This window comes from Cetorhinus maximus, chromosome 18, assembly GCF_964194155.1.
Source record: "Cetorhinus maximus chromosome 18, sCetMax3.hap1.1, whole genome shotgun sequence".
Classification (NCBI taxonomy): Eukaryota; Metazoa; Chordata; class Chondrichthyes; order Lamniformes; family Cetorhinidae; genus Cetorhinus; species Cetorhinus maximus.
This window is the reverse complement of record NC_135896.1, coordinates 14,457,154-14,601,332: the sequence shown is the minus strand read 5'-3', so window position 1 is coordinate 14,601,332 and position 144,179 is coordinate 14,457,154.

Below are 144,179 nucleotides of genomic sequence, written 5' to 3'. Positions count from 1 at the left end.
TTCAATGACCTGCTGCGCTCAGGAAGGGTCAGTACCATGTTGCCATGGGTCAGTGTGCAGAAGTGTTAAGGTGTGGCCGTCCCCCTGTGGACCTCAGGGTTGTTAGAGTCTGAGTGCCAAATGTCAATGACGTCGGAGCTGGGCAAGGGGGTGCGCCCTGGCTGCTTGGGCTCAGTGCCTAACAGCTCGAGGGCTACGACTTGGATGTGCCCTGCGATGTTTTCCTCAGCTGGGGTTGGCCAGGCTGCAATGGCGCTGCAGGTAGAGGGTGGACTAATCAATGCTCCTCTGTCCTTTCAGGCAAAGACAAGCCATAATCAATCAGAGAGGTCACATACAGGCGGAGGCCCACCCAACCTGCTGCTGCTCACCAGATTCGAGCGGGACGCCCTAGAGCTAGACAGCCTGCACGCTTCATGTGCAACCAGGCAGGGAGAGGCGGGGGTGCCAGACGAAGGTAAGAGTGCAGTGCACAGAACTGAGAATTTTGGATTGTGCAACCATTCTAGTGTAGTCTCTTAATTGATGGGAGCCTCAAACCTGGAATCCCCATTGATCATTGAAAGACGTGACACCATGATGCAGATCTCCGTTGTCTCACCAGGGTGCCTGGCACACACAGTGACAGTGTGATGACTTTAACTAATGACATGTCCTTGTCCTTCCTTAGATTCGCCAGTGCGCACTTGCTCTCTGGACCCCAAAGGGCCACCCCTGATGCGGGAGGACCACCGGGCTTCATTTGTACCTGTGTCACACCCGCTCTCTGAACCAGGAACCAGGCACCAGTGCAGAAACCATCACCTCGGTGGGCATTAGATCAGTGGCCAGAATGTTGGTGTACATTGGTGAGGGCATTTCACACTCACTTGAGGTGCAGGCAGAGGCAGACTGCTGGGGACCAGAGCAATGCTGGGTCAAAGGCAGTTGATGAGCTTCTGGAGTCATCCATTAGGCAGCAGATGCTGGATGTCCAGCGGGAAGTGCGGGAGGATCTGGCAGAGAGCCATGAGGGTCTGCGTGCCATGGCCTCTGTTGTGGAGGAGTTCATGCGGAGCATCAGCACTGTGTTGACCCTCATGGCCGAGCGCACTGCCTCCTCATTGAGATGGTGACGACTCTCATGGAGAGGCAGCTCCAGGAACAGAATCTGGGGTTCCTGGGGTTGCGCTCAGGCCTGCAAGCCCTCACACAGGCACTGACCTCAGGTGGTCACTACCACTGTGAGAGATGGATGAGGCACCCAGTATCCCAGCTAGGTGCCCGTCCATCAATGGTGAACAGGGAGCTCCAGAGCAACCTCACATTGGTGCATAAGCTGCTTGCTGTCTTTACAGGCTCCTCCCAGGGCACTTTGGATGATGGCAGCAGGTCCCCCGCCCCTCCGCCAGTGACTGTGGCATCCGATGAGACTGTGATGACTGGGAAGATGCCAGCCATGGCACTGGCCACTCCCTCCCAGGCAGGGCCAGCATAGGCTCCATTGGCCAGAGGACGACCGCCAAGGTCATCAAGGCCAACAAGGCAGCAGAGTCAGCAGGCTGTGTCCAATGCCGATGCTAGCGAGGTGGGGCACCAAGACATAGCACTTGTAAACGTAAGTTAAATGCACCATGAGCACAAGAGGGACAGCTCACGGGTGATATTAGGTTCATTTATTTTCGGTTTATATGCCTGCTGGTGTGGACATCAACACCAGTAATGGTGATGTTATTACGCATTCAATGTGACAATAACATTAAATTTGCTTTGGTTCTGATGGCCTGAGTATGCTTCACCATTTTTCTTTCTGGTGCAAGGTACGTCAGTATGTAATGCTGGATGTGAGTGGCTCGATACTTTATTGCATCGGCTTTGAGTGGACTTTGGGTGCAAATGAAAAGGTCATTTCAGACATCCCTGCCTCCCTGCAGGTTACTGAGGTCTGCCTCCACGCCCTCAGTGTTCTCCTCACCGTGCTCCTCTTCTGGCTCACTATTGGATTCATCATCTGTGGCCTGTGCAGACGCAGCAGAATCCTCTTGCTCCACTGGGTGCCCCCTTATCAGTGCCAAATCGTGGAGAGCGCAGAATGTGACCACCATCAGTGATACTCGCTCTAGGGGGGCATTGTAGTTCATCCCCTGAACAGTCCAGGTATCGGAAGTGCATCTTCAGAAGACCTATGGTCCCCTCTACCACCTCCCTTGTGGAGGCATGACTCCTGTTGCAACGCTGCTCTGCCTCTGTTCTTGGGTGGCGGAGAGGCATCATGAGCCACCTTTTCAAGGGATAGCCCTTATCACGCAGCAGCCATCCATCCGACCCGGCTGGAGCACTGAAGAGTCTCAGCACCTGGGAGTGTCTCAGGATGTAAGCGTCATGGCAGCTGCCAGGGTACCTTGCACAGACTTGCAGAATATGCATCCTGGGGTCACACACTATCTGCATGTTCAAGGAATGGAATCCCTTCCTGTTGACGAAGGCACCCGGCTGACCTGCCAGCGCCTTGATGGCCACATGTGTGCAATTGATGGCACTCTGGATGCAGGGGAACCCAGCAAACGCTGCAAAGCCTCTGGCTCGCTCAGCCTGGCTGGCCTCGTCCATACGGTAAAGAATAAATGCCATTACCTGCCTGAACAGAGCTTCTGTCACCAGCTTAATGCAACTGTGGGCAGCTGATTGGGAGACCCCACACAGATCCCCTACTGACCTCTGGAGAGTGCCAGAGGCATAGAAGTTGAGAGCCGCTGTGACTTTCAAAACCACTGGCATGGGGTGTCCACCCACACAGTCGGAGTTGATCTCAGGCCCAATCAGCTGACAAATGGAGGTCACAGTCTCCCTTGAGAGGCGGAGCATCCTTCAGCATTGCACCTCAGACATATTGAGGTTGCCACAGGCAAACCCTGGCAGCAGGATAGTGGCCCCTTCTGCCTTGGACTTCCTGCTGGCCCTGCGCCCCTTTACCAGCGCCTCTCCTCCTACAGGTCCCTCCCATGTAAGCTGCATTGGGACACCTGACCTCCTGCCCCTGTCTTCCTCCTCAGAGGAGGTGCCACCTGCGGAGAGCACAATCCCCATTACCAGAGTAACAGAAGGCTGTCTGATACCTGGAGGTGTCCACATGTTCTGAATCCTCCGGGGTCCTTGGAGACACCAATAAGCCCTGAAATGAAGCCTGGAAATGCTAACAATGAAGCCCCAAACAGAGATAAAGCTGCCAAGTACCAATAAGCAACCAGCAACAAACTATCTCCAAAACCCCTCACTGCTCACACTGGCAATGCTGCTGACCCTTTTTATCCCACCCTTGGATGAGGTTTAGCAAATTGTCGGCTGCCCGTCTACCCGTTTTGCCTATGCGACGAGTGCGAAATCACACAAGCAATGTAAAATGTAGTTTAATTGCCTTTATAACGGCCTTAACGGGCCTCGTAATTGATGGCGGGCGTGGCTCCGCTGCCTGCGTATGTCAGCTGACCAAAATATCGCACGAGTGCATGTTGACATAGGGATGCTGGCCCAACGTCATCAGAGCCAATGTTGGATGCGTGTCCACCCGCTCAGCAAAAGATTCTGCCCCAGAGAGTGCCAGAAGTGTTTGTAACCAGAAGACACAGATTTAAGGTAATTGGCAAAAGAACCAGAGGGGAATGAGGAGATTTTTATTAAGTTCAGCAAGATGTTATGACCTGGCATGCACTGCCTGAAATGGTGGAGGAAGCAGGTTCAGTAGTAACTTTCGAAAGGAAATTGGATATATAGAGGGGGGAACATTTGCAAGGCTACGGGGAAGAAGCAGAGTAGTGGAACTAATTGAACAGCTCTTTCAAAGAGTTGACACTAACACGATGGCCTGTTGTGCAGTAGCAGCAATAATTCTATGTGTGCACAGCAGATTGATCAGCATTGAAGAGGAAAAGTTCAAGTTCTGGCTGTGAACATTTTTCAGAGCTCGAGCTCATCTGTTTCTCATGATTATTCTCTTTTTAACTAGCCTCTAGCTACCAACATCTGCGATTCCTCTGATGCTGATGGCCACTTCAACAATGTTAGTCTTTCCGGCCCTTCAACACCTCTTTGCCATAAACATTAGTAATTTGTTTTACGCCCCAACCCCAACAACTCTGCTTATTCCTCAATCTCTATTCTAATCGGTCTTCATTTACAATGTCCTTTTCTGCTTGATGATCACTCTGGCCCCAGAAGAAAATTCCGGACCCAAGTTGCATAAATAGTGGGTGCGTGGAAGGGGTGTAACATCCTATAGGATATATATTGGTACAAATTAGTATGGTAAACCATTTGGACACTTTTTATTCCATGTTGAAGAGGAATAACAGGCTTATTGACAACAATGGAGAAAAAGATCAAACATGGAAAAAAGGCATTACAAAGACCAGTGATTTACCTTCCACAAATAGAATGACTAACTAACTTACAATTTGCAAAGTTGCAAGTGATGTACAGACAGATCCATGAGCGAGGTACACCTCCGCAACAGTCTTCAATGATATGAATGGTACATGGATATTGTTAACTGAACACTAGATGACTCTCTGATAGGAGTAAACACATCAGAGCAATTATATTCCATAGTCAACCCTCCTAAACTCTCTTCCCTGGCTCAGTGTTCAGTTCCGCTTTCTCTTACTCCTTAAGGTTCCTTGGAAGGTTTTGCACATTAAAGGGGCTACATGAATACAAGTTGTTTTTACTGTATGACTATAATCTGAAGTAGCTGTTTTCAGTGAAATTATGAAGTTTTCCTTTAAGGTAGAAAACTGTATGACTCAAGTTGCTCCTATCATAACATCAACTTGAGGACTTCCACTGGCTCACAACAGAAGGCAGAGAAAATATCTGACACTTGGAAGCACAACATCTACAGGAGGATTCGTACTCTGTGAGAATACAAGGTATTAACATTATAGCATCCAAAAATTACAAAGTTTCAGCCTAAGTATACAAATAAAAGCTGATCAAAATTGGTAGCTTTGTGAGGATGGATTCTTAAAATTTCACTGATGCAGCTTCTTTGATAGCTCAGTTTGTAACTTTGAGATGGATACAATTTTAATAACTTTGAATGAAGATAATTTCTTTTTGCCTCAGGTTGACCTGCAATATAAACATACCGAGCTATGAATCATGCTATTTTCCTAAATTGTTTAAAAAAAATATATGAATCACACCCTTCCTGGAATTTTAACAGTGACACACAGGAAAATATTCGGTTCCTGGCAAAGGCTGAAAAAGAGTTTGAAGACTTACTGAACAGGACATCATACCCGGAGAATGGGTGAAGCAATTATGTCTAACTTAATTATTTTCATTATATAGATGTCTCTTGCTTTCATTTCATACAAGTACAGTCAATATCCATCAAATGAAAAACTTGATTGCTACACGATTTGATTAGCTTATCAGGGATTTGAGTTATTAGCAAGTGATTTCCGCTGCACAATTTCCTGCGCCATTGTTTATTTGTAATAAAACATTCCAAATCAGCTGCAGTTACAGTTGAATCCTGATAAGCAGGTAACTAGTCTGCCAAATTAATTTTTGGCTGGATCAAGCTTAGACTATAATCAGCATGTTTGCAAGAAAGGGAGAGCTTGCATTAGTATAGCATTTTTCATGTCTTCAGGAATTTTTTTGTAGTGCATGGCAGCCAAAATTGTATAGAATTCAGAACCACAACTAAAATTGGAGAAATGACCAGTAAACCTGTTCTGATGGTGATGGTTGAGGAATAAATGTTGCCCAGGGAAAGCTCTTCTGCTTTTCTTTGAATAGAGTCCTTTATGCCCACTTGAACATGGATGACAAAGTGAAAAAAGACTATTCACTTCAATGAGTCTATGATAATGTTTACCCTCAACACAAGCAAAAAGTCCTAAGTTTGATCCATGTTCTTTGAATGCAATCTTTCAGCATTCCTGTGTGTTTGCTATTCTTTATACAACAATAGACATGTATCATGTTTGAAGAATATCTATGAATGTGGAATAGGTCAACTTATTGAAAGTCTTCAGCATCAATTTGCAATACATCGTGTGACTTGATCCAAAATAATACAAAAATGTTATGATACTGAAGAATAAACAACATTGTATATATTAAAGAGAGGGTAATAAAATGAGTTATAGGCCTGTTGCTCACGTGAGCAAATGTATTAATATCACAAACCAGGAAGATAAAACCGGTTAGTATACGAATCCTGGCAGAGCTAAGAGTTTGAGTTACTATCTTAACTGAACATGTTGGCTCTATCAAAGAGTACCTAAAATTTAAACACTTTCTTGCTTGTAGGCCTTAATGATGCTTTTGAAATTAAAAATGCTCAGTGCCACACTGCACAATCTTGGGACCCACCGTTTCAAGTTTGAGTGAAGCCTAGTCCAAAGCTTCCAGTCATTAACTAACACAAATTTCATGTAAAATATTCTTTAGGTTTGGTACCTTAACTATTCATGACACAATAGTTTTCAATTTTCATGCACTGCATAGGATAGAAGGTGAAAGGTCATGATATAGGATCCAGTGTTCTCACATGACCAATACTGTGGTCACACCAGCTTTTGTCAACAGATTTCTGGGGAATATGCTGTTTAAGATCAAACCTTATCCATCATTCGAAAAGTAAACTGCTGGGAGTAAAATATTATTCACTGCTTGTACAACCCTGGGAAATGATCTGTGTGTGATATCAAGCACGATGCCTCTGGTACTGACTGTTCTTGGCCTCTATACTGTACACTGTAAACCTTTAGGAGGGTGGGTGTTTGAACTGTGGACAATAGGGGGAGCCCTAACCTTGGTGAACAACTGCATTGTCCCTCAAATATCTAAAAGAAAGCCCTATTCGAGTGAGCAAGTGTACACTGCAAACTCCCATGGAATGCTGTTGCACCATATAAAAATGAAAAAAAAACTTAGAAATTATGATGGCTGTGTTAATCAGGGATAAGTGATCATTCTTTTTTAAAACTTATTCATGGGATGTGGCCAGCCAGCAGTTATTGCCCATCCCGAATTGCCCTTGTTCAGGGGGCAGTTAAGAGTCAACCACATGGCTGTGGGTCTGGAGTCACATGTAGGCCAGACCAGGTAAGGACAACAGATTTCCTTCCCTAAAGGACATCAGTGAACCAGATGGGTTTTGTTCAACAATCAACAATGGTTTTTATGGTCATCATTAGACTTTTAAGTCCAGGTTTTTATTGAATTCAAATTTCACCATCTGCCTTGGTGAAATTCGAACCCTGCTCCCCAGAGCATTACCCTGGATCTCTGGAATACCAGTCCAATGGCAATACTACAATGCCACCACCTCCGCTCTGCAAGAGGACATCCAGTCTGTTCAGCCTGATATTGCTGTTGTTTTCTACTATGCAAATCAGAGAAACCCCTGTTCATGTAATTGAGCATGCCAGTAGAATGACTGGACCTATTAATTAGCCAAGCAACCATTTAAACAGCTGCATCTGCATCGGGGAGAACAGGGTAAGGGGTTGTGAAGAACAGGGAAGGGATTCGATTGTGAAGAAGTGGGCTGGGGGTTAGACTGTGAAGAATAGGGCATAGGGTTAGATTGTGAAGAATAGGGAAGGGCTGGACTGTGAAGACCAAGGAAGGGTTAGATTGTGAAGAATAGAGCATAGGGTTAGATTGTGAAGAACAGGGAAGGGATTAGATTGTGAAGAAGTGGGCTGGGGGTTAGACTGTGAAGAATAGGGCATAGGGTTAGATTGTGAAGAATAGGGCAGGAGGTTAGATTGTGAAGAGCAGGGTAGGGCAGGGGTTAAGATTGAGGGGGACAGGGCAGGGGGCTAGATTGTGAAGAAGAGGGAAGGAATTAGTTTGTGAAGAAGAGGACAGGGGGTTAGATTGTGAAGATCAGGGCAAGGGGTTAGATTGTGTTACATAGTATGTACACCACACAAGCCTCCTCCCTCCTTTCTTCATCTGACCCCATTAACATAACATGGAATATAGCTGAATATCAATTTTGTTTATTGTCCTGATCTTATCATTTTATGGTAGAAGAACCAGGACAGCTGTTAATTCAGTTGAGTGGATATTGTTCACTTCCATGAGCTACTGCTGAAGAGGTCTGGCTGCGGGCAGCCATTGGAGCTTGTCTGCATCTTCACCATCTTGTATTTCATCAGTATGGCCTCCCTCATGATGCTGAAGGTTCTCCTCCAATGCTGGCTCCATGTGTTGACATCATTATGCAGGAAAACACAATCACACGGAACTGTTGGTCTGGGTTTTAAAGCAGGAAGCCAGCAGACCCGTCCAGCCACCTGTCTCAGGTCCCCAACTGGCTATTTGATGAGGACTGTTGTTGGGCCATGGAACTGATTGTAGAGGCGTTCTGTAGAATAGCCTGGGTTCCTGAGAGGAGCCATGAGCTAACCATGTAGGAAAATTAAGCCCTTATCTCCGATCAGCCAGTTTCTTTACTCTTGTGGTGGAACAAATGAACAAAACTCCTTTTGTGACATGAAGAGCATCAAAAGATTGTTGGGTGAGTCTTTCAGGTGTGAGAACCTTTGTGGGTTTTGCTTGCTAACTCCCTATATGAGGCAATGAGTAACTTGCTGTAAGGGGAAATTACTAGTGAAAACCAAGGTTACAGCCAGCACTTTGAAATTTTGGGTATCAGCCGAAATGTTGCTTCTCTCTTGGTTGCCACCCTACTTTTCCAATGTAGAATTCCTAGGAACCAATACCAAACTTGCTATCCTTTCCCCACTGAAAATAAATTCATTTCCAATAGCGTGCAGTGGACATGCCTTCCCATGAAAGGTACCTCCCTACTACTAAGCACTGTGTAACCATTGAGCTCACCTGATAATATATCTCAATCCCATAATGGCACAGTGATTTTCTTTATTCTTACTTCTGGATTTAATTGTTGTACAACTTGGACTGGGCGATTCAGTTTTTAAATGGGCTGTTCAGAAATTGCTTAAGCAGAAGCCCATTTTTCCCATTTACTTCGGTGCGTTAGTGTGTGCAGGCGTTCTGCGATGGCTGAGAATTCTGTGGCAAGCAACCCACCTCCTGACTCACCAAAACCTTTCTACCTTCTACAAGACACAAGTCAGGATTGTGACGGAATTCTTTCCATTTGCCTGGATGAGTGAAACTCCAATAGCACTCAAAAAGCTCAGTGCCTTCCAGGACAAAGCAGCCTGCTTGATTGGTACTCCATCTAACATCAGAAACATTCACCTCCTCCACCACCTGCACACAGTGGCTGCAGTGTATGCCATCTACAAGATGTACCACAGCAACTTAAATATCCCTCAACAGCAACTTCCAAACGGCGACTTCTACCACCTAGAGGGACAAGGATAGCAGATACATGGAAACATCACCACCTGGAGGTTCTCCTCCGAGTCACACATCTTTCCGAGTTGGAACTATATCATTGTTCCTACACTGTTGCTGGATCAAAATCCTGAAACTTTCTTCCTAACAGCACTGTAGATGTCCCTACACCACACTGACTGCAGTGTTTCAAGAAGCTGGCTCAACACCATTAAGGGCAATCAAGGATATGCAATAAATGTTGGCCGTCCACAGCCCATGAGCAAATTTATTAAAAAATGGCTGTTCAGTTTGTTTCATCAGCAACAACAACATCAGAATTCAAGGCATGTCCTGCTCAATCTTATCCTACACCCAAGTCTAGATTGTGGGCTTGGTAAAAGATGGTAACCCTAGTAAGGATATATATGCACCATAGCAAAATTAGCCTCCCATTTTATAAATGTCTCTGAGTACCACATACAACAAGCTGCATACCTAATCTAAATATAATTTTAATCCAAGTATAAAACCAAAAGGTTTCTCATTCACTCCCAATGTGTAGAAATCCTGATCCAAGGATAATATTTAAATATAAAAATCCAGTCCAAGTGTAAAATGTTCCACAATTATCTTGTGTTCAAAAAGCCCAAGACATAAAGCACATTCAATTTACTGCCAAATTTCTGTAAGAACAAGTAATGGATTTTTAGAAGCCAACTCAATTTTGTGTGAAATTGATGCATTGGCTAAGTCAATTCTGCTGTGTTTGATTAATCAGAGTTGGTGAGTGATTAAGTGGAACACAGATGACTGCCTTTTATCTGTAGCTCATAGAAATTCTGATCCAATCATAATTCGAATTCAAGCAACATATTTCTCGGTAATAAGTTCAACAAATTTGAGCGCCTACTATGTTAAATACTGTCCTAATATCATGAGCAGAGGTCTTGTAGGGTAGCATCCCTACCTCTGAGCCAGGAGCTGCAGGTTTGAAGCCCACCCCAGGGGTTGATGGCTGTGGAAGTTGCATTCATAACATGGTCAAAAAAGTTAATTGTCAACCTGTATGTACATACCTATAACAGGTGGTAAGAGGGGGAGAGACTCCTGGTCAGCCATGCTTTATGTGGAGTGATGCCTGGCTTCAGGCTAGTGACCTGTTTCAGGAAGAACAAGCTATACAAAACAGATATAAGCATATATAAAAGCAAAATACTGCAGATGCTGGGAATTTGAAACAAAATCAGAAAATGTTGGAAAAACTCAGCAGGTCTGACAGCATCTGTGGAGAGAGGAACAGAGTTGATGTTTCGAGTCTGTATGACTCTTCTTCAGAGCTACATAAGCGTATGTTGTGTCAGGGGAAGCCTTCTAAGTTTAAGTCTAATATTATGGTTCTTTAACTAACAGAGAATCTTCATGAAGATAGGTGCCAGACAAGCACCAGAACCATTGGTTCTATATCAGTAACAGCTAAAGTAGTGGAATCAATTATCATGAACAAATATGATGATTATTGTATGACATAAACCTAGCTGTCAAAAGAGCTTCAGAAGATGAAGGTTCTCCATGGCTTGAGCTTTTTTTGAGGTTGTAATATCTTGCAAGGAAAGTCATATGATGTGGTAGAATTCCAAGATGCCATCAACAAACTTCCCATGCACTGGTGCTCCATAAAGTCAAAGATATGAGAATTCAAAGATAAACCTGCTTATGGATGAGAAATTGGTTGAAGAGCAGGATGTGGCACGTAATGATTAAAAGGGTGATATTGTGATGAGCAGAATTACTGAGCAGATGCTGATAGGATTGATGGAATGTCTAGTTGAATATTAAAAGGGAACTAAAGTCCTACAAAATAAATTAGGCAAGATATGTGAATGGGAAAACTGGAAGCACAAGAAATTGCATGTGGATAATTGTAAAATATTGATAATCGGAAGAAGAATTGTGCGGCATACAGATACCCATGAAAGATGGGGTTAAAATTTTGATGCATCTGATCCTGTGAGCAGATATCACAAAATAGCATCTATTCAGCCTGTGAATTTCCACCCAAAGGACAAAAATGGGAAAAAACCCCAAACCTGGCACGTACAAGGACAGCACAGTTTATTCCCTCGTAGACTTGATGGTTAACATGTTCAGTCATTTCACAACTGTAATTAACAAACCACAAAGAACGCTTAGTTATGTAGTCAAATTAGTAGGGTACAAATTGTCGGGCTAAAATGGTCCAATGCTCTGGTCCTCAAATGTGTTGTCTTTTTTGGTTACTGAGACACCAAAGTGTGCAGTGCAGAAAACAGCTGCATGACTGATCAATGAAGATTGAGCTGTAATGCAATAAATTTGGCATTGATGGCTTGGAAGGGAGGTGACACGGATTTATATAAGGTGCTAGTGTAGTAGTAATGTCACTAGACTAATAATCCACAGGCCCAAGCTAATGGGGACATGTGTTCAAATCCTATCACAACAGTTGGTGGAATTGAAATCCAATTGATAAAATCTGGAATTGAAAGCTGCTCTCAGTAATTGTGGCCATGAAACTATCATTGTCATAAAAACCCATCTGGTTCACTAATATCCTTTAGTGACAGAAATCTGGCATCCTGACTTATCCTGGTCTACATATGACTCCAGACCCACAGCAGCATGGCTGATTCTAAACTGCACTCTGAAATGGCCTAAAAAGCCATTGTCCTTTCAAGGGCAATTAGGGATGGGCAACAAATGCTGGCCTTGCCAGTGATGCCCACATCCTTTGAGAGAATATATAAAATAGTAACTGGTATGAAAAGAGTAAATTTGCAACATTATGCATTGTTTCAAGGTAGGCCAAGGAAAATAGATTCAAAGCTGGTGAGAGAAAAAATTGGGACTGATATCAGAAGGGTCTCCACGTAAAGAATGCCCAATACTCGGAATGGATTTTTGAGCAGGACAGTGAAAGAGTGAACACTGGAATCACCCCAAAATATCTGGATGTTGTGGTGGGAGATTGCAGGTTTGTTTCTGTGGGCAAAATTTTACATTCGGTGTGCGGAGGCGGGCCTGAGATGCTGGAACGTAAAATGGCGCGTGATGACATCGGGCATGCGTCCCAACGTATTCCTGCTGTCTCGAGATATTTTGTTTGGTGGGCGCGCGCCAGAGTCAGCTGCACGCCCACCGATAACTGGAAGGCCCATTGAGGCCATTAACATAGTAATTAACTCCAAATTTACACTGCCCGTCCAACCTAACGGCTGGCGGGCATGCGAAAAGGCCAAGCGGCCTTTACGTTTTTAAGGAAACCTCATCCACAAGCAGGTTGAGGTTTCCTAAAGCTAGCACTGATTGAATAAAAACTTTATTTTGAAAATAAAAACATGTCCCATCTTATGTGACATAGTTTAGTTTAGAAAAGGTTAGTTTATTTCACTCTATTGCTCTGGAAGTTACCTAAGAAAGACGACGTTACTAACACACAAAGATTAGTTAAAAATGAAGATAAAATGATACTTATAAGCATAAATCAAGATTAGTCCATACTCGGTGCAGGCCTGGTTTTAAAGTTGAGGTGTTGCATTGTCTAAAGTGAAGGTCTTGAGGTTTTAGATTAGTCTCTGCGCTATGATGGCTTGAATTACTGGAGGTTGCTTTAATAGGTGAGCTTAATAAGTAGAATCAGGGTTTACAGGGAGGAGAGAAGGTTCCTTACTTCTGTTCTGCAGGTGTGGAACTTATAGCTGCCTAGTTATTTGACAGCAGACTGGTAGCTGTTTTTAGGTGCCTTTCTCTATCTCTCCCTGGGTTGAAACCTTTTCTCTGTATGTCTGACTTTTTCCCACTAATTTCAATGCTTTTTGCAGGTAAGGCAAGATGGCCACCATTATCATGTGACCTGTACAACAATGCCAAGTCACTTTCCACTTCAGGCAAGTAGTAATTTCATTATGGTTATCCAAAGCCTCCTTACCCCCTGTAGTGATCAAAGGGGCCAAGGTTGTTCACACCTTACAGTGGCTTATCAGTTAGTGTTTTTGTGCTTGAAGGAAAAGCCATCAAGTCAACGAGTTTCTGTTTACTCTTTTGGGACTCACATTGAATTTTAAGGGCAGAATTTTCTGGCTGATGTGCGGGTGGCGGAACCCGCATGTTAGCGCTTAAAATGTCACGCGCTCTGCCATCCGCACATCAGCGTGCGGCATCGCGATATTTAGGTCGGCGGGCGCGCTATGCAGCGGGACGCGCGCCCGCCATTAATCAAAGGCCTTGTTAAGGCCCTTAACTTGCCAATCGTCGACGATTTTGAGAGGCCCGAGCGAACTTCAGCTCAGCGCATGGGCCCAACGGGCAGGCGGGTAGGAGATTTTTTATTAAAACTCATGCTCTGGTGTGATATGTGGACTCAGAGGGGTTGTTCATGTTTTTCATGAAGTATTTAATGCAGAAAGTGTTTTAAACTTGCCTGTGTGATTGTTAGCAGTTCACATCGATTTCTAAGAGCTTTTTGTATACTTTGAAACCAGTCTGCAGACAGTTATCTTTATCGGGCCTGCAGCTTTCCGGAGGCCTCCATATAGCCTGGGTATAGGCTCTGACATCTCCACTGGAGGCAGCTCCCCTGAGGAGGAAGGGAGGGATAGAATAAGGAGGAGGCCAGCAGTGGACAATCAGCCTGCAGGGGAGCCACCCTTGGGATGCCAGGTGCAGGCCCAAGGGGCGCAGGACTAAGAGGTTGTCCAAGGTGGAAGGGGCCGCAGAAGACGCCACAATCCTGCTGCCAGGGTATGCAGGCGGCGAAGCAACTACCTCAATATGTCTGAGGCGCAGTGCCGAAGGAGGCTCCATCTCTCAAGGGAGACAGTCAACTATATCTGTCAGATGATTGGCCCTGAGATCTCCCCTAACTGTGTGGGTGGACACCCCATGCCAGCGGCTCTGAAGCTCACTGTTGCCCTCCACTTCTATGCCTCTGGCTCCTTCCAGGGCTCGGTGGATGATCTTTGCAGTGTCTCCCAATCAGCTGTCCACACTTTTGTCAAGCAGGTTACAGACGTTCTGTTCAGACAGGCATTGACTTTCATCAACTTCCGCTGTGACCAGGCAAGCCAGACACAGTGAGCCAGAGGCTTCGCGGCCATTGCTGGCTTCCCCCGCGTCCAGGGTGCAATAGACTGCACACATATTGCCATCAAGGCGCCTTCATCAACAGGAAGGGCTTCCACTCCATGAACGTGCAGATAGTGTGCGATCACAGGATGCAGATTCTACAAGTTTGTGCAAGGTACCCAGGCAGCTCCCACGACGCCTACATCCTCAGACACTCCCAGGTGACGGGCTCTTCAGTGCTCCAGCTCGGCTGGATGGTTGGCTGCTGGGTTACAAGGGCTATCCCCTCAGAAGGTTGCTCATGATGCCACTACGCCGTCCAAGAACAGAAGCTGAGGAGCGCTACAATAGGAGCCACGGCACCACAAGGGCTGTGGTGGAGAGAGCCATTGGTCTTCTCAAGATGCCCTTCTGTTGCCTGGACCGCTCAGGGGGCGCACTCCAGTACCCCCCAGATCGCGTCTCTCTGATAGTGGTAGCATGCTGCGCTCTGCACAATCTTGCGCTGGAAAGGGGGGATGCAGTTGACGATGAAGACCTTGACACACTGGATGAGGCTGCACATGATGAATCCAGCAGTGGCTCAGAGGATGAGGAAGCACAGGGCGATGATGAGGGGCAGCACGCCGACCCGCTACTACACCAAGGAGGCAGGGACACCCGGGACAATTTAATCCAATGAACCTTCAGCTAGCTCCACACGCATGGACCAGCATTGCCTGGTGCTTCCACACGTGGCACTTAGGTGCTACATCTTCCACCTCATCAACTGCAACTAAGGGCTTAGTACAGAAACATAAATGTCCACTCAAACACTCATGAAATGTCTGTGAAACATACAAATGCAGCACAAAGGAAACACTCTCAGCCATGGTCAGAAAACTGGACTTTATTCTGTCCAACATAAAACAGAAACGTCTCTATGACAAACATAGCTATTTGTTCCCTAATCTAAGGCCAACATAAAATCACTAGCGACATACCCGTGGAGTGCCTAACGTGCCTTATGCTTTTGTTTGCAGGTGCTACGTCTAGGTGCCGCCCCATCGTTCGGAGTGGCTTGTGAGACAGCCTGTGACTCTGCTGTCTTGTTGGCGCCGATGACCTTGGCGGGATCTCTGGCCCGTGGAGCCTGTGACAGCCCCGCCTGGGAGGGAGTGGCCAGTTCCAGAACTGGCACCTCCCCAGTTGTCGCAGCCTCACCGGATGCAATGTTGACCGGCAGAGGGGCGAAGGAGCTGCTGCCCTCATCCGGAGCGCCCTGAGAGGAGCTCGCAGCGACGACAGGCAGCTGCTGCGCCAACGTGAGGTTACATTGGACCTCCCTGCTCACCGCAGATGCATGGGCACCGAGTGCCAACACTTGGTGCCCAGAACATCTCCCACATTGGGAATGACCACCTGTAGCCATTACCGCTGTGAGGGCTTGCAGGTCAGAGCGTAACCCAATCAGGAGTCTCGTTCCGATCGAAGCCTCTCTCCATGAGAGTCACCAATCTCTCAGAGGAGGAAGTGTGAAGCTCTGTCCTGAGGTTCATGCCTTCACTTACACTCTGCCTGGACTCCTCCACCACAGAGACCAACTGAAGCATATCCTCATGCAACCCTGCCAGATGCAAACACGATTCCTGCCGCTTGTCCTGCAGCTGCTGCATGTGTCCAGAGGCACATCATCAGTGCTGGACTCAGGATGTGTCTGGTCCCCTGCAGCCCTCCGGCTGCTGGCGCCATCGGCACTCTCTGTCCCTGCCATCTCCTCCAGCGATTGTGAAGTGCCCTCTCCACTGTGACTCGGGATACTAGCCGACGTTAAATTTCCCACCGAGATGTTTGTGTCTGCGCTGGTGCCTAGCTGGCTGAAATGATGTGCCGCAAGTTGCATGTCTTGGCCCTCAGGTGTGGAGAGGGGGCTCCGGTGTCATTGAGCGCAGCCATATGGTGGTGATGCTGAAATTAACAACAAGGATGGTGCATTAGTTAGCGTTCAGTCAGTTAAACCTTTCATCCCTTCCCCCCCAGCCGCAAAGGTCGCTCACCCTTCAAGACCCTAAGGAAACGAACATTGGTGGGGTGGAAAAGAGTCAAGAGGAGTCCCAAACATTAGACAAACATACAGATAGGCTGGTCAGATGGCCTAAGGAATGCCACATGGAATGTGATGTGCCTTTGGAGTGGGGAGAGTGCAGAGGTTCCTGACCAGGATGCATGCTGGCCTGGATAGTTGCGGTGATGAGGAAACATTGCAAACACTTGTGACATTTGTCGTGGAGCACAGGAGATTGACAGGTCACATTATTGACCTTCATACCGTTATGAGGGGCATAGAACGGATGGGCAGAAAGCAACATTTCCCCTTGGCGCAGGGATGAGTAACGTGGTAGCATTTATTTAAGTTGAGTGTCATGAGGTTGACAGGTGAGGTGCTGAGGACCTTTTGGACAGAGTAATGTGGGCCGCACTGGCTGAAAGGGTGGTGGAGGTACCAACCCCACTAAGATGCAAAACGTCTTTGGCTGTGCAGCAGCGATGCCATGGCATGTTAGGCCATGGGGATAATGGTCATAAATGGGATAAGGCGACTTTGGAAGGTGCTGGAAACGCACATCCTCAAGGAGATGAGGGACCTTTGTGTATGACCCACACGTCAGAGTGTCTCAGTCTGTGAATGAGCATTGTTGCTGCATTAACAATTGCAGCAACTATCAGTGGTTTGGATGGTGGGGAGACAGAGTGGATGGGACTGTGGACCTCAAATACCTGGCCGCTGCACCCCAGCCTCACCGCCACCTGCTGCCCTGGCCGTCTGCATCCTCCTCAGCTCCATGGCCTGCTCCTCGTAGGTGGTGAGGTGCTGGAGCAGGGCATGCCCACCACCAGCCCTCTGGTGCTCCCTTAGATTGTGCTCAGTTTTTGCCTGCAGAACAGAGAAGAGGATTTATTAGGGCTGATCGCTCATGTACTCTGCACGTGCACGTCGCACCCCAACCACAGTGGCCCATCTGAGGCCTCCAGCGGCTCCTGTCCACACTGATGGTGATCAGTCCCCAGAAGATAGTACGGCTGGTCCCAACCCACTCCCCCAATGGCCACCTTGGACACATTCAGCGTCCATCACTTTGAATAACACACGGGTCTTAGCGCCCATGGCAAGGAGGCACAACTAGTAGCGGCGCCAAGGCCAGCAGATGGCTGTTGGCCACAACACCTTGAGGCACCCCTTGCACCATCTCATCACCATCAATAAGACATGTGTTGGAGTTCTGAGTATGTGTCTAGCTGCCTCCCCTGCAGGTTGCCCCCAGACTACTCAAATGCGACAAACACCAACATATGCTGCGGGGAGAACCCATCTTCTCCTCAACCACGAAGGCTGATGTAAGCATGGTCACTATCTGTTTGCCCACCAAGCGTGCGCCAAATGCCCAGTGCAGTAACGACACTAAGACGTAGGGGTTGGGGGTGGGGAGTGCTCAAAGGCTAAGGCTACCTGCTGGGTCAAATGGCCAAGGCCGACATGGTACTCACCCTTCCAGAGTGCAGCAAATCAATGAATCATTTGTGGCACTGTGTTCCTGCGCGCCGCACATCGTCATGGGCGCTTACTGCCTCCGCCACCTCCTGCCACGCCTGCTTGGTGACATGGGGGGCCCCTCCTCCTCCCATCCTCCGGATACAAAATATCCTGACGGCTAGACACATCTTGGAGGAGGACAGCAAGGCATGCATCTGAGAAGCGAGGGGCACACTGGCATCTCCTGCAGCCTGCCCCCCACTCCTCCTGCTCCTGCTCCTGTCCTCTGAAAGCAGCCTGTCTCTCTCTGCGAGTGGCCATGGTGCACTGCCTCAACGAGGCTGCCTGGCCATTCTTTATACAGGCTGCCAGTTCCCCATTGGAACCAGCAGTCTGAGCACGCCCGCCTCCGCGACTATTTTCCCATTCTACATGGGAGTTGCTAACCCGCTGGGCGGGCCTTAATTGGCCCACCTGTGCAAAATGGCGGCGCAGCCTGTTTCGGCAGCAGCAATCAGCTGCCCGCCCGCCACCGAGTCGGTTGGGCCTGCCCGCCCGTCAAGGGCAAAATTTTGCCCTAAGTGTATATGTCTGAGGAATGCATCCTGGTCTCCTCGGGAGGTAAAAGAGAAAGGTGATTGAAATCTGCACCTCTGTCTGGTAGCCTGGGGAACCAGTCCAAGGTTTTTTAAAAAAGTGTCCTTCAGAAGTTTTTCTAAAAATGTGTAATATCATAACTGCGCACAGTAACGCTACCTTAAGATCTTGTAATATTGGTCACCCATTCAAATTTCTTCCCAACAACGGATATTATAACATACCTTCAAAATATTTCCCCTTATTCCTCTTCAACAATACTATCCCTAGCAAAATATTCTTCCATTACAGAAAGCATTTTGTAATCTTCTACTCTGAAAAACTGGCGTTTTATAAAATTCATCCCTTTTTAATATGCTTTCATAGAACACAATTTCTTTTATGTTAAATCACAATATCAGTCCTTGATTGAACACATTGAAACAAAATGAAACTATCTTTAAACTGACTGAACAACAGTCCTGGACACATTGCTGGAAAACAGATTACAATTGAGCTCAAGAAACATGGAAAATGCTATAAATGCACAGCATGTTATTCATCATCCAAGGAAGCAAGACAAGTTCATATTTTGGTTCAAGACCTTCATCAAACTGCAGACAGTTTGATTCAAAAGGTCAAGTTAAGACAGGGATGGAAAATCACCCTTGACACTCAGCCTGGGAAATAAATTACCCCCCTGTTTTGATGAGGAACTGAAAAATAAACTGACTCATATTTTCATAACAGCAAAGAGTTTACGCCTGGATGTTAGAACAATTTTGTTCTATACTGTGCTCTGTTGCTGTACCTGAAGGTGCTTTAACACTTGATGCATTGCTGTTCAGGTTACTTGCGAGTGACATCTGGATGCCCGTGGCTCCAATTAACATTGGTAAAATGGATCCTCATCCCCATGAAACATGGCTGAACAATTCTGCCATCAGGATAACAGAAAGAGTTTTAGAAATTGAAACATGGGGAGCTAATGTGCCTCTTGGCTACTCCAAAGGTAAATTTTATTCCTTTTGAACGAATGGGAAGAAATTCTAATTAATTTTTAAGCATTCATTTTTGTTGAGCATAAGGCTAACTTAGGCAAGCTCATAATCTAAGCACTAAGTAAGTTTTAATTAAAAAAACATTGCAGATCTGTTAGCTCTCACTGATTTGGAGTGAGATACACTTGGTTGGTTTGAAATTACTATCTTGATACAATTCACTCTGAAAAAGGATCACAGATTAACCAATAGGAACCTTAAAACAGGCAGCACCTCTTGTATTGTGATTTCTTGCACCACATGTTGGTAGCACTCTTTCCTTAAAGTTAAATAATATGGGTTCACGTTCTAATGCAGGCTTGGACACATGATGTTGGCTGATAATCCAGTTCAGCACTGAAACAATATTACACATTGTCAACTGCAGTTAGTAATCCAACTGCAGTTAGGGGGTTCTTGCTGTAAGTGTTGTCTCCACTTTAAAAAGTAATTAATTACTTGTGAAACTTATGATGTTTCTGCAAGTTGAAATGAGGTACCATATAAATGTAAACCTTGCTTTAATCATGTGGCTTGGCAAAGACTAAGATAATGAAAATATTTCAGGAGAGTAGAAAGAGCTATTGTATCACATGCCTTCACTCACAGTGAATGCTTGTATTTCGTATAATGCTTCAATGCCCAGAAAGGTTCAATTATCCATCTCAGTGGTATTGTGCTCTTGCTCTCTCTCGCTCGCTCTTTCTCTGTGTGACTGAATGGAGTAAAACAAATGAGTGCAAGGTAATGTTTAGGAAAAGAGTTTGCATATTCCCAAGCTAATTTTAACCCATTAGAAGAGGCTCTGGACCAGAAATATGAAATCACAAGCAAAATGTAAAGAAAATTTGCACAGTAGCAGCAGTGTGTACCATCTACAAAATGCACTGCAGGAATTCGCCAAGAAAAGGAGAAGGTAAATTTGCAACGGGTGAGGTAGACGGAGGCACATTTTTTGAAAAGCAGAAGGGAGGAGAGGGGAAGAATATCTGCAGGGTATTATTTATTGAGAAACCAGGATAAAAGGCAACACTAGAGTTCAAAATAGTTCAAGTGCAGAAGGTAAGGATGTACCTAAAGCTTTGAAGTCTTGGAAAAGAATAAGCCAGAGAAAAAGAGGGCAGTGAGACGGTGAATATGATGAAGACTGCAGTCTGGTAGATTTAGAGCTTGGAAAGTTCTGTGAAGTCCTGACTATTCACAAAATAAAGAGAGGCAAGAATTGGTTTAAGAGAGAGGTTGGAGGCTGGCCAGCTGGGGTGAGGGTGTATGTGTGTGTGTGTGACTGGGGGGTGGCTGGGGGGGGGTAGTGTGGTGGTATGCAGGAGATCGGGCAGTTGGATGATAATTTTTTCTTGTACCATATTCAAAACTCTGAGAGCGGTGGAAGCACTGCTTTAGATTTTGCGTTGTGCTAGACTATTGAGCAAACTTAGGACAAAAGCGAACACTGAGCTTCTTGGAACCAGTTTTAGAAATGGAGGAGGTGTCAGAGTTCTATTGTAACTGGAGGAGACAGTGAGGCCAAGAATGTTGATACATGAAGAACTAGGCAAGGTGACATCAAAAATAAGGTGTGCTACCAAATTGATTACATTTGAGGTAGACTTCTGTTTTTTGTTATAAAAAAAAATTATTTTCTCTTTTTGTGATGTTAATTTCTGAAACAAGAAACTAGCATTTTCCACCCTTATGAGCGCATTGTGAAAGAGGAGTGAAATAATATACAAAGAGAAATAAAAACAAATCCCACAGCCATGGGAGAGAGGTTGCAAGGAAGGAAAACACAGAAGGAACACTATGAAAAGAGAATTACGGAGAGTTCGGTGGGAGAAACAAAAGAAAATGAAGAGATACATATTCTTCTGAGATGGTTGGCCTTGTCAACTGGTCTGTTTTCAAATAGGCTGGAAGAGGAATCAAATTTACATGCAACCATTTCATAAACTCACACCTATTAATTGTAGGAAGGTGGGGTTGAAATTGTGATTTTTAAAATTTGTTCTTGGGTGTAGGTGTCACTGGCTAGGCCAGCATTTATTGCCCATCCCTAATTGCCCTTGTTTAGAGGGCATTTAAGAGTCAACCACATTGCTGGGGTCTGGGGTCACATGTAGAGCAGAGCAGGTAAGGAGAGCTGATATCCTTCCCTAAAGGACATTAGTGAACCAGATGGGTTTAATGTTTTTTTTAAATTGAATTCAAATTCCACCATCAGTAGTGGCGGGATTCGAATCCGGGTCCCCAAAGCATTACCTTGGGTCTCTGGATTACCAATCCAGTGGCAATACCTCTCTGCAGATGCTGACAGACCTGCTGAGTTTTTCCAGGTATTTTTGTTTTTGTACCATTAAATGACTGCCTCCCCATTGGAAGAGGCTCCTATCTCTCACCTTGCTGAGTGCAAGATTTCCACAAAATATAACTTTGCTTTATATAAAAAATGCATTGCAATTAGTCTAGTGGAGTGAGTGCTTCTGATACCTGAGGATAGAGTATGAATAGTTTGCTAAGTAGGTACCTATTGTTGGCCAATTTAACAGTCACTGCATTTCAAGAAGTAATTGATTATGAAGCGCTACAAAACGTCTCGACATGAAAGGTATAATATAAATCCAATATTATTTTTTACCTTCCACAATGTTTGACAGCAATGATGAGAATTTCAATTCTGATTGGCTTTACCCTCTAGAATCACAAGCATTTAGAGCTCTGAAGCCAACCCCTCATTTCCTCCTCTTCCCTTCCCCCATCCCTAACTTGCAGTAGGAGAGTGGGTGGAGAAGATAAAGCACCATATTGTATCTCACGGAAACATCCTAAAGCACTTCACAGCTGGTGAGTCCCTTTGAAGTACAGCTCACCATTGTTATGTGGGCAATCGCAGAAGATTTTCTTCCCTTAGTAAAGTCCCACACCATCAATGAGATAAATGAAGTTAATCTCTACATGTTGGGTTGGAACATTGCCAGGCAAACCTTCCTGATTTCCATCAATTAGTGCTTTGGGGTCACTTACCTGAACCGGCAAGCTGGGCCTTAATTTATATTGTATTTGAATAATAGCAGTTCTCACTCATTACAACTGGTACGCCAAACTGGGATATGCCTGAAAGTAGCACTTGAATCCACAACCTTCTGACATACAAGCAACTGAGCTAAGCTAACATTTAATCTGCATATGATCCTTGTTATTAACAATGGGAAAATGAGGCTAAATTGGTTTCACTGGGAAGGAACTGTGAATCTATTAATATGCTGGTCCAATAAAAATCACATGACTGTTTTGCAAACAGTGACATTTTACTGAGTGCTGTGATTGGTCAGTAGGAGCAATATGGCTGAAAATTCTTCCCTGCCACTGGTTCACTGTTTTTACTGTTTCTTAGTCCCTGGTTGCCAAATAATTCCAACCAGGGATAGGATCAAAATAACAGAGTGAACTTGTCCAAGAATCTTTCAGGAGTTGCCCCTCTTTCACTGGAAGCGGGGAAGAATTCACATTTATCGACATTTATGTGGGGTTTTCCCTGCATATCTAGTAAAGATTAAAACAATTCTTATTCTGCAAATAAAATAATTCTCTTTAAAATCGTATTACTTGGATTATGAATGGAAAATGTACTGGCGGGGGAGGAGTCAATGTTTTATCCTCTTATGACAACAGATGGGATGACTGTGCACTTCTCTGCATCTGAAAAATGTTTATTTCCAAAAGGAAAAAGCAGCAAAGGTTTTTGTGACATGGGAATTTCGGTTCCTTTGCGCTCCTCAGATGATTTTGGGGGTTCCTAAGAAATGCACCCTTGCTTGCACCCACAGCTGCACCAGATATTGGAGTGATAAGGCAGTGACTTGGGAATGACACCATGACTCCTCTTGCCTCACTTTTCTGGGCCTCCTCTTGTCAGACCCCTGAGCAGAAGTTTGCCAGGAAGAAGTGAGCCAGCCAGCTGGAACAACTAACACCCTCTCCAACTTCCAATTGCAAAGCCTTGCCAATGGCAGTGGAAACAATAGCTATGTTAAAATTACTGGAAAGGTGGAATCCATTTAGGTCAGGTCGTGCACGGTCCTGTACCTTCTGTTTGACACATGTCCCATGTAGCACAGACAGGAAAGTGATGGAATTAGCAAGAAACGTACAAATATACAAGCAAATTTCCTATGTATTGCTCAGAATAAGACAAATGTTGTTTCCCTAAGGCAGGCTTGCTATACTACGTAATGCACAATGTGTTATTCTGCTCAGGTGAGGCAATGTCCTTTTAAGGCCCAAAGCCTAATTGCTGTTAAGTAAACGTAGATTCAGGTCGATTAGAGTTTATGTGGTTTGAATACTTTTGTGGATTGGAATGTGGTTGTCAGTCTGTCAGGCTGCAGCTCAGAAGGTCGTGGCATTTTAGGAATGTTTTGTATCAAAATGCGACATCTGTGCAGACCAGATGTGCGGTTTCTAAAGTATTACTAGCAGATGTTCTGTGCCATTGTTCAGAATAAGTCAAAGGATGTTTTGTTTTGTAAGCAGAGGGGTATTATACCATGGAACATTCAACGCACCACTCCATTGCTAATGGAGAACCATGTGTAACCTGGAGAGTTTTCCTAAAAGTTGGTAATAGGTCCTAAGGCCAATTCAAGGGTATTTTCTGTTTCTGAGGTAGTTTCCTGAAGTCAGTATAAAATGCCTGATTTTCCTTCTTTTATTAATGCACTTTTTTGAGGAATGATAAACTAATTTGCCTGTAAGATGCCTGACATGTGACTCTGACATTTTAAATCATAATGATTCATGGTCTCATCGGAGTTTTCATATGACAGGTGTCCCTTTAGATGTATCTTTGGTGCCCATCTACTCATGGCAGCTGAGAACATCAATGCCCACTTTCCCTTCGGGATGGTGGAGCCTGGCCATATTCTTCTCCGTTCCTGCTGTTAGATGGTCAGTTCTCCAAAACAAAAAGTGAATGCTCTCTTCACCAGTCCATGCCTCATCCTGGGCTCTACTCCTCCAGTAGGTCCCATAGCCCTCTCCTTAGAGGCCAGTATGCTGCATCACAACTCACACAGATGCCAGCTCCATGGAGCGTGAAGTCACACATGGGTTCTGCTGCTGAGGTGGAGCACTTCAATAGGGAAGGCTACAGAAGAAGGCTGATAGTTGTGCACAATGAAATCCTTGGTGCATTGGCATACCTGCCAAAAAGCCCCTGTTCAGTGTCAAGGAGCATGGACAAATTCGCACTGAATTGGCACAGGGCTCTGAGATTTTAGAGTTCACCCTTTCCAGTGTGTAAGTGGAGGACAACTAAATTAGGACACTAATTGGACCAACCATGCTGCAGTGTTTGATGGCTGATGTCTCAACTTCCATTGTAGTGCAAGCAGACGCCATCCAATGTCTGGATGTGCAGTGGAAACTCAGACTTGTCCCCCAAAGTCAGACCGTTTTCATGCCAGCTCTGACTGCTGTCATCATGGCTATGGATTACAATACTCTGAGGTGCACTAATCTGCTGTCTTCTCTCAAGTTGGCAACATCTGTCCTGTCACCACTGCCACTCTGCCAGTGCTTTTGCTGTTACCTGTCAGCTTGCCAGCGGAGACTACTGTCATCTATGTTAAGATGGCACAGTCTGAAGCTGGCCCAGAGACCCAGAGTTGCTCATGGTTGTCCTGCAAGGCCATCTGCAGTCTCCCCTAGTGAAAGTCAACAACCTCCCACTAGCCATGCTGCAGCTACTGAGGTAGCACTGTGTTTGAGCACTAGGACGGGCAAAGGCACATGGCAGACAAGCACTAGGGGTCATTAGTTGATGTTTGCATGCAGAATAAATTTGGTTTGGAATGTTTCCTTGTGTCAGTTTTTACTTTTGCATTGCAACTAAAAAGACCCTGTGATGGCCAATAACAGGTGGAAGGTAAGGAATGTTGGTGAACAGGGAATTGGGGCTGTGGTTACTGATTGTAGTTGGATGAGTTGTTCATGGGCAGCCTGGCCAGAAAGGAGCTTTTAAGGCCTGTTTTTCCCTTCCTCTGTCATCTCCTCTCCCCCTTCCACTTCCTTCTCCTGATCCTCAGCTGCTTGCCGTATAGGTGGCAGCAAGACGTATGCCCTCATGCTGAAGGTCGAAGAGTACATGCGCTCTGCCAGGAACTGCAGGGCTCCTCCAGAGATCCAGACATAGAAGTGTTGTTTCAGCACTCCAGTGGTCTATCACAATTCATGTCACAGCATTGTTACAATCCCTGTAGAGATCAATAACTTTTAAAAAGAAATTCAAACTTCCAGTTAATAGCTGAAAAGGATAGCACAAGAAGATTTCATGTTGTAAAACTTTAACTGTAACAAACAGACTAAAAGCACTATTGACTAAACATTACTTTTGTAGGCAACTTATGATTTAAACTACAGACTTCTACTTTTAACACATTCGAAAAACCCACTTCACAGATATACTTTACGCTTTCCCTTAAGTCGTCATTTGATTTTCCCAGATCCAGTCCAAAGTGATTCTTAGCTCCTGAGGGTTTACTTCTGTTCCTTTCCTTTCCAAGCTGGGTACGAACTGTCTTTCATGGTGAGGAATTTTGTTGGTGATTCTCCATCTAGCATAAGCTAGGTGAATCTTCCAGCCTGATTACTAATCCTCACAAATTTGGTCTTTTCAATCTGAGCGTGACCTCCTATCCACATTCCTGCATGATGAACCAGAGAGTCTTTCGGCCTCTAACTGCTCTCTTTCTCTCGTATCCGGGCAGACTAACCCTATCTGTGAGTTTCAGGGATATCTTAGGAAAACTTCTCCTTTCAAAGCCCATCTCCATGCCAATGTGAATCACAAGGGCCTTGTATCCAGGTAGAAAAGCTGATTATCTATCCTTGAGACCCCAGTTTTCTTTTAATTTGGAAGTAAATGAACAGTTTAAAGCATGACTATTTATAACCCAACATTCTCAACACTTTCCTGGGATTTTGGAGACTAGCAGTCTAATCACTGTAAACACAAATGCTGCTGCCATTGTCTTCAAGTATGAACTGCTTCCCTGCTTCTCAGCAAAACAATCTGGGCCTTCCTTTAATCTTTAACAGCCCTTTCACCCAGGCTTGCTGTCAGGCAGACTTCAGAACAGGTCACATGACCCCTTCATTTTACCCTAAACTAAAGACACAATCCCAAAACATAACAATCTTATAAAACCTCATAATTGTAATAACATGGCTTTCATTGAATGCATGCTGCCCAAGTATGCATGGAGTCATCAGCCATTTGTCAGCAGATATCTCATCACCCAGTTGCCACCCTTTCATTGATCATGGTGGTTCAAATGCAGATGGCTCAGCAGACTGCTGCAGAATAAAAATATTGTGACTGCTGCCAGGTTACCAGACATTGATCTGGATACCTGACATGGTCACACACCAACTGTACATTGAGGGAGTGGAATCCCTTTCACTTGCTGTACAACTCAGAGTTGACATGTGGCATACACAATGCAATATGCACTCAATCAATGGCATCCTGCACCATGGGGAAGCCTGCAATCCTCATGAAACTGCACACTTGCTTTGCCAGCTGCTCTCTGGCACTCTATTTTTGAATGACCTTCCTTACACAACAGGCAATGTCAAACTGGGAGATGTTCACAATATCTCTAGCTCCAGCCTGGAAGGAGCCTGACGCATGTCCATGGTCACCTTCACAATAACTGGCAATGCTGTCTTCACCCTGCTTTGAGTTATGAGTTGTGGCTGCAGCTGGTGGCAGATTTCAACAAGGATATCCTTACTGAAGCCTCATCTCACACATTGTTCCTTGTTGACTTCAGGAAGGAGAATTACACTCTGAACATCCTGGGCAGATATGGCCCCCAGATGAGTGTACTTCTCCCTATTCTCATCCTCCTTCTTCGAGCAGCTTCTTATGCTCTGTTCACCCTCTGCTCTCATTCTGCCTGTCATGATGTATTTAAAGGAGAATGCCTAGCATTGCACCCTTGAAGCAACTGGTTTGTACAGAAGTCTTGAAGTCAGTACCAAGTCCTTCAGCACTTGCCACACCACTCCCTGTAGACTTTAACAACTTGAAAGCAGTCTAGTAAGTGCTAAATATCAACAGTCATATCAACAGTCAGTAGAATGGGGTTGCCGTTGACCTGAAACTTACCTGACCAGCCATATAAATACTATGGATGCAAGAACAGGTCAGAGGCTAGGAATCGTGCAACAAGTAACCCACCTCATGACTCCCCAAAGCCTGTCCACCATCTACAAGGCACAATTCACGAGTATGATGGAATGCTCTCCACTTACCTGGATGCGTGCAGCTCCAACAACACTCAAGAAGCTTGACACCATCCAGGACTATAGTAATTATGGTTTTATTTAGCGTGCATTGTACCTTTAAGAATAATAATTGTTAGGAAGATGACATGATCTGTAGTAATTCAATAGGAGTCAGTATAGAAATAGAGTTGGAGTTGAAAGCACAAATGTAGTTGCTGCTGTGAATACTGTAAATAAACTTAACGTTTCCACCCAAGAAGTGTCTGATCAGCTCTATCGTTAATAGTATAACTCAGCCACCCTACAACAAGGACAAAACAGCCCCTTGATTGGCAACCCATCCACGACCTTCAACATCCACCCCATCCACCACCGATGCACAGTGGCAGCAGTGTGTCCAATCTACAAGATGCACTGCAGCAATTCACCAAGGCTCCTTCGATAGCACCTTCCAAACCTGCGACCTCTACCACCATGAAGGACAAGGGCAGCAGATGCAAGGGAACACCGCCACCTGCAAGTTCCCCTCCAAGCCACACAACATCCTGACTTGGAACTATATTGCTGTTCCCTCACTGTCGCTGGGTCAAAATCCTGGAACTCCCTTCCAAACAGCACTGTGGGTGTGCCTACATCACATGGACTGCAATGGTTCATGAAGGCAGCTCACTGCCACCTTCTCAAGGACAGTTAGGGGTGGGCAATAAATACTGGCCTAGCCAGTGACGCCCACAGTGCTGGTGGGAGGAGGTCCATCCAGCTGCTGAACTCGTGGGTGATTAAGAGAAGGCATTAGCTGGAGCATCGAGCTCCACAATGAAAGCACTTGTGTCAAATCAGTGTCATACGCTGCTTGATATCATGGTCTGCCAACTCTGTATATTCCTGATGTATGCTCACTGTGTGCACGCTAATGCCTTCACCAAAATGGCATCTGATACGATCCATACCTGAAGCGGGCACATGGACTGCAGATACCATTTCAGCTCTCTCAGGCCAATGATAGCACCCCAAAAACCAGAGCTGTACATCCAAATTTTGTGCCATTTACCTCTGTCCAATTCCATCATCTATTGGTACACCACCAAGATAGGCCTCAGTCTTTCCTCATCCCAATTTAATTGTGTATTTTTTTTTTTGTTTTCCCAAGATAAAGACAAAATTTATTTGAATATTGACAGTTTCTCAAGAGAAGATAGTGGATTAGCCTAAGCTGTGTTTTGTTGGCAGAAAGTATAAACATCTTCATCAGTGACATCTGTAAGAGAGAGAGAAAGAGAGGCTGGACACAGAGAAAAACACTGAGTGAAGCACATCCAGCAGCCATCCATGGTGTCAGCCATGGGTCAACTGGTAGCACTCTTGCCTGTGAAATAGAAGGCTGTGGGTTCAAATTCAACTCCAGAGACTTGAGCACAAAAACTAGGCTAATACCCAAGTGCAGGTCTAAGACAATGCTGCAGTATTAGAGGTGCTGCCTTTCAGATAAGATATTACGTCCCAGATTTGCACTAAGTACGGTATTGAGATGGTAAAGCGATGTTTTACCCGTAGGCTGCAATGGCCTCTTTCACGGCATATCGTCCCAAACCCACCGCATTAATTATGCATTCCGGAGAAACATGCCGTTTCCATGGCAGGCAGGCTCTCATTCGCCCGTGGCCATCACCTTGCCGCTCCATCACGCTGAGCACCATATTTAAAGCCCAGCTGCGCGTACACATCTCAGTGCTTCTAGCCCAGGACTACTGCAGGGAAGATGTCCACAAAAGGCAAAAGGACTGCAGCCCCCAAGTTTAATGGCGGATCACTGGAACGCAATACAGGCCCACTGCGATGTCCTCTACCCTGGCTCTGGCCGCAAGATGGGCAGCGACGTGACCAACCAGGCTTGGTAGGCAGTGGCAGCAGATATCACTGCCAACACCCTTCAAAAGAGGACAGCCGCCAAGTGCCACAAGAGGATGAATGATCTTCTCCATTCCACCAGGGTAAGCCATGCTTCTCAACACTCTCAACTCACACACTCACCAACCCATCACACATCCACAGAGCCCTCACTCACTGCCAGTCCTAGGGACATCACCATTCGCTCTCTCACACACACCTTCATTGTCCTCATCCTGCCCATGGGACCGCTCACCACCTACAGAGACCAGGCATAGTCATCATTTGGCCTGGCATGCATCCGGCTTACACTCTCTCCATCTCTATTCATGCAGCATAAGCTGGCACACAAAAAGAGGGAGAGGTCGCAGGCCAGTGGAGGAATGCCTGAAATCAAGATCCTCATGGACTTTGAAAATAGAGCCATCTAGCTGGCCGGCGAGCATCTGGACCATTCCAGTGCTGACGGTGAGGTCAGTGTTGCTCTACCAAGTGCAGATCCAGCAGCGCAACATCCATCAGACAACCATGCTTTGGCTGATGTATCCTGTTTCACAGGCCACTGCCATGCACTAATTATCTCCCTTTGCTTCCGCAGGCTCATCTGGGAAACAGCTGACAGAGTCCACAGCCCAGGGCCTGCTGTCAAGCCCCGAAGAAACCCCTGAAGAGGAATCTGCAGGCACCCTCCTTGAAGTCCCGTCACAGCGCTCGCGCACACCCTCCACCAGTACAGATACACACACCTCGGTTGGATCTAGCTTTAGAGTAGCCTTGGGATCACAATCTGACGAGCACATTGCACTGTCTGATCCATAGTAGGCAGTGGCAGGGACTTCCCAGGTGTTTGGCACTCAGAGGACTGCTGGAGGGCAGAAATTTGCTGAGCCAGATGATGAACCTCTGGGCTCGGTCATGTCACAGTTGCTGGAGGTGCAAAGGCAAGCTCGGGAACTTCAGGAAGGGATGTCCACTGCACTCCTCAGATTGCAGGGCACAATGGAAGAGTCTGTCCGCCTTCAGGCTGAGGTGATAGCGCCAGGATGCCAACGCACTGAGGTCAACACTGGTAGGATGGCGGCCGCCATGGAGACCTTGGCCCAGGACGTCGCTCCTGCACTGCAATTGCTCTTGCATCCTGGTCCTGGGTGAAATGCACAAAGTTGTGTGCCCTCATGAAGATGATATCCGTGACCTCATGGATGCATTTGTGGGTGGCAGCTTGTCATATCCCACAGAGATCACCTGTGGAACCCTGAATGGAGCCACTGGCGTAGAAATTGAGTGCTGCCGGCACTTTCATGGCACTGGCAGTGGATGCCCCCCATGTCCCCGTGGCACCAAATCCTGCAGATCAACCAGTTCCCAAGACATGCGCAGTCTTCAGCGACACTGGTCATCTGCAAGAATGAAAGGTGGCATTTATAGACCTTGGGTCTAGCTAGGCTCCGACCAGTGATGGCTCCCTGTGTCTCTTCAGCAGCTTGCGCGGGAGGCCAGCTGCCCTTTCTTCCTGAGGCTGCTGCTCCTCCGTCTGTGCAGCCAGGTGCCTCAGTCACTCTCTTCTCTGTTGTCTTCACTCTCGGTAAGCCACGAGACATACAGTTAGTTCACTAGGGTCCATGATCCTGATTTGCTCCTCCTGCAGGATAAAAGAGAGAGACATGTGGGTTAACATGGGTGTACTAAGAACCTGTCTTGGTTAAGGCTGAAGGCTGCTTAACACATCCTGGAGACTGCTGGCTACCATTTGGATGGCCAGTGATTGTGCGCCGCATGGTGCCTGAAACCCCACCCACCTCTGCCCCAATCCACCCGACTGTTTGGCGGAAGTTTTGCCCATTGAACTGCATGCTGTGTTCTTAGCTCAGGTGCAGGCATTCTCCTAACCCGCGCTGCAAGGCTGCACTGTTAGCTTGAATCGTGGGGGAGACTGGTCCAAACCGGGATGCTGACATTGCAAGGGGCTGTGAACACCTCCACCAGTGACTGCTCAATGGCCAGCTTTAGCAAGGAGATTGTACAATGTGCCCAGTCATCCAACTGTTCTGCAGTTCACTAAAATGCTCATTACTTTGCAGTCTGTGCCCGAGGGTTGAAAAGCTCTGGAGCACTTGGTGGCACTTTGATGTCTCTGCGTTGCTTGACTGGGCAGAGAATCTAGAGGCCCAACTCCAAGCGTGTCAATGTGGTTGCACCTGAACTGTCTCAGCTGCAGAGGAATGGTCACTTTATACAAGGTGTCCCTAATGCGTGGCCGCTCCTCTCGCCCACGCCCCCCACCATGCATGTGCTTGTGCACTACCTTCAACCGCAGGACAGCCCCTGCACCTTCCCCAACGTTTTTTTTTTGTAAAAATATACTTTATTCATAAAATATCTTCAATCACATTCCAAACCATTTCAAAAACAACATTACAAGGGTACAATCCAGGTTAAACTTTTACAAAATGTATCACCAGGTGCATCAGTACAAACAATATTACAATCATTTACAGCCTTTCATTTTGATCTGTACAGCCCGAGGGGCTCTAAACAGTTCCCAGTCTCTCGGTGCGCTGTGGTAGAAAGGTCTTAGACAGCGACCCTTCCCCATTGCGCCTTTGCGGCAGCTGCCCCAAGCTTTAGTGCGTCCCTCAGCACGTAGTCCTGGACTTTGGATTGTGCCAGTCCGCAACAATCGGTCGGGGACAACTCTTTGTGCTGGAAGACCAACAAGTTTCGGGCAGACCAAAGCGCCTCTTTCACCGAGTTGATGATCCTCCAGCTGCAGTCGATGTTTGTCTCGGTGTGTGTCCCTGGGAACAGCCCGTAGAGCACAGAGTCCTGTGTCACAGAACTGCTCGGGATGAACCTCGACAGCAACCACTGCATCTCTCTCCAGACTTTCTTTGCAAAGGCACAATCCACAAGGAGGTGAACAACGGTCTCTTCCCCACCACAGCCACCTCGAGGGCAACGTGCAGAGGGGGTGAGACTCCTGGCGTGTAGGAAGGATCTGACGGGGAGGGCCTTTCTCACCACCAGCCAAGCTACGTCTTGGTGCTTGTTGGAAAGTTCTGGCGATGAGGCATTCTGCCAAATGACTTTGACAGTCTGCTCGGGGAACCATCCCACAGGGTCCACCCTCTCCTTTTCCCTCAGGGCCTCTAGGACGTTACGTGCTGACCACTGCCTGATGGACTTGTGGTCAAAGGTGTTTTTCTGCATAAATTTTTCCACCAGGGACAGGTGGTACGGCACGGTCCAACTACTTGGAGCGTTCCGCGGCAGCGTGGCCAGACCCATCCTTCGCAACACCGGGGACAGGTAGAACCTCAGCACGTAGTGACACTTGGTGTTTGCGTACTGAGGGTCTACGCACCGCTTGATGCAGCCACACACAAAGGTGGCCATCAGTATGAGGGCGATGTTGGGCACGTTTTTTCCCCCTTTATCTAGAGGCTTGTACATCGCGTCCCTGCAGACACGATCCATTTTCGACCTCCAGATAAAGCGGAAGATGGCTCGAGTGATCGCCATCGCGCAGGAGTCTGGAATGGGCCAGACCTGCGCCACGTACAGCAACAGCGAGAGTACCTCACACCTGATGACCAGGTTCTTACCCGCAATGGAGAGGGAGCGTCGCTCCCACATGCCCAGTTTCCTTTTCACCATAGCCACTCGCTCCTTCCAGTTTCTAACGCATGCCCCGGTCCCTCCGAACCATATCCCCAGCACCTTCAGGCCGTCAGCCCTGACAGTGAAGGGGACAAAGGATCGGTCAGCCCAGTTCCCAAAGAACATGGCCTCGCTCTTCCCACGATTTACCTTGGCTCCCGAGGCCAGTTCGAACTGGTCGCAGACGTGCATCAGTCTGCGCACCGACAGCGGATCCGAGCAGAAAACGGCGACGTCGTCCATGTACAGGGAGGCTTTTACCTGAGTGCCTCCACTGCCTGGGATCGTCACTCCTCTTATGCCCGGATCCTTCCTGATGGACTCGGCAAAGGGTTCTATGCAGCACACGAAAAGGACAGGCGAGAGAGGACAGCCCTGCCTGACTCCAGATTTAATCGGAAAGCTATCTGTTTCCCACCCATTGATTGAGACTGCGCTACTGATGTTAGTGTAGAGCAGTTGGATCCAATTTCGAATTCCCTCCCCAAAGCCCATTTTGGAGAGCACATCCCCCATGTAGGTGTGCGATATTCTGTCAAAGGCCTTCTCCTGATCCAAGCTGATGAGGCAGGTATCCACACCCCTGTCCTGTACATAGGCAATCGTATCCCTGAGCAGCGCCAGGCTGTCAGAGATCTTCCTGCCTGGCACAGAGCAGGTCTGGTCAGGGTGGATCACCAATTCCAGAGCGGATTTGACCCGGTTGGCGATGACCTTGGACAGAATCTTATAGTCCACATTCAACAGTGAAATGGGTCGCCAATTTCTAATTTCCTCCCTTTCCCCCTTGTGCTTGTAGATGAGGGTGATGATGCCTTTCCTCATGGATTCTGACATGCTGCCGGCCAGGAGCATACTCTCGTACACTTCTAGCAGGTCTGGGCCGATCAAGTCCCACAGAGCCGAATACAACTCCGCCGGCAGGCCGTCGCTTCCGGGGGTTTTACTCTTCTCGAAGGACTCGAGGGCCTTAGTCAGTTCGTCAGGAGTTAGCGGTTTGTCTAGGCTCTCCCGCGTACTGTGGTCTAAGACCTCCGTGATAGAGGACAGGAAGGACTGGGAGGCCGTGCTGTCCGTGGGCTTCACGTCATACAGTCCGGCATAAAAGGATTTGCTGATCCTCAGAATGTCGGACCGTGATGACTTTACTGAGCCGTCTTCTTCCTTCAGGCTGCTGATCACAGAGCGTTCTCTGTGTACCTTTTGGAAGAAGAAACGTGAGCACGTCTCATCCTGCTCCACGGAGCGGACTCTGGAACGGAAGATGATCTTGGAGGCCTCCGAGGCAAAGTGCGAGGCTTGCTGGCCCTTCACCTCTTGGAGCTCCTCCTTGACATCGACCCCCATCGACTGCAGCCGGAGCAGATTCTGCATCTTTTCCTGGAGTCGGGACATTTCCCTCTGTTCCTTTCTAGCTTTCTGGGTGCCTTTGCGGATGAAAAACCTCTTGATGCTTCCCTTGATCACTTCCCACCAGTGTGTCAGGGACTCAAAGAGGGGTTTCACGGTTCTCCAACCTTTGTAATCCCTCTTGAGCTCCTCAATGTTCTCTGGGGTCAGCAGTTGCACATTTAGCTTCCATGCCCCCCTGCCCACCCTCAGGTCTTCCTCCAAGTGGCAGTCCGCCAGTAGGAGGCAGTGGTCAGAGAAGAACACCGGCTTGACCTCGGTGGATCTGACTGTGAATGCACGGGACACAAACAGGAAGTCTATCCTGGAACGAATGGACCCGTCTGGCCGTGACCAGGTGTATCTACGCTGCGCTCCGTCTGCAGGGTTGCTGAAGACGTCGTGCAGCTTGGCATCCTTAACTGTTTCGATCAGGGATCTGGACGTAGCGTCCAATCTGCTTCCGGCCCTGCCGGATCGTCCAGCCGCATCGATGATGCAGTTGAAGTCCCCGCCCAGAATGACCGGCCTGGAGGTCGCCAGCAGCAGTGGGAGCTGCCTTCCCCAACGTGTCTCAACCGCAGGGCAGTCCTTGCCCCCGACAACGCACCTCAACCTTGAAGTCCAACAGGTGGCTTGGGCAAGTGCTCTGCAATGTTACTGTGTGCTCACCTCTGAGTTCCCCTCAAAGTGCAGCCCGCCAAGTGCACACCTTTTATATGCTGTTGTGACATGGGCGAACGATCCAGTGGGGGCGTGGGGAGTGATTCTGGAGGGCTGGCTTTATAATGATATGCTGATGTATTACAATGAGGTTCCCGACGTCCAATGGCGGGAGATGTGACCTGCCCTTGGCTGGTGGAGCGGATGATCGCAAATTGGTTTCACGACGTCATGAAACCAATTTTTGGCCTTCTCGCCATAATGTCCGCTCATGCCACTGAACACTCCCGACGCCAGTGGGCACGGGAAATCCTGGCCTGAGTCTCTGTTTGCCCTTTCAGTGGATGTGAAAAAGCTCATGGCATTATTTTGAAGAAGAAGAAGGGAGTTAACTCCTGTGGCCTGGACAATATTTATCCTTCAATCAACTTCGCAAAAGCAGATTATCTTGTCATCACCACTTTGCTGTTTTTAGGACCTTGCTGTGTGCAAGATTGGTTGCTACGTTTGCTAAGTTACAGCAGTAACTATACTTCAAAAATACTGCATTGTCTATTAGGTGCTTTGAGATGTCTGGTGGTCACGAAAAGTGCCATATAAATGCAAGTCTTTCTTTTGTTCTTCCTCTCTTCAGGTAACATAATTCATTCTGTAAGGTTTTAGAAACCAGCATTGCCAGACTCCTACCTTCTCCAGTTCGATCAGTCCTGTGTCCCCTCCTCTCATCACTTCCAACAGAACCCAGTGATCCATTAGTGTGCTTAATACAATGTTCCACCTGCCATTTCTGTCAAAAATCTCAGGTTCCCTCTCCATAGCGACCACAGGGCCCCTCCCACCTTGACCCTCTCCACCTGAATTTAATATTACTGAATCCCAGGATGGTCACTGAGATTAAAATTTGGGAGGTTACACAATGATGGCAATGGGGGCAGAGATTGGGGGCAGTAGGGAAGGTGATGGGGGTGCGATTTCCAAGGAGATGGCAATAAGAATTAGCTCCTGCCTTACTGGGTTTAACATTCACACTGTGGTCTGTACATTCTTCCAATGCACTCTGGTTCTTGAGCTCTTGCCCATTGTTCTTGCATTGCTAATACACACCTGCAGGATATTTTAAGAGCAGCCTTGATTTGTGATTAATGCTCCAGGGGTCATCTGTAAAGTTTAGTAAACCAACTTGTGTTTCATTTGGCACCTGAGCAGTTTGATCTGTTTATAGCGAAATGTTAGTTTAAGAACCTGGAATTTCATCTCAATGTACTTACAATACTTTAATACTAAGTTTTTTTTAAGAAAAGCGTTGGTCAACAATTCAGATTCACAATTTACTTTTTAGCATCGAGAAAAGCACATGCAACATAATGTTTAAAATGTTTACAATTTCTTTCATTTTTTAATTTATTCTACAGACCCATTATGTTTAAGTGAACACGAGTTCCATCTGAGTTTGTGGGTGGTTATAAGCTTCATTATATGCCAGGGTCCTTTTTTCTTTGAATGTATGTACGAAAGGTGTGCTATTGCCCTATATCAAACACAAGGGCCAGAATTAGGGCGTCATGGCGGGCATGAGAGGACAATATGGTGAGAAGGCCAAAAATCGGTCTACGCCATTGTGAAGCCAGTTTGCGATTGTCCACTGTGCCCGTCAATGGCGGGCTGTGTTTCCTGCCGTCGGACATCAGGAACATCATTTTAATACACTTGCATCTAATTATAAGCCCTGCTCGCCAGAATCATCCCCCCACGTTGGATCATCTGGCATGCTGACCTGTTTCACAACTGTACATAAGCGATGTGCACCTGGTGGGCTGCACTTCACTCGTGACTTCGAGGTTTGTTTGCCTACCTTGCTTCGGACAGCACTCACAGACATCAGCGCCAGGTTTCGCAGGCAGCACCACATCACTTTTAGAGGGACTCACGGGCAGGTCCCCACCTCTCAGACCAGCCGAAAGACAGGGGTGGCTTTTCAATGGCTGCAGGGCTAGGGCTTGCTTGGGGAAGGGTGGGAAGTGGCCTCAGGCAAGGGAAGGGGCTGCAGGGGGAGGGCTGTACTGGGGAAGGTGGGGGGGCTATCCCAGGGTATGTGTTGGGGGCACATGTTGATCCGTGCAAGTGGCCTCAAGATGGTGAGGGCTGAGGAGGTAGTTTCCAAAGAAGATGAGGCCAGATGGTGATGTGAAGGTTTGTGTGAGAGAGTGAGTGGTGATGTTCCTCAAGCTGGCAGCGAGTGAGATGCCGGTGAATGTGTGGTGGTGTTCCCATGCATCTGCTGTCCTTGTCCTTCTAGGTGGCAGAGGTTGCAGGTTTGGAAGGTGCTATCAAAAGAGCCTTGGTGAGTTGCTGCAGTGCATCTTGTAGATGGTACACACTGCTGCAACTGTTCGTCGGTGGTGGAGGCAGTGAATGTTTATTGTGCTGGATGGGGTGCCAATCAAGTGGACTGCTTTCTCCTGGATGGTGCTGAGTTTCTTGAGTGTTTTTGGAGCTGCACTCATCCAGGCAAGTGGAGAATATTTCATCACACTCCTGACTTGTGCCTTGTAGATTTGGACAGGCTTTGGGGAGTCAGGAGATGAGTTATTCTCTGCAAAATTCTAAACCTCTAACCTTCTCTTGCAGCCACAATATTTATATGGCTGGTCCAGTTCAGTTTCATGTCAATGGTAACCCCTAGGTTGTTGATAGGGGGAATTTAGCAATGGTAATGCCATTGAATGTCAAGGGGAGGTGGTTAGATTCTCTTTTGTTGCAGATGGTCATTGCATGGCACATGCGTGGCGCGAATGTTACTTGCCATTTATCAACCCAAGCCTGAATATTGTCTTGCTGCAGTTGGACACGGACTGCGTCAGTATCTGAGGAGTTGCGAATGGTGTTGAACATTGTGCAATCATCAGCGAACATCTCCACTTCTGACCTTATGATGGAGGGAAGGTCATTGATGAAACAGCTGAAAATAGTTGGGGCCTAGGACACTGTCCTGAGGAACTCCTGAACTGATGTCCCGTGACTGAGATGATTGACCTCCAACAACCACAACATCTTCCTTTGTGCTAGGTGTGACTCCAACCTCTGGAGAGTTTTCCCCCTGATTCCCATTGACTTCAATTTTGCTAGGATTCCTTAATGCCACACGCAGTTAAATGCGACCTTGATGTCAAGGGCAGTCACTCACAGCTCACTTCTTGAGTTCAGCTCTTTTGTTCATGTTTGAACCAAGGGCTGTAATGAGATCAGGAGCTTACTGACCCTGGTGGAACCCAAATCTTCTGTGCAACATACCACCATCCATGTTACTCTCTGTGTAACTCACTGCAATCTTTATTACTCTCTGTGTTACTTCCTCTGCGACACAATACAGTTTTTGTGTTATTATTTATGCAGAGTTTTGCAGCTTGTATTGTATTTATGTGGAAAATGGCAATCTCTGCTTTACTCAATGTGATTAACTGGGCCAAATGAGATTCAGTTCTGGAAACTCATGCTGTTTGTTAAATATAGTTTGTAAATACTTCATTCCAACACCACCACCATTTATTAGGTATGCAGAGTTAACATTTGTTTAACACAGTATTGATACATATTCTGGGACAAGACCCAAAGGTGTTATTCTATTCCCGTCAGTTGTTCACATGCTGGAAAGTGAGATTTGAGGAGGAGATGGAAGTAAGAATATTCCTCTAATGATTTTTGTCCCAGCAGGCTTTTCATGAGGCCAGCAACTCCCTGCCTGAAGTAGTCTACAAATCAGAATTGGCCAGGTTAATGATTTCATTTCCATGGCTCATAAACAGACCTTGAAATATAATTTCTGCACCAAATCTCTGTGGTAACCAGTGACCTGGAACAGTAGCAGGCTGGGAGAATGGAAGGCAGCACCTTGACTACCATTTGCTTCTACATTGGGTTGTTAAAACAACAGCACAATTGTAAAGCAAATTGGAACAATTGCTACACATTCTTCACCAATTGCATATGAACAAAGCACCGTAGTGTTAACATTCTGAAAAATTTTATAGTTCAACAATATTGCATCTAAAAAGCAATTTCTGTGCCATTACAGATGGTATCATTTAAAAACATAAGAACTTAAGAATGCAGGAATGGGGGGAAAGCCATTTAGGCCATCCAGATTACTCCGTCATTTGAGTTCTTTTATGGTACTCTCATTTTGAGTCTTCAGCTTACTCTAAAGTCCTGACCTTCTCTTTGTTGCTGGCGATCTTTCATCGTTCACTTGTCATGGAAATGATAATGAAATGATAAATGTTTCAGGCAGGACCCAGTTATCAGAACAAACCTGCTTCAGCTGGTGACTGACCTGTTTGTACCTTCCTAACAGTTTCAGGTTTTAATTTCAGGGATATGTCCAACAGGATCAGCTTTTATTCCAATACTTATTCTGTTTAGCTGCGGAACTAGCAGTTCCATCAGGTTGTCTAAGGTTGCTAGTCCTGTGGAGTTGGCTCTGTTTCTTTCTGGTGGTCAGATTCTGTGACAGCCTGTGATCTACGTAAATTTGTGATTGTGTTTCAGACCACTCAATGACTGGGGCAGGTCCTGTATTTGGGAAACCATGTAGCTGGCCTGTACAAGGGGAAAGGGCGCTACATGGATCAACCCTCTCATTGCCAGAAAAAGTAGTTGTGTTTACCTCTCTTGCATTGCTGTCATGGGCTGTTCTGTTGTTGGTGCTAAAGGCAAGCCAACAACATACATACCTTGCATTTATATAGTTCCTTTAATATAGTAAAACATCCTAAGATGCTTGGCAGGGCTGTTATCAAGCAAAATTTGGCATTGCACCACATGAAGGGGTATTAGGCCAGGTGACCAAAAACTTGGTCAAAGAAGTAGGTTTTAAGGAGTCTCTTAAAGGAGATGAGAGGGGTAGAGAAGTGGAAAGGTTTAGGGAGGTCATTACAGAGCTTAGGGTCGAGGAAGTATAGAACCCATTCAATAATATTTAAACATACAGCAGCTGAAGGCAAGCTGCCAATGGTGGAGCAATAATTCACTAGAGGCCAGAATTGAAGGAACACAGAGTTGAAGGAGGGTTGTAGAGCTGGAAGAGTTTGCAGAAATAAGGAGGGCCAAGGCCATCGGGGAGGAATTTGAACACAATAATGAAAATTTTAAATTTGAGACTTGCTGGTCTGAGAGCCAATGTAGATCAGCAAGCACGGGGTGATGGTATTTGATGTGAACTAGCAGGCAGAGTGCTTTGGATGAACTTATGTTTACAGATGTGGAAGTTTGGAGGCCAACCAGGAGAACATTGGAATATTTCTGTTTAGTTCCATTATCTTTAATGTACCAATACCATCTTATTTATCTTATACCTTCAAAGAAAATTGGTTCGGGCACAGTCAAGGTGTATTCCATTGAAAAGGAAAGGTAGGACAAACAAACCCAGAGCTCCCTGGATGAAAAAGGAGATTAAAATTAAGATAAAATAAAATTGGAGAGTTTGGGACTGTTCTCCTTGGAGAGAAGAAGGCTGAGAGGAGATTTGGTAGAAATAAAACCATGAGGGGGCTGGACAGAGTAGATAGGGAGAAGCTGTTCCCACTCATAAAAGGATCAAGAATGAGAGGATACAGGTTTAAAGTGATTTGCAAAAGAAGCAAATGCGATGTGAGAAAAAACGTTTTGGTTCGGGTCTGGAATGCACTGCCTGGATGCAGGAGAAAGCTACCTGTGCAATGCCTGTCAATCCTCCTTAGGTGGAAGGTATTCTCCTGTTCCTGTGTCCCAATGATAAGGTAGATTGTTCAATCAATTATTCCTGATAATTCAATCTAAAGTACATGCAAATGATTGGAAAAGGGACAGAAATCTATTGTGCTGGATTTTTGTCCATTTAGCATCACATCCAGTTTTGAAATCTGAGGTGTGTGTGTTCCAGGGATTGCTTTGTTATTACATGTACGTAAATAGGCATTGAATCATTACATTTCTTGACATAGCACTGGTTTCTTTCTTCCTATTCTAAAATTAGTGAAGGACTGATTTAGGCTGGCCAAAGTTTCTGTGACTGCAGTTGTGTTTTTAACTCCTTTCGTATTGTGATTGAACTAAAGCAGCAACACCAATCTGAAGCCGGGTAGAAATGCATCACTTTTTGTAACTTATTAGTGATAGCACGCAAGTCTGGGCCTGATATTCTGTTAATAGTTATCAAGCTTTCATACCGCCCAAGTCCACCAAATGAGTACATGTGCAGCACAGGCGGGCAGTCTATTTTATTTAACTTAATCACAGGGACCAAGTTGGAGTCTTAGTTGCACCATATTCGGGCATTTACTTCAAATACACCTGAAAATGGGCTTATGGAATTATGCAGGATGGAAGGAGGTCATTCAGCCCATGATGCCTGTGCTGGCTCTTGGAAAATACGAACATATATTCAAACATACAAACTAGGAACAGGAGTAGGCCACTCAGCCCTTCAAGCCTGCTCTGCCATTCAATAAGATCGTAGCTGATCTGATTTTAACCTCAACTCCACATTCCTGCCTACCCCCAATAACCTTTCATCACGCCCCCCTTGCTTATCAAGAATCTATCTACCTCTGTCTTAAAAATATTCAAAGGTGCTGCCTCTACCATCTTTTGAGGAAGAGAGTTCCAAAGATTCATGATCCTCTGAGAGAAAAAATTTCTCCTCATCTCTGTCTTAAATGGGCGACCCCTTATTTTTAAACAGTTATCCCTGTTTTAGATTCTCCCAAGAGGAAACATCCTTTCCACATCCACTCTGTCAAGTCCCCTCAGGATCTTATATGTTTCAATCAAGCTGCTTCTTACTCTTCTGAACTCCAGCGGATACAAGCCTAGCCTGTCCAACCTTTCCTCATAAGACACCCTGCCCATTCCAGGTATTAGTCTAGTAAACCTTTTTTGAACTGCTTCCAATGCATTTACATCCGTCCTTAAATAAGGAGACCAATATTGTACACAGTACTCGAGATGTGGTCTCACCAAAGCCCTGTGTAACTGAAGCATAACCTCCCTACTTGTGCATTCAATTCCCCTCGCAATAAATGATAGCATTCTATTTGCTTTCCTAATTACTTGCTGTGCCTGCATTCTAATGTTTTGCAATTCATGTACTCTGACACCCAGATCCCTCTACAGCTCAGAGCTCTGCAATCTCTCACCATTTAGATAATATGCTTCTATGAAGGAGCTATCCAATGCATCCTACCCCTGGCTCTTACCCCATAGCCCTGCAAATTGTTCCTTTTCAAGTATATATCCAATACCCTTTAGAAAGTTACTGTTGAATCTGTTTCCGTCACCTTTTATGGCAGCACATTCTAGATCAAAACAACTCACAAACTGTCTTTTTTGCCAATTACCTTAAATCTGTATCCTCTGGTTAAATCAGTTTGTACACTGTTAACTCCAGTACCGACTGGAAGTTAAATACTTCATTTTTGATTTACTCCTACTCTGCATAACATTTAACATGATTAACCTTTCTCTCAATGTTAGTTAACTTTTGTCAGTTCATTTTTGGGCAGCAGTATTTCTCTGGGCCGTGCTAAAGACAGATGTTGAGCTAGTGCCATCTAAATGAAGTACACCATTGTCTATATGCGTCTCCATAGTTTTCACTAAATTTAGTCAAAACAGAGGAAAATATTTCTCCCTGTGTCTCAAACTGCTTTCATATTATGTGAGACCCGTGCGAGCACCACTGGTTCTTGACCCATGGGTCTAGTGCAGCCAGCTTGAATTTAAAGATTCACTAAGGTATTCACTAAGGCCAGCAGTCAGTGAGGCTTGTATTTGGGGTCTTGCTGGTAGGTGACCTTAGAAAATGTTTACCTTTTTGGGTACAGCTTGCTGGGAAGTAACAGTGCTAGCTTTGGCCTTGCATAGTATAAAAACAGCTTAACAAAGGCTCATTGATGTGCATACCCCATGCACGTATCTGTAGACTGACGGGTATTTGCATTAATGGAGTTTTTATCTTAGTACATATTTTCTGCATTAGGTTTTTGTTTGGATTTTAGTTGTGAGCCCAGTTTGTGGCTCCTCGCTAATTGTTCGCTACTTGTCCCCTACCACAGTCCTACATATGTAAGATCTACAGTTGTATGTAGATATATCACTTTGATTTCCTTTCTCTCCCTGAGTCTTGCACAAACAGTGCTTATTTTAAAGTAAACCAGTGAGAATTCAATGATAAGACTGTTACAAATGTCTCTGAATTTAATTATTATCAACCTGTGGAGTTAGAGAGTGTTTTACCCCAGGCCTTAACTAATGAGAAACAATTCCAGTAATTCTCCTTGTGAAAGTAACAAATGATAATGAAATAATTGCTTATAATTATATATATTTTTTCAATGTGTGATCACAGAAGAGCTTTGCAAGCACTGTGTTCCAGAATGCAACTTTGAACTCTTCATGTTGACTGTTTAGGAAAATTTGAGCAGGAGCAGATGGCACATCTGGTCCACCGCGAATAACTGCTCTACATTTTGATGTTAGTTTTTTTCAAAAATAAACTTTGAATAAAGGAAAACATTATTTTAAGGCAGGCACAATTTCTAACAACTTTATTATGCATTTCCCTGATTATTTGCAAGTTACTTTCACGTGATGACTGTAACCCTTTAACTAGGGAGGACTTAATATTGTCAGTAAAGTGACTCGGCCTGACACTGTAAATTAGCAAAAAAAAAATCACTTGACTGTAAGTGCTTTGTCTCACCTCAAACTCTGACATAATTCTACAGAGAGAGGTTATCAGGCCTATTACACTGAGGTGACGTTATTCATATGTATGGGCTTGCCTTTCATGCGCCAATGCTTGGAAGATTGCAGTAATCCTGTACAAACACTTCAAAAGCCCTAGCCTTCATATCACACCCCTACTCCCCCAACCCCCCCGCTCCCCTCGCCTCCACCTATTTGGATACCCATTCTACCTTAACTCAGTCTTGGTGTCCCGCTCATCCCAGAGTTGAGATTCACACTGCAAAGCCAGCTATGGTTGCCCACTCTAGTTGGATCTATTTCACCATATGATGTCTGACCGCCAAGCACCTGCCTCCATGTTCCCATTATTGAACATCTGACTCACCAATCCTCACAGCCCAGGAAAGAGAATAAACTCTTTGTTACCTCATTGGATGATTATTCACTGTCAGTCAATCAGCCTTGAAAAAGACACCCTTTTAAAAAAAATACTCCTGTGATTTTTTTGCCATATTTCTTGAAGCAGTGTCCAGGAAACTAATTTTTAATCCCTGGAGACTCTGTGACAAGCCTGGAGGTTTGAAACTCCACTTGCAGCTTGTCACCATTTACATACTCAGGGAATCATACCTTACAGACAATGTCCCAGAAACCACCATCACCGTCCCTGGGCATGTCCTGTCCCACCGGCAGGACAGACCCAGCAAGGATGGCGGCACAACGGTATAAAATTGGGAGGGAGTTGCCCTAGATGTCCTCACATCGACTTCAGATCCCATGAAGTCTCATGGCACCATGAGAGGTCAAACATGGGCAAGGAAACTCCCTGCTGATTACCACATACCGCCCTCCCTCAGCTGATGAATCAGTGCTCCACCATGTTGAACACCGCTTGGAGGAAGCACTGAGGGTGGCAAAGGCACAGTGGGGGTGTTCAATGTCGATCACCAAGAGTTGCTTGGTAGCACCACTACTGACCGAGCTGGCCGAGTTTTAAGGGACATAGCTGCTAGACTGGGTCTGCGGCAGGTAGTGAGGAAACCAACAAGAGGGAAAAACATACTTGACCTCATCCTCACCAACCTGCCTGCTGCAGGTGCATCTGTCCATGACAGTATCGGTATGAGTGACCACCGCACAGTCCTTGTGGAGACGAAGTCCCTTCTTCACACTAATACCCTCCATCGTGTTGTGTGGCACTACTGCCATGCTAAACTGGATGGATTTCAAACAGATCTAGCAACTCAAGACTGGGCAACCATGAGGTGCTGTGGGCCATCAGCAACAGCAAAATTGCAGTCAACCACAGTCTGTAAACTCAAGGTCTGGCATATTCCCCATTCTACCATTACCACCAAGCCAGGGGTCATCCCTGGTTCAATGAAGAATGCAGGAGGGCATGCCAGGAGCAGCACCAGGCATACCTAAAAATGAGGTGTCAACTTGGTGAAGCTACAACACAGGACTACTTGCATGCCAAACAGCAAATGCAACAAGTGATAGACAGAGCTAAGCGATTCCATAACCAATGGATCAGATCTAAGCTCTGCAGCCCTACCACATCTAACTGTGATTAGTGGTGGACAATTAAACAACTCACTAGAGGAGGAAGCTCCACAAATATCCCCATCCTCAATGATGGGGAAGCCCAGCATGTCAGTGCAAAAGATAAGGCTGAAGCTTTTGCTACAATCTTCAGCCAGAAATGCCAAGTGGATGATCCATCTTGGCCCTCTCCGAAGGTCCCTACAGATGCCAATCTTCAAACAATTCGATTCACTCCATGTGATATCAAGAAACAGCTGAAGGCAATGGATACTGCAAAGGCGATGGGCCCTGACAATATCCCGGCAATAGTACTGAAGACTTGTGCTCCAGAACTAGCCAAGCTGTTCCAGTACAGCTGCAACACTGGGATCTACCCAGAAATGTAGAAACTTGCCCAGGTATGACCTGTACACAAGTCCAACCCGCCCAATTACTGCCCAATCAGTCTACGCTCGACCATCAGAAAGTGATGGAAGGAGTCATCAACAATGCTATCAAGTGGCACTCTCTTAGCAACAGCCTGCTTACTGATGTTCAGTTTGGGTTCCGCCAGGGCCACTCAGCTCCTGACCTCATTACAGCCTTGGTTCAAACATGAACAAAAGAGCTGAACTCCCGAGATCAGGTGAGAGTGACTGCCCTTGACATCAAGGCAGTATTTGACCGAGTGTGACATCAAGGAGCCCTAGCAAAACTGGAGTCAATGGAAATCGGGAGAAAACTTTACGCTGGTTGGAGTCATACCTAGCACATAGGATGATGGCTGTATTTGTTGGAGGTCAATTATCCCAGCTCCAGAACATCATTGCAGGAGTTCCTCAGGGTAGTGTCCTAGGTTCAACCATCTTCAGCTGCTTCATCAATGACCTTCTTTCCATCATAAGGTCAGAAATGGGGATGTTCGCTGATGATTGAACAATGTTCAGCACCATTCGCAACTCCTCAGATACTGAAGCAGTCCATGTCCAAATGCAGCAAGACCTGGATAACATCCAGGCTTGGGCTGACAAGTGGCAAGTAACTTTCATGCCACACAAGTGCCAGGCAATGACCATCTCCAACAAGATAGAATCTAACAATCCCCCATTGACATTCAATGGCATTACCATCACTGAATCCCCTACTATCAGCATCCTGGAGGTTACCATTGACTAGAAACTGAACTTGACCAGCCATATAAATACTGTGGCTACAAGAGCAGGTCAGAGGCTAGGAATTCTGCAGCAAGTAACTCACCTCCTGACTCCCCAAAGCCTGTCCATCATCCATAAGACACAAGTCACGAGTGTGATGGAATAGCCCCCACTTGCCTGGATGAGTGCAGCTCCAACAACACTAAAGAAGCTGACACCATCCAGGATAAAGCAGCCCATTTGATTGGTACCCCATCCACAAGCATTCACTCTGTCCACCACCGACGCACAGTAGCAGCAGCATCTACAAGATGCACTGCAGAAACTCACCAAGGCTCCTTAGGCAGCAAACCCATGACCGCTACCATCTAGCAGGACAAGAGCAGCAGATAGAAAGGAACACCAGCACCTGGAAGTTCCCCTCCAGGCCACTCACCATCCTGACTTGGAAATATATCGCCATTCCTTCACTGTCATTGGGTCCTGGAACTCCCTCCCTAACAGCACTGTGGGTGTACCTACACCACATGGACTGCAGCGATTCAAGAGGGCAACTCACCACCACCTTCTCAATGGTAATTAGGGATGGGCAATAAATGCTGGCCCAGCCAGCGTCGCCCACATCCCGCAAATGAATTTTTAAAAATCTACCACCTGTCTCTACCTCTACTTCAGTTTCACTGTTGATGGAACCATTATTTGGCATCTCCAGACCATTTGTGCTCTTGGTCATTGCTCTTGCGCTCTTTTCATGCACACGGTTCCTTCATGGCATTGTCCATCACTACCTTGAAATCTATTCCAGCTCTACTTCCCTATCCATACCTTTTGTATTTCTAACTCTGGTCTCCTGTGTCTTCCCTCTCCCTCCAATCTAACACTTCTGGAAGAGCCTTCAGTCATCTTTGTCCTCTATCCTAAAACTCCTTCTTTCTGCTAATGTTTCTCTTCCTTCAAAAGCTTACTTTGACAGCATCTTCCCTAAACTCTCTGCTATTCCTACTTGGTTGTGCTTCTCTACTCTGAAACAGTTTGACAACAGAGTGTAGTGGTAGTATCACTGGACTAACCCCAAGACCCAGGCTAATGCCCTGAGGGCATTGGTTCAAATCCCACCATGGCAACTGGTGAGCTTTAAATTCAATTAATAAAGTCTGGAATTGAAAACTAATTTCAGTAATGGTAACCATGAAACTATCATTGATTGTCATAAAAACCCACCTGGTTAATACCCTTTTGGGAAGAAATCTGCTAGCTTTACCTGGTCTGGCCTATATGTGGCTCCAGATCCACAGTAACATGTGTGGAGAGGGAAACAGAGTCAATGTTTCGAGTCCGTATGACTCTTCGAGCACTCTGAAGAAGTCATATGAACCTGAAACGTTAACTCTGTTTCTCTCTCCACAGATGCTGCCAGACCTGTGGAGTTTTTGCATCATTTTCTGTTTTTATTTCCGATTTCCAGCATCGACAGTATTTTGCATTTATCCACAGGTTGACTCTTAACTGCTCTCAGCTCTTTAGCTGGCCTAGCATGCCACTTTGTTCAAGAGCAGTTAGGGATGGACAACAAATGCTGGCCTTGCCAGCGATGCCCACGTCCCATGAAAGAATAAATAAGTGAAACTGTTTTTGCCAATTTAAAGGTGCGTATAGGATGGGCAATCCAAAGACTTTTAAAATCAAAGCTTGACATTGCTTAATCATGATTTCTTGCTCCACCTTGTCTTTTTTTTTATTTTTTTCAGTCTTACTGGTGTCCTGATATGGGTCTTCCATCTTTGTTTCTCAATGTACAAAAACTCCTTCTGACCACTTCCTTCGACACAGATTTCGAGGATAGAAACTGAATCCAAACAATATTTTATGAACAATATAGTCACTCAGAGGCTAAGTTACTCAGCTTACTTTGAAGCCAATGATTCAGACTTTGGCCAACCAGTAATGTAATTAGATAGTCCGAACTTTTGTGATTGTAGCACAGAGCTGACATTCATCAGGGAGAGTAATGCGCAAACATTTTCACTTTGCTTTTCCTTTTTAGTTGTAAGCCTCCACTTGTGTAAATTGAGAGCGTTCGCTTTTGTTCCTTTGTTGAGAATTATACAATTAAATGAGTTAAACTTCCTAAGTTTATTTGTTCAATGGTGAAATTCAGTAACCTCTGAAATGGATAATTAATGTGCTCACTGCTAATATTATCACATTACTGACTGTCACATTACAGAATGAAAGAGATGATTATGATTTTGACCCGTGGTTTGTCTGAGTTTATTGTGTGTTCAGATTGCAGCCATTCAACCTCACTCCCGTTTGAGGGTTGACAGGGTTGGTGTGGGGGGTGGGTAGTGAGGGGGCCGGGGGGGAGTGGTGGTGGGGAGGTGAAGTTTCATCTTTGAACAAGTACCAATATTTTCATGAAATGGCACACTGGTGTATTTTGCAAGAACCAGAATAAGTGAACGGAAAGCAGATTCTGGAAATGTGAAACCTTCTGCCCAGAAAATGCCGGAAACATTCATGAAGCAAGAATATCTCCAGGTTAACGTTTCAGGTCGGTGATCTTGCATCAGAACAGATTGAAGTGTGCTTATAATTTCAGGTGATTATAAATCAAGTCTCTGAGGTGCTCTTCTTACACGGCTAGGACGGTGTAGTTCTACCACTGGAGGTTCCTGAACAAGATCGACAGGATCTGGAGCTGACATGTGAGACACACCATTGGAACTAAGCCATTCAGGATTTGGCAACTCTTTTGAAACATCTGGAATGTCTGTTCTAGGTCAATCACACACCTCAGAAGTCGACGGTTCAACGTTAATCACGGGTTGATCAGTTAATTGTTGGAATGTCTCTCTGGCATGGATGTGATCTATGTGCTTATGGACGATTCTATCTCCCATTTGTGCTTGGAAAGGTAATGGACCAGTCTCTGAAACAATGGTTCCCGGAGCCCAGCAGGGTCCACTGCCGAAATTTCGCACGTATACCACGTCACCTACACTGAATGTGTGAGCCTTACTGTGTATGCATGGTTAAATTTCTGATTACTCTGGTTCTGCGCTACCTTCCCCTCTAAATTTGGAAACAGCAAGTGTAAATGTGTGTGCAAACAGAGTTTCATTAATAACTCTGACGGAGTTGAACCTGTAGTTGAATGTGGCATTGTACGATAACTGAAGGAAAACTGGGAAAGTCGAGATTCCAGAGTGCCTTCCGATAATTTTATCATACCAGACTTAAAATTTTGTACTGCCCTCTCAGCCAGACCATTAGATGAGTGATGCCAAGGGGCTGTTTTAAAACTAAGGGGCTGTTTTAATATGTCGGATTCCATTCAGATCCATAAATTTCTGAAGCTCGGTGCTGGCAAAGGCTGTACCATTATCAGAAATGACAATTTCAGGTAGGTCATGTATGCTGAAACAGTGATGTAGCTTCAGGATAGCTGCATTCAACATTGGCTATTTGACTTCATATACATCCAGCCATTTTGAATGTGCATCTACAATTAACAAGCGCATGGTACCTAAGAATGGTCCTTTGTAACCGATATGTAGTTGAACCCAAGGTCGACCAGGCCACTCCCACAGATGCAGAGGAGCTGAAACAGGCAACTTCTGTTGTTGCTGACAATGGAGACAGTGCTTGACCATGCTTTCAATGTCACTGCCAATGCCTGGCCACCAGACATAGCCTCACACAAGCATTTTCATCTTTGATATGCCTGAATGTGCACTGTGGAGCTGTGTCAAGAGTGGCTCTCTACCTTGTGATGGTATGACATTATTTTTTTATTCACTCGTGGGACGTGGGTGTTAGTGGCTAGCATTTATTGCGTATCCCATCCCTAACTGCCCATGTTCAGGGCTCCTTTTTTTTCAAGAGTCAACCACATTGCTGTGGGTCTGGAGTCACATGTAGGCCAGACCACTGAGAATGACAGATTTCCTAGTGAACCAGATGGGTTTTTATGACAATCAACAATGGTTTCATGGTCATCATTAGACTCTTAATTCCAGATATTTTTGAATTCAAATTCCACAATCCTACTTGATTTGAACCCGGGTCCCCAGAGCATTAACCTGGGTCTCTGGATTACCTGTCCAGTGACAATACCACTATACCACCACCTCCCCAAGTTTATTGGCTGTCTGTCTTCATTAAGGTACCTGAAAGTGTGCTCTCCTACCACAGTAGTTGAGGCACCAGTATCCACTTCCATTGTCAGTGGCTTCTCATTCACTTGTACTGTCACCGTAATAGGCTCAGACTTCACATTATATAAGGAGTAAACATCAGGAGCAGCAGCTTCAGCCTTTGCTGTACCCGTTACTTCTCTCATGTCTGTTTGCTGCTTTGCAGACTGCTTCAACTTTGTCCGGCATTGCCTAACCACGTGACCCTTTTTATGACAGTAATGGCATTCTGCCTCTTTGAATTTACAGGTGTCTGCTCCGTGGTCATCTCCACATCCATAGCAATTTTGTCCTGAAACTGATGATGAAGCATTTCTGTTAGGCTTCTTCATGTTTCACACAGTGGCCGTTGAATCACGCTTTAATTCTGCAGGGCTGGCTTTCATGCCACGCTTCATGGCAGGTTCCCGCCCAACATCTCGTATGCTGCCATTATCCATGTGTTGCAAAGCCTGCGAGCCTCTCGCAGCACTTTCCGTGGTGAGGGAGATTTCTAGGGTGTGTTTAAAATTAATATTGACCTCGGCAAGCAATTGGTGCTGAATGGTGTCGTCCTTGACTCCACAAGCCAATTGGTCCCGCAGCATAATGTCTAAAACGTCTCTAAAGTCGCAATATTCTGTTAACTGCTTAAGGTTCACTACATAGGCTGTGATGGACTCTCCCAGGGTCCGAACTCTTGAATTGAATTTAAAATGCTTCATTATCATGGGTGGCTTCGGCTGGAAGTGCATTTTCACTAGGTCCACTAATTCGCGATGTGACTTGTAATTGGGCATGCTCGGGGCAGTCAGGTTACATATCAAGTTATATGTTTTACTGCCGCATACACTTAAGAGGATCGCTTTCCGCTTTTCTTCGGCGGTTATTTAATTTGCTACAAAGTAAAATCCGAGGCGCTCAACATACTGGTCCCAATCTTCAGTATTAGCATCATATGAGTCGATTCTTCCAAACAGTGGCATGGCTGATGAGTAGTTTTTTAAAAATTCGATTTACTCAGTAACAGGGCGAGATGCAGAATCGAAGTTGATTTTACCCTCATCACCAAATGTGATGACTCAATGGAGCATACAGATTTCATCAAGGAACAGTTAAACGTTATTACACAGACATTTTCAGTGCTAGCACACTTGACCAGATCTCTCATCGAAAAAGCCACATCCCGCGGATTGCCCGTGCTAATAGCTCATTGGTTGGAGCCCCCACAGTACATCACATGACCAGTGATTGGCAGGAGGGAGTGACTATACATCCAGTTACCACACTTCCACTTCAAAACATCTATACTATTCACCTCAACCACTTTTTGTGCTAGTGGATTCCATGTTCTTACCACACTGGGTGTTACATCTCTTTGATGTAAACATACAAATCATACAAGAAGGATTGATAAAACAATAATGTGAATTCTTTATTTGAAGATAAGACTATATATAAATAATGTTAACTGTGAGACTATGTATGGTATATCTAACACCTACTGCTGCTTCTTTTAGACTGTGTAGAAGTCGTGGGACTAATACATCACATCTGACAAGGTGGTAGTGTTTGACAAAAATTTAAGATGTGCTCCCTTAATGATACATATGCATCATATCGTAACATCCCCCTTTTTTCTAAACTAAAGATTTACCCTTAAAGAATCAAATTATTTACATGACAGCAAAAGTAAATAACACTGTCTCTTAATAAACAATTATACAAGGCAATAAATTTACAAGTCACTGAAATGTATCAGCAGTTTTTTTATCTGTCCATATTTAGTTACAATGATATATAATGGAGACCGCTGCACATTTTCAGAAGGCTGGTTGGGGCTGCTGTCTTTGTGGTGCCTCTTAGACTGTGTTCTGTCCGCAATAGGATTACTTGGTGTTTCCGCTTTTGGTATTGTTCTGATTTGGCATCTGTTTCATCACACTGTCATACCATTTGGTGTTTGTACTTGATATGATCCTGGATCTGGGTATGTGCTGACAATTTCTGCTGGATTCCATGTGCTATCAGTTGGGTGTTTATGTGACCTTTCTTTCTGATGTTCAGCTTAGGTAATTCGCTACCTGCGTGCCGGTCATAGGCATCTTTCATCTTCCCCTGTTCCCCTGTTTTTTGATTAGTGCATCTCGTACACCTGGGAGTCTCAGTGAGTGATGACTCAGGCATGTTTTCCACATTTGTCTGTTGAATAATAATTCTGCATTGGTTCTTCAGTACGACGAAGTGTGCATGTTCAGAATGGGTATACATACTTGGTTCAAATTATGCCACTCAGCCTGTTGGCTGATGATCTGCATTGCAGAGTTAGGTGGCCTTCTCTCAGTGTAAGCACAGGGTTTCTGATGGTGCTCCTTGTGGTCTTTGGTGCTCCTCACGGTTTTAACATTAACATGGATGGTGACCAAGTACAGGGCCCTGCACACTGGTAGACCTGAAATCACTGGACCCATAGTGTCTACAATATAAAATATCAGGGGTGACCAGGGTGAGTTTTTGTAGTGATATCTGAGCGTAATGGATCCCAGGGATGGAACCTCTGAACCATTGTATGCAATGAGTTGGCATTGGTTTGTTGAACCATCACTTGCCTCTTCTGTGGGTACAAACATTCCAGTGTACAAAGTGAAAGGATGTTTGCACCTGCATTGGTATTGTTTTGCACGTAGGTTATGCTAACCTTGCATCTGTGGCCATATAATCTGGACGGTGACAAAAGCTTCTGATGTTCACCGTGCTGAATATCGGCTCACTTTGTGTATCAATGGCCTGGTCATCTTCATCATCTGGCTAGACATTTCATGGATCTTGTCTTGATGCAGTCCGGTACACGCTTTTGGTTGGTTGGAGTGCTGTACCTGCCTGGCCTATGGTTGTGGCTTCTCATGATGTTGAACCACTTGTTCTGGCCTTTGCTTTCTGCATTGGTGCTTCCAGTGTCCTCTGGTGCCACATACCATGGTGCCGTACAGATTAAAAGCGAGGCAATGTTTGGGTGCATGCATGAGACTGCACCACCCATATTGCTAACTAGGCTTGCCTCTATTGGCTATTGTGCCAATGGTTAAAGAATGACGTATATGCTGTAGACTCTGCCTACTTTGTAGTATGGCTTTGTACTTGTGTCCACTTTGTAGCAGTTCTTCCACGTTGTAATCTTTGGATTGATCCAAGACGTTTTTTGGAATGCTTCCATTGGGATTGATGCTGTCACGAGCTCAATCATTCTGTTGGCTAGCTCTGATGCTGTAAACTTGCAATCATGCCCCTTATCTCTGAATCTACTGATGAATTGGTCAATGGTCTCTGTCAGTTGCTGTCTAAAGGACATGAATTCCAGGCAGTGTTTTTGGATGTTGAGTTTCACTCGTAATTGATCTTCAAGTGTTGATTATATTTTATCTGGATTTTTGAGATGGTCTGTTCAGTCTGTGGTGGCCTTAATTGCCTTTAGTAATTTTAATTTTAATACTTCTTTATCTGCTCTAGGAATATTGAGCCCCAGGAAACACAGCTCTACACATTGTCGGAACAAAGTAAACTCAGACAGGAGGTTCGCTGCCTTCCAATCGAATGTTCAAAATTCTGTGGTCATCTTTCAGCTTTTTGCAAGATTTTTAATGCTATCTGGAACTTTGATAGCTATTTAGGCTGTTTTGACAGCAGTTCTAGAGTTAATTTAGCTCTGGTTTGTAGTACCTTTAGTGGCCACTGCTTTAGCTGGTCATAGTTTACTGCTTGACTGCAATGGTGGCACTATTGAGCATCTTCTGGTTTTTCCTGGGTTAACTCTAAGCTCCACCCACAAAGCAGTGATGTCGTCAGGAAAATAAATTTCAGGCTTCAGAAGTATAATTGATGATAGATTCTTTTCCTGCCATTTTGACGTACGAGTGTTCAGCATTGATGTCGTCTCATGTGTGATATTAGACCAAACCTTGATTTGCACAACAAATTGCAAATACTGCATAATATGAAGTCAGTGTTGGAGGGATGGATGGAGGCATTGGCTTTGTGCCACGCTGGCTTGGTTCTGTTCTCTTCAAAAGTTGCTTAATGTCAAAGACTTCTCCCTTTGGGCCTGTCCAAGGTTGCTTTTTTCCAATGTATTGGGATCCAGCTTGCAAGCTCTGAGGTTAGCTTTCAGATAGTCTTTATATCTAAGTTTGGGACATCCTGTGGCAGGGCTTCCCGTGTTCAGCTGTTTGTGGAGCATTGCCTTTGGTATGCGGAATCCTCCATGCGAACCACATGGCTGACCCAGCGAAGTTGAGCTCTGATGAGCATGCTCTCAATACCAGGTATGCAACACTTTTCAAGAACCTTGGCTTTGGGGATTTTGCCCTGCCACCTGATGTTGCAAATAGATTTCAGACAGTGAAAATGGAATGCTTGTAGTTGCTTTACGTGATACCGGTAGGCTGTCCAGGTCTCACACCAATAAAGAAGTGATGTAAGAACCACTGCCTGGTAGACTTTGATCTTTGTTCTGAGACAAACTCTGGGCTTTTTCCAAAGTCTGTGAGTGAGCCTGCCAGACACTGAGCTTGCTTTTGCCAGGTTTTGGTTGATTTTGTCATCCAATGTAGTATTGTTTGAGGGGATACTCCCAAGATAACAAAACCTCTGTACTGGATGGAGGGGTGTGTTGCTGGCAATAATTGTGGGGTCTCGAAGTACATGGCCGGGCGTGAGTTGATACAAGGTCTCTGTCTTCTTCTGACTTATTGTTAGGCCAAAGTGATCTGAAGCTAGGGCAAAGTGACTAACAAGCAGCTAAATGCCCTCTGGAGTATGTGCTGTGAGAGCTCAGTCATCCGCAAACAAGAGTTCACTCAGTAGCTGTTCAAGCCTTGAGCCTTTGCAAATTGAAGAGGTTGCCGCCTGTCCTGAATTGAGTGTGTACTCCTGTGTCAAGATCTTTGAATGCGTACTTGAGCATGGCCGAGAATATATGGCAAATAGAGCTGGAGCCAATACACAGAATGGTTGGTGACCTTGGTGATAGGAAAGGCATCCGATGTCATACCACTTTGCAGCATGCTGGCCATCATGCCATCGTGAAATGAACGAATGACACTGATCATCTTTTCAGGGAAGCCATATTTGTACAGACCTACCATACGCCTTCCCGGTTTACTGTGCCAAAAGCTTTGGTCAGGTCAATGAACATCATATAGAGGTCCTTATTCTGTTTGCGGGACTTTTGTTGAATTTGATGTGCTGGAAAGATCATGTCCACTGTTCTCTGCTCTGCAGGGAAGCCACATTGTGATTCTGGGTACACAGAGTCAATGACATGAGTGACAATCTGATTGACTTGCTGATAGGAAGCTGCTTTATAGCCTTTGTGACTTACACTTGAGAAGGAGAGCAAGCTCTTCTAGAATGTGGTGCTGTGGAAATGACTCAATGGTATCATTGCACGCTATGTATTGTTGGCTTAGGAAATTGCTGAAGTGTTTTACCCAACAAGAGAAAATCTCATTCCTATTTGTTAGGAGCCAATTACCATCTGTAAGAGGATGGGTGTCACACCGCTGCTTTTGGGGCCATAAGCTGATCACAGATCTTCATGTAGAGCCCTCAGGTCATTCTTATCAGCAGCTGCTTTATGTTCATCAGCCTTTTTTCCCCACTGTTCCTCTCTCTTAGTTTGGCCTGCAGCATGTGTTTTGCATGATGGTATCTGGCATTGCTTGCTTGTGATTTCTTGTCAGACTTATAAAATCTGTGAGTGTCGTGCACTTCATCTAGCAGCTTGCCTTTGCCTTGGTCACTTTGTTGCACTGGTCTTGGTGCTTCTGTTTAATGAATCCTAGGACCTCAGATGCCAAGCTGTAAGTAATTTCCTTCAACTTTTTCCAAGAAGCTTCAACGTCAATATTGTCCTCTGGGATGTCATCAATTTCTGTGGCTAGTTTGTGTTCCAGTTCTTGTCTCTTGGCCACATCTTTAAGAACAGTTGCATTAATCTCCCTCTGTGGCTTGGCAAAGCGCCTTAGATTTTATCTTCAAAGACACAACACCCTTGACAAGCCGATGGTCCGACCAGCATTTCATACCTCTAAGAGAGCAGGTAGAGCGCACACCCTTGAAATCTATGTTGTACAATAACATAATCCAACATGTGCCAATGTTTGGATCTGGGGTGCATCAAAGGTGTTTTCAGTTTGTTTGCTTGCTGGAAGATTGTATTTGTAATGGTTAGGTCAAACTCACTGCACTTAGAGAGAAGGAGCTAGCCATTGGAGTTCTTCTCTTCTGGTATTACCCCTTGGGCATTGAAATCACCAAGAATAATGAGTTTGTCCTGGTGGGGTACTCCTCTAACTATCTTGCTGAGGTGATCATAGAATGCTTCCTTGACCTCATCTGTATGTGCCACTGTTGGAGCATAGGCACTAATGAGTGCTACATGCTGGTTTCTGGCCAGACTTAAAAAAAGAACAATGAGTCAATCACTGGTCCCCGTAGGAAGTGAGTCAAGTTTGCGTGCCAGCTCAGATTGAATGGCAAAGCCCATTGTCAAGGTTGGTCCTTGGACTTGCCGATACAATAGAATGTGTTGCCTGCATCAACCTCCTCAAGTTCAGACTCCTCAGTGAGCCTTGTTTCACTTAGGGTGGCTATGCCAATGTACCTGTTCAGCATTCTGGCTGTGAGGACTGTTCTGCACTCTGGTCTAGTGTTGTTATCTAGAAGTGTTCTAACATTCCATAAACCAAGCTATGATGACTAGTTACATTTCAACCATGCTGAATGGATGACCAACCAAGAGTGGTATCCTGACAGGTGCAGGGAGAGCAGTCTGTGTTTAGGGTTCCTTTTCTTCTTCTTTTCCAGCTTGGGGAGAGCAGCGCTGTATCTGAAAAGGTCTGCTCTGTCGCCTCAGGAGGATACAAACTCCACGTCTGCCCCAATCTATGGAGGGCAACCATCACCCTGAGGCCGCCTGTGTGCAGGGTTATGACTGAAGACTGCAAGTAGCATCCTCTACCTGTCACCATCATCATTTCCCTATCACCACAGGGCTTGGTATGTCTGATGTTTTGGTTGATAACTTGCTGAACAACCTGCCCGTTGAGCATATTTAAGTGGTTGGGGTTCATGCAGAGCCTCTCCCACAGCCTCACCAAAGCAGTTAATACTACATTGGTGCAATGCATGCCACAAGTGTAAGAGCTAAGAGGATGCAGGCTTGATTTTGGAGTTGTCCTTTTCCTAGATGAGCTGCTGAGCAGGCTGAAGAGCCTCATCTACCCTTGACACCCCACTCCTGTCCGTTGGCACTACTTGTGATCTTCCACACTATCAGCTGACTTATACATCACTAATTAACCCATAGCTGACGGTTTGAAATCAGAGTTACCTTCTCCTAGGTAGACTACTAGTTAAGGCTGGTGAGCCCTACCAACCCAGAGCTGTCTGGTTCAGAGGCGCCAAACACCTGCCTTCACACCTCTGCCCGCAGTTCTAAACAGGGATAGGTACTTCAAGCTAGGCAATAGGAGTTTGATTAGGAGGGGTTATTTGAGATGCTGATCACACGGGACTATTGGGAGGGTGAAGAGCATTTCAACTCTCTTCACAAAACTGATTCTTCTTAACCCTTTGATCGTCAAGTACAATTAAACAAAGAAGCTTTTTTACAGGCTTCTTCTGGCTGTTATGCTCTGTTACTGGATGTGTTTTGCCTTCCAGTCCAGTCTGCAGTATTTTAACTTCCCTAGACCTCATGTAGGCACAATAGGCAGCAGTAATGGAGTCTCTCCTGCCTGTGAGTCCTAATTAAAGGTAGACTTTCCAGAATCAGCTATTTAATTTCTGTTCCTGCTTAAACTTCAGCAGTAGGTAGATTTTTACTGATTAAGCTCACCCAACTTCAAACAATCTTATTGGGACCTGGTTCCTGCTGGCTGCAAGGTGCAACGATGTCCCAGGATGAAGGTACACAGTATAAGATTCCTACAGGGCTGCAGAATCATTTACACTTGGTGAAGCTTGATAGTTGTTTCACTTTCATACTAGTTCCTTTCTTCTGCTGCATGTGAAGGGTTGAGGCTTGTGCAGTTATCAGTCAAATTGTCAAAAACTATGCTGCCGCTATGTTATGTTCTTCTCTTTGATGTAAATGTACTAATCATATGACAATGATTGGTAAAACAATAATGTGGGTTTTTTATTTGAAAATAAGACTATATACAAATAACGTTAACTGAGAGACTATGCTTCGTGCATCTGACTCCTACTGCTGCTGCTTGTGCACCAAGTACAAGTCATGGGATTAGTACATTATATCTTGTTGAGGTGGTAGCAATTGATAGCAGTCTAATATACCCTCCTTTAAAGGCTCATATACATCATATCACAACACTGGTAAAGAAGTTTTTTCTGAATTCCTTATTTGATTTCTTGGTAACCACTTTATATTGACGGTCTCTAGTTTTGCTCTTTCTCACCAGTGAAAACACTCTCTGTGTCTATCCTCTCATAATTTTAAAGACCACTATTAGGTCACCTACCAGGCTTCTTTCTACAAAAGTAAAGAAACCCCCAGCCTGTTCATCTATTTCTTGTTTTATATTCATTTGTGGGATGTGAGTATCACTGGCAAATCCAAGATATATTGTTGATGTTTAATTGTTGGTGTTGGGCTACCTTTTTGACCCTCTGCAGTCCATGTGCTATGGCACACCGGATGTTATGCTGCCCTGCCGGCGGTTTTGAAGTAAGAGGCACGTAAATACCAGTAGGTGGACTTTCCGACACCCAACTGCCTGCCCTCAACCAGTCTGAAATGTATTTAGGTGGGGGTGGGAGGCATCGGGTGATCACTTAGGGCCTCAGCTCACTGGTATTCCACTTGCAGTGCCATGTGGAAAGTCATCAGCTTTAGCTACTTGAGCTTGTGTCGGGAAACAAGGGAGGCTCCTTTGCGGTCCTCTGGGCCCATTGGTGGCACCCCTCCACCCCCCCACCAGATATCCTCTCCTTAACTGTCCCCCTGGCTCCCCAAACCCCTCATTGCCCCTCACAGAGAGCTTACCTGGGTTCCTCAATGAGGTGGGATTGCCTGTAGTCCCAGGAATGGCCACTGCTCCTGGCCAGCAGCTCCCAAGAGAGGGGCGGAAGTCTTGGCTTAAAGCAATTAACACTGCTCCCAGTATTAAATTGCTGGGGGGCAGCCATCAGGATCGTGGGTGTGCTCCCCCTTGACATAATAGCTGGGAGGGGTGGGGACCAAGGCGCCCTGTAAAATCCAGCTCCCACATTGCTGTTAGGAAGGGTGTTCCAAGATGTGCACATAGCAACAGTGAAGAAATGGTGATATAGTTCCAATTCAGGATGAAGTGTGGCTTTGAGAGGAACTTCGATGTGGTGTTCCCATTGTCCGTTGTCCTTTTAGGGGGTAGAGGTTACAGATTTCGAAGGTGCTGTTGAAGAAGCCTTGGCAAGCTGCTGCACTGCATCTTGTAGATGGTACACACTGCTGACACTGTGCACCGGTGATGCAGGCAATGAATGAGGTGGTGGATGAAGTGCCAATCAAGTGGACTTTTTTATGCTGGACATTTGCAAGCTTTTTGAGTGTTGTTAGAGCTGCACTTGTCTGGACAAGTGGAGAGTATTCTTTCATCATACTCCTGGCTTGTGCCTTGTAGATGGTGGACAGGCTTTGAGGAGTTAGGATGAGTTACTCACCACAGGATTCCTATCCTCTGACAGCACTTATATGGCTATCCAGGTAAGTTTCTGATAGTTATAACTTTGCATTTCTAGTATCATCTTCGTTAACTTTTGCATTCTCCAGTACCTCTATTTCCCTTTTACAATATAGTGGCCAGAATTGTTTACAGTAGTTTGAGTGGTACAGGCCCAAGGGGCTAAATGGCACATTCCTGTTTTTATGTTCCTATGTAAGTGTGGTCTAACCAAGGTTCAGTACAAGTTAGCATAATTGTTCTACTTTTTTATTTGATTCCTCTAGAAATAAACCCCTGTCTTGGTTTGCTTTTTCATTCTTGCCTTATTACTTATTAACTTATGTCACTATTTTTAATGATTTGTGTATTTGTACTCTCAGATCCCTTGCTGCACTATCTCATTTAGACTCTTATTTTCCAAGTAATATATGATCTTCTTATTTTTCTTGCCAAGATGTAATATAATGCACTTACTATGTTGAAATTCATCTGCTGATTATATGCCCATTCTGCAAGTTTTAAATGTCTTGTAATTTGTTGCAGTCTTCCTCAGTATCGACTATCCCCAGTTTGGTATTGTCCATAAATTTAGAAGTTTTATCTTTGATTCCAAAGCCTACAGTATTAATATAAATTGTGAACAAATGTGGTCCCAGCACTGATCCTTGTTGGACTCCATTTCTCACCTTCTGCCATTCTACCCTTTATCCCTATTCTCTGTTTTCTGTCTTGCAGCCAGCTTGCTATCCATTCTGCTACTTGCTCCATGACACCACATGCCCTGACCTTATTCACTAGTCTATCATGAAGTACCTTATCAAATGTCTTCTGAAAATCTGGATATATTACATCTACTTCATTACCCATGTCTATCCTCTCTGTTATCTCTTCAAAGAATTTATTGAGGTTGGTCAAGCAAGAATTTACCTCGTGAAATCCATGCTGACTGTTCATTATGTTATGATATGGCAGATGATAATTGCCATGCTGACCAAATCCTAAAGGGAAACAATTTATTAACAGAAGAAAAGAAAACTTAAACACACAAGCTTACAGTTAACAGTTAAATTTAGTCTTATAACATTAACCAAAAGATTTCTACGTAGCTAGACTCCCAAATAAACACCCTCCTCACAGGCAACTGTCCAAGTAGATTCTTAATCTATAAAACATCCAGTAATATTACCACAAGGTACCCATTGTTGCTATAAGGAAGGTATTTCACAGCTTCTCTCTTCCTCTCACTTGACAATGGAACTTCAAGGCTTTTAACAAAACATTGCTTTCTGGAGCAAGCAAACACTTCTCAGGGTAGCTAAACACCTTTTTTACGCAAGTCTGTCTTTACACAGCCCACCTTTCAAAACCGCATATGGCCACTCCTCATACAGTTTTAAATCTTTCCTTAAATATATTTTGTCCTTTTTGATTGTTTAAATCCATTGTTTCAAACTTTCTTTGAAACTTAAACTCTTCCAAATATAAGATCTTTCATGTTTCCATCTCGTCTTTGCTTTCAAGTCAATAAAACATGATAGCCCCACTACTTGTTTGCCTATGAACTCCTGCAAGTTGCAACCATTTTCCTTGTCACCTTCCTATTCCCCTTTGAAATTCAAACAACCTCTCAACTTAGCTACAAATGCAAATGTTAGCTCATCCATTTCCATTTTAAAATGCTTGTTTTTACACCTAAGCCCTTTTATGATTTAAACCTTGCAGTCTGTATTCAGTTTAATTAAATTAGTCACACACACACACACATACACACAAGCCTGCCTTAAAGTATCCCACAGTCACAGTAATATTAGGGAAAAAAACTAAATTTCCTTTACAATTTTTATATTTTTTATTTTTAGATTTTTAAAAAAAAATTCTCCTTTGAAGGGAAGCTATTATCTTCCTTACCACTTTGAAATTCAAACAACCTCTCAACTTAGCTACAAATGCAAATGTTAGCTCATCCATTTCCATTTTAAAATGCTTGTTTTTACACCTAAGCCCTTTTATGATTTAAACCTTGCAGTCTTAAGCTTAAGACCTTAAGCTGACTGATCTATAGTTCATTGGGTATGTTATATTTCCCTTCTTAACTATAAATATAATGTTAGCTATTGGATGGTCCTCTGGCACTACACCGTTTGACCCTCTCTATCTATTGGAAATATGTTACGCCCTGCAATATTTAATACCAGACCCCTAGTTTTTCTGTAGCTGTCAGTCATCCTTATCATATCTGGTTCCTTGTTATTGCTTCCAGTTCCCCAATTTTATTACAGACAGAGTGTGCATTGTTGTACAGACAATTTAACTCATTTCAATTGCACTTCCACACACTTCATTTTTAAGCATCTTTTTACATTTTAGTCCTTTAACTCTATTTATTCTCTGGCCACATATGCCCTCTCTTAGTGTAGTCTATCCTGCTTATACTTTCCTGTTTCATTTATAGGAACAGGAGTAGGCTATTCGGCCCATGAGATTGCTTCACCATTCAATTGGATGATGGCTGATCAGCTACCTCAATGCCACTTTCCATATCCCTTGATGCCTTTATTCTCCAGAAGTCTGTCCACTTCTGTCTTGAACATGCTCAATGATTGAACTTCCACAGCTCTCTGGGGCAGAGAATTCCAAAAATTCACCACCCTCTAAGTGAAGAAATTCCTCCTCAACTCAGTTTTAAATGGCCTACCCCTTATCCTGAGATTATGTCCCTGATTTTAGACTCACCAGCCAAAGGAAACATTTTATCTACATCCACCATTCTTTTCTAAATATCCAGTTATCACATCCTTTATAATAAACTCTAACATTTTCCCTCCTACTGACATCAAACAAGTCTGTAGTTCTCCATTCTCCGTCTTCCTCCCTTCTTAAACAGTAGGGTTATCTTTGCTACTTTCCAGTCCACAGGAACCTTTCCAGAATTTATAGAATTTTGAAAGATAACCACCAATGCATCCATTATCTCTCTAGCCACCTCTTTCAACACTCTGGGATGAAGCTCATCTGGTCCAGGGGATTTATCAACCTTCAATCCAGTTAATTTTTCAAGTACTACCTCTTTACTAATTTCTTTTAGTTCCTCAGTTTCACAAGTCCCTTGGTCGCCTAGTACTACTGGTAGATTTTCCATATCTTCTACCATGAAGACAGACACAGTAACTGTTTAGTTCCTCTGCCATTTCCCTGTTCTCCAATATAAATTCTCATAGACTTAACCGTTGACCAAATCAGCACTAATGCTCTGGAGGAGGAATTCCTGGAGTGTGTATGAGGTGGGTTTCTGGAATAGTACGCTGAGGAACCAACTAGGGATTGGGCTATTTTGGATTTAATGCTGTGTAATGTGAAAGGGTCTAATTAATAATCTTGCTGTAAAAGAGTTTTTGGGAAATAGTGACCATAATACGATAGAATTTTGCATTAAGTTTGAATGCGATATTGTTCATTCTGAAACTAGGGTCTTAAATCTGAAGAAAGGAAATTATGAAGGTATGAGGGGCAGGTTGGCTATGGTGGATTGGGAAAAGGCAGCCAAAACCCAGCCTATGTGTAAATTGAAGTTGCCCATTATTATTGTGTTACCCATGTTACATGTATCTCTAATTTCCTGGTTTATGCCATGCCCAATATTAGCACTACAATTTGGTGGCCTATAAACAACTCCCACCAATGTTTGCTGCCCCTTGCTGTTTCTTAGCTCCACCCAATCTGATTCTACATCTTGATCCTTTGATCTAAGATCCTGTCTTACTAATGTACTGATCTCAAACATTATTAAGAGTGTTGCACCACCTCCTTTTCCTTTTTGCCTATCCTTCCTAAATGACGAATATCTTTGGATAGTCAGTTCCCAACCTTGATCACCCTGTAGCCACGTCCCCTGATGGCAATTAAATCATACCCATCTGCCTCAATTTGTGCATTCAAATCATCAATCATTTTGCGAACGCTATGTGCATTCAGATAGAGTGCCTTTAATTCTGCTTTTTTAACATTATTCTCTAATCTGATCTTATTTGATGTTTATCATGCTTTGTCTGTCTTCTATTTTTGCTTTCTACTTTGCTACTTCTTTTTACCAGTTTTGCTTCCCTCGGATTTTGAGCCCCCTCTCAGGTTCCCATCCCCCTGCCAATCTAGTTTAAACCCACCACAACAGCACTAGCGAACCTACCTGTAAGGATGTTAGCCCCAATTCTGCAGCCCGTCCATCTTGGACAGGTCCCAACTGTCCCAGAACCGGTCCCAATGCCTCTGAAATCTGATCCCTCCCACCTACACCATTTCTCCAACCGCATATCCAATCACTCAATTCTCCTATTTCAATGCTCACTAGCACATGGCACTGGGAGTAATCCTGAGATTAAGGCTTTAGAGGTCCTGCTTTTCAATCTCCTCCCTGGCTCCCTGAAATCTGCTTTCAGGACCCCTTCTTACCTAAATCATTGGTACTGATGTGGACCATGACCTCTGCCTGTTCACCCTCCCCAAGAAGGAAGTCCTGTAGCCGCTCCTGGCACCAGGGAGGTAATGTGCCATCCTGGAGTCACGTCTATGGCCACAGAAACACATGTCTGTTCCTCTAACTAACGAATCCCCTATCACTCCTGCTCTTCCCCTCTTCTCCGCACCCCCCCCCCCCCACCCCCCACCACTCCCCCACCCCCAATAGAGCTGACCCATGCATGGTGACACGAACTTGGCTCTGACTGCACTCCTCTGAGGAACTAATGCTATCATCAGTATCCAAAACAGAAAATGGATTAGCAAGCAGGACCTCAGGGGACTCCTGCACTACCTGCCTGGTTTTCTTGGACTGCCTGGCAGTCACCTATTCCTTTTCTACCTCCATTCTCCTAGCATGCTGTGCGACCACCTCTCTGAACATGCTATCCACGTAGCTCTCAGCCTCACAGATGCACCAAGTGACTACAGGGCTGCTTGAGCTCCGAAACCCAGATCTCAAGTTTCTGAGCCAGGTGACATTTCATGCGGATGTGGTTATCTAGGTCACCGGTAGCTTCCATGACTTCCCACATACTACAGGGCATGCATTCCATGTGACCGAGCTGCCCTGCCATTGTTTCACTTACGTTAATTTATTTTATTTTGGTCTACTTATATTAATTTTACTTGGCCTTAACTTAATAAACCTTACAACTATTGATAAACCTTAGTAGTACTGATAAATCCAACTAATAGTTAATACAAAAACAGAATTACCTGGAAAAACTCAGCAAGTCTGGCAGCATCGGCGGAGAAGAAATCAGTCAACGTTTCGAGTCTTCATGGCCCTTCGGCAGAACTGCAGCATAGTTTCAACAAGGGAGAAATATAAATTGGTTTAAGGTGGGTGGGGGGGGGGAAGAAGAGACACATTGAGGGTGTGGTATGAGCAGATAATCAAAAGATGTCACAGACAAAAGGGTCAAAGAGGTGTTGAAGGTGGTGGTCTTTGTCTGAGAAAAGTGCTAATTAAGAATGGAAAACAGGATATTCAAAGTACAGCTCTAGTGGGGGTGGGGTGGAAAGACTAAAGGTTTTAGTTTTAGATTTAAAAATAATGGAAATAGGTGGGTAAAGAAGAATCTATATAAATAATTGAAAAAAAAAAAGCGGGTGGGGGGGGAAAAGAAACGGGGTGGGGATGGGGGGAAGGGGAGTTTAAGATCTAAAGTTGTTGAATTCAATATTCAGCCCAGAGGGATACACTTTACTAGTTTCAATAAACCTTACTTAAAGCACCTCATTCCCCCATGTACCTAATTTGCTATCACTTGGTTTACATCTCACTCAGGCGTAGTCACCTGACCGTGCGCCCCTACTGACCCTATAGGCAGAATTTCACATCTCGCGGGCAGTCGTGCGCCCGACCCGAGTAATGAGGATTTTAGGAGATAGTTTGCTGCTGGTTGCTTATTTGAACTTGACAGCTTCATCTCTATTCTGAGCTTCAGTCTTAGCCTTTTCAGGCTTCATTTCAGGACTCATTGGTGTCTCCAAAGCCCCAAAGAATTTTGACCATGTGGACACTTCCAGGTTACAGGCAGCCTTCTGTAGCCTTGTGAATGGGGATTAAGCTCTCCGCTGGGGGCACCTCCTCTGAGGAGGAAGAGAGTGGCAGAAGGGAGAGGAGGCCAGGTGTCCCAATGCAGCTTCCAGGGGAACAACCTGTGGGAGGAGAGGCGCAGGTGGAAGGGGCCGCAGAAGATGCTACTATCCAGCTGCCAGGATTTACAGGCAGTGATGCAGCAACCTTAATATGTCCGAGATGCAATGCCAAAGGAGGCTCCATCTCTCCAGGGAGACAGTGACCTCTATTTGTCATATAATTGGGCCTGAGATCACCTCCAACCATGTGGGTGGACACCCCATGCAGTGTCTCTGAAGGTCACAGTGGCCCTCAACTTCTATGCCACCGGCTCTTTCCAGGAGTCAGTGGGGGATCTTTGTGGAGTGTCCCATCAGCTGCGCACGATTGCATCAAGTTGGTGACAGAAGCTCTATTCAGGTGTGTAATGACATTTATTCATTTCTGTACGGACAAGGCCAGCTAGGCTGAGCAAGCCCAGCTAGGCTGAGCAAGCCAGAGGGTTTTCAGCAATTGCTGGGTTCCCCCGCACCCAGGGTGCAATCGACTGCACACGTGTGGCCATCAAGGCGCCAACGGGTCAGCCGGGTGCCTTCATCAACAGGAAGGGCTTCCACTTGATGAATATCCAGATAGTTTGTGACCACAAGATGCAGATTCTGCAAGTCTATGCAAGGTACCCTGGCAGCTACCATGACGCTTATATCCTCAGACAATCCCAGGTGCCGAGGCTCTTCAGTGCTCCAGCACGACTGGATGGATGGCTACTGGCTGACAAGGGCTATCCATTGAAAAGGTGGCTTATGACGCCTCTCCGCCACCCAAGAACAGAGGCTGAGGAGTGTTATAATAGGAGCCATGCCTCCACAAGGGCGGTGATAGAGAGGACCATAGGTCTTCTGAACATGCGCTTCCGATACTGGACCATTCAGGGGGAGCAGTACAATACTCCCCAGAGCGGGTGTCACTGATAGTGGTTGCATGCTGCACTCTCCACAATCTGGCATTGGCAAGGGGGGACTCACTGGAGGAAGAGGATCTTGACGCAGTTCCACAGGCCACAGAGGATGAATCCAGTGGTGAATCAGAAGAGCAGCACAGTGAGGAGAACGCGGAGGGCATGGAGGCAGACCTCTGTATCCTTCAGGGAGGCAGGGACACTAAGGACGCCTTGATCCAATGCTCCTTCAACTAGGCCAAAGATCTGCTTCCACCTCATCATGCCAGGGCTGCCACCTCCATCCTGATGTCTGAGATGACCCTTTCATTTAAACCCGAAGTCCACTCAGTGCCTGTGCAATAAGGTTTAGAGCCACTCATGTCCAGCATTAGATATTGGCGTACCCTGCACCAAAAAAAACAGGTGAAATACTCTCAAACCATTCAGACAGAAGCAAAATTTATATAATTTTGACACTCAAAACAAATGAACATTACCATATCTGGTGTTAATGCCCACACAGGTAAACATATAAACAAAACGTGGCAGAACAGAAGATCATCCGTGAACAGCCCCTCTTGTGCTCATGGTGCCTTAAACTGACGTTTACGAGTGCTGGCAGTGACATTGGAGACAGCCTGCTGACTCTGCTGTCTTGTTGGCCTTGATGACCTTGGCGGTTGCCCTCTGGCCAGTGCAGCCTGTGCTGGCACCAACTGGGAGGGAGCGGCCAGTGCCATGGCTGGCATCTCACCAGTCATCGCAGCCTCATCGGATGCCACTGTCACTGGCAGAGGGGCGGAGGAGCTGCTGCCATCATCTGCAGTGCCCTGAGGAACCCGCAGAGACGACAAGTGGGTCCTGTGCCAACGTGAGGTCACTCTGGACCTCCCTGCCCGCCATTGATGGACGGGCACCTAGCTGGAATACTGGGTGCCTCATCCATCTCCTACACTGACAGTGACCACCTGAGGTCATTGCCTGTGCGAGGGCGTGCAGGTCCAAGTGCAACCCCAGAAACACCTAATTCTGTCCCTGGAGCTGCCTGTCCATGAGAGTTGCCACTCTCTCAATAGAGGAGGCAGTGCACTCAGCCATGAGGATCAACGCAGTGCTCATGCTTCACATAGACTCCTCCATAACACAGACGATGGCATGCATACCCTCATGGATCTCCACCAGATGCTCCCACAGATCTCGTTGCACATCCAGCATCTGCCACCTAATGGACGACTCCAGAGGCTCATCATCTGCCTTAAACTGATTATTGTCCTGGTCTCCAGCACTCCTCTGATTGCCTGTGCCCTGGGCACTCTCTGCCTCCACCTGCTCCTCAAGCGAGTGTGAAGTACCCTCACTGCTGTGCACCGACATTCTAGCTGCCAATCTAACGCCCACCAAGGTGCTGGTATCTGCGTTGGTGCCTGGCTCAGAGGGTGGGTGTGATGCAGGTGCATCTGAAGCCTAGCATTCACTGGCATCAGGGGTGGCTCTTCGGGGTCCTGCAAACGAGTGTGTGCTGGTGAATCTAAGGGAGAACAACGACATGTCATTACTTTAAGTCATCACACTGTCACTGTGCATGCCAGGCACCCTGGTGACACAATGGAGATCTACACCATGGTGCCATTGTCTTTCGATGTTCAATGGGGACTCCCGTTTTGAGGTTCCACAATCCGGCACTCTCACCTCTGTGCACTGCGTTTTTACCTCCGTCAGAGACACCTGCATCTCCACGACTAGTTGAACGAGGTGGGTGGCGGCTCTCCAGCTCCAAAGCGTCCAGTTCAAACCTCGTCAATGTTAGAAGGTTTGAGGGGCCTCCACCTGTCCTTGACCTCTCTCTGTTGTTATGGCTCCTCTTCTCCTGAAAGGACAGAGAAGCATTGATTAGTCCACTCTCTACCTGCAGCGCCATTGTAGCCTGGCCAACCCCAACTAAGGAACACCCTGCAGGGCACATCCAAGTTTTTCCCCTAGAGCCAGAAGGCACTCAGGCCAAGCAGCCAGGGCTCACCCCATTGGCCAGCTCCAGCATCATTGACAGCTGGAACTCAGACTCTAACACCCATGAGCTCCTTGGGGGGGACAGCTAGCCCTTAACACTGACCAATGCCAACATGGTACTCAGCCTTGCCGAGCACAGTAGATCATCGAACCTTTTGCAGCATTGCACCCACGTTCGCCTCATGAGGTCGTGGTTGCTGGCCTTGGCTGCCACCTCCTCCCAGGCGTTTATGGTCTGATGAGGAGGCCTCCTCCTGCCATCCCTGGGAACAAGGGTGTCCCACCTGACACCCACCCCCTCCACGAGGACCGTGAGGCACTCACCTGGAAAACAGAGGGCCGAGTGCCCATCTGACCTGCCCTCCCACCTGACATCTTCAGCCGCTGTTGAGGCCATTGCCCCAGTCTCCAGACTGCAGAATATGATTCTCCCCTGGCAGCCTTCAGGGAGCTGCCTCTGCCAACTTTAAACAGTCCGTTGGGTTGCCATTGGACCCGGCGCCTACAGGCCCCTGCCGGGCCTTTCCCAACCATTTGGAAGATGCGTTTCGCACTGGGTGGGCCTTAATTGGCCAGCCAGCGTGAAATTGTAGGTTTTTGGCCAATCACGATTGGGGACCTGTTTCCCAACTGCTCCCAGGCCCGCCGATCGTGCCGCACCTGCCAAGAGAAAAATTCAAGCCTATATATTTAGGTTTGTTTAATTTCTTGTAGATCCCTCTACTACCCCCCACCTTACTAGAGTAAAGCCTTTGCAGTCTTACTATTGACCCTTTCCTTCAGAACACTGATCCCATTCTTGTTCAGCGATAGCCCATCTTATCTGTACAATACTTAATTTCCCAGTACAGCTGCCAATATCCCATGGAAAGGAACCCCTCTTTCCCACACCAGTCCTTCAACCATGTGTTAAATCTCCTGATTTTTCTGCCTTATGCAATTTGCATGCAGCTCAGGCAAGAATACAGAGACTATTACTCTCAAGGTCCTGCTTGTTAATTTAGCTCCTAACTCAAGATATTCCCTCAGCAGGACCTTTTTCCTGTTTCTACCTACATTGTTTGCTTCAACGCACAACTGGATTTTCCCTTTTCTTTCCAAATTACTTTCCAGCTGCCCTGAGAAATCCCTTGCTCTGGCACCAGATAAGCAACATATCCTTCAAGACTCTCACCGATGGCTGCACAGAATGCTATCACTTCCCTTAATTATAGAATCCCCTGTCATAACTCATTTCTCTCTGTTCCATGCATAATGCGCCCGCATGCCTCATAACACCTGCAGATTGTGCTACAGCCCCATAACACACCACGGCTGAATTGTTGTTCTCTGTCTTAACACAAGTATTGTAAGCTGGGAAAAAGAATAGTTTTTTCTTTGGTACAAATGAACTAAATTTCTTTTGTGCCAAGAGTTTATATTGGGATGAGGGTGGGATGGAGGGAGGTGAACTTGCAGTTTAGAGACTGTGGTTTCATTTTTCCCAAAGCACTAATATATATTACAAACCATTCAGCGCTTCTGTTGTATATAATGGGAAAGCCTTTATTAGGTGAGCTATTAATAGAATTGCACTCAGATATTCTGCATGTCTGATGAGTGAGTGAAAGCATATTGCCTGCTACTTAGATTCTCAATGTCTTGGGCCACTGATTTTGTCAGTTATCTGCATTCATTCAACTGCTACTACCTCTTGCCATTTTTCTGCCCCTTTTTAATGCTTCCTTTCTTCCCTTGTTTAACTCCTTCTTGTTTTTATTCCTGAGTGCCGTGTACCAACTCCGCTCTAAGAGCTATTGTTCTCCTAGACCCCTCATTACAGCTGGATAAATATCAGATTGGGAATGCGATTGGTGTTTGAGACACAGATGACAGATTCATACTTTTTACAACACAAGAGTAGTCATCTGGACAGGCTCTGGTGTTAGTTCTCTTCAAGACAATTCACTCCTTCTCCCATGGGGGAATTTCCATTAGGAAATGCAATGGGATCAATAGTGAAACAGGGGGAGAAAGACAATAATTTTCATCCATTGGCACAAAGGCTCATGAGAACCCAAATGCCATGAGGAAAAAAGACAAACAAAAATACATGGACTATAATAATAATAAAAATACCTGGAAAAACTCAGCAGGTTTGGCAGCATCTGCGGAGAGGAACACAGTTATCGTTTCGAGTCCGTATGACTCTTCAACAGAACTAAGGAAAAATAGAAGAGAGGTGAAATATAAGCTGGTTTAAGGGGGATGGGACAAGTAGAGCTGGTTAGAGGGCCAGTGATAGGTGGAGATAGCCAAAAGATGTCATAGACAAGAGGACAAAGAGATGTTGAAGGTGGTGATATTATCTAAGGAATGTGCCAATTAAGGGTAGAAAGCAGGACAAGCATGGTACAGATAGGCATTCCTTGAAGAGAAGTGGCAGTCAATTAAACACTAAGATAAAAGCAAAAAACTGCGGATGCTGGATTTTATTTTTATTTCTCCAGGTATTTTTATTTTTGTTTTGGATTTCTAGCATCCGCAGTTTTTTGCTTTTAATACATGGACTATCTTTGGTTTCACTCTCCACTATGTGGCATGAAAGACATTGAGATTGTCGTGGTCATGCCTTAAGTTCGTAAAACTTGCTAGGAAGATGGACACCACCTTTTTTATAAAAAGCAGCATGGAATGGACACTTACCTTAACAAAATGGACACGAGGAGAGTCAGGTGACTTCTTTTGTGGTTTCTATACAGACAAGGGCTAACTCATGTCTGAACATGCCTTTGTAAAGTCACTAAAATGTAAATTATTTTGTGCAGAACCTTCCATTGAAGAGAATCAAGGTGCAACAAGATCATTCAGGGAATTTACAGGCACCACTGCCTGGTTATTCACAGAAACTCAAACATAATGGTCACCCCAGACTTGGTGTCTGCAAATTGAAATCTAACAAAGTGGGATGTGAAAGAATCATTTTATCACACACATGGGATGAATGGCTGCCAATCATTCCCCATTGTGTAACAATGGCTTATGGCATCAAATCATTTGTGTGGACAATGGAATACATCGATACTGTTACCACATGGCTGCAACTGGCTAGAGATAGACAATGTCATATTGATCCACAAAGGCAGCCCAGTGGATCAATCTGGGATGAGAATACTACAAGGAAGCCATCTGTCACCATGCACGAGGAAGGACCCTGTCTCAAAAGTCACCTCAGGCAGAGAATTATGACTACTGCAAGATTATGGTTCTTTACTACAACTTGACCAACTTTGACTGGAAGGCCTGAAACTTGCTGTTGTTTGGGGTGAATCACTGTGAACTCATCACCAGAAACCTCCAATCTTCATTTTTCTCCAGTGGATCAAGAAAGAATCCTTCAGGCCTGCAATGCTTCAGCTATCATCTTGTGGACTGATTAGAAGTGACATTTTCATTCTTTAAGACAACCAAGTGCATGCTACATCTTTCGAAATCACCTTTTCTTGTATCTGTGTATCTTTATGCATGAGAAGTGGGTGTTTGTTGCGAATATATTTTGGGTGCTGTGAAAAATAAACATTTATCCTTTTTTTTTGATTTAAACTTACAAGGAAGCCTGTTTCAAGTCTGTTCTTTAAGGTCACAGCATGCAAGGGGTTAAAACACTCCTTCTCTAGAAGAAATCTTGTTGCGGTCAGCCGAGAGGTGAGGAAAAGGAGAAATTATCCCAAATCCCTCTCCCTGTCTGTAACAAGATATGTTAGAGCACTATGTGGAGGGTTATAGACATGAACTTGCGACCTACCACTGCATACACACTGTGCTAGAGAACAAGTACACTGGAGTAGCTCCTTGCTGGTAACCATTTTCATTCCGATTTAATCTCTTTCTTAATCCACATTTCTTGTGAGAAAATGGGCCACATTACAACGAAGGTACAGTTTGCAAAATGTTCCCTTAGGGGTGGGGGTGGGGGTGGGGGCTCAAAATGTGAAATGCTGGTGTGAAATGTGACTCATGTGAAGATTTAAAGGCATGTAACAGGCTTAAAACCAAGTTTCAATCTACACATGTTCTGCTTGCTGTAATAATTATACATCTGATTTTCATGACAGAATGAGTATTTACTTAAATTTCTTGGATTTCAGTGACTCTCTACCAAGTTCCAAAGAAGTCTCATTCATCAGTCTTGTCCAGAAGTCTAGCTGGTGTGTATCTGAAAGCCCTAGCAGTGCAGTGATATGTACCCACACTCCCTGGCAGCATGTAGCTATGTTTCTGTCTCCCTTTGTACCAAGTGTACACATTATTTAGTTGTCTGGCAGTTGAAGGGGAACACATCTGAGTGAACCTCTCTCAGTTCTTGAAACTAAGCTTGGATGTTTGACATTTTAATGAACGTCTGAATCTGAAGTCCAAGTTAATCTGAACAACCATCTGGACAACATAAATGAAACAATTAACCAGCAGGTCTAATGGGTGCCCCTGCTAGGATTTAAAGAATATCCCATTAATTATCTGTACCTTATTTAAAGCTTTTTGTTTTAACTCATGTTGAGAACATTTTTGTCAAATGCACAAACGTCTCGGACTTGCTTACAGTCTGTCATCAGTGGTTTGTGTCTGTAGGTATTGTTGCCAGTATATATACATGGAAAGATAAAACCCCTGAATAATTAACCTTAGATTACGGAATGTCTGCCTTAAATAGGTTTCCCTTTTCTTGCCTTTCCTTGGTTCAGTGCCCGACTCTCCCCTTTTATCCCTGCCCATATGGGGTCTATTTCCACTCCTTGATCCTTGTTCAGTAAATTCCCTTTCTCATAAGTCATAGCTTTACTTTTCTCTTCAACTTTGCTTTTTGAAGCATATGTGACATGACAGACATTTGTTTCATGTACTTTGAGGGTGTTTATCTTGTTTTATGTTTCTTAAGTAAATCTCTTGATCTAAGAAATGTACTTTTGCAATTCCAACAACCAATATCTACCTTATTAAAACTCAATATTCAAACATCCTTGCTCCTCCTATCTCTACACCTTACACTTTCAGTGGCACATTGACACTGGTGTCCTTTTACACTGTCTTTAGTGGATGATACGAGGAGTGAAACACCAGAGCTAGGATTCAACCATGATGTCATTACTGAACCAACATATTAAAAACAGGACAAAAAAAATGTACATTTGGCAACTGAACTCAAATAATATGTAAAAATCTGCAAATATTATCATTTTAATAAGGCATCCGTTATAATCTCCATTTGAAAAAACTGCTTTTAAGAATTTTTGACTTCCATTTTATTTGCCACTTGTTTGTCTAACACAGAACATTGCACATTCAATAACAATCTGATGCATTCCATCTTATGGGAGTACACTTCAATAAGTACTTAATTGGCTCTAAGGTGGGACATCCTGAGATCGTGAACGGCGCTTTCCAAATGCATGTCATTTTTAAAGGAGGAACCTCATCCTTTACCAGATACATTCTGCTCCCAGAAGTATTGCATTGTGTTCTGCAATGTTCGCTGATCATAGGCAGACCTTTTCTGTTGGCTATGTAATTTTACATGCTTCCTTGATGGTTTTCCTGCATATTTTCTCCCATGTGTTCACAGACTTTGGAAGTAGTTATAGTTGCTTATGGCTGACACTTCCTTGCCTCATTAATCCACAAGTGCCATTTCTTCAGTGTTGCTTTGAAAATTGCTTCTTACTAATTCCAGACCCACAATTACATAGGGCCTATAACATCTCTGAGATATGTCTCAAAGCATTTCACATATAATTAGCTTCTTTTGAAGTTCAGTAACTTTTGTTGTGCAGGTAATTTTGGCAGGCATTTTGTACACAGTATGACTTCCAACACAGCAATGACATAGACTATCAGCTCATCTGTACTTGGGGGTGTTGGTTAAGTGGATAATGTTGCTGAGGGCACTGGGAGTACTTCCTGCTTCTCTTCAAATAGTGCCTTGGGATCTTTAACACTCATCCGAACCATCAGAATATCAGTCTTCTTTTGGAGGATGGTGCCTCTAATAATGGAACATAGGCATATAGGAGCAGGAGTAGGCCATTTGGCCCTTGAGCCTTTTCCATCATTCAATATGATCATGACTGATCTGTGCCCCAACTCCATACGGTAATCTGCTTCTTCCCTTAATACATTTGCTGCAAAAATCTATCAATCTCAGATTTAGACTTAACACCTGATCTGGCATCAGTTGTGTGCAGAAGCGTTTCATAATTTCACTCCCAAAAGATCTGGTTCTAATTTTTAAACCATACCCCTCAGTCCTAGACTCCCCAACCAGCAGAAATAGTTTATTTCTGTCTGCTCCATCGGTTCCCCTTAAATTCTTGAAAACTTTAATCAAATTACCTCTTAACCTTCGAAATTCCAGGAAATATAATTCTAGTTTTTGTAATCTCTCCTTATAATTTAACTTTTGGTGACCAAGTATAATTCTGGTAAACCTATGCTGCACCCTCTCCAAAGCCAAAGGACCTTCCGTCCTGGAGACCTAGTCCGGTGGTGGGCTGGAAAGTTGGCGGGATGGCTGAACATGTGCGATGCTCAATTCTTCAGCTCATTAATTATGCGTCAGCGAGGAACTCAGCAAATCTTGTGGCAGGGTGGGCTGTAATTTGCCCCTCCTCCACCCCCCCACCCGACCCCCCCCCCACCCCACCCCCACCCCCCGTTACCTCATGGGGTCAGACGAGCATATGAATTAGGAGCAGGAGTAGGCCCCTTGAGATTGCTCCGCCATTCAATAAGATCGTGGCTGATCTGTATGTAACCTCAACCCCACATTCCTGCTTACCCCCAATAACCTTTCACTCCCTTGTTAATCAAGAATCTATCTAGCTCTGCCTTAAAAATATTTAAAGACTCTGCTTCCACCGCCTTTTGAGGGAGAGAGTTCCAAACACTCACAATCCTTTGAGAGAAAAAAATTTCTCCTCATCTCTGTCTTAAATGAACGACCCCGTATTTTTAAACAGTAACCCCTAGTTCTAGATTCTCCTACAAGAGGAAACATCCTCTACACATCCACCCTGTCGAGACCCGATCTTAAAGGGTTCGATTAGGTTGCCTCTTACTTTTCTAAATTCCAGTGGATACAAGCCTAACCTGTCCAGCCTTTCCTCATAAGACAACCCACCCATTCCTGGTATTAGTCTAGTAAAACTTCTCTGAGCTACTTCTAACGCATTTACATCTTTCTTTAAGAACATAAGAACATAAGAACTAGGAGCAGGAGTAGGCAATTCAGCCCCTCGAGCCTGCCCCGCCATTCAATACGATCATGGCTGATCTCATTTCGGCCTCAACTCCAATTTCCCGCCCTCTCTCCATAACCTTTCAACCCGTTACTAATTAAAAATCTGTCAATCTCCTCCTTAAATTTATTCAGCATCCCGGCATCCACTGCACTCTGAGGTAGTGAATTCCACAGATTCACGACCCTTTGAGAAAAGTAATTCCTCCTCATCTCTGATTTAAATCTACCACCCCTTAGCCTAAAACTATGGCCTCTCATTCTAGAATGTCCCACAAAGGGAAACATCTGCTCCACATCTACTTTGTCTATCTCCTTTAGCATCTTATATACCTCAATTAGATCTCCTTTCATCCTTCTAAACTTTAGCGAGTATAGGCCTAAACTGCTCAATCTCTCCTCATAAGACAAGCCCCGCATCTCTGGAATCGATCTAGTGAACCTCCTCTGAACTGCCTCCAATGCAACTACATCCTTCCTCGAGTAAGGGGACCAAAACTGTGCACAGTACTCCAGGTGCGGTCTCACCAATGCCTTGTACAATGCAACAACATTTCCCTATTTTTATACTCTATTCTTTTAGCAATAAATGCCAAAATTCCATTTGCCTTCCTTATTACTTGCTGTACCTGTATACTAGCTTTTAGCGATTCATGCACAAGGACCCAGATCCCTCTGCATTGAAGCATTCTGAAGTTTCTCTCCCTTTAAATAATAAGTGACCTTTTTATTCTTCCAACCAAAATGGATAACCTCACACTTATCCACGTTAAACTCCATCTGCCAAATTTTGGCCCATTCACCTAACCTGTCCATATCCATTTGTAAATTTCTTATTTCTTCATTGCAACTTACTTTCCCACCTATTTTGGTGTCATCTGCAAATTTAGCTATAGTACCTTCTATCCCTGAATCCAAGTCATTAATATAGATTGTAAATAGTTGGGGCCCAAGGACCGAACCCTGTGGCACCCCACTAGTTACAGCTTGCCATCCAGAAAAAGACCCATTTATCCCAACTCTCTGCTTTCTGTTGGTTAGCCAATCCTCTATCCAAGGTAATATATTGCCCCTAACTCCATGTGATCTTATCTTGTGTACTAATCTTTTGTGTGGCACCTTATCAAAGGCCTTCTGGAAGTCCAGATATACTACATCTACAGGATCCCCATTATCCACTTTGCTTGTCACATCTTCAAAGAACTCTAGCAAATTAGTCAAACATGATTTACTCTTCATAAAACCATGCTGACTCTGATGGATTGCATTTTGACTTTCCAGATGCCCCATTACTACTTCCTTAATAATGGATTCCAACAATTTCCCAAAGACAGACGTTAAACTAACTGGTCTATAGTTTCCTACTTTCTGCCTCCCCCACTTTTTGAATAAGAGCGTTACATTAGCATTTTTCCAATCCACTGGAACCTTTCCAGAATCCAGGGAATTTTGGGATATTGTTACCAATGCATCCACTATCTCTGCAGCCACTTCCTTTTAAGACCCTGGGATGTAGGCCATCAGGTCCTGGGGACTTGTCACCCTTTAATCCCAATAGTTTGCTTAGTACTTTTTCTCTAGTGATGGTGATTGTTTTAAGTTCCTCCTTCTCTATACCCTCTGCTCTACCTGTTACTATTGGGGCAGTACTAGTGTCCTCCACCGTGAAAACTGAGGCAAAATATTGACTAAGCGTCTGCCATTTCTGCATTCCACTATTAACTCCCCAGTCTCATCCTCCAAGGGACCAACATTCACTTTAGCTACTCTCTTTCCTTTTATATACTTGTAGAAGCTTTTGCTATCAGTTTTTACATTTTGCACTAGTTTTCTTTCATAATTTGCCTTTGCTCTTTTTATTTTTTTTTAGTAACCCTTTGTTGATCTTTAAAAGTTTCCCAATCTTCCAGCCTGCCACTGACCGTTGCAATTTGGTATATCTTAGTTTTTGCCTTTATGTTATCTTTAGCTTCCTTGCTTAGCCATGGATGCTTTTCCCCCCTCTTACCATCTTTCTTCCTCCTTGGAATATATTTTACTAGAGAAGGAATTGAATATCTCCTTAAATATCTGCCATTGTTCATCAACTGTCCTACCTTGTAGTCTTCCTGCCCAGTCCACTAGGGCCAAATCTGCCCTCATGCCTATGTAGTTACCTTTGTTTAACTCCAGAACACTAGTGTGGGACTCAGGTTTCTCGCTCTCAAACTGAACTTGAAATTCTTGCGTGCTATGATCACTCTTCCCTAGAGGATCCTTTACTCTGAGATCATTAATTAATCCCATCTCATTGCACAAAACCAAATCCAGAATAGCCTGCTCCCTAGTTGGTTCCATAACATATTGCTCCAAGAAACAATCTCCAATACACTCTATGAACTCTCCCTCAAGGCTACCCTTGCCAATTTGATTAGTCCAGTCTATATGTATATTAAAATCACCCATAAGTAAAGAGACCGGTACTGTACACAATACTCCAGATGTGGTCTCACCAGTGTCCTGTACAACTGAAGCATAACCTCCCTACTTTTGTAATCAATTCCCCTCACAATAAATTATAACATTCTATTAGCTTTCCTAATTACCTGCTGTACCTACATACTAACCTTTTGTGATTCATGCACTAGGACACCCAGGTCCCTCTGAATCTCAGAGCTCTACAATCTCTCACCATTTAGATAATAAGCTTCTCTTTTATTCTTCCTGCCAAAATGAACGATTTCACATTTGTCCACATTATACTCCATTTTCCAGATCTTTGCCCACTCACGTAACCTACCTATGTCACTTTGTAGCCTCCTTACGCCATCTTCACAATTTACTTTCCTACCTAGCTTTGTGTCACCAGCAAATTTAGCAACCATTCTATCGATCCCTTCACCCAAGACATTTATATAAATTATAAAAAGCTGAGGCCCCAGCACTGATCCCTGTGGCACACCACTTGTCACATCCTGCCAACCAGAAAAAGACCGATTTATGCCAGCTCTCTGCTTCCTGTGAGCTAGCCAATCTTCTATCCGTGCCAAGCTGTTACCCCCTACACCATGAGATTTTATTTTCTGCAATAACCTTTGATGTGGCACCTTATCAAATGTCTTCTGGAAATCAAAGTATAGTACATCCACTGGCTCCCCTTTGTCCACAGCACATGTGCCTCCTTCAAAGAACTCCAATATATTGGTAAAACATGATTTCCCTTTTACAAAACCAAGTTGACTCTGTCTGATTGCCTTGAATTTTTCTAAGTTTCCTGCCATAACATCTTTAATAGCTTCTAACATTTTCCCTATGACAGACTATGTTAGGCTAACTGGCCTATAGTTTCCTGCTTTCTGTCTCCCTCCCTTTTTGAATAAAGGAGTTATATTTGCTATTTTGCAATCTAATGGAACCTTCCCCAAATCTAGGGAATTTTGCAAACTTAAAACCAATGCATCAACTATCTCACTAGCCACTTCTTTCAAGACCTTAGGGTGAAATCCTGAAAATTGCTCTTATTTAAGTTTAAAATACTAGTCTTGGACGCACTTGCTTCTCCCTCAAAATGAATGTCAAATTCAATCATGTTATGATCGCTTCTACCTAGGGGTCCCTTCGCTAGGAGGTTTTTAATCCTATCACGTTGCTCAATACCAGGTCTAGCATAGCCAGCTAGCCTGCTCTCTGGTTGGCTACAGAACATGCTGTTCTAATAAACTATCCCAAGAACATTCTATGAACTCCCCATCTATGCTACCTTTGCCCACCTGATTTTTCCAGTTTATATGTAGATTAAAATCCCCCATGATTATTCCTCTACCTTTCTGGCAAGCTCTCATTATCTCTTTTTTAAAACTTCATCCAACTGTGTAGTTACAATTAGAGGGCCTGTACACCACTCCCACAAGTGACTTCTTGCCTTTATTATTCCTCATCTCAACCCAAACTGCTTCTACATCCTGGTTTCCTGAACTTAGGTCATCCTTCTCTAATGTGTTAATACCATAATTAATTAACAGAGCCACTCCTCCACCTTTTCCTAACTTCCTAAATGTCACATACCCTTCAATATTTGTCATCCTGTAGCCATGTCTCTGTAATGGCTATCAGATTGTATTTATTTATTTCTATTTGTGCTGTCAGTTCATCTGTTTTGTTTCTAATGCTATGTGCGTTTAGATACAAAGCCTTTAGTTTTGTCCTTTTATTGTTTTTGTGGCATCTAGCTTTATCTGCTGATTTACTCTTAGATTTGTACTCTCTATCCCTTCCTGTCACAGTCTGTTTATCATTTCCCATATTAATACCTGTTGCTCTTGTCTTGTTTCTACTATTTGCTTTACCACATCTTCTCAGATTTGATCCCTTGGCCCCGCTATTCAGCTTAAAACCCTCTCTACTTCCTTAGTTAGGCAGCTCACAAAGACCGCAGCATGGTTCAGGTGTAGGCTGTCCCAACGGTACAGATCCCACTTTCTCCAATACTGGTGACAGTGTCCCACAAGCTGGAACTCACTTCTCCCACACCAGAGCCACGCATTCATTTCTCTAATCTTATTTGTCTTATGCCAATTTGCATGTGGCTCAGGTAATAATCCAGAAATTATTACCTTTGAGGCTCTGTTTCTTAATTTAGTGCCTAGCTCATCATACTGTCTATGCAGAGCCTCCTTCCTCATCCTACATATGTCATTGGTACTTACATGGACCACGACCACTGGATCCTCCCCCTCCCACTGCAAGTTCCTCTCCAGCCCTGAGCAGATGTCCCGAACCCTGGCACCAGGCAGACAACAAAGCTGCCTGGACTCTCGCTCTTTGCTACAGAGAGCAGTGTCAATCCCCCTTACCATACTCCACTACATTCCTTTTTGCTCCCCCCCGCTAGGATGGCTTCCTGTACCATGGTGCCATGGTCAGTTTGCTCATTCACCCTGCAGCTCCCACTCTCAATCAAACAAGCTGAGAGAACCTCAAACCTGTTGGACAATTGCAGAGGCTCACACTCCTGCACTCTGGGTCCCCTTGCCTGCCTCACTTGCAGTCACAGCCTCCTGTCCCTGGCCACTGACCAAATCAGAAGACCCTATCCTAAGTGCTGCGACTGCCTCCTGGTATAAAGCATCCAGGTAACTTTCCCCTTCCCTGCTGTGCCACAGTGTCTGCAGCTCAGCCTCCAGCTCAATGTTCCTGAGCTGAAGTTCTTCAAGCCGCAAACACTTACTGCAGGCGTGTTTGCCCTGGATCACAATGTTATCCAGGAGCTAACACATGCTGCAGCCTTGACACATCACCTGCCCTGACATCCTTAATGTGCCTTAAATAATTACTTAATTATATTAATCACTTATGTAATGTTGCTTTCTTATATATTTTAACTTTATCCCCAAATTGTGTACTATTTTAAACCTTCAGGTTAGAATAGAACTTGCCCACTTACCAGGTACTCACCAAACAGCTAGCTCCTTTCCCTGTAGTAGAGCAAGGACCAATTTCTATGGGGTGAGAAAGAGGAAATGAACAACTCCCCACTCACTGAACTCCAAGTCTTCACTCAGTTAGTCAGCTGCGCTCCGTTTGCCAAGGCTGCACTAAAGAACCCTGAATTTCTAGTAAACTGAGCTGGGTCTACAGTAACCAGATTCAACCAGCTAGCTAAATAACTACTCAGCTCCTACAGCTGAGAGTCAGTTTACCCTGTCTAAACTGCAAGAAAGAAATAACTTAGCCTGCTTACACAGTACTTTCCAGTTACTGCTAATTACAGACTAGATTAGATTTTGAGGGAAAAATTTAAGAACAAAATTAACACTTAAAAACTTCCCTCTCACCAAATTCCAAGTCTTCACTCATTTAGTCACCTGCACTCCGTTTTGTCATAGGTCCCGGCGCCATGTTTAAACAGCACCAGACATTCGCTCACTGCAGAGTGGGAGCTGTGGAGAAGTGCTGCATGATGGCTCCGAGACGCAAGGAACACTCGGCCTCACGATTCAGTGAAGCCTCCCTGGGGATTCTCATCTAGGCTGTACAGGAAAGGCAGGAGGTCCTCTTTCCTTGGGATGGGAGCAGGATGACCTCCCACCTGACCACGCTGGCCTGGGAGGAGGTCGCCGGGGAGGTTAGTGCCATGGGGCCCAGAAAAGGACCACCCTGCAGGGCAGGAAATGCTTGAATGATCTGCTGCACTCCGCCAGAGTAGGTGAAACTTTGGCCCACTGCAAACCCACATGATCATAAGGGCACCAGGCAGTCTAAAGGTTAGAATTCACAGGGATATCACATGTGACCAGCAGATGGGTTATCAGCACTGAATGTCTTATGGCCACCTTAAGCTCACCAACTCATGTAAGTTCCTGCATAAAAAATGTTTTAATCCTTTACTGGGGAGGGCTTAGCAGAGACAATAGGCATGCATGCTTCTGAATTGCTCTTTCATCCATTGGGTTCACAGTCTGTCTTTATCTAGGACAAAATTGCCCAAAATAAAAGAGAGGGAGCCATGACCGGAGGGGGCACCCCTGAGATTTGGACACTATCCAGTTTTGAAGAGCAGGCCGCAGAGCTCGCTGGAGAGGGGAAAGATTGTTCTTGCATGGTAGGCAAGATCGGCCTCCCCCAAAAAGTCAGTGAAGATGCATCCAGCATACAATGACCGTGAGTGATCTTTAATGTATGAGCCTGCTTACTCAATCACTAATTCTCTCTTTTCTCTACCAGCAAGTAAAGGAGGAGGACATTTTCCTCCAGAAGACTGAGCCCCCAGCCTCTCAGCCAACCCTAAAGAGGAAGCATCAGTATCCTCAGAGGAAGAAACGTCACTGCGTTCAACTGCATCCTCCAACAATGCAGATACATGCACCTCGGTGGGACTTAGTTCTGGAGTATGCTCGGTTTCACAATCTGGTAATCATCTTAGAGGCATAGGTCTACAGCTGGTGGAGACAGTGACGGCCAAGTTTTCTGACACTTGAAGGACTGCTGGAGACCAGGCCCTTGCTGAGACCAAGTCTAATGATGAGCCTCTGGACTCGGCCCTAACAGACATCTTGGAGATGCAGAGACAGGCGGGGGAGCATCAGGCAGAGTTGTCAGAGGCCGTCTGCAGACTGTTCTGAAAGATGGAGGAATCTATCTGCGTTCTGTCTGTGGTCGTGGCTCAGGCATGTGAGTGCATCAAAGTCTCCATTGGAAGGAGAGCAGCCACCTTGAAGACCCAGGTCCAGCTGTTTCTGCCAGAGTTGCGCTCAGAACTACACACTGTCGTTCTAACCATAAGTGTATTTCAGAAGTGTTTAGGCGAGAGCGGGTGGAGGCACTTCAACCTCCCTCCAGGTGTCCTTTGTCTTTAAGGAGTCAGGGAGGTGCCAGCAGGCACCCAAAGGGAAGGGGGTTGCCAGCCAGGCATCCTGGGAGCATCCACCCAGGACACTCCAAGGGTACCCTGCTGCTCCACATCCCTTCTGCCAGTGACCCTATCACCTCCAGCAGGTCAGGCCAAGGAGGGTCCACCTGTGCCTGAGCAGGAGATACTTAGCAGGCCCTCCACCAGAGAACGCCCGCCAAAGTCACCTCAGACAACAGGGCACAGCAGTCATCAGGCTGCCTCCACCTCAGCTGCAGATGTTGGTGCCGTATCTAGATGTAGCAGTAAAGTTAGAACAATTAAGAAGCATTGAATGCACAATGGTGGCATGGGTGTTCGCTCATTGTGTAGACTCTTCGATTTTGCAAATATGTATCCCATTAATTCTACTCCAAAGCTCATGGATTCCATTTATACTCAATTTGCTTCAAAGTCTCACGGTCATTTAAGGGCCCAAAATTTAGCACCGCAGTGAAATCCCACCTGGACCTCCAGTGGCAACAATTCTCACACAATTTCACCACAGTGAGTAGCCTTTAATTCCACATCCATGACATCAGGAAATACACATCATTTGTGACACTGATGCCTGGCTTAATTCTCAGGCAGATATGTTTTGGGCTCTGGAGAAGTGCTCATCTAGGTTAGTGATTTTTCTACCGGTGTAGCGCAGATGTCTGTTGTTTGTGGATGGCACAATTAGTAGTTTGGACAAATGTTATACTCATATGTCCAATGTGTTGCTTGTCATGGTGTTTAATTTATGAAAATTAGTTTCTGAAATATGAACTGTAAAACTTCAAAGTCCATGGGCTTCCATGCCTCTCTACAGGAAGATGTTCAGCCTTAAAAGCGGAGACAATGTTATTCCTTGCTGAGTTCCCATTCTCCCAACGCATGGCATTGAACTAGGCAAGTGTAGTAATTATAGTTTTGAGAAACGTAGGACTGTAGCTTTAAGAATTATCCTGTGTTGTAAGATCACATGATCTGTGTAAACCAATCAGTTAGCAGTGCGGGAAGAGTTCTTCTTTAGTTATAAAGTTTGATGCACACATGTAGTTGCTGCTGTTGTCTTGTAAATAAAATAACATGTGTCCACCAAGAGAAGTTGCCTGGAAGGGCAACTCTATAACAAACTGGTGACAAGGATAAATCAGATCCGGTACTGTACCTTGCCCAGCGATTGTGAGTATCTAAGTTCATTAAATAGAATGGAAGATATACTCATCCGAGATGCCACAGTTTAGCAGAATTGATCCCTTTGAACCAGCCACAGACGACTGGTCTCACCATATAGAGTGTCTTGCATTCTACTTTCAAGCCAACAAAATTACGGGGGAGGAGAAGAGGACAGCCCTTCTCCTGAGTATTTGTGGGAACAAAACCTACAGTTTAATTTGAAGCTTGATGGCCCCCAGTGACCCAGATACAAAAACCTTCAGTGGATTAATATACCTCATTATGGGACATTATCAACCCAAGGCCTCAGTCACGATGCAGAGGTTCAGGTTCAATTCACAGAATAAAGCCTCGGGGGAGACCATTGTTGCCTAAGTGGTGAAATTAAAACAACTAACAGAATATTGTGATTTTTATTGAAACCCTGAATGACATGCTCAGGGATCATTTGGTAAGTGGCATGCAGGAGGATGCTATTCAGTGAAGATTGCTGTCTGAACTGAATCTTGATTTTAAGAAGCGTTAGAAATAGTGTTTGCAACAGAAAGTGCTGTAGGGGATTCACAGAGATTCATGCAGCGCATAATGGTGCCATTCTCTTAGTTGGGCGGGAACAGTCAGCTGAAAGTGGCATGAAAAGCCGGGACTCTGCCACAAAGTGGGAAACAGCCCCCGCTAACTGAAAATTTAGAGGAAACAGCTTAACAGCAAAGTCAAAAACTAATTTTTATTGACATGGGAACAATCATATTAACAATTGGCAATTTATAAAGGTAGTGTGTCGCAGAAGTGGACACTTAATGAAACATTGCAAAGCGAGTTTTATACAGGCTTCCAGACAACAATCGAAGTCCAATGAAGTACATAGTGTAAAAGAACCAATTCTGACATTTATTCATTATTCAACATGAAAGTTGGGAAGACAGAGCCAACTATTGTCACAGTGCAAGTGAATGGAAGTAGACACAGGTGCATCTACCACTGTAATAGGAGAACACACTTTCAGATATTTAAATAAAGGTGATTAACAATTAAATTTGGAACAAACATCTGCCAAGTTGAAAATGTACACAAGCGAAGAAATCCAGGTAAAAGGTATCACCAGAGTAGCTGTTCATAATAGCCACCAATCGGCACAGCTACCAGTGATGGTGGTAGAAGGTGAAGGACCAAGCCTTCCAGGTCATAATTGGTTTAAAGAGATTAAATTAAACTGGTCCGAAATCTTCCAGTTGTGAGCATGGGGACTGCCAGAGCTGCTAAAAAAATGACAGTCTTCAAGGATGAACTGGGAAAAATCCAAGGCCTACAGGCCAGGATTTACGTGGACCCAGAAGCAACTCCTCACTTCTTGAAAGCAAGGCTGGTGCCATAGGTCCTGAGAGAGAAGGTTGACGCTGAGTTGAACCGGCTAGGTAGGCTGGGTGTCATACAAGCGGTTCAGTTTTCAAAGCGGGCAGCGCCCATAGTCCCTGTCCTTAAACCAGACCAGACCGTCCAGTTCAGTGGGGACTATAACCTAACGGTCAACAAAGCAGCCAAAATGGACAGGTACCCTATTCCCAAGATTGAAGATCTCTATGCCAAACTAGCAGGAGGGACAATGTATACAAAGCTTGACATGAGTGACACATATCAGCAACTGGAGCTGGATGATGCCTCCCGAGAGTTTGTGATCATAAATACCCACAAAGGGTTAGATCAATATACACGCCTGCCCTTCAGTGTTTCCGCGTACTGCACCATTTTTCAGGGGATGATGGAGAGCTTGCTACAAGGACTACCTCAAGTTGTGATCTACCTGGACGATGTTCTGGTAACTGGATTCACAGAAAAGGAACACTTGCTAATCTAGATGAAGACTTAAACGATTTTTTAGAAACAGGAGTGCGCCTAAAGAAGGAAAAATGCACTTTTCGGCAAATGAAGTCATTTATTTGGGCCACCAGGTAGATGCTCAAGAGTTACACCCTGTTGAAGAGAAGGTTAAAGCAATCAGAGAGGCACCTGCACCTAAGAATGTCTCTGAACTTAAATCATTTTTAGAGATGGTAAATTATTATGATCGATTCATACCAAATTTATCAACAGTTCTAGCCCCTCTACATTCAATGCTAAAAAAAACCACCAACGTTGGATTTGGGAATCACCCTAAGAAGAAGCTTTCATGAAAATAAAACAGCTCTTGCACTCTTCAAATTTGTTAGTGCATTATGACCCGACAAAGGAATTGGTGCTAACTTGCGCGGCGCCTCCCTATGGAATGGGAGTGGTACTATCTCACAGGATGGACAACGGTACAGAGAGGCCGATAGGCTATGTATCCAGGACACTTGCCACAGATGAAGAAAGATATTCTCAGATCGAAAAGGAAAGTCTGTCGATTATTTTTGGTGTAAAGAAACTCCACCAATACATGCATGGGCAACATTTCATGATGGTATCAGACCACAAACCACTTTTGGGTCTGTTTAGCGGGGAAAAGGCTATACCTCCCATAGCTTCTGCCTGAATACAAAGATGGGCCCTAATTTTGGCAGCATATGAACACACCTTTGTACATCCTCAAAGAGGGCAGGGTGTTTAGAAAGCAGGAGCAGGCTATTGAGTTGGATGATCAGCCATGATCATAATGAATGGCAGAGCAGGCTCGAAGGGCCGAATGGCCTACTCCTGCTCCTATTTTCTATGTTTCTATAGCCCAGGGGTTCATATAGCAAATGCCAATGCCCTAAGTCACCTTCCTTTGCAACAGAACAATGACCATGTCCCAATTTTCCAAGAGCTCATATTAGTGATGAATTTCCTGGATTCCTCACCAGTCTGTGCCAGGCAGATAAGAAACTGGATGAATCGTGATCTAGTCCTGTCTCAGGTGAGAGACCAAGTGTTACATGGTTCCAGGAACCAGTCTCTGATGAATTGAAGCCATTTTCCAACCGAAGACATGAGATTATCAGTCAAGACGGTATTCTATTATGGGTTGCATGAGTAGTAGTTCCTTCACAAGGAAGGGAACCACTCTTGGTAGAGCTACACAGTGGCCATCCAGGTATCTCACGAATGAAGACAATAGCATAAAGTTACCTTTGGTGGCCAGGGATAGACGGCGATATTGAAAAGTTGGCAAAACACTATGTGCAATGTTAACAGCTGCAAAAGCTGCTAGTGGCAACCCCATTACACCCATGGAAGTGGCCTGGTAGACCTTGGGTGAGATTGCACATAGATTACGTCCGCCCTTTCCTTGGAACCATGTTTCTACTGACTATAGATGTTCATTCCAAGTGTTTAGACATTTATGAGGTAAAGTCGCCAACATCAGGAGCTACTATGGAAAAACTATGCCAAAGCTTCGCCATCCATGGATTGCCAGAGGTAATCGTCTCAGATAATGGTATTGCATTTACGAGTGCTGAGTTTCAACAATTTGTCAGCATCAATGGTATTAACCACGTGAAGACTGCACCGTACCATCTGTCATCTAATGGACTGGTGGAAAGAGCAGTACAAACTTTTAAGGCAGGAATGAAAAAATTAACAGGTGAATCGTTGGAAACTAGACTTGCTCGTTTGCTATTTCACTACAGAAACAACCCCCCACACTACGACAGGAGCAACACCTGCAGCGTTACTGATGAGGTGCCATTTTCGAACAAGACTAAGTCTGATGATTCCCAATTTGGAGGGGGAGGTGGAGAAAAGTCAAGGGAACCAAAAAGCAACTCATGATTTGCATAGTTATGAGCAACAATTTACTGTTGGAGAAGCAGTATATGTAAGGAATTTCAGTGGAGAACCAAAGAGGTTACCTAGCAAAGTAAGGTCTGAGACCAGGCCATTGTAGTACCATGTGGAAGTGGAGGGCCAGATCACCTGTAAGCATATGGATCATTAAAGAAAAAGGGAGATAGCCCAACAAAATGATGTTCCACCTGTAACCATTGCTGAACCAGTGGTTCCTGTTGAAGTTGTTAAACCAAGGTCAGACAGTCTCTGTTGGAGTGGAAGACACTGAACTGCCCTGTGCCTAATGAAGTACCTGACGATAATGCTGTTCCAGAGAATGTTGTTCCTGCAAAAGAATCTCAAGTCATGGAGCTATGACGTTCCACACTGATCAGGAAACCACCTGAAAGACTAAACTCGTAATTTCATGACCTGTAAAGATTGTAAAGTCATGAGATAAGTATCCTTGTAAATGCAAAATGTACAAAAATGTTAAAGGGGGAGGAATGTAGTAATTAAAGTTTTGAGAAACATGGGACTGTAGCTTTAAGGATAATCCTGTGTTAAGATCACATGATCTGTGTAAACCAATGAGTTAACTGCGCGGGGAACCTCTAGGGGAGAGTTCTTCTTAGTTATAGAGTTTGATGCACACATGTAGCTGCTGCTGCTGTCTTGTAAATAAAGTTAAATGTGTTCACCAAGAAAAGTTGCCTGGAAGATCAACTCTATAACAGCAAGTAAGGATTAATCGGGAACCTTACACTTAACCGCAAGAAGGGTTTGAGTGTGTGATGTCAGAGGTTTGTGCTCATCTTGATGAAGCCGTCTTCTTACCTGCAAAGATTTTACATGGGACCTCGATAGCTGCTTTGTGGGCTTTACGTGTTCCTGGGTAAAGGCACAGCACTACCCGATCTGGAATTCATTGCATGACAGTCCTCTCATTGACTTAAGGTATCTAGAAGGGAATGGCCTTTGTGAGCTGGACTGTGTCAAGGGCTGTGATGATCTCAAAGTGATGCATATGCAACTCTCCTAAGGCCTCAGCAGGGTGGGTCTATGAAGGGAAAATGTTGTAATTGGCTGTTGTGTCAATAATGACTGGGCAAGGTTTTGCCCTAATGCAAAAGTCATTCAAGACAGAGACTTGTCAAGCTTCCAACAATTGCAGGGTCCCGAGTGGTTGCCCCTCAGCAAATGATTGTGTTGGTGAGGCACTCTCTGTGAGGACAATGCAAACACCCCTCACAACTTTACTGCATGATGTGGATATTAATTGTTATTGCTTCCTGATGTGCAAATGGCAACTGGGAGGCTAGTAGCGAGATGATGCCTCAGCATTCCTCACTGCTGAGAGCTTGCGATTGGACAAATGGAGCTTTCCAGGTGCTGCTCTCTGTTGAACCGTCCCATGCGCTAATCATGCAAGGGTAATATGCGTGTTCGGGGCGCCTTATTTAGCTGGTGTCATACTGACATGAGTGCATCCCTGTGTAACTTGGAATTGCAGCCGCTTAAAAGCTGCCACGCTCACTGACTTGGCGAGTCCATGGGTGAAAGGACTGTACTGTGTGGAGTTGCTTAAGGACATGCGTTAAGTGAGTGCTAATCTCATTCCACAGTGGCCACACGTTGCCAAGGCTACTCTCCCTTCCAAGGAACATCTCATCATTAGGGCATACGGTGAGTACTGATATTTCTTTAAATCATTATGAAAGCATTGAGCTTTTGTGAGGTTTTCTAGCTGAGAATGAAGATGGTGGGACGTTCCATGCAAAGAAGGCTGAAGGAAATATCGATTGTGAGAATTTGTCATCACCTTTTTGATTGATAAATCTCACTGGCTGCAGTCAGGGAGCTCTCAAGGGCACATGTGTGCAGTCGATGGCACTCTGATTGCGGGAAACCTGAGACCGCAGTGAAACCTACAGCTCTTGCAGCCTGGCTTGCGTCATCCATGTGCGTAATGGTGAGCTTTATTGAAAAGGGTATCTGTCACCTCCCTTATGCATTCATGTGTCACTGATTGTGATATTCTACATTGAGTGCACATTCACAATGAGGGTCTTGATTAGGGTGAATACACCCATGTGCTATAACTCTCACCCAGGCTATTGTCAGCTTCCCTCCATTAGCCTAAGACACTTGCTACTTTATGTTTTACTAATTACTAATGTCATGACTATAAGCATGGTCCCTTGTTAGCCATGATCATTACAATAGGAATATTGAGGCTTGCAGTGGGTAGTAGACTCTGTCCAGCAGCTGTGGCCCTTAATTGTTTGATTCTCCTTCCCTTTTTACGTGCCTCTGTCAGGGACAAATGGTCATTCAGACGAACTTAAATGTAGCCCCAAAACTTAATGGATTCTTGCATGAATGCACACCATTAGTAAAGGAGCAATGCTCATTCAGTGGGCATTTGGCCCTCAAAACAAGTACTCAGCTGAGCCCTGTTCTCCATGGCTTGAGCAGATAATTAATAGGATGCCTCTTCAATTGGCTCCTACTGAACTCCTCTCAACCGCCTCAAGACCTCTCCCATATCATTTTTTTCAAGCTTGTTTTTCTAAGTGCATCATTGATCACAAAATGCGAACATGGTGCTCCCTATTTATGTGAGAGTGACCAAGAGCTTCCATCTCCCTCTGTCATCCACCAAGCTCCTCCCACCCTCCTCCAGTCACCACCTCCTAATTCCCATCCCTTCTTTAACTATCCAGTCCTCCCCTGTTACCCTTGACCCCATCATTGTCCACATCGATATTCCTCTCCTTCCTCCCATTCCCTTCAATGTTGATGTTCTCATGCCCTTTGTCGGATCTGACTCCTCCTTTTCTTGAGGCCACATACACCCTTACTTTCTGAGGCCCCCACCATGTGACCATCCAGAACCTCCCCCACAATGACTTCACAATTGCTGACCTACTGAATCTAGATGCCTCCCCTGACTGTAACTGTGCTCTTTGCTTCCCAATAATATGACTCTAACCCCCAGGACCAAATGCCTTAGTTGACTGACCACGCTCCATTCTGTGCATGACCGTCAATTCTCAGGGAGGCCTTCCCCCTGCCCAAGACCAGGACCAAGACATGCGTGCCATGCAGAGCTCCGTAACATGGCTCATTCCCGGGACAGTCTCTTATACATGCTCCCGACAGTGGGCCTCAGCCCCCAGACAGTCTCATGAACATGCTCCCGACAGTGCAGCCTCATCCCCAGACAGTCTCTTAAACATGCTCCTGACAATGTGGCCTCATTTCCAGAACCGTCTCTTAAACATGCCTCCGATAGCATGGCCTCATCGCCGGCCAGTCTCATGAACATACCCCCTGGACAGTCTTTCCCCAGTTCCCAAGGCAGACTTTTAAATTTTACCCCCGGATAGTCTTTCACTCTTCCCCTCTCGTCATTGACCCCCCACCCCAGTCCTGCCTCCATCTAACCCTTCCCTTCTGGCCCTTGTTCCCACCTATTCTTGCCTCTATCTTACCCTTCTCCTATGGCCCTTGTCCCCATTTAGTCTTGCCTCCATCTCACCCTTCCCCTCTGGTCCTTGCCCCCCCACCCCCACAAGTCCTGCCTCCATCTCACCTGTCCCCTCTGGTTGTGCCTCCCTGCCCAACCTTGGCATAGCTTGTGCTACAGGCACCCAATACATTTCATGACGGTTTGAAAGGAAGACGAAAGCAGCGTCTATTGACCTCCAAGTCACGGATGAAGTGAAGCTCGCCAGGTGTATGCCACTTATATACAGTCATAAAACAGAACGTTCAAATTAGTCGCTGGTGGGCACAGGAGGAGGAATGTGATTTTGGCAAGTTGGCCTTTTAATGGGCATTCATGAGATCCTAATGAATGCATATGTGGTTCCCAACATTGTTCAGCAGGAAACCGGACCCACCTTTCAGCCGTCTTGAAATCTGGGAGAACAACTTTCCAAACTATTTTTCCACTGTTGGGAAACTAATTTTTTCACTCATGCCAAATTCCCACTACTGGCAGGAGCAGAAGATTCCACTCAATATATCCTGCCTTAGGAATGGTACCCAGAACCGCTGTTAGTGCTCCAGGGCTGGGATCTTCTGTGCCGGCTGGCGTCGGGTGTGTTCGGAGGCGTGAGCAGACAATACGGCGAGAAAGCCAAAAATCAGTTTCATGACGTCGTGAAACCAGTTTGTGATCAGCTGCTCAATCTATCGATGGCAGGCCGCGTTTCCCACCACATCGGGAACCTCATTGTAATACATCAGCATATCATTATAAGGCCAGCCCACCAGACTCATCCGCTCCCGGCTGGATTATCTGCTCATGTCGGCGGGAAAACACACCAACGTGTTTCACAACAGCATATATAAGTCATGCACTTGGCAGGCTGTATTTCGCTCAGGGCTTCAAGGTCTGTTTGTCTACCGTGCTTCAGGCAGCATTCGCAGTCATCATCGCCAGGCTTCACCACATCACTTTTGGCTCTAGATGTAAAGGCCAACATTCCATTTTGATTATTTTCTGTACCTGTTCACGACATTTTAATGACCCCAAATCTCTTTGGATTTCCATTGTTTCTACGTTTCACCATTTAGAAAGTACCCTGTTTTACCCCTTTTAGGTCTAAAGTAGATGACTTCACATTTGTCTTTTTGAAATCTGTTTTCCAGATTTTTGTCCATTCACTTAATCTAACACTATCTCTTTGTAATGTTATGCTTTCATCTTACAAGGCCACCTATGTTTGTGTCACTGGCAAACTTGGATAGATGCTTTTCTATCCCAACATCTATGTTGTTAATAAATATGATGAATAGTTGAGGTCCCAACACAGATCCTTTGGGGCAATGCTAGTCACATCCTGCCAATTAGAGTCAGTTTCATACCCTTACGCCCTCATCTCAATGAATTTCGGGCTCAGCACGATACTGAACTCTTCTTCCGCCGCCTTCGTCTCCATGCTCACTTCTTTGGGCAGGAGTCCTCTCCCCGTTCAACAGATCCTTTTACCCACTTCCAATATTCTCCCTCCACCTGGACCCCTCCCTCTGGATTCTTACCTTCTCTTGATCTTTACATTGAGAACTGTCGGCCTGACATCAGTCGTCTCAATTTCTCTGTTCCTCTCACCCACTCTAACCTGTCTCTCTCTGAACTTGCTGCACTCGTTCTCTCAGGTCCAACCCTGACATTGTCATCAAACCTGCTGACAAGGGTGGTGCTGTTGTTGTCTGGCGCACTGACCTCTGCCTTGCAGAGGTTGAGCGTCAACTCGCAGACACTTCCTCCTACCTCCCCCTGGACCATGACCCCACGACTGAACATCAAGCCATTGTTTCCAGGACTGTTACTGACCTCAGCACCTCTGGAGATCTTTCTTCCACAGCTTCCAACCTCAAAGTCTCCCAACCTCGGACGGCCCGCTTCTACCTCCTACCCAAAATCCACAAACAGGACTGTCCCGGCAGACCGATCGTGTCAGCCTGTTCCTGCCCCACGGAACTCATTTCTTGCTATCTTGACTCCATTCTCTCTCCCCTTGTCCAGTCCCTTCCCACCTACATCCGTGATTCCTCTGACACCCTACATCATATCAACAACTTCCAGTTCCCTGGCCCCAACCGCCTCCTCTTCACCATGGATGTCTAATCCCTCTATATCTCCATCCCCCACCAGGATGGTCTGAGGGCGCTCCACTTCTTCCTCGAACAGAGGCCCGAACAATCCCCATCCACCACTACTCTCCTCCGTCTGGCTGAACTTGTTCTCTCACTGAACAATTTCTTCTTAAACTCCTCTCACTTCCTCCAAATAAAAGGTGTGGCTATGGGTACCCGCATGGGCCATAGTTATGCCTGGCTCTTTATGGGGTATGTGGAACGTTCCTTGTTCCAGTCCTACTCCGGCCCTCTCCCACAACTCTTTCTCCGGTACATCGATGATTACTTCGGCACTGCTTCATGCTCTCGTCGGGACCTGGAAAAATTTATTAATTTTGCTTCCAATTTCCACCCCTCCATCATTTTCACATGGTCCATCTCTGACACTTCCCTTCCCTTCCCTGACCTCTCTGTCTCAATTTCTGATGATAGACTGTCCACCAATATTCATTACAAGCCTACCGACTCCCACAACTACCTTGACTATAGCTCCTCACTCCCCACTTCCTGTAAGGACTCCATCCCATTCTCTCACTTCCTTCACCTCCGTCGCATCTATTCTGATGATGCCACTTTCAAAAACAGTTCCTCTGACATGTCTTCCTTCTTCCTTAACCGAGTTTTTCCACCCACAGTGGTTGACAGGGCCCTCAACCGTGTCAGCCCATCTCCCGCGCATCCGCCCTCACACCTTCCTCTCCCTCCCAGAACCATGATAGGCTCCCCCTTGTCCTCACTTATTACGCCACCAGCCTCTGCATTCAAAGGATCATCCTCCGCCATTTCCACCAACTCCAGCATGATGCCACCACCAAACACATCTTCCCTTCACCCCTCTGGCGGTATTCCGCAGGGATCGTTCCCTCCGGGACACCCTGGTCCACTCCTCCATTACCCCCTACACCTCAAACCCTCCCACGGCATCTTCCCATGCAACCGCCGAAGGTGCAACACCTGCCCCTTTACTTCCCCTCTCCTCACCGTCCAAGGGCCCAAACACTCCTTTCAGGTGAAGCAGCATTTCACTTGCACTTCCCTCAATTTAGTCTACTGCATTCGCTGCTCCCAATGCGGTTTCCTCTACATTGGAGAGACCAAATGCAGACTGGGTGACTGCTTTGCAGAACACCTTCGGTCTGTCCGCAAGCATGACCCAGACCCCCCTGTCGCTTACCATTTCAACACTCCACCCTGCTCTTATGCCCAAATGTCCATCCTTGGCCTGCTGCAATGTTCCAGTGAAGCTCAATGCAAACTGGAGGAACAGCACCTCATCTTCCGACTAGGTACTTTACAGCCTTCCGGACTGAATATTGAGTTCAACAATTTTAGATCATGAACTCTCTCCTCCATCCCCACCCCCTTTCCGATCCCCCTTTTTTCCAATAATTTATATAGACTTTTCTTTTCCCACCTATTTCCATTATTTTAGAATGTATTTCCATCCATTGTTTTATCTCTACCTTTTAGCCTATTTCGATCCCTTCCCCCCACCCCACCCCACCCCCACTAGGGCTATCTGTACCTTGCTCGTCCTGCTTTCTACCCTTAATGTCACCTATTAGCACATTTCTTAGCTAATATCACCACCGTCAACACCTCTTTGACCTTTTGTCTATGACATCTTTTGGCAATCTCCACCTATCACTGGCCCTCTATCCAGTTCTACTTGTCCCACCCCCCAACCTTAAACCAGCTTATATTTCACCTCTTTTCTATTTTTCCTTAGTTCTGTTGAAGAGTCATACGGACTCGAAACCTTAACTGTGTTACTCTCCGCAGATGTTGTCAGACCTGCTGAGTTTTTCCAGGTATTTTTATTTTTGTTTTGGATTTCCAGCATCCGCAGTTTTTTGCTTTTATCTTACTGCCAATTCGAGTGCCTGACCATTATCCCTACTATCTGTCTCCCGCCACTCAGCTAATCTACTAACCAGGTCAATACTTTGCCTTCAATTCCATGAGCTTCAACTTTAGCTAACAGTCTCTTTTGGAGAGACTTTATCAAATGCCTTTTGGGAGTCGACATAAATGACATAATTGACATTCCCCTGTCCACTACTTTAGTCACCTCTTCAAAAAATCCACCCGGATTCATCAGGCTGTTACAAATCCATGCTGGCTCTCTCTGACCAGCAGAAAACTTTCAGGGTGTTCAGTCACTCTACCCTTAATTATAGACTCTAGTAATTTCCTGACAACACCTAACTCGTCCATAATTCAATTAAGTGTTCTCACTTACCTCCTTCAAAAGCCTGGAAATGGAAGCCTGGAGATGGAAACTATTTGGGTCCTGTGGAATTATCAATCTTTAGTGTCATTATTTTCTTCATTACTGTTATCTTCCTTACATTAATTTTGGTGATCCTGGTCCTTGGTTCAAGATCAGTTTCCTTGGGATGTCTAGCATGCTATCTTCTCATCTACTGTAAATACTGAGGCAAAGTAATCACTCATCTTCATTGAAAATATCGCTGTTATCAGTTTTCACACAGCCCACAGATCTTCTGACCACTTTTTTTCTAATGTAATTGTAAAAGCTTTTTTGTGTAGATTTTGATATCCCTTGCAATTGTCCTTTTAAGCTTCCTTTTTGTAGCTTTTACTATCTTTTTGACACCTTTTATTGTTCATCACATTTTTTTCCATTTGCTGGGATAAAGTGCTAGTTTTTGCATTTTTGTATGCTTTTTCTTTGTTTTTTTTTTGTTCATGCTGCCCATGGCTGTTTTTCTTTTGGCAAGCACAGCTTTTGTCCCTTTGACGGTAGAGCCTGGTTTCGTATCCCACCTGTCAGGTGGGTGAGGTGGCAAGTGGGTAGGATGGCAGGCGGGTGGGGGGGCAGGCGGGTAGGATGGCAGGTGTGTGATGTGGCAGGTAGGTGGGGTTGCAGGTTGGTGGGATGGCAGGTGAGTAGGGTGGCAGGTGTGTGAGGTGACAGGTAGGTGGGGTTGCAGGTGGGTGGGATGGCAGGTGGGTAGGGTGGCAGGTGTGTGAGGTGACAGGTCGGCAGGGTGGCAGGTGGATAGGGTGGCAGGTGGGTAGGGTGGCAGGCAGGTAGGGTGGCAGGTGGGTAGGGTGGCAGGTGTGTGAGGTGGCAGTTGGTGAGTTGGCAGGTGGGGAGTGTGGTAGGTGGGTAGATGGATGAGGTGAGTAGGTGGGTCAGGGAGTCGTTGGATCAGGTCCGGGGGCTAGTCATATCAGGAGCTGGTTAGGTCAGATTGGGGGGTACTCGGGTGGTGGGGGTAGTCAAGTCTGGTCAGGAGGTGTAGTCGGGTCAGGTTGTGGGGAGGGGTAGTCAGGGGTCAGGGGAAGTAGTCGGAGTGTCAGGGGGAGTCTGTAGTTACCCAGGAGTCAGACTAGAATTTTTCTGTCTAACATTTCCTGGATAACTATCCAGGTAAGTACTGCAGAACTGCCCAAAGACTCTGACTCGAACTCAAAGTTGGAGACTTTTGCGGAGGGTCCCAGGGAGCAGGGGAATTGCCTGTCGGAAGTTCAAACTTCCTGGACATGCCCCATGAAGGTCAGTGTGTCAGAACTTGAGTGGGTCATGCGTCCAGTCTCCGGCGATGTGGAGAACGGAGGATCTGGTCCACACTGTTTAAATCAATCATTTTGTGATCACTATTGGATGCACTTTCACTCACCATTAGCCTGTTAAGTGAATCTGGTTCAATTATCATGACTAAATCTAATATGGTCTGCCCCCTTGTTGGTTCTAGGACATATTGGGCTGAGTTTTACATTCACAAATCGGGTGCACAGCCCCTCCGTGTGAATGTAAAATAGGCCGTAATGGCTTGGATTGACAATTTGATGTCATCACGCCAGTCTCCAAAATTACAGAAGGCGAGCAGGTGCGGAAATCAACTATTGAGCTTGTTAAAGACCCAATCATCTGCAAGTTTTTGTTGTCCACTGCATTTTTTTGGGCATAGGACATGAAAAAGTGTGGGAGTGTTTTATGGCAGCTACGACAAGACGGCACAAGGGCAGAAAAAAAGGCCTGGCACCGGGACCAGAGCTGAGTGTACCAGCAGATTTCAGAGCCGTCAATAAAAAATAAAGTGAGACTCAGAGAGCCGGGGGCTTTTAAACTTGTAGCTATCACCGGCTTCCTGTTCATGGCCTTACCCCTCTGCCACATGGTGTCCAGGCCATCAGTTCCATTTGGGCACATGCACCTCTAATTGGCCTCCTTCCCACCAGATGGCCACTAATTGGCTAGTCGACTCTTGGTTGGGTGAGCTGAAAAGTGGGGGGGAGTGGGGGGTGGGGCATAAGCAAGCAGACCACACAGTTTCCAAATGTAAAGTTCAGCCCAATGTTGTAGAAAACTATCCTGAACACACTCAAGAAATGTATTACTTTTTTGAGACAAGCTAGTCTGTTTATTCCAATCTATATGATAGTTAAAACTCCCCATTAAAGGTTCTCCGCCTTCGCTATATGCTTGGCTAATCCCTGCATTTATATGTTCTACCAGCTAACAACTGTTACCAGTGGGCCTTTACACAACTTCCACTACAATCTCAAACCCTTTTCTATTTCCTAATTCTACCCATAAAGTCTCCACTTTCTGCTTACCTCTCATTACATCTTATTATCCTTGAAGCAATTTCATCCTTTATTACTAAGGGTACTCCTACCCCTCTACCATTTTCTCTGTCTTTCCTATGGACCATATAACCTAGTATATTCAATGCTGATCATGTTGTAACTGTGCCTCAGTAATAGCCTCCTAGTTGAATTTGCACCTGCAATTCATTCAATTTGTTCTTTATACTCTGTGCATTTTTATAAAGGATGCATATTTGGGCTACACACACTAACTTGTCCTTCTGTTCTAATGTTTTACTCATATGTTTCTTATTTCTTTCTCCTGGTTTAGTTAGTTTTCCCTTTCCCATTTTGCCTAACGCATAATTTCTGACCATTACTCTACTCTCTTCCGTTTTGTTTGTTTTCAAACTTTATCTGTTAAACTACCTATTACACCTGAGTAATACCCGATAATTACCAGTTTAAGGTCTGTGTGACCATGATCTTCAGCCCAGTTCAGGTAGAGCCTGTCCCAGTAATATAGTTTCTTACTGTCCCAGTACTGGTGCACTACAGAGCAAATTAAGTATTTCATTCTAATGTAATGCAGGAAATGCAGCAGGCAATCAGCACATAGCAAGTTCCCACAAACAACGAAATAATGACCAGGCAATCTGTTATAGTTATCTCAATTTGTGATAAATAAGTCCCATTAGGAATGTTCTGTAGCGAAGAATAATTTAAAGGAACAAAAATAATTGGCAGACTTTTTCTTTGTTTGGTATCTCTCAACAAGCACATCACAATGGTACCATTAATGAGGTGACCTGTGCTCTTAGTACATGCCTTGTGTCAAGGGTGAAAGGTTAAAGGAAGGGAAAAAGGCAAAATAATGTTTAAACGAACTAGCAATTCACTGCATGGTGAGGAAAGATGAGATATTCCGAACTGATCCAACTAATTGACGTCGCAAATCACAAATAGAAAAATGGCAGCTACCAGCGGAAAGTTGTTTGCTGGGATGGAAAAGGACAAAGGCTGGATTAAGTCAGAGGTGGGGAACTTCATTGAGCTTGAGAAACCTGGGAGATTGGGCTTCCCACCTGCCAACTTTAAAGGCAGGACTTAATTAGCAATTTTAATCTCTGTTTCCTGGTCACTGTCAGACAGGTAGACCTTCACCAACAGGCCATAACTAGGGAGCCGAGAGGACAGAGAGAGATTGGAAAGGTTAGGGGTGTAGAAAGATCAGAGGCCAATGGAATGATTGGAGTCTGGAACCGGGGGGGGTGGTGGTGGTGGGTTGGGTTTGGGGGGGGGGGATGATTTCTTGAAGGGGGTTGGGTGGGTGGTGGATGGATGAGAGGCTAAAAGCAAGAGCAGAGGCTGTGATTGGGGGAGATCAAAGGCCTCGTGACGGCAATTGGAAGGGTCATGGCGAATATCAGGAGAGTCGGGGGAGATCGGAAGGATTGAGGGCGACAGTCCAATTAAGGAGGCAGGTGAAGCAGGTATAATAGATCCTGAAAATGGGTGGAAAGGCATTTATCCCTGGGATCCAGCAGTCCTGATTTCCCTTTAGCTGCCAAGTTTCCTAGGCCCAGAAAACTCAGGAGGAATTTCAACGTCATTGTCGACTGTCCCTTGATTTGAGGATGACTCAAGCTATAACTTCCTGCCATGGATCTTCAAGACTGAACAGGCCTGACAGGTTTGCCCGCGGCCTGGTGGAGGGGGGCAGGTGTTAGGATTTCTCATTTTCTGGCACTCTGTGCCCAAATGCGGGATCTGGCATCTGGGGGGGGATAGCCCACAGAAAGCCACTGCCCTGTCCTTGCTTTCAAACCCCCGCCACCCCCTCCCTGTTATCCCCATCCCCCCCCACACTTACTTCTCTGCAGGGATTCAGCGTCGATTCCTGGTGAAGGCCCGAGTGCAATACCGGTAGAGGCCACCACTCCTGGTGGTGCTGCTGGTACTGGAGAGCTCACAGCCTCTGATAGGCCAGCAGCTCTAGGGGGCAGGATTTCTGCCCTGCTTGCGGCTCAATTTGACAGGAGGCCTGACTCCCCAGGTAAGTGCCTGACTCCCTTGGAATAGCGTTGGGCCTCCTGGAGAGAAGAAATACAGAGTCCCCACAGATTTTCCAGCCAGTGGGTGAGCCCCCATCATCAACATTAAATTCTCCCCTCGTCTGACCTGAAGTAAATTTAAAATGGTGCTTAAATCCGTAACATGGTTATAACATTCAAATTGCCAGATAGCCTCCTGGTTGCCTGTTCTTTTAAAACTGGAAGTGGGTGGGCAAGAAGTGGGTTGATGTCGGGGTTCAATTTAAAAAAATTTTAACATCACATCCAATCCAAATGGGCCATTTTTGGGGGGTTAAAATCCATCCCCATGCCCCAGCCATCCTGCCACCACCACCAATTTTCCTGCCCACTGCAAGTAAATTTTAGCCTCCATTTCTTTCAAATTGATTTAAGTATTGCACTTTCCTTTTAGCAATAAAATAAAAGACTTTCGACTTTCAACAGAAGTGACTCTTGTTAAATGGCAGCTTAAAATATTTTTGGGCAAATTTTCTGAATCAGTCTTTGTAGAAGAAATTGCAACTAAAATCTTCCAGCCGACCTGCTTTTTAACATATCTGGCCTGTTTTAGGATATATAACTTTATCTAGTGTAGTTTATATCAGCCATGAGAGATGTATTAATAAAAAAAGGTAATTAATTATTTGAGATTTACAGGAAGCACCTGTAAATATCACAACACTTGATTGTGACCCATTGTGTTCGACAGTAATTGGCTGTTTCTGCAGCTTTTTTTATTACATTACTTTGACCTTGTCAAGTGAGTTCAACCTATTGATTGACTTGTCCCTTTTTCTGTCTCAGGCAGGAACATGATTCTGAAACAGAAAGTGTTCCCAAAGAGCCTCTATACAAAATACAACTTCTTCATTTCTGGTGTTGTGCTCTTGATAAGAGAAGATGGAATAAGAAAATGCATTCAACACCATGTATTCCGCCTGCTCATTCCACAGACTATGTACAATCCATCCTATTACTGGGTACAGTAGTATAATGGTTACATTACTTGATCTGGACTAATGGGAGTTCAAATCCAATCATGGCACTTTTGGGAACCTGTTTAATTTACAAAACCAGGAATAAAAAGTGACAATGAAACTGTTGAATTATTGTAAAAACTCAACTCATGACCTTTAGGGCAGGAAATCTGCCATCCTTACCTGGTCTGGTCCAGCTTATTAACCAGCCTCAGTTATTACATAATACCAAAGGCCCATCACCTGCTCAGGGTAACTAGGGATGGGAACATCCCAAGAATGAGTAAATGAACAAAACCAACAAAAAAATCCTGGGTAATCATTCAACCCCTAAAGGAACATTCTGTACAAATGCTCTATGATACCCAAATGTAATCCTGGATATTCACCCTTCCTCACACCTCCGCCATCTAGTCCTAGCCTGCTGCTTTCTCTAGAAAGTATTTCCTCTTGTTCACCTGAGCAGCAGAGAAACATTTGTTCATCTCAGTCTATATCTATGTCAGTTATCATCAAGCCCAGTCTGAAAAGGATATCCATCCAGTGCAGAACTGTTAATGAGCCCATTATCCACATACCTGCTATACAGTGGGGAAAAAAATAACCTACTCTTCAATCTCAGGTGAAATGTATTCAGTTTAAGTCTGTTTCTTTCAGTTCAGGGTTGCTCACTAACCTGTTGTTTAATGGCCACAATTCTGCACAGTGACTTGCTTCAGAGCCACTGGTTGTAAACCATAATTTGGATTTTTTAAAAATTTGTTCACGGGATGTGAACATCTACTGACGAAGCCAGCATTTGTTGCCCACCCCGATACAATCTAGTGGCTTGCTAAGCCACTTTAGAGGGAACTGCTGTGGGTCACATAAACTGAATGGGATAAGAACTGGAGATTTCCTTTCCTAAAAGGCATTAGGTGAACCAGGTGTGTTTCGATTACAGTTTTATAGTTTCATAGTCACCATTACTGATACTAGCTTTTTACTCCAGATTTAGTTAATGAGCTGAAGTTAAATTCCCCGGCTGCCAAGGCTGGATTTTTACTCATACATCACTGAATCATCAGTGCAGGCCTCTGGGTTACTAGTCCAGTAACATAAAGTCTATGCTACCGTCCCATTTCCTAACATTGCACTCCATTGCCTAGGACGAGTCTATTTCAAAAATGTGAAGGTTTTAAGTATTTTTGAGTTTCTCTTTGAAATTCTCCATCACTGATGTGCTTTGGTTATCATTGGAGTGTTCCCCACAACAGGAAGTGGTTTGAACAAATCACCTCACATGGAAGAGACACTCTCACAATTGGGAAGGATGAGAATTGGTTCTAAAAGCAGCTCGTACAAAGCCCTGGTAATCTGCTATACCGTCATTCACATCTTAATGACTTAAAAGAACTATCGTGGGATTCAATCGAGCGAGCCTGCTATCCACTGCTGTTAATCCAGGCACCTACCTGTGTATAAAAAACAAAACTTGAAAATGGACTAAACTGACCCATTAGCTCCATCGGTTGAACAACACAAAGGCTGGTATATATTTCAAGAAAGTAATGAATTTTGGGTCACAGATAATGCAGAGAGAATACTTGAGCTGTTGGTGTTGACGATATCACCTGAACCTTGTAAAATGTCATTGCTATGTAGCACACTGTAGCACACTCTAGCCTTATATTACTGTTTATATGTAATGCAATCCAGCCTGTGTTATGAATACATAATTCAGTCTCTAGGTGTTATTTTGTAGCACATCCCCTCCTGCCTCTGTGTTATTCTTTTCTGTAATTCCCAGCTGCTGTGTTATTCTTTGCATAATCAATGCTTTACACTAAAAGGCAGACAGGAATTAAAGTTCAAGCTGTTCCATGTTGAACATCAGTAGTTACCACAAAACAAACAATAGAATAAGATCCTTATTCTTGCATAAGTTGCCCCTCTATGTATGCAAGTCAGAAAGCCTAAATTACATCAGCCTTATCCACTAAGTTTGATTGTAGCAGCAGCCGACAAGCTCATCTGCACAATTTGTCAGCCAATTTGATCATCAAGGCCTGGATTTCCCCAGCTCAGAGCCAGACGGGAGCCTGCAAAATAAGGGGCGTGCCATGTCAGGATGACTTACCCAACACATTCCAGCCTTTGGAGAACTTTCCAAAGTGTGAGTCGGGACCAGGGTCAGCTGCCGTTTCACAGAGGCAGGCAGCCAATTAGGGCAACTGAGGCCCCACTTAGAGGGCATTTTGCAATGACACCAATATTTTCTGGCTTTCAGAGTGGCTCCTCTCCAAACCTGCTGTGCAAGCGGACCACCAGCTCATTGGGAGGTGGTCTTCCAGTGGCAGCCGAAGGCTCCATCCCCCAGTGACAAGGCTGCAAGAACCAAAGACCACAACCTCACCTTCAATACTCCTGCAGGTGGATTTCCCATTCACCCCAATGGCCCAAAACCTGGTTTCAGACTCCTTTATTTGTTGGCTTCTCTGCAGGCAACAGCAAGGATGCCTCCATATTAAGGTGCCCTCATGCTTGCCTATCTGCTTCAGCAGTGAGCACCTCTCCCAGTGAGGCTGGCAGCCTGAAATTGCTGCAGGCCCTCAGATTTGGCCTCCACTTGCTACCTTAAATTTGATGGGGTTCCCAGAGATGTTTTCTTAGTTGGTTGCTTCCGCGAAAGTGATGACCAAAGTCCCAACATAGCCATTTGAGGCTTCCGACCCAGAACTGAGCCTGACATCAGGTTCACAACTGAACCAGGGAAATTCAGCCCCAGAATTCAGGAATACTCTCCTGAAATTCATGGCACTTCTGAAATCAGTTTTTCTAAAAGTAATAATCAAAAAAAGAAAGACTTGCATTTATATTGTGCCTTTCATGTCCAATGAAGCACTTTTGAAGTGTAGTCACCATTGTAATATTGGAAATCCAGCAGCCAATTTTTGCAAAGTGAAGTTTGAGAATGGGATTTCATCTATTTTAGGGAATCAGTGGTTCAAATCCATCAATTTACCACATACTAAAGGAACGTGTTTATAGCTTAATCTCTGTCCTCAGGATGTCACAATGGGACTTAATGAATTACTTGTAGTGGGTGTCATTGTGCAGGTCAGGAAAGTGTCAGCCATTGCTCAGTGTTAGCACTCTCACATCTGAATCACCCCAAGACTTGAGCATAAAATCTTCGGCTGACACTCAAATGTAGTGTTGAGGGAGTGCTGCACTGTTGGAGAAGCCTTCTCTTGGATGAGTCATTAGAGGCCACATCTATCCTCTCAGGTGTACATGGCACTATTTCAAAGAAGAACAGGGAAGTTATCCCCAGTATCATGGACAATATTTATCTCTGAATTAATATATTAAAAGCAAATTATCCAGTTAATATGGTCACACTACATCATACATATCACATTGTTGTTTGTGAGAGCTTGCTGTGTGCAAATTTGTTTCTGTGTTTCCTACTTTACAGCAGTGGCTACACTTTAAAAGTACTTCATTGACTATAAAGTGATTTGGAACATTGTGAAAGGCTATCTAAAAAGGCCTTTCTTCCATTCACATGGCTGTAAGCATAGCTATCAATAGAGAGGATGCACAAGAAGTCCAAGTTAGACGAATGGAGAGCATTGGAATAATCATGGCTCTGGGAGACAAAGGTGTAAATGAGGATTTCTGTGAGTGGTAGGTTGAGGCAGCAGCAGAGATGGGCAATGTTACATTGCAGTAGGCAGCCTTTTTGGTGGTGAGGTTATGAAGCCAGAAGCTCAGATCATAGTCAAATAGCATGCAAGGTAGAGAACAGTCTTTTTCAGCCAGAGATTACTGCCGGGCAGGATAGAAACAACGGTGAGGGTCTGGGCCAGTGCTGGCAGGGGGAGGGGGAGCAGTTTTGATCATAGTCTTCAATTCCTGGCTTAGGTTTTTTGATCAAAGAATTAATAAATGCCTTTTATATTTCTTCAATTTCCTCATCATAACCAGAGCACAAGCAATATGTCTAAATACTGCAGGGGAAATAAAGAATTAGTCATAGCCACCAGGTTAACTGTATATTTTTTCAAGAATACTAACTCCTCTAAAGGGTTACTTTCATTCTGGTTAAGTTTTGTTTACTGAAAAAACAAAATATTTCTTATCCATTCCCATTGTACTCAGTTCTTTAAACACGGCTGATTGTATCAAAGTATAATCTCCGATAAGAGAGTAATTTTCTTAATGGTGTTAGATTTGTAAATCTAATACTAACAGTTCCCACCAGTGCCCATTCTATTCAGTGTTTGCTGCAGACTCCTGATAAGCTTAAAAACCTGGGACAACAACTGTACACCCAACCAGGACTGAGGCCAAAATCAGCCAAAACTGTGCACGGAACCTGTGAGGGAACAACAACAGCGGAGTGGTCAAGTGACAGTATCAGGTAAAGGGGCCAGTTTACAGGCATGTTCTAAACACAAATGGCTGCTTTAAGATAAGCAGGTTGTCAAGTGGTGTTTCTTAAATTGCCCTCTTGTCATCAGTCACTTGCCCGGCACCAGTTGTCACTGTGAGCTGCAACGGAGAGCTCTGAGAAGAACTTTGACCTCGATTTGCTGCCTTGAACCATCACAATCGCCAGCGACTTGGCAGAACAATGTGGCAGGTGGCCAACAAAGAGGCCATGCTTAAAGCTGAACAGTTGAAGGAGAGTGACAGGATTTCCTGCTCTCTCAGCTAAGGGGTGGAGAGATGTAGAAAGGGAAAAGAGGGTTGTTGATTCTTTGTAAGACGTAAAGGGGAATGAAAAAAACAGTGCTATGACATGGGAACACTTCATGCATCTGTAACATATATCTGTGATTTTGAATTGTAATGCTAGGCCATACGATTTAAATAAATTATTGGCACTTCCAGTATGCAGCACATGAAGCACTGTGAATGCATATGAACAATAAAAACTTGTATCTGTAGTGTCTTTAATATAATAAAATGGCCCTAGGTGCTTCACATCAGAAGCTACATAAGGCGATATTAGGTTAGGTCAGATGACCAAAAGCTTGGTCAAAGGGATAGGTTTTAAGGAGAGTCTGAAAGGAGGAAAGTGAAGTCGAGAGATGGAGGGTTGTAGAGAGGGTGTTCCACAGTTTAGGACCTAGGCAAATGAAGGCGCGGCCTCCAAATCTGGATTGATTTAAATCAGGGATGCTCAAGATGGCAGAATTAGAGGAGTGAAGATATCTCAGGGGATTGTGGGGCTGGAGGAAATTACAGAGATAGGGAGGGGCATGGCCATGGAGGGCTTTGAAAATAAAGATGAGAATATTACATATGTTGCTTGACCGGGAGCCAATGTAGGTCAGCGAGCACAGTGGTGATAGGTGAATGGGAGTTTCTGCGCATTAGGCCATGGGCAGCAGAGTTTTGGATGACTTCAAGCTTACCAAGGGTAGAATGTGGCAGATCTGTGAGGAATGCATTGGAATAGTCCAGTCTAGAAGTTAAGAAGGCATGAATGAGAGTTTCAGCAGCAGATAAGCTGAGACAGGGGTGAAGTTTGCAGTGTTACGGAGGTGGAAATCGGGGGTCTTAGTAATATAAATATGAGGTCAGAAGCTCAACTTGGGTCAAATGTGCCACCGATGTTGCAAATGAACTGGCTTGATATCAAATTATTGCCAGGAAAACAGCTGGAGTCAATATCATGGAATTTGGACTGGGGACCAAAAATAATGGCTTCAGTTTTTCCAACATTTAACTGAAGGAAATTTCTCTAAACCAATCCTGGATGTAAGATTATTTTAGCAAATAGTGGAGGAGTTGAGAGAGGCGGTGGCATAGGGATAAAATATGGAATATCTGACAGCTCTTCAAGGGTTGTTAGTCGGGAACAGATTTTCTGACAGTTCTTAAAGGGTTGCTGATCAGATTTAAGATTGCTCTGCATCTTTAACAAAGATTAACATTGGACATGTGATGGATGTGGACATTTATATCTACAAAAGATGAAAAAAAAGTTAATATGTACATAACAGTAGATATTATACAAAAACAGGACTAGTATTTATTATATATAATTATATATATAATATATATATTGTAGCATATGTTCCACAACTGCACATGTTCAATGTCTATATCCTAATAATGTAGCAATATATTTTGCAATACTTACCAGGGGGAAAATGTGGTGACAACATTGGTTGAGTTATTTATCCAGTTACAGCCCTGACGAAGTGACCCAGACAACGGTGTCATTACGAAATGCCTCTGCACAAACTCTAAATCTCATGTTACATGTTTTCTTTTGTTTAAAATACGAAATTATTGTGCCATTAAAATGCAATAACATTTTTTATAACTTTCCAGTAAAACAAAAGGTCAGCTAATCAAAATTGTCTTCGCAGAAATTTGTCATAAATCTCTCTTGCTGGATCGAAAAGTGCAACATTTATAATGTTGGCACAGAAAAGGCATTAACATTTCTCAATTAATTCCTGCTAAGCAGATATTTCTGATTAGTGGATTAATATTTCACTTGGTGTGCTTGGTGACTCACTACAAAGCTATTTGCTGCACAGTTTGATTCCACTCGAATATGTCCTGACACATACAATGTTCCTGCAAAGTTGCGCGGGTGCACGGTCACACAGCAGCCTGGAAAGTACCACGCAGGACTTGATCTGTTATAAATAATGCATGTGGGTAGCTGCTAGGGTCCGCTCACACTGGCTGCACACAACTACTAAATTATAAAGGGAATATTGAACATATAACACGTTTTTATTTATAAGGGGCCTTGATGGTGAGATCTGGCTTTAAAGCTGGTCGTGATAAAGTTCCTCTTTGAAGGCGATCATAGTCGTCAGTCTCCCTCTTCATAAGGGGTTCAAATACTGAAACTTCCATTTTTAACGCAGAATAAACTGAGCAATTATTTTTTGAGAGGAAGTCCTAATAGTATGTGCAAAGTAGTGGTGGAATGCAGTGTCACATCTGCCCTGCCCCAAATAGTAAGATTTTGATCACAGCCAGACTATTAGAGCAATGCGAGGTGATTTCTCCTGGAAGGTAAGGAGAGCGGAAGGGATAGGGATACATTCAAACAGGTTCGCTCTCTGGCACTCTCTTGCTGGCTCAAGAGTGGCTTAGGTATGATCCTGAGATAGGATCTTCCCAACTTCTCAATATGACGATGCGCCTCTTGTTATGCACTCCTTCTTTACCCATAACAAGAAGGAGAGAGCCCACATAGGAAGAAAGCCCTTCAAACACCAACTTGTCATTTTTGAAGCGGGTGCACTAGAATTCATAGTCAGGCACAAGAGGGATAAACCAAAGATGGGTAAGGTCCGGTCCCAGGTGAGGATGTCAGCTCTTCTGCATTTCTTTCAGTTCCTTTCCCCTTCATTCACTACTTCATTCACAACAGCAATTGACATTAAAATCTTGTCTGGCGTTACACTGAGATGTCATGACATGTACTTGCTATCAAAACTACATTCCAACACAATTTCCCAGATATTTTGATCAGCAGTGAACAGACAGTGCTTGCCAATCATGACACGTGCACTTGACCTCCAACTTTTCGTGATTTTTGAGCAGCAACCTACAGTCACTGGGAATCTGATAATGCACCATGTCCTCAACAGGGGATCTGAGATCTGTGTGAAAAGGGCAAATAGCAGTGTGTCTCTTCACCAATTAGATTGTAGAATCCTTACTGAAGCATGCGGTCTAAACCAGGAAGAGTAAGTTATATTACTTAATTCAATGTAAAATCATTTACATAAAGTAAAATACAGAGTGGAAAGAAAGATGATTTATTAAAGATAAGTTTAATAATAAACTTAATAGTTGTTTGAAAGTACAGAGCTTGAGTATTGCTGAAAAAAGAGATGTTAAAGCTTTTCGTCTTGCACTCATCAGGACACTTCACAAGAATACCAATAAAAAGGGAAAACAACAATTTATACTGTATGAGAAGAAAGTGTTGATTGGTTGGCAAGTGGACTCTGATTAGTAGAGATGTTGCCATGAAGAATGCACCAACTGATGGTGACTGACAGTTAAATGCCAAGCATTGTTTGAAATTTAAACCAGGCACCTTCACCCTGATTGGTCAAGGCATTGGCCTGAGGAATGAGTCAGTGAATGGCTGTCACTTATTTTGTTTAGCTGAAACAAGCACAGTGTGTGTACATGTTCTTTCTGTCTGTAAAAAACAAGGCCCTGTGTATTAATTTATGTAACTTCTAGTACACGCAAATGTGCCACACTGTGAGTCCGACTGACAATCTTAGTGCCAGTGTGATGCTAGGTATGTAGGCCGTATGTCCCAAAGTCTGGTGGATCATATCAAACAGCATGTCCCAGCTGCTGTTCGCAACGGGCAAGAAACAGACGGTACCCAAACAGCCCGTGCTTGCAAAACTCAAAACACAGTGTCTAACATTAGATGTGATTCCACAATTAGACAACATTTACTAAATAATCCTCAGGGCAATGCCTTAACCAATCAGGGTGAAGCTGCCTGGTTTAAGTTTCAAATAATGCTTGGTAGCTAACTGTCAGTCACCATTAATTGGCGCATTCTTCATGGCAACACCTCTACCAATCAGAGTCCACTTGCCAACCAAAAAAACTGCTGCTGCAAAACTGCTGCTATAAAATTGTCAATCAACCAAACCTTTAAAGTATCAATATCAGAAACCATTAGCACTTGACATCTTTTTATCTTGTGTAATAAACGTTGAGTCAGTGACAAAATAGATCACAGATAAGCAATATTTTCCCTTCAATGCATCTGTTTAAACAATGAAATGCCTTTATGAAGGTCTGGGCTCTCAGCCAAGCATGCATAATGAAACAACAACAATTTGCATTTAAGTAGTCATATGGTAGTACAGAACTTAAGTATTGCTGAAAAAAGAGATATGCTGTCTAAGCTTTTCATCCTGCACTCACCAGGACAGATCACAAGATTACCAACAGTAAAAAGGCACAATGTGTGGACATGCTTTTTCAACTAAACAAAAGCTTAGGGGACAGCCATTCCCTGGTTCATTCACCATGGCAATGCTTTGACCAATCAGAGTCAGAGTCAACCTACCTGGTTTGAATTTGAGCAATAACTCAACAGTTAACTGTTCCTTGCTGCATTTGCCATGGCTATGTCTCTACCAATCGGAGTCCATTTGCCAACCAATCAGCATTCTCTTCTCATGCAGTATATGTTGTTGTTTCCTTTATTGTTGGTAATCTTGTGATCTGCCCTGATGAGTGCAAGATGAACAGTTTAGACAGCATGTTTCTCTTTTCAGCAATACTCAAATTTACATTCATATGGTGCCTTTAACATTAATAAAAGTTCTCAAGGCGCTTCACAGGATACTGTGACTGGAACGCTGCAATTAAGCACCAAGGGCAAATGCCAGGGTTGAAAACAATAGTAAGGCAGCCATGTAAATGAGCTGGCAATTGATTTATATTGAGCCCTAAGAGTGATGCTGTTGTGATATTGTTGATTGCAATCTGAGGTGAGATAAAGGGCTGAATCTTGTGGAGGCAACAGGGGTCTCAGCCGCCAGCTAGAGAGCGGGCGAGATCTCTGCATCGTCTCTTTTCGGGAAAACTTGCTGCATCTTGGGCCACTCAGACATTTAAAAGGCCAGTGGCGGGCCTTCTCTCAGGATCAAGGATCCTGGGGATGGAAGTCCCACCTGCTGAGAGCTGTCAGCTAAACAAGGGCCAGCAGTTCTTCTGTATTCAGCAGTGCCACCAGGGAGGCATGGCAACTGCTGGTACTACACCCACCTGAGGCCTAGGATCGTGGATAGATCCAGGCATACGGGTGAGTGATGACAGGAGGGAGCGTGTGGGTTGCGGGGGAGGGAGGTTAGAGGTTGGTAGCAAGATCAGGGGTTGGTTCACAGTGGGCACCCCCCTTCCTGATTCTGGAACCCTCGATCAGGCATTAAGTGCCTTTAAATGAGAGACTTCCCCAGGGGTCCACTAGTAAACACGCTAGAGTTTGCTTGTCGTGCTCCCTGCATGGCGAGTCTCCCGCCCACCGCTGTGTTAGTACCAGTAGTGGTGGGAGGAGGCCCTTAAGTTGGCATTGATTGCCCACATAAGGGCCTCAATTGGCAGAGGGGTGGGAAGGTTGTCCCGGCCTGTCACTCTCTGTCCGATTAAATGCTCCCTGCCACCAAACCTGCCACAGGGGAAGACATTAAATTCCTTCCAAATTGTTTGCAGTGTCGAGTGCACATGGTGATAGGGATTGAGAATGATGGATGGGAGGAATGTTGATTCAGGAATGCTGGGAAGATCATTATGTGAAGGGCTCCTTAATCCGATTTTACCAGAAAGCCCTGATAGTTGGTGGGGAACAGAAGCCACTGTTCTATGTGCTGTGTATCTTGTATCTCTCAGTAAGGTTCCCTAACAGCTCCACTTGTATTTTTCACTGCACAGCTAACCTGTTCAGCATACAAAAAACCTCAATGATGGTTGGCACTTTAGATGAGCAATGTTGGAGGAAGCCTCTAGTCCCGTTGAAGACTAAGAATTATTGTACAGTAAGTCCTCTTTCGAAATTGTGGTTGCGTTCCTGAAAATCGCAACTTTAAGTGAAACAATTTTATGTGAATCATAGGCTCCTATAGGAATCAATGTTAAAGCTGGAGTTAGGTTCGGTCAGACATTTCTGGTCTGGAAAAAGATAATGCACAAGTTGAAATGCTGTACCATACGTGTGCAGCATTCCTAGCTGATTGCAAAATAAAATAAATCACTAAATATAAAAGAAAACCTGTATAAATTCAATTTAGATAATAGTCAGCAGCCTCGTGACGTTTTAAACATCCAATTTCTCTGCTAGGCTGGTGGCTTTTCTTGCTTTCTTTGCAGCAGGAGGCACGCTACCAGCACTTACCGGGTGATTCTGGCTCATGTTTAAAAATAATTTAAAGGTTTCACCCACAGCTGGCATTCCTGATACTCCAAAATTTAAATCGGGAGTTAAACCCAACTTATTGCTTGAAAAAAAAACAACTCTGGCTTTAGATGGCTCTGGGCTTTTTAAAAAAAAAATCGATGTTGCCTCGAATACAGTACAAACAGCCTCCTTAAAATGGCGCCGCTCAGGTCACGGGGCCCGCGTTACATGGAGGGAGGAGATGAGTGATGACGTGTGCTGCATGATGATGCGCACTGCGCAATGACAACGGACGATGACGCACATGCCAATGAGGATGCGGGCAGCAATGACCTGTGATCGTGTGCACGGAATGGTAACTGGCAGTGATGACGTGAGGAAGGCGATGATGCAAAACGACTCTAAAGCGGAAGTCATGACTTAAATCGGGAAAATGGAGTAAAATATAAACGACTTGAAAAAGAAACCACTTAAAATGGGGCAATTTAAAACCTAATGTGTTCGATAATGGCCCCTGTAGAAACACAGACTATATTTGCACCTCTGTTTAGCAGGTGCACGTGGATATTTTAAAAATTCATTCATGGGCTTCGCTGGCTGGGCCAGCATTTATTGCCCATCCCTAGTTGCCCTTGAGAAGGTGGTGGTGAGCTGCCTTCTTGAACCACTGCAGTCCATGTGATGTAGGTACACCCACAGTGCTGTTAGGAAGGGAGTTCCAGGATTTTGACCCAGGGACAGTGAAGGACGGCAATATATTACCAAGTCAGGATGGTGAGTGACTTGGAGGGGAATTTCCAGGTGGTGATGTTCCCATCTATCTGCTGCCCTTGTCCTTCTAGATGGTAGTGGTTGTGGATTTGGAAGGTGCTGTCGAAGGAGCCTAAGTAAATTCCTGCAGTGCATCTTATAGATGGTACACACTGCTGCTACTGTGCGTCGGTGGTGGAGGAAGTGAATGTTTGTGGATGTGGTGCCAATCAAGCGGACTGCTTTGTCCTGGACAATGTCCAGCTTCTTGAGTGTTGTGGGAGCTGCACTCATCCAGGCAAGTGGGGAGTATTCCATCACATTCCTGGCTTGTGCCTTGTAGATGGTGGACAGGCTTTGGGGAGTCAGGAGGTGAGTTACTCATCGCAGGATTCCTAGCCTCTGTCCTGCTCTTGTAGCCACAGTATTTATATGGCTATTCCAGTTCAGTTTCTGGTCAACGGTAACCCCCAGGATGTTGGATAGTGGGGGATTCAGTGATGGTAATGCCATTGAACATCAAGGGGCGATGGTTGGATTCTCCCTTGTTGGAGATGGTCATTGCCTGACACTTGTGTGGCATGAATGTTATTTGTCACTTGTCAGCCCAAGCCTGGATATTGTCCAGGTCTTGCTGCATTTGGACATGGACTGCTTCAGTATGTGAGGAGCCGTGAGTGGTGCTGAACATTGTGCAATCATCAGCGAACATCCCCACTTCTGACCATATAATGGAAGGGAGGTCATTGATGAAGCAGCTGAAGATGGTTGGGCCTAGGACACTACCCTGAGGAACTCCTGCATTGATGTCCTGGAGCTCAGATGACTGACTGAGATGGATGCCACAAAGCTCTCATAAGGCCAACCTGCAGAGACCTAACCTTGCACTTTGTTGCCCAGAGGAAATGAAAGATTGATGTAAGATGAAGGCATTATGGCAGCTGTGGACAAAGCAAGCAGTGATCTGCACAATCCTGTGCAGATGATCACAGAAAAGCTGCACATTGATAGAGTAGAATTTATTTCAATTCATGAAGTCAAAGTATATGCAATTTATGACACCCTGGGCTCTCTCTTGCTGTTTCTGGACATCCATGTGGAAAAATGAAGGCATTTGCTATTGTAAACTGACCTGCTTTATTCTCGTATGGACTGCAGATTGGCTAAAATCTTTAAGGTCCCCTGTGAAGTCTGAAAGGGCCAGAGCAACAAGAAAGTTCAATAGTTCCAGTGACCTTTCCTGCATTAGGTAGTGCTGTGATTGCATCAGAGGTTGGCAGCAGACAATACAAATTTTTCACTGGCTCCCTGGAGAGGCATAGTCTCCTCATGCTGTTCAGTTAAAGTGTAGGAATGTTTGGCATGGTCTGTGCACTTGGCTGGGAGAGGGTAAGTCTGGGTGTGAGTTAACCTTCTCCCATGTCTTGGACTATGAGCAGCATCCCAGTTTCTTTCCATCCTTCTCCTCTTTTTCAAGTAGACGCAATACTGAGGTACTCTCAGAGGGAACTCCCATAATGCCAATGATAATGCTGGCTTCACTGACCCCACCAGAATTTCGTCTGCAAAACCACTTTCATACAAGCCGGCATTTATCAGTAAAACACTTCCATCAAAAACAAAAGTTACAACAGCTCACTGCTATTGACTGCCAGGTCTTTAATAAAAAAAGTCCCATTCCAAATATGCTCCCTGAGTTGAACTAAAAAAAAGAAAGACTTGCATTTATATATCACCTTTCATGATATCAGGACTTCCCAAAGCGTGTTGCAGCCAATGAAGTGTTTCTTGAAGTGTATTGAAGGTACTAACACCACTGTTTTTATGAGCAGAATCAGGAAGCCGTGATGCAAAGGGTGTAAAGGGAGTAATTTGTGGCCACTCTCATGATTTTACCCTGGTTTCATTATATTCCTGTTGCACCTCAACACCACCCAAAAGCGCGCACAGTAGTTACTCAAATCCACCCCCGCCCCCATTATTCCCACTGGACCTATCCAACCCGATGCCAATTATGCAAATAATTATGCAAATGAGCTTACACTATGGATTTGAGTGTTATTTGCACTTGACTTTGTGCGTGGGTGGGAACTGGCTTAGGCCTGAAGATTAAACTTAGCCCCCGTGACACTTAACTTTTTAATTGGATTCACATTCAGCAAAATATCTTGCCCTATTTCAGTGTCCAGAAGCTTTTCCTTTGATGGGGAAAAACAACATTAGCAAGACAAAGCAGAACGAGGAATTATTAAAGAGCACATGTTACAAGGTGGTCCAATATCCTGGGCTGGGATTTTATGAGCGGAGCTAAGGTAGAGCCAATGGGGCTGGAAGTGGTGGCGTTGGCACTCCCAACTCGATCCCCTATTGCACGACTATCTCGGCCACTTAACTGCCAGCAGACTGTGGGGCTGAGCATTCCAGGGATGGAGATGGCCATGGAGGCGGCAACAGCGGAGTCACCTGGTGCTGATGGGTGTGCTGGCAGCATCTTTAATGGGTTGCTAGGGCCAGAATGCAGCCAAAGCCTTCCTGACTGGAGACTACCCTTACTGAAGTCTACCCTGACTGGAGATTACCCTGACTGGAGTCTACCCTTATTGGAGTCTTTGTTGACTGGAGATTACCCTGACTGGAGTCTACCCTGACCGGAGATTACCCTGACCGGAGTTTACCCTGACTGGAGATTACCCTGACTGGACTCTCTCCTGACTGGAGTCTACTCCGACTGGAGTCAGTCTTCCTGGAGAGCCACAGTAATCCAGGCCTGCCATTGGGAGAAGGTCAGTGAAGCAGGCATTGCGTAGGCCTGAGGTATAAGGCGCTTATCGGTATGGCAGATGGAAGATCCCAGGTGGCCCTATGTTCAATGACGACTCCCTGCATGTTCTCCTCCAGGCTACTCAGGCAAGGCGGGAGGTCCTCTTTCCCAGGGACAGGAAGAAGACACTTCCCCGCCAAACCAAGCAGGAGATTGCAGAGGAAGGCAGCAGCTGTGGGGTCATCTGGAGAACTTGGTTGCAGTGCTGCATGCACATAAATAACCCTTTCCATTCCACTAAGATGAGTACCCCACACCTTGGTTCTCTTAGGGATTAACAAATGGATAAGTGTTGGGGAAAGAGAACCCTCCCAGTCAGTGGCAATGGGGTCAGACTGTGGTAGCTCCTGTGAAAGGAATGGGTGCAGCTTGGTCAACGGGCACTAAGTTGTGAGTGGCAACCCTTAGAAGGTTGCCCCCGAGTGGTTAATTACCGACTGCATTCAAGTGCCACCTGTTTAAGCATTGTTCCTGTTATTGTGGAGCAAGTAAGATCTCTCATCTTTGTCCATGCAGGAAAAGAGAACCCACAATGGCAAAGGGCCCAGGCTGACAGATGGCTCCCATTTCTCACCATCCTCATGCCCAAGGAAGAGGAGACTCTGAAACTGGCAAGGCAGCATGGAGGTGGCTCCATCGTGGACTATGAAGCAGGAGGACGCTGCAAGAGGGTGAGCATCCTCACGACTGGGCAGAAGGGAGCCTTAATTCAGCATGAGCGATGGCGTTCCTGTGTTCCCCACTGTACATACATCGATCTGAACATCAGCTGATACTGGGGGCTTGTGTTTAGAAGATTAAAATCCCTTGATCTTTCTGTTCCCTCACGCAGGCCAGTCATAGGAACAGAGAGCTGCCATTCTCCAGGGGTCAGCTGAGGAGGAGGACGAAGGGACCTCAGAGGGTGCAGCATTGCATCATTTCCTCATGCCCTCCATCACTGTCACTTTAGTGAGTATGCATTCACGTTTAGATTCAGAGTCACAACCTGGTGGAAGCACCACACATGCTCCTGACCAGCTGTCGGAGGCTGTGACAGCTGAGGCCAGAGAAATATGGGAGGCCAGGCTAATGCTGAGCCCCAGGCTGATGAAGTGCCTCTGGAATCAACTGTAAGGCAGAAGATGCTGGAGGTTCTTTGTGAGGTGCATCAAGATCTGGCAGAGATTCCAAAGGGTATCTACACCCTAGCTTGGGCAGCGGAGGAGTCCATCCTGGCAATGAGTGCTGCCATTTCCTTCTTGCCTGTATGTTTGGCCTCCTCCACGAGGGATTGTTAACTCTCATGGAGAGTCGGATCCAGCAGGCACCCAGTGGATGCCAAACATGCCACAGAGACCTGCATGCCATTGCCTTGGCCATGAGCTCTATCCAACAGTAACAAGGTGAGAGGTGGACAAGGTGCCTGGAGTCTCCACCAGCTCCTCTTCCATCTCAGCGGAACAGGAAGGTACGTGTGTTTTGTGAAGGAGGGGGAGCGGAGAAGATGCTTTCTGCTTCTGGGGGCTCTTCTCAGTACTCTCCTAGTGGACAGCAGCTCCTCAGCCCCTCTGCCATTGGCACAAGCACTTCAAGTTCTGTGACAACAGAGGTGGCTTCTGCATCTGCGTGGGAGCCCCTCAGCATGCTAAGGCCTGCCAAACCTCAGGCAGAAGGAGGGCAGCCATCAAGGTCAGTCTGGGCCATGAGGCAACAGAGTCAGCAGTCTGCCTCCACTGCAGCTGGCACCAAAGGGGGGGCACCATGCAAGTAAAAGGCTTAAGAAAACACACTGGATGCACTTGGGCTTTATGGGTGAATAGAATGTTAAGGAGTTTCTACTTGCAGGTCAGCCTATATTTGTGATAAAGGTGTTAATTGTTATACATACATTTCCATCTATTGTTGGAGGCCCCCTAGAAGTGCAAGGGTGTCATGGCTCTCCACAAGGGCTGATGGGAGTGCCCATAGCGCCTGTGGTTGTTGTATTGATTATGCAAGATCGCCTGGTGACACTGGAAGCCTAGGCTTGCAAATCAGGTAAACGGCAACATTGGAGGGTGAAGGTCAACCTTTATTTGATTGGAAGGATTGTGAATCATGTATGAGAACCTCCAATGCCTCCCTTGTGCCTTTGTTATTGCACCTCTCATGTGGTCATCAACTTCCTCATCTTCCTTCTCAACTGAGGATGCCTCGTGGTCCATTATATCCTCATTGTATCCTCATTATATCCCCACACCTTCTGCAGGACCAACTTGTGAAAAGTACAGCAGACCACCATGATCTGAGAAACCCTCGCTAGAGCATATCGAAGTGCCTCACCAGAATGATCCAGGTACCTGAATCTCACCTTTAGGAGACCTATGGTCTGCTCGATGGTGGCTCGGGTCACTGTATGGCTGGTGTTGAATTTCTCCTTTGCTTCTATCCGGGGATTCCTCACTGGAGTCAATAGCCATCTCTTAGATGGGCAGTCCTTGTCACTAAAATTCTAACCATGAAGGCATGTTGCCTCACCCAATGGCTGCTGAATACATCAATGACCCCATACACTTTTTGGAAAATTGGAATGTGTCTGTAAAATCTGGTCAATGGCCAATTTAATTGCCTTAAATATCTTTATTTCAGATCCATGCTCTGTTCTTAATAGACATGCCATTTCGTCCCTTGTAAAATTGGCACCTGACATCATTCCAATGAGCTTTCATGTGATTTTATGCCCTCCCATCTCCTAGACTGTCTATTAAGGGGCTAGAAAATCCAGGCCTTACTTTTTTCAGTTTCTAGAATGTTTGGCATCTGCAAAACGTTTTAAAGCTGTGGGTCCTGATTTAATTTATCTTTTGGAGTTTCACTTTTTTTTTGAAGTATCCATATTAAAAGTGGCTTGCCTTGTGCAATATCTATTTCTGTCACTTTGATGTTGCCGCTTTAAATCAGCCCTAGAATATAAGTGACGACTCCATGGTCTTGTGATCCCATCAGGGAGTCACGCTGATGAAGAACACAGTTGTGAGAACCAGAACTACATTGTTGCACTGTTATTCCTTCATCGACATTCCAGGACCATGGCATCACCTCTATAATAATGCAAGATGAGGAAGACAAATTGGACTATCTCAACTTATCCATCGAGCAAGACTCTACTTGTCCCCATATGTGAGTATCTAATAGCTTCTTAAATGATTTGATGCATTTAAGAGACAGCTAGATAAGTACATGAGGGAGGAAGGAATAGAAGGATATGTCAACAGCTTGGGATGATGTAAATAAAGTGGGAGGAGGCTGGTGTGGAACATTAACACCAGTCTAGGCCAAATCGTCTGGTTCTTTGCTGTAAATTCAATGTGATTCATTGATTCTAGGGCTTTAATTTCCACTGTTCTAGCTCCCATTCTGTATACGAATCTCCTTTTGTATTCAGAGAAAAGTCCTTTAAATTTCTTTTTTGCTGTTTGAACCTGGGTTCCCTTGCTCCAATCTCACAATTTAATAGCAAGTAATATTCCAGATTATAGTCAGAAGCTTTTTCCCAGGGTGGAAGAGTCAATTACTATGGGACATAGATTTAAGGTGAGAGGAGAAAACTATAGAGGAGATGTGCGGGGCAAGTTTTTTACGCAGAGGGTAGTGTGTCTGGAATTCGCTGCCAAAGGAGGTGGTGGAAGCAGGTACGATAGTGGTGTTTAAGAGGCAGATTGACAAATACATGAATAGGATGGGAATAGAGGGATACAGACCCTGGAAGTGCAAAATGTTTTAGTTGACGGGCAATATGATCGGCGCAGGCTTGGAGGGCCGAAGGGCCTGTTCCTGTGCTGTACTTTTCTTTGTTCTTTGTTCTCTTTATTACCAGTTCTAATTGCATGATTATTTTATATACCTCTATAATGTCAGCTCACAGACCTTCTTTCCAGGTTGTAGGGCCAAAACTTTTGAGCCCGAGGCAGTGTAACTGGGGGTGGGGGGCACCCCAAAGGATGTGCTGGAGAACACCCCCACTCCAGAAGTTACCAAGTAAGAATTGTACGACAATTGCCTGGGAAGTACAAACTTCCAATGGGCAATTGCACTGGGAACCATCTGAAAATGCAATTTAAATTGTAAACTTCTGTTGGTTCTGACTGTAATAGAGCAATCGTTATCCAGAAAAGTTTAGAAGAATTAAAAGAACTTCTAGCCTCTGGATAATCATTGTACAGACCCACACTGACTCCCCACAGGACTCCTCCCACCCCCCTACCCCTCCCGACTACCTCCACAGGACTTCCTCACCCCCCAACTACCGCCCTCACCCACAGGACTCCCCTCAACCTCTGAACCCTAAGGGTACACCCCCCCCAACATTCCCGCCCCACAAAGGACTCCCCACAACCATGGGACTCCCCACAACCATGGGACTCCCACAGCCCCTGAACCCCCAGGGGACCCCCCCATCCCCTGAGTGACCCCACCCCCATGGGTATCCCCCGCCCCAATGGGACTCTTGCCAACGCCCCCCACGGGATTCCCCCCAACCCCTTAACTCCCGGGAGCCTCCCTCCACCCTCCAACTACCCCTCCCATGGGACTATCCCTACATGACTCCTCCCAACTCCTGACTGCCCCCCCTCTGACCCCCATGCCTGACCCGAGGCTGAGTGAGACAGGATCGAGAAGATTTCCATGTAAGAAAGTAGGAACGAAGTGGCAACCCAACTCTGATTGCCACTCCCTGGAAGTTCAGGCCCCTTGAGTCCCTGTTCATAACTCAGACCATTGGCGTCAGAAATTAACCTTGTGACTTCACTACCTCTGGCATATAAATATCTCCTGTGACCAGAACTGTTCAGTGCTTTAAAGACTACCTCTTTGATCAAGCTTTTGGTCATTTGTCCTTATAGCTCCTTATGTGGCTGGAAGTTAAAATTTTGTTTGATAGCAGACTTTTGTAATGTCTTTGGATGTGTTACTATGTTAAAGATGATTTATAAATGCAAGCTGGTTGTTGTTGTTAAGGCTCAGTGTGCCACAAGAGCACTTTACAGTTTGATCAGGACTCTTTTTTTGTTCATTCATGGGGTGTGGGCATCAGGCCAACATTTATTGCCCTAATTGCCCTTGTTATAAAGCTATGCTTTATAACAAAAATGACTGTGTATTTATTGGGCTGAATCCAGTGGTTGAATTTTAAAAGGCTGAACAAGTAGCATTGCTGGGACTTCTAAGGTGGCCGAATATTTGCATAACTGCACCCTACAAATTGCAAAGCCATTAAAAATGGAGTGCTACAATCCCAGCTGATGTCAACACTGGACAAATCAGATCCCTGAGTGAAAGCTGGCTTCACAGATCCTAACATTTTTTTAGCAACTGTGGAGGAAAGTTACTGAACAAATTTAGAAGAGTCTGCTGATGAACTTTCAATACAGAGAAATTTTATTTTATTAAAACAAGAAAAATGAACTATACTATTACCAGACAAAAAGGTTGGAAAGATTTCAATACCAACACAAGATGATTCAATTTCCCAATATTTCTTTACAATATCTCTGCAGACACATACAAATTCAGAAAGATAAAGCAATTTACAATATCTATCTTATACTCTATTATTCAGGGTAAGTATGAGGTACATCTGAATTAACAGGCGAGCTATGGTCAGACACACCACACTCAAAAGTAAATGGCAGATGCGACCAAAGCAGATCCCATGGATTTCTCAAAAACCCACTCAGACGTTTGTCACATTGTGAGCCAACCAGTTTCACTGAAACATTGGGCGGAATCATCTCAGATTTGCACTAAGTGCAGTAGTGGGCGTGAAAAAAGATAGTTTACCCACTGGCTGCAATGGTGGGTTTTCACACCATATTGTCCTCTTCCCGGCGCGCCCCACCTCATTAACAATGTATTCATGGGAAACACGCTGAATTGCTGGCAAACGGGCTCAGATTTGCCTGCTGTGCCGTGCCGTGACCTCAGTGCTTCCTCACTCTGGGCGCCATATTTAAAGCGCACCAGAGCGCAGCCTACTTCATGTCTACAGACCAGGACTGCTACAGGTGACAGATGGCCCCAAAAGCCATGAAGATAGCAGCCCCCAAATTTAGTGACACCTCTCTGGGGCACCTGCTAGACACAATGGAAGGCCGCTGCAATGAACTCTACCCCCCACTCTGGCCACAGGAGGTCCACCAGAGTCACCAATCCGACCTAGGAGGTGGATGCAGTGGTGGTCAGCACCACTGAAGCACAGAGGAGGTCAGCCATCCAGTGCAAGAAGAGGATGAATGATCTCATCCGTTCTACCAGGGTAAGTCAACCACCTCATCACTCTCAGCTCACATACTCACAAACCTGTCACACATCCACAGGGATCTCATACTTCAAAGGACAACACCACTAACTCTCAGACACACCATCACATTTCTATTAGGCCCATATTCTCTGGAGCTCATATTCTCATCCCGTCCATGGCTCCGCTCACCACACAAACATTCTGTGCAGTGCCATGTGTCCTGCTGACACTCTCTTCATTTGTTTTCATGCGAGAGAAGCTGGGTCACATCAGCAGGGAGACTTCCTAGACCGGGGGTGGTGTGGCACACATTAGGCCACTCACTCACTTTGAGGAGCATACCATCAGGCTGACTGGTGAGGACGTGGACCATGCCTACAGCGACTGTGAGGTCAGCAGCAAACACCCACGTGACGATCCTGCACCACATCATCCCTCTCTCAATGCAACTGTGAGTGCTCTCGCTTCTGCTTTTGACTGTGCTGCCATGCACTAATTATCTCTACTTTGGTTCACAGGGGGCTCTGCCAAGTGACTGACACCCTCAGCCATCAGTCCCTCAGCTCCATTCAGGTCCTCACCTCCAACCAAGAGGACATCTCCTCCATTGAAGAGCTGGAAATAAGCAGCCTGGAAGACCTGACACAGCGCTTACCCACACCCTCCACCAGTCCATATGGAGGTCTCCATGAGAAGAATGGTGGATGCCATGGAGGCCCTGGTCCAGTTGAATGCAGAGATGCGTGCAGATCTACACTCCATTGCGGTAGCCATGGGTGAGTTCCTGCAGTGGCAACGTGAGAGGGAAAGGGGCAACTCGAGGTCCCTCCAGGTACTCCTTCCCCTCAAGGAGTTAGACCCGGGTCCTCGGGCACCCGAAGGGAGGGGGAGTGGCAGCTGAACACCCCTGGGTCATCCAGTCAGGAATCTCAGAGTTGTCCACTCCCTCTGAGTCCGATTTGCCTATGACTACCTCAGCCTCATCCTCTGTCACCGCAGAGGGAGCAGCTGGCCCACAGGAGGACAGCCAAAGCAAGCCGGGGTCCCCAGGCCTTGGCTGTCCAGAGGACGCAGGCCGAAGTCATCAGAGACAACAGGGCCAACCATTGCACAGGCTGTCTCCACCCTTGCTGCGGATGTCAGGGCAATTCCTGGAAGAAGTGGTAGGCCTAGAAAAGTTAAGAAATTATGACCACAAGTGGTTGCACGGGTGAACACATTTTGTCACTTAATAATCTGAAAATATATTAACTTTCACTGAATATCTGTGTAATGTTATCTTTCAGCTTCATTGACAGGCTTCACAAGACTTCCCCCTGCATCCCACCCCTTCCCCCCCATTAGCAGTTCAGCTACACACAGCTGGACCATGAGTGATTCTGGAGGGAGAAATGTGAGTGTGGCAGGGCCTTTCGGAGCCTGGTGCAAGCACTCTCCAAGAGACACAGAGCCTTCATCCATCACACTCATCTCACTGTCCCAAGCATTTTCAATGCTGCCTGTTTGGGTTCTCTTGCAGTTGTCCACCTGAGCTGACCTGCATCTCTGCCCACCCACTGATTGCACCCCCATTCAGCACCTGTACCCGTCCAACTTGAGGCTCTATTCACTTTCAATTTGAAAACCATGGTCATAGTCAAGTTTATGATCAGCTCCCCCTTCCTTTCCCCTCCCACAGTCACCCATGTCCTTTCCCCATCACTGTGGACCCCCCTCTGGCATCACCTTCCACCTCCCCACCATCACCTACCAACCCGAACCCTCGTCATTCTAGGATGTCCAGGTGAACATTCACGTTCCCTATCTCCTGGAGAATCCCTCCCCGACCTCCTCCATCCCACCCCCATGGTCTGTGCCTGCCTCTATGTCCCTACCAACCACTTCGCCATCCCTTCTACCGTTACCTGTGCACCCTCACCCTCCCGCTCTAATAGCTATCTCTGCCCCCCCCCCACCCCCACCCTCACACTCACCATTCCCTCCAGCCATGCCCACCCTCAATTTGTTCCACAGGAGGCAGTCATTTACTCCACAGACCCCTCCCTTGCATGTTCACCTGGACATTGGCCCTCCCCCACTTACTCCCTCTTCCACCCCTACTCCCTCCCTCACCCTTACTCCCTCCTTCCCCCAGACACCTTCCCCTCTCCAAACTCCTTCCTACCCCTGGATAGATTCCCCCCTCCGAACTCACTCCCTTACTCCTTCCTTCCCCCTTACACCTACCTCCCACACAGCATTATCCCCCGTTACGCCCTCCTCCTGCCATATTCCCTCCTCCACCAACACCTTTGACCCCCCCCCTCCCAACCTCACCCCCCCAACACCTTAGGCCCCCCTCAACCTCAACCCTCCTGACACCTTTGTTTCCCCCTCCCAACCTCACCACCCCCCCATTATACCTTCCTCACCTACTCACACCTAGACCTTCCTCTCACACCACCCCTCCCCCGCCTCACTGATCAACCGTAGCAGCCCATGGCCAAGACCGTGATGTTCCAAAGCAGGCCTGAAGTGTCACCAAAGACCTCCCACCTTCCGAGTGCTGCTTTGTGGCGGAGTCATTTGTTTAAGGATCTGCCCAGCACGTGATGTATGCGTTCGTCCAGGGTCCGGTAGTTGTAGGGCTCCAGTACCTTCTTCACCTCGGATATCCACGATCTGAGCAAGGCCCTGAAGGTGAGTCCTGAATTCTGTACATCATGCTTGTCCACGTGTGTTCTGGGCCGGTATGTTTTCCTGCCGGCGTAATGGTAAATTGTGTGTGGAGGGATGACTCCAGTTGGGCCTTATTTTGCATCCCATTAGCGGGATGCAAATCGTGTTCAAGCTGGCCTCCATTGGGATTTGCATTCCGCCATGGTAGACACCATCAGATGATCCTGCATTGCTTTCACGCTGGCGTGAAATTGATTTCTGTCCCTCACGCCGAATTCTCCCGCCCCCACCCTCCATGATGCCCACTGCCAACGGGACCAGATGATTCTGCCCTTTGACTTTCTCACGAGGATTTCCAATCTCCACATTTGAAGATTTTGCCTTGGAATTCTCTCCAAAAATCGCTCCCGCTCGGACGGCTTCTACAAGTATCCACCTCCAGGGTTTCTATCTCACCTTTTGAGATTCCTATCGCCTGGATTTCCGAGTACGCTCAAGCTTCACCTTCCAAGCACAATTTCAGATATTTGGCCTTGCCAAGCAGGACACCACTGATCCAAAAGCCCCGAGGTAAGGAGTCACTAACCTTCGGACGCCTTCATAGAACCATCAGCCTTGATTACACCCCACCCAGCTTTTTTTCTATTGATTTAAAGACCAAATTCCACCCACAGTTCCCTGTTGGAATGCTGATGGAGCATGAAGAAATAGCAGCTCAGCTTGTCGCAACCCTAACAATTGGATAATTTGGTACTTTAGTACTACAAGTTAAGCCATTAGAGCTTGATTCATTTCAACATTGAAAAAGCAGGGTGGAGGATCAATGCCAAAGGAAACAAAACGCTGGAACTGTTAACATCACTTCACAAAGATAATTCCAATCCAGACTGCAAATCTAACATTCCAATCTGCATTGTTTGGATGCCACAGATTACATAGTCTCAACATGAATGGAAACATAGAATATTTGATCATCGGAATTCAAATTTTCCTAAAATCCATTCCAGGTCTAAAACTGTTCTCGTTCTCTTCTACCTGAGGAAGTGGCAGGGAGATGGTGAAATACATTACAAATCAGTTTAAATGATAAAAGCTGTGGTATATATTTTAAAGAAAGAAATTAGATTTAATCAACAGTAGTTATTGCTAATATGGCAGCCTCTGGGCTATATTTTTCCTTTGAAAATGTTTTAGCATGTAGGCACCAATTTGCACATTTTCCAAGTTTTAATAGATTCACATTCACTTTCTCCGCCACCGGCTTGCCATGGCTGCGGTGGGTACCATCTACAAGATGCACTGCAACACCACAGCAATGCTTCTTCAACAGCACTTCTCAAATCTGTGACCTCTACTGTCAAGAAGGACAAAGGCAGCAGGCGCAAAGGAACACCACCACCTCCGAGTTCTGGTCTAAGTCACTCACCATCCTCACTTGGAAATATATCACCTTTCCTTCATCAAAATCCTGGAACTCCTACCCTAACAGGTACACTTTGGGTGTACCTACACCACATGGGCTGCAGCAGTTCAAGAAGGCAGCTCACAACCACCTTCTCAAAGTCAATTAGGGATTGGGGATAAATGCTGACCTTGCCAGTGACACCTCTATCCCATGAACTAACAACAAGAAGTATTATCTTAAAAGTAGCAATTTGTTAAAGGAGAAGAGCAATCTATAGATGAGAGGAATTAGGATGCATTAATACTTATAATAACTGAGATTAAGCTGTGAGTTAGGAGTATATGACTGTCACTGTTTGTTTGAAATTCCTCTCTACAATGTCACTACAGGGGTACCAGGCCTCTTATTTGCAAATAGGTTAACATCTAGTTCACAGGCTGCCGTGCCTTTAGCTGCCTAAGCCTTAAATTCTCTCTCTAATTTTCTCTCCGCCTTTGTCTTCAAGTTGTTGTTGATGTTGGAGAGGGTAATTTCAGACCGATATGTTCAGCATTCTGAGGCTATTATCCCACAGAGCAATGTCAGAACCCACAGACCTCTCAGGTTTCACAGGTTTCCAGTGAAACTAATAGAGGCACGTTTTTGTATTTCTGTGCCTGGGGCTATTGGAGGGCGTGCGCTTATCGAAGGTGCGGTATCTGGTGTGGAGGAGTCCTTGTAGGAATGCAACCTGACTGTATTTTAAATCCATTGCCAATGAATAGATGAGGAATTGTGTGGGCTCTGTTAAGAACATGAACTCTTCCTCACTCGATTTTGCTGCAATTTCTGTGCCCAAAGCAACAAAGGCTCAGGTAACGTAATGGTAAAATAATCTAAACGGCCTGGACAATAATCCAGAGTGATTGGGCTGAATTTTATGGGGGGAGGCGGGGGGTGAGTGTGGAGGGCGAACATATTGCTCACCACCGGGAAGGAAAGTCAGTGCCACACTGACAGATGGACGACAAGGCTGCACCACTGCAATAACACGCTGAGGGAGGCCTTAAGCAGGTGAGGGTCGGACATCTGCTCAGCAGTGGGTGCTGCTGGGACTGCAAGGAGGCCCATGGAGAAGATCGATGGACCCTGGGCTAAAGTAAGTCCTGGGCTTTTAGGGCAGGAAGGGATCAGAGAGTGTGAGCAGGGAGGAACGTCTTGGTGTGGGGTGGGGTGGGGCGCGGGTGCCCCTGATGCGCACAGGGCACCTTCCAAAAGGTGCACGATCCCTTCCTTTCTGCCTTTTCCACAAAGCTATTTAAAAAATGGTCTTTTGAATCTCACCTGCCTGCCCATGCCAACCATTTTATGGCATGCACTGTGTGTTTTCGGGTCAATTGACTTGTTAACAAGTTCGATTGCCCATTAATTATGTATTTAAAAATGGCGGATGGGCTGCCGATTTTGGCGCCACTACAACTACTGTATTATGGGGACCGGGTTAGGGGTGGGCAGGAAGACAGTGGGCTGGCCACCCGTCATACTTCATCTGCTCTCCCCTGGCCCTGCAGAAAACACGCCTGCTGGTGCGGGGGGCGGGGGCTGGGGGTCGTGGTGGGTGGGTGGGGGGGCTGAAAAATCGAGCAAATTGAATTCCAGTCCCACCATGGCATGTGGAGAACTTGAATTCGGTTAAAAAAAGTTTGGAAAGGAAATTCTGATACCAGTAAAAGTGACCATGAAACTGCTGAATTGATATAAAAGTGCGGTCTTTCACAAATGTCTTTTTTTTTGATTGGCCAACTAGTATATTCTGTGTTATACTAACTTTGCTTTATGTATTTACATTAATATGATGCTCATGATTAGTATCTGTAATACTGGTAATGTCATGTATTTTTCAAATCCTTTTTTGTTGGAACCACAGGGTGGGAACGTAAATAAAGAGGCTAAATAGATCAGCGGGAAAGGGTCAGCATGGCTCTTCCTACAGACAATAAACATATAATGTGACATTAACTCAGTGGGAATTGATGCCCATTGGTAGGTTGGGCAAGAAACCATCATCCTGCTGATAGTAAGTGGAGGAGCTACAAACATCAGTGACATTAAAGGGAGGAGGGAGTTAACATGTGTGTGTAGATTCACCTCCGTTGAAAAACTTAGTGAGGACAATAGTTTCTTCATGGAGAACCAGCCAAGCAGTCTCGAAAGTCAAAGGGTCTTGTTAATGCAAACAGCAGTTAAGGCATCAGGCTAGAAAAAAAAACTGGCAAATAGGCAAAGACAACAGTTAGAGACTCGCAGTAATTATTTCCTGTGATTCCAATCGGATTAAATGTTCAGTCCCAGGGTCAGACAAAGCAATTTGGGAAAAGTAAGGATTGTACTCATGTAAAGTGATTTTGGCAATTCAAGGCACCTGGGTTTTATCAAGTGCGATTCAACGTGACATAAAGGGCAGCGTGCGCGCTCCGACATTAACCCTTGCGCTGCTGAAATAAAACATGAATCCCACATGGACAGAATAACTGGTGTGGCTTGGGGTAATAAAAAATCTTTCTATCTTCTCTTGAGGCTTATCCCCACTCTCTGGAGCCATGCACAGTAATGGACAAGTCACGCACAGATAAACAATCTGGTTCTGGGGCTTCTGACAGTTTTGCTTGGTAACTGGTCACAAGGGGATGGAATGGTCAGAGAATCACATTAATAAATGTGCAAACTACCATTCCTTGCAGCATTATCTTGAAAGTATGTCTCCCCCATGCCATATTCCCCACTATAGCATCAGCATTTGCTTTGCACAAATCAATTTTTATTGTATTTTCACAATTGGCGAGAAGCAAAGATGGCTTATTGGAAAGTTGAAAAAAGTATGACAATTGTAAATAATAGATCATCAAGAGTGATTGGTTGTAATCCAGAATAGAAAAGAGTTTGTGCATTCTGCAGGCAGGTTATTCATTGATTTGGATGTGATTCATGCCTTCTTCCATTTAAAGAATAGAAATGATTACTGCAAAGAATGAAAATCTATTTACAATTTGAAAGCAATAAAGCAAGAAGAGAATTAATTTCAATTAATTTTCAGCCAGTGGTCTGGATGCTAAATTGTTGCATAACTCAAAAATGGTTATGTGTCTTTTAGCTTTCGATCCTTAATTAATCCCAATTCTGTCATCTTCCCTTCCCCCATTTGCACCTTGCATTTACTTAGCAGCTTAACACACTGTCAAAATCTCAAGAGCTTCAAGATGGAATTACTTTAGAAGTACTGTGTCTATGTCACATGAGTGTTGCTGAAAAAAGAGACTTGTCAAAGCTTTTTGTCTTGCACTCATCAGGACACTTCACAAGAATACCATTTTAAGGGGAAACAACAATTTATACTGTATGTAAAGAGAGTGCTGATTGGTTGGCAAGTGGACTCCGATTGTAAAGGCATTGCCATGGAGAATGCACCAGTGATGGTGACTGACAGTTAACTGCCAAGCATTGTTTGAAATTTAAACCAGGCAGCTTGACCCTGATTAGCAATGTATAGACCGTATCAACCAGCCCGTGCTTGCAAAACTCAAAACACAGTGTCCAATATTAGATATGATTCCACAATTTGACAACATTTGCTAAATAATTCTCAGTGTGCTAAGAATTACGCTGACAACCAATTTAAGATTGTCAGTCAGGCTTGCAGTGCGGCGCATTTGCGTGTACTGGAAGCTACATATATTAATACATGGGGCCCTGTTCTTTGCAGACAGAAAGAACATATACACATATTGCGCCTGTTTCAGCTAAACAAGATAAGTAACAGCCATTCGCTGACTCATTCCTCAGGACAATGCCTTGATCAATCAGGGTGAAGCTGCCTGGTTTAAATTTCAAACAATGCTTGGCAGTTAACTGTCAGTCACCATCACTGGTGCATTCTCCATGGCAATGCCTCTGCCAATCAGAGTCCACTTGTCAACCAATCAGCACTCCCGTCACATAGAGTATAAATTGTTGTTTTCCCTTTACACTGGTATTCTTGCAAAATGTCCTGATGAACGCAAGACAAAAAGCTTCGACATGTCTCTCTTTTCAGCAATACTCAACTTTTGTACTACCAAATGTCTATATGTCACATAGCTTGAATGGGAGAGAGGGGTAGCAAGCACCAATAGTCAGTGTAAATCTCAAATGCACAGGATTATTTACAAAGTAAATCATGTCACAATGTTCATTTATACAGCTTTAACTCTATCTAATTACAAAGGTAAAAACAGAATAGATGGAGCTCAATTGTGTGCCAGGCTAGCTTGGTGGGATACAGGTTTTGAACCCCTCTCTCTGGTGAGTTCCTATTTTTGATGTGTAATTTTTAGGGGTGGGGACAAGGTGGAGGTTGCTAAGTGAAAACCATATGTTCCCCAGGAGGCAGGGGGGAGTTGACAGGGTTTCAAATGGATTGTTATCAATTAATCACTTCTGCACACTTTCTGGAAGTGGGACTGACACTGGTGGAGGTCACCCGCCTTTGCCTTGGGTGGTCCTGAAATTGGAGAAGGTGAGACTGTATTATGGTTTTAACATTGGAGATAAAAAAAATTTATACTAAGTTTATTGTAGGCTTCGAGCTTTAAAAAAAGTCCAAAGTTTAATAGTGTTTGCATCTAATAGTTCATGCTTCATTAGAATTCTTTAAGGGAAAGCTAACGCTCATCGAGTTAATGGAATATTAGCTAGCGGGATTGAAAACTGGGATGGTAATAGGTGCAGAAAATTATAATAAGAAGTAAAAGCTCTATCTTGGGGCAATGACAAGTGACAAGGCATTCAACAGGGTTCTCTTCTTGCCTTAGGAATTGCTTCTTGGATTATGAGTGCACTGTAGGTACAGGGCAACAAGGTGGCAGATGGAGTATAATGTGGGGAAGTGTCCTATTTTCTTACCTTACACTGGAGCTCTACATTTCTCGCCTGGACTTCCGAACCAGGCTTCCTGAGAAATGTGGAGTGCACCTGCTCGTGGAGTCCTTCCCTTGGAGTGTAGGAGCATCAAGAGAATCAAGCCATGCCCCTTTTTACCAGTAACTTTAAATGCCCCTTTGCTTGAAAGCCACTTCGACAAACTACTGAGAGAAGGTAAGTGTGCAAGGTAAGTGGGTGAGGGGTAGGGTGGCAGGTAAGTGGTTGAGGGGATAGAGTGGGTCAGGAGGGTTCAGTGGGTGGAGCTATGGGGTGTAGTTGGGGTCGGGAAGCTGGTGGGGGTGGATGGGTAGGCAGGGGGGGTTAGGGGAGTAGTTGGGGGTGGGGGGGGTAGCAAGGTGGTGGAGTAGTAGGGGTGGAGGATGGGGGCAGTCGGGGGTGCAGGGTAGCTGGGGGAGGGGGGGGTTTTTGGGAGTGTTGGGGGATAGTTGGGTTGGGGGGGGTAGCCGATGGTTGGGGGCTAGTCAGGGGAGTCGGGAGGGCAGTTGGTGAGGTCAAAGGATAGTCAGTTTGGGGTGTAGTCTGGGTGTTGGTGGGTAATCGGGAGGTGGAGGTGGTAGTCACGGGATCAAGAGGGTAGTCAGGAGGTTGAGTGAGTAGTTGGGGAGTGGAGGGGGACTCGGGATGTCAGGAGGGTTGTCAGGGGTTGTCGGTTCTGGGGGTAGTTGGGGGTGGGGGGGATGGTGGTAGTGGTAAGTAGTTGAGTAGTTGGGGGTGATAGTTGGGGGGTTGGGGGCTCTTCGGGGGATGAATGTGTGGGGGAATCTTGGAGAGGGTGTCGGGAAGGTAGTCGGAGTTGGGGGGCAGTCCGGAGGTTGGGAGGGTACTTGGGGGATGGGGAGTAGTCGGGTAATCGGGGGGGTTAGTCAGGGGGGGTCAGGGGCGGTAGTCGGTTCAGGGGATAGCTGGGGGAGTTGGGAGGGGGTAGTCGGGTGGTAAGGGGTGGATTGTTGGGTGTCCAGTGGGTACTCCGGATTGGGGCTGGTGGGGGGGTGGGGGGGGCGTCATTAGTATTGTTATCTGTAGTTAGAACTGGTTTTAACCTTTCTAACTTTTCCTGGGTAACAATTTTGGTAAGCAGGTCAGAACATATCAGAGTCTCCGACTTTAGAGTTTCTGGGGTTCCAGAAGAGGGGAGTTGCCCATCAGAAGTTGAAACTTCCCAGGCAATTCCCGTGCAGTTAGCACATGGGGACTTCTGAGGAGTCCCCCAATGCATTCTTGGAGGGTACCTTCAGGGTACAACCATTCGGAGAGCGGAAGATCTGGACTCAATGAAGAATGCAAGGTTGTGAAGGAGCTTGACAATGTAGATGCTGAGAGTTTTTTCCCTGGGCTGTGGAACCTGGAACATGGGGGCATAGCTTCAGGACAAAGGATCAATCATTTAGAACTGAGATGAGGTGAAATTCCTTCACTCAGAGGGTGTGAATCTTTGGAATTGTCTACCCCAGTGGGCGTAGGTTGAGTATATTCAAAGCTGAGATAGACAGATTTTTTTGTCTTTCAGAGAACCAAAGAATATTGAGAGCAGACAGGAGAGTCGAGTTGAGGCAGGAGATCAGCCATGATCATGCTAAGTGGCAGAATAGGCTTGAGGGGCCATGTGGTCTACCCCATCTTCTTTTTCTTGTGCTTTTATATTCTTACAATACAGCATGGGAAATAATTTTGTTCATTCAGGATATAGGGGGTCATTGTCCCTCCCTAATTGCTCTTAAGAAGGTGATGGTGAGCTGCCTTCTTGAACACAAATGAGTGGATTGCTTTGCCATTTCAGAGGGCAAAGTCAACAACATAGCTATAGGTTTGCAGTTACATATAGACCAGACTGAGTAAGGACTGCAGATTTCCTTCCCTAAGGAATGTTAGCAAACCAGATGGGGTTTTACAACAACACAGTAACTTCATGGTCACCATTACTGAGACTTATTTGTTTACTCCAAATTTACTTAATTAACTGAATTTAAATTCCTTAGCTGCCATGATGGGATTTGAACTAGATTGTTGTCCAGGCCTCCATATTATGGGTCCCGTAGTATAACTACTATGCTCCCATGCACTAGCAGCTGTCAGGTACACAGATGTAAACATCTTCCCTTTCTAACGTGATGTGTACGGTACTATAGGACCTGATTTTAACTCTGTGCAAGTGAATGTATTTTGAATGAGTTAAAATATTGTTCTATGGCCAGGATCCTGCCCAGCGGGATATTGTAGTCCCACCGAACCAAATGGAGATTTAAATGGCTCGCTGCATCTGCCGGGGCGAGGGAGAGACACGCCATGGCGGGGCCTGTAAAATCCTGGCTTATGTCTCCTACAGGCCTGTTCCATTAAAACAATACAAATTTACTCTGTCCATTGCTGGTTATAAACAAGATGAATACTACTCACAATCAACCAGACCTATTCTGTAATGAAAACATAGGATCATGAAACCTGGAGCTTGTCTGGTCAGAACAGGAGCGTGGTGAAAGGAGACATACAAAGAACCTGAAAACATCTGCATTGACTTAAATCTCTTTCCCTTTGAACAGTAAATAAGAGTGTTTTTCATTAGAGTTAGTACCATATTAAGATTAGATACTGAGAAGGTAGATAAATGTCATTACACATTTTAAATATTTCTGCCCTGCTGGACTAATCTGAAAAACGCACCACAGAATGATAATGCTTGACTGCATACATTCTTATTGATAGCAAAGAAAAAAGAGGAGTGGTTTCATAGCAGCCATTGAATGGGCTTAACTAATTATACAGCAGGATGCCACATAATACAAGTTGTGCAGAAGAGTGTTGGTTATGATCTTAGATTGCATGCAAAACTTCATTTAAGATATTTTTAATACTTCCACCTCCAATCATTGCATTTTACCTCACTGCAACAGATAAACAAAATATTTGATAAAGAAATTTTAAGTCAGTGAAGGTTTTGACTATTCAGTACACTGGGTCAAGCTGATAGTAAGGAAAGGTTAGAGTTCAACTTATTGTCTTGGTCAATATTTATCCCTCAACCCCAACAACAGTAAAAACAGATTGTCCGGCAATTAACATCTTGATCTTAGTGGGAGTTTGCTGTGAACTAGCTGGCTGCTCTGTTTCCTACATTAGAATAGTGGCCACACTTCAAAAGTATTTATTTATATAAAAAGGACTTTGGGACAACATGAGGAGCTATATAAATGCAAGTCTTTCTTTTTTTCTGCACAGACAGAGCAGGGTTTGATGGCTGTGCTGAATCAGATTGACTGTAGAATGTAGAGTTGGACTGACTATACATCAGACTTTGTTACATCACACTGGACCTAAGGAGCTGACAGAGTTTGACTGACTGCAGACTATGCAGAGTTACTTTGAGGACATTCGATGCTCACATCAGAACTGGGCTGGATTTGGCCCATTCAATATAATGGGAGTAAATATGGAAGTGTTTGATATGTTTAGGTTCTGTACAATGGGAGTGACTGAGAAGTACATTGGTCAAATGGAATTCAATACAGTAGCAGAGAATGAGGAGTGGATTAGTCCATTTGGATTCCATACAATAGGAATGAGTGGGCAATGGCTTGGATACACAGCAATTCTATACAATAGCAGTGAATGGGAATAATTTGGATACACTGCAATTCTAAACAATGGAAGTGAATGGGGAATGGTTTGAATACACAGCATTTTTATACAATGGGAGTGAATGGGGAATGGTTTGAATGCATAGCATTTCTATACAATGCAGTACTATATGTCTGGTTTTAGTGTCCATTCTTATGTGTGCACATTATTGCATACTAGAACTGTGTGGTTTGTTTATGTGTGAGTGTGACCTCATGTAGGTTAACGGTTCCGGCAGATGCGGGTGAATTAACATTTTTCATTATGCATGTGTTGGGTGAAAAATGTTAATTCATGGACATCTGCTGGTGTATGACTTCTTTGCATCTCTGTTCCAGATTGTGTGTATGGATCATGCACAATCTTCCTCCCCTAATAACACAACAGCTGATTATTTGAAGACAAGGCCATTCATTTTGTAGTGTCTCTGGGAAAATGGACAGAATCACAGAGCACAATTCCGGAAACACTCTTGAATGTCCAGGGAAATTCTGTAATGCTGAGTAATAAATAAAGAATTTGTCTTATTCAGTCACCATAGCCCAGTTGGCTGGATTATAAACAGAATTAAAGACAGTGATGCCAAAACATGGTAAATATATTAGAATTCTATTTAATAAGAACAGAATTTAGTTTTTTCAGTCACCCTAAAGGGGTGGCTTGTTCAAAAGCCTTTAAAGCAGGACCATATGCAGTAATAATGGAGAAGTCAGTGTTTGTTTAGGCTCTGATATTCTCTTGTACACTTAATAGTTATTATTACAGCAATGTGAACCCTCAGCTTCAATCCCACCCTGATAACGGTCATTTGTGTCCGAAATAGACTATTTGCTAAGCAATTAAATAGTTCAAAAATCTTTACGATGTAAAAGTAGTTTCACATAAGGGTTGCTATTGGCGGGCCTGCTTTCCCACAATTCATAACTCAGTTGTTATTGTGACACTTACGGATGTTGTCAGATGGATGTGTGCCCATAATCCTTGAATTGGCCATTTCATCCACCACTGCAGGGAACGTATAACAACAGAAAATGTGGGAAATACTCAGCAGGTCAGACAGCATCTGTGGAGAGAGAAGCAGAGTTAATGTTTCAGGCTGATGACCTTTCATTAGAAGCAGTTAGAGCTTTAATAGTGTATAAACAAGCACAGGGGCAGGGGAGGGGAGGAAAGAACAAAGGGAAGGTCAGTGATAGGATGGAGGGCAGGAGTAATTAAATTAAGTGATGATGGTGCCAGGCAAAAAGGGGGATAATAGGATAATATAGAAACAAAAGATAAGCTCAGAAGAGGTGCGAATGGTTACAGCAGAATCATTACCATCACTTCTCTGAGCAAATGGAATCAAATTAGTTGTTGAAGTCAATATTGAGTCCAAAAGCTGTAAAGTGCCTGATTGAAAGATGGGATGCTGTTCCTCAAACCTGCATTAAGATTCATTGGAACAGTGTAAAAGCCCAAGTTTGGCGAGGTCAGAGTGGGATGGAGAATTAAAACGGAAGTGATTAGAAGCTCTAAGTCACAATTCCTTAAAGCAGTCACACAATCTGCATTTGTTTTCCCCGTTGTAGAGGAGATGCTGGCCAGGATTAACCAGTTGACTTCGGGTGGGAATTTCTGGTCCAACAGTGAGTGGAACCAGAAAATCCTGGCCCACATTGTGAGCAGTGAATACAGTATATTAAATTGAAAGAAGTACAAGTAAATCGCTGTGAAATGGCTGTTTGAGGCCATTAGACAGTGTGACGGGAGGAGGTAAAAAGGCAGGTGTGCATCTCCTGCACTTACAAGGGAAGGGGACAGGATGTAGAGGTGATGGAGGAGTGGGCCAGAATGTTGCGTAGGGATTTGTACCTTCAGAATTTTGAGAAATCAGGGGAAAGGAAGATTTGTTTCATGGTGGCATTGTGCTGGAGGTGGCAGAAATGGTGGAAGATAATCCGTTAAATGTAGAGGCTGGTGAGGTAGAAGGTGAGGACAAGGGGGGCCTTATAGTGGTACTGGGAAGAAAGGGAAGGTGAGAGGGTAGAAGTGTGGGAAATCGGGTGGAGGTGAATCCTCAGTTGAGGAAAAAGGTAGATCAATTTCCACACTGAGACAGTAATCGGAGATGCGCCTGAATATACCAACTTTAGTACAGAGCAATGGGTATGAGGACTTAACAACTTACAGGGTTTTATTCTTATGACTGGTGAAGCAGTTATAGTTCAATGTCGAGGTTGACAACTTACAGGGTAACTACACTTCAAAAGCACATCATTGGTTGTAAAGTGCTTTGGGATATCTTTTTTACTTTCTCCTTCTTTCATGGTGGAACTAATGCGATTCCTAACATTGCTGGCCTTAAACAACCTTCTGCAATCTGTCATATAAGATGGTTAAAGATGCAGTTTGATCTGTACATTCATCTTCATTCCAGTATTGCCCTTCACAGCTCTGGGAGGGCAGAGGGAGAATAAAGGATAGAGTTTGGGGTGGGCGAAATGAGGGACAACATTTCAAGAGTAAAGTTTATGAGAACCCTTTAATAATCTCCAATGTAGCACAGAAGACAGGGAGGTTAGACAAGGCCACAGATTAACCGAGTTTTAAGTGGAAAAACTGACAATAGTTTTGGCAGCTATTGCATGAGGATTAATCCATTTGAAATAGGCTGAATTTCCATTAATTGAGTTATCTGCTTTCTGGCACATCAGTCTGAAGACAAGCCTGGGTTAGATAGGTTTTTTATTTCCTTTTTGATTTTTAGAATAAGCTGAATGGGAGCTTTGAATCAGTATACATATGGCTGAATAATGTGAGTATTTTGTGTAACAGAAAAAAATGGAGGTAAGCCATGCATACAGTTTGGTGTTTACATGTTTTTTTACCTTACATTACAGTTTGCACAAAGTGGTGATTACTGTAACTGGCATTGTTATTACCTGAGAAAGATAAGAAGCTCCCAATAGTTTGAAATTCCTCAAAATTCCTCAACAATGACTACTCTTAATACCTCACTGGCTGTAAAATGCTTTGGCATGTCCTGAGATCTTGGAAAGTGTTATAGAAACACAAGTTTTTTCTTTTTTTCATATACAAGGACAAGCAGGAAACAATAAACTGGTGATGAAGAAAGAGGGAGGAGTACCTGTAGGATAATGTAAATAATGTATCAAATAGAGTCAGAGACTAGGAGGGAGATGTAGTGCAAAGGGGTAATGTTAAATGTGCACATAGACAGTCTACATCATCAGTGGTGTAAGAGCACATTACAACAGAGCCTACTAAGAGATGGTTCTGTGTGAAGCCTCGTGCTAAGCCTTGTCCTGTATGTGGTTAGAAGAATGTTTAATAAAAGGTAAAGTTTACCAACAGTCTTGCCTCCAGCAGTCTTTATTGATCCTAGTCAAGGACAACCTAAACTAAGACCCACTAAGATGTTAACAGATCGTGGCAGCTGTAAAGACAACAGGGAAAACACCAAGTAAAAAATCCTAGCAAGATTGAAGGCAGAGGGAGAAATGCCCAGCGAGTGAAAAAGCAACAAGCAAAATAACTGACGAAAGGGAAATGTGGGAAAATTGCCAACAGAACTTGAAGAAAGGCTAGAGTGAGGAAAACCCATGGAAAAAATCTTACCCTTACCAGAGTTCTTTGCACACATGGAAGACTGGATCAAGTCAAGAAGTGGCAGAACTGGCATCATAGGTTTACCAGGTACAGAACCACTTCAGGACTAGCAGAGAAGACGAGCAAGGAATAGGCCAGTACCCTTCCCTACGTCATAGGCAGCAGTGCAGGTGACATATTAGTCAGACAGGGCATAAATGAAGAAATAGCATCATACAAAGATGTTATGAAAGCTTTTGATTCATATTTCAGCCTTAGAGGGTGCACAATCATAGAAAAGGTGAAGTTCAAAAGACGCATCCAAAGATCGGGAGAGAGTATAGATTCCTTCATTAACGATTTATATCGACTAGCTGAGAATTGCAAATGTGGAGCCCTGAAAGACGAATTAATTCAGGATCACATTGTTGTGGGGGAGACTTCATCATATTTTCTACAGTTGAGGGAGGATTTAGTGGTATCAAAGGCTGCAGTTAACAAGTAAGGCAGAAGTGAGAAAGCAAAGTTATGTATTTATTTGGAGGTGACAGGGAGAATTCGTGGAGAAAAACAACTGACACTATGCAACTTGTAGGATGTAGAAGTAGCAGCACACCTACTCAAAAACAGGGAAAGAGTAAAGAGGCCACATTAGCCGCCATTACTCAGCGTTCACTTTGTGTCGGGAAAGGGCTGTATTGGCATGAAGAGTGTCCAGTCAGAAATGTGGAGTGCCATTCCTGTAAATTTAAAGAGAAGCCAATTAAATCAGTAGCATTCGAGAAACTGAAGATGCAAATGAAATGCCATTCTTGGGAGAAATTACAGGATCTAATGAGAACTATCAGAGCATAGACATTATGGCGGACAGACATAAAACAAACTTTAAATTAGATATTGGAGGAGGAGTTTCAGTTCTTTCAAGCACAGAACAGTGGCTAAAACAAGGCTTCCTCCAGCCATTAACAGTACAACTCCAAGGTTCAGAGGCATTCAACTGAAGGGCAATGATCAGTTGATGGTTAAACTTCAGTACAAAGGAAGAGAAATCACAGAAACTTTGTACGTGTTTCAAAACCAAGAGTGTTCACTACTAAGCCAAAAATCTTGTACAGATCGACAACTCATCTATAAAGTAGAAGAATTGGGAAGCCAAGACAAACTGAAAAAAATCAGGACAGAGTTTCCAAATTTATTTAGAGGTCTTGGGAAGCTGAAAAGAGCCTATCACATCATGTTGAGACCAGTTGTCAAACCAGTGTGCTTGTTCAGCCCAAGGAAAGTTCCACACCCACTTTTACAGAAGGTGAAGCAAGAAATGAAGTCAATGCTGCATCAGGGAGCAATCTCTCCTGTAACAAAACCTACAAGTTGGTGTTCAGGCGTGGTTCAAGTACCAAAACCAAATGGTTCACTGCGAATCTGTGTTAACCTCACACAGTTAAATAAAACGGTGGAAAGGGAGGTTCGCCCATTGGTGTCTGTGGATGAGAGTCTGGCAAAGCTAGCAAAAAACACAATTTTTACAAAATAGATGCAAATAGTGGTTTTGGTAACTATTTTTGGATGAGAAATCCAAAATACTGACAACAGTCATCACAGCGTTTGGGAGATATTGCTTCAATTGACTACCCTTTCGTATTGCAGCAGCACCAGAGATTTTTCAGAGGATGATGACAAGTATTCTAGAAGGGTTAAAAGGGGTCACCTGTCACATCGTTAGCATCCTGATCCATGGGACCACAAAATCAGAGCATGTTGCCAGAATGAGAGCATGTTGCAATGCTTGCAAGATAAAGGACTAACCCTTAATAATAAATGTGAGTTCTCGCAACTAACCATTACATTTCTGGGACACATCGTTCACACATCAGGCATCAGGGCTGATCCTCAAAAAACCAAGGGAATCAAAGAATTTCCACCACCTCACAATGTTGCAGAGCTTCAGCACTTCATGGGAATAGTGAATCAAGTAGGAAAGTTCTTACGTAGCCTGGCACATGTAAATGAACCACTGCAACAATTGCTTAGGCAAGCCCAAGTACGGTGTTGGGAAGAAAATCAATAAATATTGTTCAAAAGGATAAAAAAGATGGTAATTTCACCAATCACATTGGCTCATTATGATCCAGAACTGCCTACGATAGTTGCCGCAGATGCGTCATCGAATGCGTCAACTTTCAGACCCAGAGAGATGATATACACAGAGCAGTGTACTATACACCTCGATCATTGACTGAAATGGAACAAAGATATGCTGTAATTGAGAAAGAAGCATTAGCAGCTACATGTGCTCATGAGAAGTTTGCCAACTATGTCTTAGGCCCAAAGTTTATCATTGAGACAGACCACAAACTGTTGGTTACACTATTAAATGCTAAAGAATGAGCAAATATGCCATCAAGAGTGCAGAGATTTTGTTTGAGATTGATGAGATTTGATGCTGCAACCGAGTACGTCCAAGGAAAACAACCAACTACAGTGGACACATTGTCACACATTCCTGTTGAAAGGCTGAACAAGAAGACATAAATTTTATTGAAGATGTGGAGTCCTATACTTCATTAACCACAAAATTTCTACCAGCAACAACACAGAAATGAAATTCAAAAGGCACAAAAAGCAGATGAAAAAGGTGCTCAAATTCAGAAGTACTGCATCACAGGATGGTCAGAACACACTCCAAGTAATTTCATCCTGAAGCAAAACTTCAAGCAATGAAGGCATCTCAGTATCATGGATAACATGATGATTTATGATGAGAGATTGGTCATAACTAGAGTCCTCAGACTTGAGATAATTCAGAGAATACACCAGGTACACCTGGGCATTACAAAGTGTCATGCCAGAGACTGAAATTTTGTTTGGTGGCCGGGGATCTCAAAATCATTAGAAGAAATGATTTCAAACTGCATCGTGGAATGAGGTTAAGCATTTGTATTGTCCCACCTTGGAAGCTGTCATTACGTTACTGAAAGAAATTTTGTGAAGCATGGCATTCCAGCCCTAGACATTTCAGATGATGGCCCACAGTTTGCTAACAAATGTTTTAAGCAATTCACAGAAGCCTAAATATTTGTCCACATGACTAGCTCACTCAGATAATCACAAGCAAATGGAAGGCCGAACAAGGAGTAAAGACAGTAAAGGCTTTGTTGAAGAAAAATTACTGTATCAACTTGACACTGTTGAGCTACCGTACCACACCGCTCCAAAATGGTCTGACTACATGCAAACATCTAATGGGAAGATGACCGCGGAGTCAATTTCCTGCTCTTCTGCACACACTTATGCCATGCTTTAAGGCAGAATATATAGAGAGAGTAAGGGAGAAGGAGGATGAGTATCGTGCAACACAAGCTGGAAACTATATTCAACACCATAGAGTACAAAACTTACCAGAACTCCAGGCAGGAGAGTCAGTATGGATTTGTGACCAAAACCATGAAGGTCAGGTTTTGGAAAAAATCACTAGATGTATGATCTTATCTTGTGGAGACTGAAAATGGAATAGTGAGAAGAAACAGAAGTGCACTCATATATAGAATATGAAGACCTTCAATGGAATGGACCAGTTACCTAGAAGATCAGGAAGACGACCTTAACAGTGAGCTGGTAATCTTTGATGATTCACACACTACTCTACCAAGTTCAACAGAGAACATGGAGAACGGGTAGATGGTGGCATAGTGGTAACTTCACTGGACTTAGTAATCCAGAAGCCTGTCTAATACTCTGGGGACACAGGTTTAAATCACACCACGGCAGTTGGTGGGATTTAAATTCAATTAATAAAATATGGAATTGAAGGCTAGTCTCAGGATGTTGACCATGAAACTATCATCATAAAAGCCATCTGGTTCACGAATGCCTTTTAGGGAAGTAATTCTGCCATTCTCACCTGGTCTGGCCTACATGTGACTCCGGACCAACAATGTGGCTTACTCTTAACTAACTGCTCTGTTAAATGGCCCAGCAAACCAATTCGTTCAAGGGCAATTAGGAAGGGGGCAACAAATGCTGGCCTTGCCAGCAATGCCCACATCCCATGAAAGAATAAAAAAAACTTTAATCCTACACATCCTCCGAAAGAGCAAAGAATAAGCTTGGGGAGATTGATGAAACCACCACAGTGATTATTTCTGTGAATCAGGGATGAAGGCAGAGACTTCAGAGGGCGATGTAGGATAATGTAAATAATGTATCAAATAGAATCAGAGACTTGGGAGGAACTGTAACGTAAAGAGTTAATGTTAAATATGTAAATAGACAATCTACATCATCAGTGATGTAAGAGCACATGACAACAGAGCATACTGAGGGATTGTTCTGTGTGAAGCCTTGTGCTAAGCCTTGTCCTGTATATAATTAGAAGAATGTTTAATAAAAGGTAAATTTTACCAACAGCCTTGCCTCCAGCAGTCTCTATTGATCCTAACCAAGGACAACCTAAGCTAAAACCCACAACGATGATAAAAGAGTACCAACATCCCATATACTTACATCAACACTATGCTCAATGGTGGGTCGAGGCCGGTCTTCTCCCACACTAGTTGGGATCCTTTCCAGTTAATAATGAGGTTTGTGCAAACCCATCTGTTGCTGGGCTCTCACTCTCTAATGAGGAGACCCAGTCATCA